At 45.6% G+C, this 121,896-nt stretch overlaps 15 protein-coding genes across 15 annotated transcripts; 5 read left to right on the forward strand and 10 right to left on the reverse strand.

Moving 5' to 3' along the window:
- Window positions 1-41,089: 41,089 nt before the first annotated feature.
- LOC131294976 (zinc finger MIZ domain-containing protein 1) lies at window positions 41,090-46,105 on the forward strand. Its single transcript, XM_058323034.1, has 11 exons — window positions 41,090-41,246; window positions 41,291-41,406; window positions 41,485-41,628; window positions 41,811-42,969; window positions 43,222-43,568; window positions 43,648-43,863; window positions 43,923-44,065; window positions 44,141-44,647; window positions 44,734-44,959; window positions 45,023-45,598; window positions 45,968-46,105. The coding sequence occupies exons 1-11, from the start codon at window positions 41,090-41,092 to the stop codon at window positions 46,103-46,105; spliced, it is 3,729 nt and encodes a 1,242-aa protein (XP_058179017.1).
- A 9,088-nt stretch (window positions 46,106-55,193) lies between these two features.
- On the forward strand, window positions 55,194-64,578 carry LOC131294272 (serine protease nudel). The gene is made up of 17 exons (XM_058322318.1): window positions 55,194-55,224; window positions 55,801-55,947; window positions 56,046-57,824; window positions 58,369-59,501; window positions 59,768-60,101; window positions 60,178-60,705; window positions 60,763-60,866; window positions 60,912-61,516; window positions 61,582-61,751; window positions 61,836-61,949; window positions 62,029-62,203; window positions 62,265-62,873; window positions 62,941-63,110; window positions 63,329-63,652; window positions 63,722-63,851; window positions 63,909-64,124; window positions 64,203-64,578. The coding sequence occupies exons 1-17, from the start codon at window positions 55,194-55,196 to the stop codon at window positions 64,576-64,578; spliced, it is 6,945 nt and encodes a 2,314-aa protein (XP_058178301.1).
- A 437-nt stretch (window positions 64,579-65,015) lies between these two features.
- Window positions 65,016-65,836, reverse strand: LOC131294274 (general odorant-binding protein 67-like). The gene is made up of 4 exons (XM_058322319.1): window positions 65,792-65,836; window positions 65,544-65,720; window positions 65,197-65,463; window positions 65,016-65,126 (listed from the first exon to the last, which is right to left on the reverse strand). Exons 1-4 carry the CDS (start codon window positions 65,834-65,836, stop codon window positions 65,016-65,018), a joined length of 600 nt encoding a protein of 199 aa, XP_058178302.1.
- Window positions 65,837-66,417: 581 nt separating this feature from the next.
- Window positions 66,418-67,247, reverse strand: LOC131294275 (general odorant-binding protein 67-like). Its single transcript, XM_058322320.1, has 4 exons — window positions 67,200-67,247; window positions 66,956-67,132; window positions 66,612-66,875; window positions 66,418-66,531 (listed from the first exon to the last, which is right to left on the reverse strand). The coding sequence occupies exons 1-4, from the start codon at window positions 67,245-67,247 to the stop codon at window positions 66,418-66,420; spliced, it is 603 nt and encodes a 200-aa protein (XP_058178303.1).
- A 1,185-nt stretch (window positions 67,248-68,432) lies between these two features.
- LOC131294276 (general odorant-binding protein 66-like) lies at window positions 68,433-69,326 on the reverse strand. The gene is made up of 4 exons (XM_058322321.1): window positions 69,075-69,326; window positions 68,738-68,995; window positions 68,626-68,653; window positions 68,433-68,548 (listed from the first exon to the last, which is right to left on the reverse strand). Exons 1-4 carry the CDS (start codon window positions 69,324-69,326, stop codon window positions 68,433-68,435), a joined length of 654 nt encoding a protein of 217 aa, XP_058178304.1.
- Window positions 69,327-70,070: 744 nt separating this feature from the next.
- Window positions 70,071-70,697, reverse strand: LOC131294277 (uncharacterized). The gene is made up of 2 exons (XM_058322323.1): window positions 70,260-70,697; window positions 70,071-70,181 (listed from the first exon to the last, which is right to left on the reverse strand). The coding sequence occupies exons 1-2, from the start codon at window positions 70,695-70,697 to the stop codon at window positions 70,071-70,073; spliced, it is 549 nt and encodes a 182-aa protein (XP_058178306.1).
- A 550-nt stretch (window positions 70,698-71,247) lies between these two features.
- On the forward strand, window positions 71,248-71,926 carry LOC131281753 (general odorant-binding protein 66-like). The gene is made up of 2 exons (XM_058311101.1): window positions 71,248-71,481; window positions 71,549-71,926. The coding sequence occupies exons 1-2, from the start codon at window positions 71,248-71,250 to the stop codon at window positions 71,924-71,926; spliced, it is 612 nt and encodes a 203-aa protein (XP_058167084.1).
- Window positions 71,927-72,437: 511 nt separating this feature from the next.
- LOC131281278 (protein THEM6) lies at window positions 72,438-74,228 on the reverse strand. Its single transcript, XM_058310555.1, has 3 exons — window positions 74,075-74,228; window positions 73,109-73,323; window positions 72,438-73,038 (listed from the first exon to the last, which is right to left on the reverse strand). Exons 1-3 carry the CDS (start codon window positions 74,226-74,228, stop codon window positions 72,676-72,678), a joined length of 732 nt encoding a protein of 243 aa, XP_058166538.1. The 3' UTR covers window positions 72,438-72,675.
- Window positions 74,229-75,258: 1,030 nt separating this feature from the next.
- Window positions 75,259-75,969, reverse strand: LOC131294278 (uncharacterized). Its single transcript, XM_058322324.1, has 3 exons — window positions 75,871-75,969; window positions 75,682-75,804; window positions 75,259-75,618 (listed from the first exon to the last, which is right to left on the reverse strand). The coding sequence occupies exons 1-3, from the start codon at window positions 75,967-75,969 to the stop codon at window positions 75,259-75,261; spliced, it is 582 nt and encodes a 193-aa protein (XP_058178307.1).
- Window positions 75,970-77,434: 1,465 nt separating this feature from the next.
- LOC131294279 (uncharacterized) lies at window positions 77,435-78,167 on the forward strand. The gene is made up of 3 exons (XM_058322325.1): window positions 77,435-77,548; window positions 77,622-77,744; window positions 77,811-78,167. Exons 1-3 carry the CDS (start codon window positions 77,435-77,437, stop codon window positions 78,165-78,167), a joined length of 594 nt encoding a protein of 197 aa, XP_058178308.1.
- A 1,842-nt stretch (window positions 78,168-80,009) lies between these two features.
- On the forward strand, window positions 80,010-81,573 carry LOC131294280 (uncharacterized). Its single transcript, XM_058322326.1, has 2 exons — window positions 80,010-81,030; window positions 81,569-81,573. The coding sequence occupies exons 1-2, from the start codon at window positions 80,010-80,012 to the stop codon at window positions 81,571-81,573; spliced, it is 1,026 nt and encodes a 341-aa protein (XP_058178309.1).
- A 465-nt stretch (window positions 81,574-82,038) lies between these two features.
- LOC131294281 (putative alpha-L-fucosidase) lies at window positions 82,039-83,634 on the reverse strand. Its single transcript, XM_058322327.1, has 3 exons — window positions 82,586-83,634; window positions 82,226-82,511; window positions 82,039-82,146 (listed from the first exon to the last, which is right to left on the reverse strand). Exons 1-3 carry the CDS (start codon window positions 83,632-83,634, stop codon window positions 82,039-82,041), a joined length of 1,443 nt encoding a protein of 480 aa, XP_058178310.1.
- Window positions 83,635-84,999: 1,365 nt separating this feature from the next.
- On the reverse strand, window positions 85,000-86,598 carry LOC131294282 (putative alpha-L-fucosidase). The gene is made up of 3 exons (XM_058322328.1): window positions 85,547-86,598; window positions 85,197-85,473; window positions 85,000-85,116 (listed from the first exon to the last, which is right to left on the reverse strand). The coding sequence occupies exons 1-3, from the start codon at window positions 86,596-86,598 to the stop codon at window positions 85,000-85,002; spliced, it is 1,446 nt and encodes a 481-aa protein (XP_058178311.1).
- A 1,721-nt stretch (window positions 86,599-88,319) lies between these two features.
- On the reverse strand, window positions 88,320-103,609 carry LOC131294283 (death-associated inhibitor of apoptosis 1-like). The gene is made up of 2 exons (XM_058322329.1): window positions 102,715-103,609; window positions 88,320-89,128 (listed from the first exon to the last, which is right to left on the reverse strand). Exons 1-2 carry the CDS (start codon window positions 103,607-103,609, stop codon window positions 88,320-88,322), a joined length of 1,704 nt encoding a protein of 567 aa, XP_058178312.1.
- A 10,226-nt stretch (window positions 103,610-113,835) lies between these two features.
- Window positions 113,836-115,857, reverse strand: LOC131281842 (death-associated inhibitor of apoptosis 1-like). Its single transcript, XM_058311199.1, has one exon. It carries the CDS (start codon window positions 115,652-115,654, stop codon window positions 114,059-114,061), a length of 1,596 nt encoding a protein of 531 aa, XP_058167182.1. The 5' UTR covers window positions 115,655-115,857; the 3' UTR covers window positions 113,836-114,058.
- Window positions 115,858-121,896: the final 6,039 nt, after the last annotated feature.

Raw genomic sequence — 121,896 nt, forward strand, 5'->3', positions numbered from 1 at the left:
TTATGTTTCCCTTCATGTCCTCAGAATGATACAAGCAGCAGAAAACAATTAAAATAATTTAGCCTGGACGTACGGTAGAATCATCTTCTCTAGACAATTTACAGTATTTGAAAAAGTTAGCAAACTATTCTATTGTCTTTATATCTTAAGATTTTGGTTTAGTTGTTTGTCTTTTAAAATGTTAACAAGTGCGTCATAGCGATGTCACAAAATATTAGACGCTTGCGGGGAAGTTGTGCTCGGTGCTGTCGAGGGTCCTTGCACCGTTGGAGGGCAGCTCATCTTTTACTTTCGACCGACGAACAAACACACACATACACACAAAACCCGGCGGCACAACCAGGGCAAAAACCATCCCCGCTCCATCGTGGCCTTCCGCGCCCAATGCTTGGCTTGGATCCTCAGGATGTTGTTGCTCTGCTTTACATATTTACCGAAACGATAACTGAATCCGTATCTGACCTTTTCTTCCCACCGCGCCATGAACCCCCCCCCCCCCCCCCCCCACCCTCGGCGCCGTCCGAGAAGCCTTCATCGATGCTTCATTTAGTGTCTTCGTGCAATTCGCCTTGGCCTTCTTGGGATGCGTCTTTCTTCGCAAGCCCGAAGACGCTCGTCGTGCATTCCTGCCACCGACCTTTTCCGCCATCCCACCGGTCGACCTTATAAACCTCATTTTACCACCGACCAGCCTCCCACACCCCTTCCTTACCACCTTCCACTTGGTGAAATGGAACGCACATGCTCCCCGAAACTTTACCCATCATTCCAGCGCGCTCGCAACTTTAGCGATTTTCTTCACCACCCACTCGCTCCCACTCCCTTCCGCACAGCAGCCCAGGACGTTGGAAAGATCGTGTGGCCACGGTTGTACGGTGTGTGAAGGCGGACCCCAACCACCGCTCCTCTTCTCCTCATAACCTCAACCCACCCAACCACCACTCGGGATGCCGTTTGATGCCGTTGTTGTTCGGCTCTTATCCCTGTTGAATAAAAATGGCTCGATGAAAACGACGAGAAGCCACCTCGGGCGCGAGAGGGAAAATGGCAAATAAAACCATAAGGCAGGGGCCACGGCAGGAGAACAAGGAGCGTAAAGCGAGAGTGTGTGTGTGAGAGAGAGAGAGTGTGTATAAAGGAGCAAAACGAATGAGGTTTTATGAGGCTGGCCTACGAAAGGAGAAAAGAATGGGAGATGGGTAAATAGGCAAAGCGGAGGATGGGGAGCTATCTCGAAACGTGTGGAAACGACGGCAACTTTTTCCAGCGTGTCCTTTTGCGTCTTGGGAGTTTTCCACTTCAGCCTGCCCTGCACCCCCTCTCAAAGCATCCTCCCGGGGTGGCCCTTCATCGCCGAAACCGGCTCGCGGTAAGGGAGGATCTTTCGCTCGGAAATGTTTCTCGTCTATCACCGGCACCCGTACGCCTGCCCCCCCCCCCCCCCCCCTCTATCATCTCTTGGCCACGCCACTTAATATTCCCGCGGTAGCATCACTCTTATTCCGAGCATTTGGCTCGATTTTCTTCCACCCGCCAGCACGGCGCTTTCTCTTCCCCCGTGCACTTCCAGCCATCAGCTGCCCGAGCAAGCGAGGAATCGGGGAAAATTCCGTACGGATTCCTTTTCGGTGCGCTTTTCTTTTGTGTTCCACTTTTTTGTTCCATGTTGTTTTTTGCTCTCTTTTCCTTTTCTTTTTCCCCGCCAGCACCACTAATCTCAAACAGTTGCTCTGCTCGGCATTTGGCATCGGTTGCCGGTTCGCGGAAAGGTTGCAGGAAGAGCTGATGTTTTATTTTACCTAACTTTTCTCTTCGTGGAAGGTTTGTTTTTCTTTCCACCCCCGTCCTCCCGTGTGGGTCGTTGGCGAAGAAGCTTTTTTTTTGTTTTTGAGATCGCTTTTGCATTCTTGAATTACCTTCACCGATGCGAGCAAATTTTTGAGTGAAAAGCAATTAAAAAAAGAAACGGGTGGGATTGGTTTTTTTCTCTTATCGTTAAATGATTTCGATTAAATGTGCAACTTCTGGAATTTTGAGAACATTGAAAGTTTTACGGTTTAAAGTATGATAAAACACACTAAGATCATTGTACAGTTGAAGTGTAAAATTATTTTAAGATTAGTATGCGATCCAAATGTTTTATGAAATATAAAAGGTTTTAAAGTGAAAGATTAAATTTTAATTTAAAAAACACTCATTAAAAAAAAGTGTGCTAAAATTTGAGATAAATAAAGTATAAGAGTATTCAAGCTCTTTTCGACGCGGATGCCAACACAAAAATGAGTCTGCAAATCGGTTGCCAAACGGTAGGAAATACGATCGATGGCAACGAACGATGGGAAAATGGGGAATGGTTTTGGCAACATTTTATCCCACCGTTACGAGAACACACAGATGAATACACACACACACACACACACACACACTCGCTTAGACCACTCTGAAACACTGGAAACACTGAAACGCTTCCCGCTTTGGTCGATCCATCCGACACGAAATGCTCTTTTTCAATCCGTCCACCCAATCTGATCCGGCCGCTTGCATCCCGGTTCCGATTACGTAGTCCCTCCCCCCTCTCCATCTCCTCTCCCCTTATCATTACCCTCTGTTACGGTGCTCCCTCTTCCGCACGAACCGTTTCCAACCGGATCGACCTTCCGGCTTCCGGGTTGTGCGTTCGGGCTCATAAATATGTATGCAGGAAAAGTATTTATAACACATATTTTCACATTTCCACCGTCATCCGTCCCGGAGGGAGTTTGTGGCGCCGAGGGAGAAGGCATGGGCGGAGCAGCATCGTAGGTGCGGGAAGGGAAAACAGGGAATCCTGAAACCACATTTTCACAAAACACATCCACGAGGCAGACATGCCTCATACAGACAAACGAAGAGCGAGAAACGTACTCTGATACATCCAAGCACGGTGGCAACATGGATTCATTTTCCATTTCCCATCCCCCGCACTTGCAGTCGCACAGGCCACCCACCACCCCAACCCAGGAAAACGCTCCACCGAAAAAGTCCTTCGAGTTAGTTTCTATCATTACGGACCGTTTTCTCCGTTCGTGTTCGGTCTCGCTTTCGCTTAGCTGTCGTTTGGTTTGGTTTCCTTTTCCAACCTACTCGGTTGGACGAACCAGGATCATCTCGGGAAAAAAAACCGTTCGTCGTCACCATTATCCCAAGTCAACCATCAGCGGGTCGAGTCGGTCGTCTTCTGGTGTCCACAGTCATTCCGTCTTTACCGTGCCCCGCGCCCGGAAAATTGTTCATGCAACTTGGCAAAAACCAGAGCATACGAGCGAAAACCAAGCAGAAAAAAACAACACATACACATATACACACACAGAAGCATACAGGAATAAAATAACTCCAAACCGAAAGGACGAACGAAACGAAGCAACCTTTGCCGGCAGAACATTTTCCATTCTTCCCGAGCACGGCATGATGACGTTGATGATGATGATGATGTTGACGTTGGTGGTGGTACTGGTAGTGGTGGTGCTGATGGTAGGGTAAATTTCATCGCTTTCTCCCGAGACTACCACCAACTTTTCACCCAAAATCCAATGTTTCCAGACGAGAGCGAAGCGCTCGAACCGACCTTCGAGCGAGCTGGCGAGTAAAAGTTTTCCACGATGGAACGGTGGCAACCGCTGTGCGAGGGGCCTGTGAAAAGGCGAGGATAAGACGCAAACAAATAACTGTTCTCTTATTTTACCCTCGATTTTCATCCTCTGACCGCGTTTCGTTTTCCACCGTCATCGTTGGCGTCCTCGAGCGGATGCCGAGTGCGAAAGTTTCCACTGGCACCCGGTGAAAGTCCGTGCAGGAGGCTCGTTTTCTCCACTCGAATGCCACAAACATGCACACACATACACGCACATATAACACATACACCGACACAAACGCGATCGAAGACATACGGCTCTGCAAACGCCAAAGACCGTCGTCAGGTTTTTCTTTCCGCCTAAGGGATGGAAATCGTGGCAAAGGAAAACTCCTTAGCCATCAGTATGGGTGGTTGGAGTGCGAACGACTTGGCTTCAGCCGTAGTTGCATGTACTTATTTTCCGCTTCTTTTTCTTTATCCAATTGCACAATCGTATTGGGATGGAGTTCTTGCCAGGAATGGTCCTGGAGGGCGTTTGGCGGAGAAGGGAATTTTTCCGTCTCAACCCACTCGACTTTCTTGACTTAAAAAAATCAAGTAGAGAAACTGAAGCGTGTTCCAACATTGATTAAAATACATTGATTTAAAACACTTCAGAATAAGAACTATAGTAAGTATTACAATTTTATAAACGTAAAACGAAACGGAAAAATAGATGCTCCACTTTTGTCGAATGATTAACATAAATACTGTATAATTCTGCTAAACAAATGGTAGAAATATTAAAGTTTACAAATGTTGTAAGGTAACATCAAAGCTGCAATAAGCAGTGGTTAAGAGTGGCTGAAAGGGAGAAGACGTTAGAATGTGTGGCAAAAAGATAGAGAGACTAACATGAAGCAGCAAATGCACGTTGAGAGGTCAAACGGCAAACAACAACGAAAGACGGGGTTTTTCTTCACCTCCACTAAGACTTTGCGAGACTCGCTTTGACTTATCCAACCAATGCATGGAAAAAAAGGGGACGAATCAAACAAACGCAAAAGAAAAAAATATTTTCCACTCCGTTCCGTGTCACCCATCCGTGCTAAAGGCTTTCCACGAGCAACCACGTGGCAACATAGTTTTCAGATTGTGTCTTTGTGTGGGAGGGAATGTGAAGTTTGTATGTAATTCCATGTGAAGAAGCGTTAAAATTCTAACAGAAGCAGCATAAATGCTTACGCGAATGCTAAACCATATGGGCGAGAAGAAGATAGTGAGCGCCCTTCTGCGGATAGTACAAAACTTTTTTTTGCCATGCTCTATATGTAAATGTACCAAAAAGTCTTTCAAACGAACTAAAACTTATATTGCCCATTTTCCACATGAACGTTTGATACCATTTTGAATCGTCCAAATTAAACATTTAACATTTAAACAAACGGTGCAATTCCAGATAAAGAGCTTTCTGGCGGAACGCTAACAAAAGAAAATCTTAGTACTAACTCAATAAGATAAAACAGTTTTCCGGCAGATAACGGCTTTGGTGATAGATTTTCCAGTACTGTATGCTTCTTTTGAAAGAAACACACATTGAAAACTGTAGCGATTGATAAATTTATTTATTTGTTAATTTATTTAATTACTATTGGTTCGCGTTATCTTGCATAGTCTGCCTCCATAACAAAACACAAATATTAATAAAACGTGGTAAAGTAAACCTAGGGATCGTCAAACAAGTTGTCTTTAACAATTTTTAACCGGGTTAACCGTTATATTCATATCAACTAGATTACTTATAGAATTATATGCCTCCATCATTTGGGTTAAAGGGTCACTAGTGCTATGTATTGTGGATCTGTATTCTACCCGTAGTAGTTGTCTGGGTCGTAACTGTCTACTTGGAGCTAGAAGGTTGATTTTGCTTAAAATGAACGGGGCGTCTATGGTTCCTGATAAGGACTTCTGTAGAAATGTGCACTGTGCCGTCCTTCTTCTGTGTTCTAATGAATCGAGTCCAAAAAGTAAACATCTAGTTCGGTAGTCAGGGCAGGCAATATTACTAGACCATGGTAAAAGATAAAATAATTTTTTTGTTAATTTCCGTTGTATGGATTCTAGTCTAGCAATCCTGTCTTGTTGCAGCGGCGACCAAACTACACTAGCAAACTCAACGATGGGTCGAACCAATGAACAGAACAGAGATTTTAAACAAAAAGGATCGTTAAAATCTTTACAGGCACGAACAACAAATCCAAGAACACGTAGAGCTTTAGAGATAGTGAGGCCAAAATGCTTCTGAAGAGATAGCTTGTTGCCAAGAAGTACACCGAGATCGCGAGCTTCAGAAGAACGAGGAACTGACAAATCTGCTATCTTATAACTAACAGTATTGGCGCCTTCTTCTTCGAGAACGACACAACATTACATTTGCTAACATTAACATACATATTATTTCTAATGCACTTCATTACTTTGTCGAACTGAATTCGTCACGTTTCATAAAGTTTAAAAAATCTACCCAAAAGTTTTCTTAAATATAGTTTTGTAGTACCCATGCTGGAAATAAATATTTCCTTTGAAAAATGGCTGTTGAGGAAAGAACAAAATTGAAAACTTCACATATTGGTGCTCACTTTATTTTAAAGTTAATGTAGGCCATTTTAAAGTTCTAAAGTTCTTCATTTAAATAACACCATTCTTCAAGTAGATCGAAAAAGAGAAAATGAAGTCAAATATGACAAATGGAGTAAAGTAACCATTGTAATACACAGAGGTTATAATATTCACCTTTTTTCTAAGCTGGGGACGTTTGTTTCAATTGTATAATTTCTTATCTATTGCTACAAACCTATATCTCGCTAAGTTTTTAACTACTTTCAATTTAGCATTATTTTAGTAAAACATTGAACATGTAATACCTCTGAGCAACGTACTACTATGGAACCTTCCCAGGATTAACCCTATCCATAGAGACTAGCCCTCTGGCAAAAGGATGTGAGAGCGAGCAAAAGGAGATGTGAGCTAAAACTTGTTCCATTTTGAGCCAGCCAGCCGCCACCAGCACCGCCACCTTCTGCGCTGCCCACCGGCGCTCCAGTCGCCCCAATGGAGGCGCCTGGTTGCTGACTGGAAAGGAAAAGTTTTATTTGATAAACGCTCTGTCCGTGCCCGTCTGCTGCCCTCGCTACCCGGTGTCCAGTTTATCTCCCGCTGTGGGGCTGCTACGGTTCTTGCACTTCCGAGCGCTGGCACTAGTTGGACCGGACTGTATATTGGACGAACGACCCGGCGTCCCCATCCCACTACCGGGGGCGTCGGTGTCGGTTTGACGTCGGTCGGTCGGAATCGTTGCATACCGGATTCCGTTCCGTTGCCGTTCGCTGAAAGCTTGCTCTTTTTCGTCCGCCTGCTTGTTGCGTTGCGTCTTCGTCCGCCCAATGTAATTTACCATCCACTTTGGCGCCCTCGGGGTGGAAAAGCGATGGAGAATGGGCGAGTGGGCGAATCCACCCCCCGCCGTGGCACTCTTTTATCGTTCTCCCTTCCTCCCTCCCTTGCTCTGTCCTGCTCTCGCCGACGCTCACCAACGAGTGAGCATCAATTTTATGACCACATCCGATGGAGCTGCCTTCGAATGACTTAATCTGAAGCGTTGCTTTATGGCTTATGGGGATTGTGGCCCGGCTGTGCGGCAGGCAGGCACGTTTTTAATGCCGTGTTTTCTTTTTCCTTTTTTTTGCTACAGTTCTCTCTGGGGCGAACTTTTTCATATTTCACCGAGCGTTCGGTAGGAGGAAGTTTTTCCGTCGGTTCGCTTCATCCTTTTGCATGGTTTGGGAAAAGTTGTTTGCAGTTAGGATCCCAACTCGACGAACGACATCAAATACCGAAATTTGCGGGCAAAAGTTCATATCAAAAATTCCGAAACTCGTTACATAGCAGTGCGTTGCAATCGAACTGGTGCTACTTATTATAATGCCTCACAGAGACAAGAAAAAAAAACGACCTCGCGATTGCAGATATAACCTAATTTTACGATGTGACCACGAACCCAGCATAATCCTAACGATATCATTTACATAAATCTCTCATTAGAGTTTCGCCCCGCGGCAGGAAATAATGGTCCCAGCGGAAGGGAACGCGTTGCTCACTATTAATTGACCACTACAGCCAAACCCGGCGAACGCAAATAGACCCTTTGCTCTTTCTTTTCCTACGATCGTCCTCGGCTATCATCTCGCCGCGCCGCCCCTCCAGGTGTGAGTTAAGATTTAATTAAAACCATCAAATCATCCGTACTTTTAATGAAATTAATTACCACCCGTAATCGCGGGCCCGTTCTTCCCGCCTTGGTACGGGTTTCTCCTCCATGACACCTTCTTTTCACGTCTCGTTCACCATGTTTTATCCAAGCAAGCGGCTCGAAACAGGTGGAAGTTAGCCTACCTGGGTGGAGAAAAAAATATCTACCCGAAAGGAAATGAATGCTAAAACCGTACCCACTCGTTTCGTGACACTCGCAGAAAATGGTTCGCAAAACTTTTGCGTTAGGGAAAAACAAACGTATACCATCGCAAGGGAGCGCATCTTCTGGGGATGGTGTGTATTTATTCCCTTTCCTTGTGCCACCTTCGTGGATGACAAAAACGTCGCTCGCCAAAAACTTGATTACCGCAAGATTGGAGAAACCTTAGACCTAATTTAAAAGTTTGCGTATCGTCCACGGTGCGCGTGGGCCGCGTTTTCCAATTGATATTTATTTTTATTTATCTACATTAAACCGTGATCAGTCAATCAGTTTTCAGGTATTTATTAATTTCAGCGTTCAAAATAACTACAACTCTTAAAGAACAATTGTCCAAGAATGGAAATTATTAAAAGTCAAAATATTGATGAGTTAGACGCATTAAGCAGAAGCATTTCTATACCTTTCAAAAATTATGTAATCTGACAAAGTGTTGTTTACTTGTTTCTTATAGTAAAAGTTTTCCAATCTTTTACCTTCTTTAAACAAAAATATGCTTATCGTTTGGAATTTGTTCCATCTTTTTGTTACATAACTTACTCGTTTTGAATGCAAATCATGACCTTCATAAAATTATAGCTCAATTCACAATGCACAAAAACAATCTTTCATTCTACTTTCTAAATGACAAATTAGACTCCTTTCTTTCTCCTCCTCTCTCTTTCTGTTCTTCCCAGTGTGTTCATGTTTGTGGTTTTTGTCGTTTCTGTATCATTTTAACCAGCCATTGTGTCGGTAAGGATTTACTCTCATGTCCCGCATGTACCATATCCAACTCTTTCCTACCCCTTGCACGTCCTCGTTCGGTCCCTTGGGTTTCCCTCGAATCTCCCTTCGCAACTCCCGAGCAGGAACACATCCGAAATGTAGCTATCAGATAAATTAAAATTAATATTTTATAAGCAACTTGGGCAGTGCCGGAACGACAACGAAGGGAAAAGGGAAGAAAGAATGGCCCACCGTGGAAATGTGTGGGAAATGGAGAGAAAAAATTATCCCAAGAAGGGAAAAAATTGCCGTACTCAGAATGGTAGAACGATTTTTTGACATTACACATTCTTCTGCTTCCCCCCCCGCTGCCCGGGGATCGCACTGTCCACTGTCCTGGCCTTGCGCTGAAGCCGGAACCTTACTTTCCATACCAGTCCAGGAAAAACGGATCGGTCGTCGTGGTTTTTCCCTCCCCCCTCCCGGCGAGGCTTAGTTTTTGTCCTGCCAAGTATGTTTTCCGTGCGCCTTCCGTGAACTCTCGTATCCGTCCGCTCCAGCAGGCGGACCATTTTCCGACGAAGGCTCGCCGGGTGTGTTTGTAGTTTTTTTTTCCCCCGCTGCTGCATGTCCTTCCTTCCTTTCGCGCCTATGCACACCCATACTCACATACCGTAATGGCGTACGGCATACACGGACGGAAACTTTTCCGAGCCGTGCCTGGAATCGGTGCTGCGTGTTCGGACTTTCTCATTTCCCTCATCGCCGGGGAATGGAAAGAAGCCACGACAACGGCAACAACCAACTAAACAACCAACCTCAAGGGATGGAAGAACTCGTCCACAATACAACATCAACATCACCAACAACATCAGCCGCTTTCGTACGGTTGTTCGTTCCGTTGGGTTTTATTATTTCCTTGTTTATTTTTTCTCGCTCTCGCTGAGCTAGGTATCTCAAGGCCTGCTGGATTCTCGCGGGACGCGGACGATGAGGCTAAGAAGCGAAAAGGCATCCAGCGGCTCTCGAAGCGAAGCGAGCGATAAAACGAACCGAAAGTCCGGCGGGTGCGCTTGGGTAGTCGAACGGAAGCGGCCTGAAATCAGCCCCGAGGCGGTGGAAAAATAGACGGCAGCTTTTCTCCACCGAACTCACCGGCCGCCCACTCCCGGCATGAAGCCTACCTATTTTTCCTTCCCATTTTTCTACCGTCCTGTCGGCATTTTGTCATGCAATCCGACGATCCGTGCCCACCGGAGCCGGGTCGTCACATTTTGTTTTTCCGTTGCGAAGAAAATCTTCTCCCCCCCCCCGCCCCCCCCCCCCTTCCGAGCCGAAGAGCAAAGGCAAAGGAAATCACACAGCGATGGGGTGGGGAAGCGAAGGTTCGTGTTCGTGAGCGAAATGAGAAAAGCTTCTGCCACTTTTGCCACATTTTCCCGTTTCCGATGTCGTGTCTTCGCTGCAGGGGACCGGGATCGGATGGGTCGACCGTGGTTTTCCATTTCTTTTCCCTTTTGCGTGTGTTTTTTTTTCTTCTTTTTATTTGCCTTCGCCTTTCCATCCACGAACCGAGCCCGGCATTATCTGGGCTGTTGAATTCACGTCGCTCTCGTCGTTCACACTTCCGCACGTTCCACACTTGCATGACCGAGACTCAAGCGATAGGCAAGTCCGTGTATGTTTGTGTGTGTATCTTTTTATGGCTTTCTTTTTCCTTACGCCGCTTCCGCTACATACGCGTCGCTGGTACGTGGCGTTTCCTACAAAACGTACCAGGCGCCTCCATCGGGCTTCGGAGTGTGAGGGAAAGCAACCTTTTTCGCCCACTCACACAAACTCGCCCCGTGTGGGTTTATGTTTCACCACGTCCTTCTGTGTTTTCCTTCGTTGCTTTTTTTTGCGCTTTTCTCACTCGTCGCGTCGTTTCGTTCCCCTCACCCAAACCTTGCTTCCCACCTCGCTTCGACGCTCCGTCGGGGGAGGTTTTGGCTCTATCAGGAAGGCAAATCTTTTTATATTATTATTATTTTGCCTATTTATTCGCTCACTCACTTTGGTAGTGCCGCCACCGGTAGGCGATTTTCTGTTCCGAATTTTTCTACTTAGCCTGATTCTAGCACTCGGAGAGCCTGGAGAGAAACCCAAAGGCTGAACCCAGTTGGAAAATTGCCGATTGATGATTCGGGAGAGGGCTAGCACTTTTCTCTATAGCTAAGACTTTTTTTTATGGTTTTTTGGCATTACAGTGGAATAAACGTAGGGCGACGGATTTTTTTGTAACTAGAATGGGATCTACCTGACGGCACAGCTCTAAGATGATTTTTAGCACTCAAATGTCAGGAGTCAGTTTTTCATAAGTAAATGATTTGCCAGTAAAATTTTATACGATCTGTTTGCTGTCCATTTCCACATCATAAAAACTAGTTCAATTCAATCGAAAGAACCTTTGATCTAAAACAGGATACAATTGAGATTGAAGTGGTTTAAGTAGAGTATAAAAAAGTTCTAAATGGCCGCTAAAAACCTTCAAGGAGCATGCCTATTTAGACAAATTCCCTTAAACAAGTTTAGTGTTAGTTATTTCGTTGAATTTTAATTTGTACACCATTAAAAAAGCCGAAACAATGCTCTGTTACAACGAACCGCGAGATTTCGCTCTCACGTACAACAGCGTCAAGTGCCCTCAAGCATAGTTATCCTTGCCTTGTTCTTCCACTGACTCTGCACAAGCGACAATCAGGTCAAATTATAACTCATTTATTTCTCCCCCCCTCCAATGAGCCCACCCCTTGCCGAGGTATGCTCTAAAGCCGGTTTGGTTCATCATTTCTGACACCGAACCGAACGAAGTCGAACTTCTACTTCGAAACACCCTCCCGACGGGCAAACAACGGATGCTAGTAACTTTTTAATTAATCACAAGTTGTTTCTAAGCCCCCCCCCCCCCCCACTTCGCCCCATCCCCCCAGAAGCGGTCGCTTCTTTTTGCGTCATTTCACGGGTTCAAAAAGTCAAAGCTTAATTCACCCCCAGGGCGAAACCGAGACCGTTTCGTTCGCCCCAAAACCGCTCCAGGTGTTTGATGGCAAACGTGCTTCGTTGAAATGAAGCAAAACGATAGAGCTCGGGCCAGAAACGGTGGTGTGTTTCGCCTTTTATGGGGCGCTTGACTATGTTCAAGGTGATAAGTGTTGGGTTCAAGTGCACTATTTGATCATTATTCATACATTGATACTAAGGGAAACGTTCCCAATATTATGGCGCTCATATTGATTGAGTTTGTGAAGCGAATGTGCTGGAAATTTCCGAGAATCGTTAAACCCACACTCAAACTGCTGACTTTCCTTCCCCCCCCCCCCCCCCCGCCATCAGCAACAGTCGATCGTCGCTTTTACGACGAAACACATTGCTCCCCCATCTACACTTTGTGGAAGAAATCTCGTCGCCACCTTTTCGGAGGCGTCCAAAACTTTCATCTTCATCAACATTTTATGCCACCCACCACCTCCACCCACTGCGAGGAACTTTCACCCTCCAGAGCACCCCCCACTCTCCAAAGCGTACGTACGGAAAATCTTCCAAGACACCCGAAAACTCTCATCAATCCCGCCCCTGCCAATCTGTCCGAAAGCCGTTTTCCAACCGCCATCTTCTCGCCCCCTCCCCTCCAACTCTAGCTCAGTTTCGTAAGTTACCGTTCCCACCCACTACGAAACCACCCGCTGTCGTCCGGCCGGAAAAGTTTGCGCTCGCATAAATGTCGAAACCTCTTTTAATCCCGCCCCAAACCGGCGCCCGAAGCATCCCATTCAACGGAACCGGAGTTTGTCGAGCGAGTTGGCTTCCATGGAACGAGCGCACAATGGTTTACTGTGTGGCCGTATGGAGACAAGTTCGTCGGTCGTATGGATGTTACCCCTGAAGATTGAAGCTGGTTCAATGAAAACTCTATCAGTTTGAGAATTCTATTGATTTTTAAGTCTATAGACTGACATTTATTATAGAATCTGGGAAAAAGTTTTACGTTTAGGAAGTTTGAGGTAGTTTTGAACTCTTGTTACTTTCGAGAATTACATTTTGATCAATTCACTCCAAAAATCAAAGAGAAACGCTTTAAATGTGAAACTTTAATTCTATTCGAAGACATTCATTTATGAATCTTTAGTGGAATTAGTGTTGATTTCTTCTCAAATTTCTACTATAAATTCTGATCGTAGTGAGTTATACTTACGTATTAGTCGTATAATAATATTGGTTAAAACAATATTTGTTTATATTTGAATGTAGTTTCTTTGACAAAGAGAATACTTTATTTTTTTTCTCTTTTACCTTACTAACTACGATTAAAAGTCCCCCTGCTGACCCACTGTGCGTAGATTTCTGCAGAAAGGGTCGTTGGTTTCAGGGGCTCCCCTTCACCCATCCGCTCCTCCCCTTGCTGGCAGTGAAGTAATTCGCCCTCTGCCGGCAAATGTTTCACAATTGCTTTTTCGCAACCCAGCCAGGATGTTGTTGGTGTTTGTTTGTTTTTTTTTCCTTTCTCTCTTTTCCAATCCCGGGACGGATGGAACATCCTCTCGCCCGCACCATGGACCGAACGGCGAACGTTCGCATCGTACATACACACCGACAAACATACAAATGCAGACACTGGAAAGCACAGGCGATGCACAGTGAATAAATGATAATGTTTCCAGCAGTTTGCCCACCTTCGGAAGGCGAGCGAAGGAAACTTTGCCCGTACCGCCCGGCCTGGCCGGTTTTGTGGTTGCGTTCTACTTCGAGCAAACCCGTCGATGAAGTGAAGAAGAGGTTAGGAGCCGGGTGCACAAGGCAAAGGCACAAGTTGACTGGAGAAAAGCAAACCTCCTACAGGGAATTCCTTGCTGCTGCTGCCTCTGTTGGGCTGGCGAACGATAAGAGCATGCGACACAAGTCTCGGCACGGCTCGGAAGGAAAGGATTGCGAAGAAGCGGAACATGGATGCTGTTTAAAGGATGCAAAGACGATGGTTATGCGCTCCCACGATCACGTCCACCTCCACGTGGCCACGAGGTGAGCACGAGGAGTGTATTGGGACGAGCGAAAGTTGCGACCGTGCGAATGAACGAATGCGATGCGACGACCGAACCTCGGCCAAGGGATGACAGGTAGAGAGAAGTGGTTGAGGGGGATGGAAAAGTGTGGAAACATTTCAGAAAACTTGGCACAGCAGCGCAGCAGCAAGTGAAGCAACGGGAGCAAAAAAGACACAGGACATGGCACAAGTGCCGGCAAACATTTTCACCCACCCACCCACCCACCCACATTTCGATCCACGGGCAGGGTTTGCAACCAGCAGCAATAATAATAATGATCTAAATAATATAAATAAAAAGACACAGAAGCGGGAATGGCAACAGTGAAGCGAAGCAGTAGCAACAATCACCAACCCATACACACATACACAACCTGGAGCACCGTGACCGACCAAAGGCAAAGGGAGAGAAAACATCGGTAGCGCTAGAGATAGATAGAGAGAGAGGGAAAGAGAAAGCGAGAATGTTTTGTATCGAAGGAAAGGACGTTGAATGGTAATGAGCGATGGAGGGAGAAGACGGATGATAGCGACCCGAAAAAGGGCGAGCGACACCCTGTGGGAAAATGGAGTGACGGTGTGGCGCTATGCCAGAGAAAATTCCTCATCCCCCCCGCACTCCAGGGGTGGGGATCGGTGGCACAAATGGGGCGAAGCGCGCTGAGCTTTGTTGGGCAAATGAGGGCAAATCCTATCAGAAGAAAATGGAAAGCATCCATGGAGCGGACCGGTTCGACGCGGTGAGGTGCTCGCCGGGGGAAGGCGTGAGGCGCAACTGCTCAGCTCGAAGTTGGTGAACGAAACCGTAGAGAAAGAGGCATCGGGAACAGAAGGTCGAGCGAGGAAGGTGGAAGTGAAGATAAAGAAACCACCAATTCGATTCGGAACACAGAAGCAAGGCTGTTACAGGCGGATTGAAGTCTGCAGAGGGCAGGGAAAGTATGTGTTTGAACGTGAGAGAGACTTCTAGAGCAACAAGAGAGAGTGAGAGAGCAGTAAATGTGTTTATGTGAAAGAGAAGGCGAGAAAATAGCCAGAATGCCAAAGGGAAGTTGAACCAAACCGAAGGAAATCAAGGCGAGAGACCAGTGCTGGGTGGGGATACTGGGTGTATATAAAGTTATATAAATATGGTTTTACAGTTTTGAAAATTGTGATCCTTCGTGTATCCCACCCCTCCCCCCTCCCCCCTCGGGGGTCGTGCGATGGGTGGGAAAGTTCGAACGGCAAATTCGAGAAGGTGTTGTGGGATGAGACCCACCACGAGGGAGTTTCGCAAATGTGGAGCACACAAACTACGGTCAGGGACTGACTATGCTGAGGGGTGTATGTGCGGAAAGGGAGTAACGTGAGTGAACGAGAGACCAATAGCAAACGGCAATCTGTTTCTTCGAGTGAGCTGAAGCATAAAACCAGTTGTCATAATAAAAGAAAGCAAACCGAAGGAGTTGGGAGTGCAAATGCCATCAGAACGAGAGTAACAAAGGGAAGTGGATAATGAGAGGGGATGGAAATGTTTCGGGACGGGAAGGAAAAGTAAAAAATATATATCATGAACTCTCGTCTCACGATGGAGGCGCCTGGTTGCTCATGGAAGGTACGATCATTTATCCACGTTCACTTTTGGCCGTTGCTTGCGCTTAGTATGCGCATCAATAGATCGTTTTAGATCGAAAAGAGAAAATAAAAAGCAAACTTTTACAGTGAACTTAGCTCCAGTTTCATCGAACATTTTACAGCTTAAATTTATGTTTTTTATGGTTGGAGTTCATTATTTTTTATTATTTTATTATTAGTAGGATAATTAATAACATCTGTTTCAGAACAAAAAAAATGATTTTAATTATAAAACAAGTCTTCATTTCCATTTTCTTCAAACACACATTTATTGTGCACTTATTTTCCATTTCTGTTCTGAAAATAAAAGCTAATTATTTTTGTTTTGTTTCGTTTGGTTGCGAACATTCAGATGTGGTCAATCGAACAATTAAAAAGTGAAAAGGAAAAATGTAACTCACAGGGCAAATTTTTTATGCTTTGATTCTCAGTTGTACCCTTCTTTTCAGCTCGCTTCGGTCTTCTCAATATCTAATTATTTCTGCTCGCTCTCTTCTCGTTCTAGGTAAGCAATCCCTCTGTTTACTTGGGGCGCCGTTTTGTGGTCGACAACACAACTTTTACCAAAGGAGCCCCGATAACGGTATGTTATAAAAACCACGACGGTTTGTGGAAAAAAGTTAATGATAAAAAAGTAAATGTTTCGTTTGAGGAGGCGATGAGTAATTGAAAATCAAACCACTACCAGGTAGCTTCGATTTAAAACTCAGTACATTACGACGGTGAGAAGAAAAGATTCAATAAGCAATAACAATTAATTCCTTTCATCGACACTAACTCAATGGGTGTTGCTATAAAAGATTAATAATATCATTGAATTTCGACCACCTTTTTTGGTATAATAGTATAAAACAAACACATTATAAAAGAAAATGCAAAACAAACAAAACCACCACAAGCCCTCACGATTATTGTGCTGTCGTGCAAATAGTGTATATAATCGGAAATGGCCAAATCCGCTTAAAAAGACAATAGGAACCCGAAAGGCAAACACCACCCGCGCCCCCCCGCAATGGCGGAGCGTCTGGTGGAATATCGTAGTCGCAAACCGTTCGTACCCGGTTCGTGCTCGGAGATCGTAAAGTTCCTTCAACACTCGCCCTCCCTCGCCTCGCAGAAGCTACACGTGACTCGATGGAGGCGCCTGGTGTCGGATTCCCCCAGGTGAAGTGGAAGCACAAACTTCAACCCAACGAAACAGTTGGAGGAGAGAGGAAAAAAACGGGTGAAAACAACATTAATAAAGCAAACCGTCCAACTAGCCAACCAATTTTCCCTCGGGTTGAGCCCTGTTGGGTGTGGTGGGTGGCTTTAGTCGTTGGAAGGCGGAACGGGGACCTACAACCTTCACTTATTACATAGATTGTGAAACGACTCACTTTGCGGTTCGCTCTGCTCATCCATTTATGTTGCCCAAACACACACACACACACACACACACACACACACAAACTGAGGCTTCCTACGGCTGGTGACACGAAAGGGTGAAGTTCTTCGAAGCCAACCCAGGCGCTTTCCTTGGGCGAGTGAAGCAGGCGGAGTAATTTCCTCGCCGACGTCGTTTCCGAGCGCGCCCGTTTTGGGGCTAATATATTTATTTATTTTTCCCCAAGCGGAGTTGCGGGAAAATGTGGAACGCAGCCCAATCCTGTTATGTACAGGGCTTCAAGCTGTGTTTGTGTGTGTGTGAGTGAGGGTGTGTGTGTGTGTGCGCTTCAGCTGTCCGTCCGTCTGCCGAATATAAAGCGAACGGGAAAGGTCCACCGACCAAACGTCGATTTTCAGCACAGCAGTACCATTCTTTTACCAGCTGTTTCGTAAGGAAAGCCTTGTCGATGTTTATAGTTGGTCTGTTTTGTTTTATTTTGCGTCCGATCCATTTTTTCTCCCTTCTTTCCCTTAGGGTATTTGGTCATTTCAGTATTTTCTTCCGCCAGCTAGCGTGGAAAGCTAGTTTGGTATGGGTTTAGCCTCACTTTCTGTTCTCTATTCTCGGCAAAAAAAACCCCAGTTGAAAGCTGGAAGCAAAAGACACAAGAGAAAAAAAATCGAGAAAATACTTATTTTATCATTCCGTTCATTTCGAACGATGAAAACCCCCTCCGAACCTCGAACCACAAGACAAGGAATACACGGAAGGAGCACGAGCACCGTTTGCGACCTACCACATCCAGCGGCTGGTTCTCTCTGCTCGGAGGCCACAAACTTTCACGCCAAACTCGGTCCTTTCCCCGGAAAGCAGTCCTCGGAAGCTAGCCTAGCAAAAAAAACGGCAAAGACCAGAGCGCACCATTGTTGGCAAGACCACCGGCATCCGTTCGCTTCGCTAAGCACTACCAACGAGGACGTTCTCTTCTCGGGGCAGGCAAGAAAAACGAAGTAAAAACACATTCACACACACACAAACACATACAGCCCTGGTCTCCATCGTCCAGGAGATAAAATCCAGGAGACGAGGCGAGCGCCCCAAAATGGAGCTCTGGTTTCGAAACGGTCCGCTAACGGACACGGAACTGCCAACAGCGAGTGGAAAGGCCGCAATCACGAAGCAACCTCCCCCCCCCCGGTTGCTGCAACAGTATGTGTATGCACGTATTCCGCACGATGACGATGATGTTGATGGTTTTTGTTGGTTGGGCAAAAAGTTTCACCTTTGCCTATCAGAAACTCATCGTCAAGGAACTTGCTCCGAACCGGAGCCGGAGCCTTAGCCCGTGGCGGGTTTGTGTTGTTTGTGCTGCAAATTTGGCGTTGCTCAATTTCTACTCGTAAAACCTCCCACCCCCCTGAACCTACATACATACACACACACACACACACACACACACACATACATGCATGCAAACGTACACGTGAGCAAACAAACCGAGCAGGACTGAGCCGTTCCGGAAGGCATAAGGTTTTGGTTGGATGTTCGCATACCGAGCGGCCCCATAAATACCGGTGGAACGGGGAAAGCTTTTCGGTTTCCGGCACTACCGGTACTGCCACAGACCTGTGCTCATCATCAGTCCCCGCTCGCGCGGCCCGGAAGGTGAACCCTATTCCTCGAACCGGGAAAACGCTGGCGACGACGACGACGACGATGGTTTATGATAATGTTTCTTTTTCCACCGTCGAGCGAAAGGCAGAACGACCCACCAGGTGAGGAGGGGGGAGGGGGGGGGGGGGTTTCGGTGAGGCCTTATGTCGATCGAATGGTACCAGGAGAAGATGCAACATACTTATGTACCGAGCAGAGCAGGGCCCAATATTAATTGTTCCAGTGAAGCGAAGCGTTTTCCTCCTAATGCACCGTACGTCGAAGAATGAATTTCCACCGAAGTGGAAATAAAAGAACATCCCAACCCCAACCCCGGTTTGGAAGAAGCAACAATCGGAGCGCAGATAAATCTTGGCTCACTTAATAATTTAACTCTTCATTTGTTTTCCCACATTCTCGCCAGGCAAGTTCCGGCTTCATTCCCCCATTCCCTCCCTTCCCACCGTGTGTGGGAAATTCTCTACGAAAATCTGAACCTACGCCAAGTCTTGTTCTTGGAATGCTTTTGTAATGCGGCGACTTCTGAAAAGTTGTGCACCGTACGACGATCGAACCCGGTGTGTGTATGTGTGTTTGTGTGCGATGTATGTACATGCGGCCGGCTGTGCGACATGGCGTCATCAACCAACGACCTCGGTCCTCGCTCTTCGGTATTTTATGTACTGCCCTCAGGTTTTCGTACCTAACCCGTGCCGTTCGTTTGTGCAGCCTTTTCTCCTTCCCCTTGCAGCCAAACTCACTCCCGGTGCGGCTTTTCCGCTTTCCCGAGAAACTTTTACCCGATGCGAAGAGTCTACTGTACGAGACACATACACACACATACACTCACGTAAGGGTACACGGAACACGGTCATGGCAGCATCAAACGAGAACGGATATCAAATAGCTCGGAGCCAGAAAGAGAGAGAGAGAGAGCGAAAAAGGGAGAGAGAGAGAGAGAGTGAAAGGTGCACCAGGAAGCTTAAGGAGGAAAGAGGAGCGGTAGAGTGAGACAGGCGAGATTCAATCCAACAAAAATCGTCCATGGTATGGCGAACGGCGCTCTGCCAAAGGACAAGAAGGAATATCACTTTATGTAGATTCACTTCCCGCAGCTTTTTGGGGTGGTAAAAGGGGAGGGGAGGGTTGGGGTGAAGTTTGAGTGGCTGCACCTCCACCGTCCGTACGGATTTACGATCCCAACTCACACCGAGAACGAAGGGAACAATGGCGACGGTGGCTTGAACACGCAAAGTCTGAAACTTATGGGCGGATGTCGATGAGGTACGAGGGGAAAGATCGGGCTAAAGCTTACTCCTAACCGCTTCGTCAAGGTGACGCTCCAGGGGAGGGGGGAAAAAGCGGCGGGCACCGTGGTGTGGAAAACCTGCGGAAGTGAATACATAAAACGCTGACGATGGCTCGAAGGCGAAGGCGAAGGTGGGTAGCTCAAATGGTGGTTGCTTTCGGCAGGACGGGATGGGGCTTGCCGATTAACGGAAAACTTTGGCCGCGTGTATATTTCACCCCCCTCCCCAACCAAGCGTGCCGTGCACCTCGTGAACCACCACGATTGCATTAATTTTCAGTGTCCTTAAACTCTTCGCTCCCTTTGCGTTGAGTTGGTCGACGGTGCAGGAACGACGTTAAGGACGTCGACTTTGGACGCTGGTGGCCGAAGAATGTTACGCCGTGTATTGTGTTATATTGTCATGAAAGTTTGCCTTCGCACACGGCACGGTCCTTCGTGGGAGCGGGTGGTGGTACTGGCGCCTTTCTTCAGCACCGACACTGTTGTAGCGCTGTCGTCATAAAACTCATCTCGTCGGGGCGCTCCTGAAGAAGCAGCAGGGAATTTTAATGCGCGTTTTCACTCCCGGTCCAAGAGGAGGGGTGTGTGAGGGAGAAGGGATTGTTGATACGCGAAGATACGCTTTTTACGGTGTTGCGGATGATGCGCTCGCCGAGGAAGGGCAATCTGGTCCCATCGCTTTTCGCCAGCGTTGATGATTGAAAACATTTTTGTGGAAAGTTATATTCTTCCATACCGTTCGTTTTCAGCTTTGATTCCTAATTTTATGCGGACGCTTGGAAGAAATATCTAAGACAAATTTATTGCATTCAATGAATAAATTGTCAAACCAACATAACCTTGCTAAATCAACACAAACTTCGGGGACCCAGTTTTTTATCACATGTCATTTCAATTAAGCATTCCAACCCAATTAGCCATTTTCCGTTATAAACTAACGAATTATCTCATTCGTAAACATTACATTTATTTACAAGACATTACATTATTGAACTTGCTTTCAAATTTCAGAGTAAAATTTAGTCAACTTTATTGAAAATACTATTTGATAGATACTAACCATTGATAAATTCAAAAATGAAAAACTGGTTGAATAAAACACCAGAATAAAACAAAATAACAATCCAAGTTCTTCTACGTGAAAAACAGAACACTCAAAATACGCAACCGAGTAAAAGGATGTGACAGTGTGGACTCACATTGGAAAAAAAGGACTGACAAAAATTCGATTGAAAAACAAAATCAAACATTCACCTTTAAATGAACGGTAACGCCAGCGAAACGGTTGGAAATCGCCCGAGCTTCAATCGACAAAGTTGGTCCAATCGGGTGAAGACGAGGCAGGAAAGGTTGAAGCAGAAAGAGAAGCAAAAATCGAACACAGACACAAAGTTTGACAGGGCTCGGAAAAACTCGGTCGTAAACCCAAATGGAGCCCTACACGAGTTGCGGGAGCTTTTGAACCATCCCGGGTTCCTTTTGCCGTCCGATGACACCCCCCAACTAAAGCGCTTCCCTTCGTTGTTCCCTCGTTGGCACATGGCCAGAACACCCTCCTGCTTGCCAGCTTCCGGTCCGCTCCGTCCGGTACCGGTCGCTTCATCAAAGTTGACGGAATCGAGAAGGGGATGCGATCCGATCCGTAGCAGAAGCTTTTCCCAAAGCGGACCAGGCCGGGTTCGTGTCCGTGTGCGAACATATATCGCCCCGAATGGATGTGTTTCTGTACATGGAGATGTTATGCCTCGTGTGCATGCATTTGTGGCTACGTGCCGTGTGTTTGTGTCTCTCTATGGACACGTGCGCTTTATGTGTACAACCACTCGTCTCCGCTTGCGTCCCGTGGGTATTATTTATTATTCTGGCCAGCTTTCCTATCTGGGCGCTTTTTTTTTGTTTTCTAGCAAAATTCTCCCTCTCTCGCTTCTACACAAGTGATCAGCTATCTGCCCTGTCTTTCTTTGTTCCACACGACACACACACACACACACACACACACACACACACAAGCGCAAGCACACGTCCCATTTCCCGCCGTACAGCCAGGCGCTTCGCTTCAGCATACTTTTGTTCAATGTTTCTGACTTTTTGCCGCACGATCAAACGTTCGGACGATCCCGGCACCTCTCGCGCCCAGTGTCATCTACCTTCCTCTCACCGCACGTACCACCCACCGACAAACAGTGCAAAACTCATAGAACGTGCTGCACAATGGACTAGCCTTTTGTCGCTGTTTTTTTTTTGTGTGTGTTCCTTTTCGTCCGTACCCATTGTTTCTCGCTCGCCGCACTTGCATCCGCTTTCCCTACCTATATTTTCTCGTTTTTCCCAAACTTTCCCACCCCACCCCCCGGATGCAAGTCGTCAGGACGATGCGAGTGGTTTCGGCTAGCAGGATGCAATGGAACCGTTCCATTACCATACGGTTGTCGTTCCGTTCCGTTTCGTTCGCATTCCTCCGGTGAACGTTACAATCCGATGGCCAGGTTGGTTGGTGCGGGGGAAACAGATGCACACTGTGGGCGGTGGAAGGGTGCACTTTGGTAAAATTGAGTTTCCACAGGTTTTTCCGACTTGCAACCGGCGCAACATGGACCTCCAGAAGGATAAACGACTTCGATGTGCTGGGCTTTTCTTGAGAGTGTCTCGCATTATTCATTAGAAACTATATTCAAAGGAATAAAGGGGAACAATACTTTCCAGAATCAATAAGACAAAATCAATCTTCACCAAATGGCGTAAGAGGGGTTTCATTAAATAATCACAATTTTTAATCCAACTTTAAGTTGCATCGGCAAAACCATCGTTTTCGTAAATTTTGTATCTACATTCGAAAAATACCAGCTTGAGTTATTTGCTTTGTACCATGCTTTACTTCATACTTTATCACTGCCAACATAGCTGAACGACTACCGAAAGAACGATGACATTTTGTGGGACGGAAATTTCATTTGAAAATCGTCCTTCCACATAGTCACCCCCGAATTTCCCATTGGCCTTCCTCTCCTAACCCTTGCTTTGTGTTCATTCCCATTCCCAATTGCCTTGTGAATGATTTTCCACACCAGACACCAGGCGTCTCCACCGAGAAAATAGAAAAAAACAACAGTTTCCCAATAATTCCCTATAGCCATGTCTTTTTTTTTCTGCCCATTCCGAGAGCTCCAGCATCACTTTGAGTTTGTGCCGTTAGTGTAAAACCGAACCGGTTACTCGGTACGGGTGAAAACTTCAACGTTTCAACTTTGTCCACCGACTCCAGTGCCGCCCGAGTTCGTTCTCCTCTTTTCAGTTTTGCTCCGTTTTCCCTCGTTTTTTTTTTTTTACTTTCACGTGCAACTTTTTAACTAGTCGTAATGCTCTTGGTCCTTGGTGGGTGGGGGAAAAGCGAGGGTGGCCGTAAAAAATCCAGCGAGGCAACTTTTCTCTTTACTACCCTCGGACTTCTCACTCTGTGTCCCTCACTCTCTCTTTCTCTCTCTCTCTACCGCACCAAATGAACCGGGGCTATGGTACCCACGGACTGGTGAAAGACTTTACGAAAGCAAGGAAAAACGGGTCGGTGAAGTTTGTGTGGCAGTTGTTTGGCAGACCATTGGACCGTCCACGAAGGTTACCCCTTAGATAAGACTCAGTGGGTGTATGTGGTGCGTTTTTTTTTCTTCCGTTTTCCCATACATTTTCCCTCGTTCATTCCCCCAATCGGTCAGTGTGGGTATTCTGGGTGGAATCGGGACGTCGGGTCAAGCACGGGATGGGGTGGAGAAAACCGAGAACCCCAAAGCAAGGACAAAAACTCAATGGTCCGAGCGCGAAAGAAGATTGCGATCGAATGTTTCATTGGAACTGACGAAAAACAAAAAAGATTGAAAATTGTGTATTCCTTTTTTTGCCTCACTCCAGATGTTTCATTATTTTTCTCTTCATCCACTCGGGGTTTGCAATATTTTTGTGTCCTGCTTCGAACGCTCCGCACTCATTGGAATCCGGGCAAGTTTGTATTCCTGCATGGCAAACTCAACCAGAGGCGGGAATGGGAAATGTGTTTTCCCGCTGTATCCATCCGGGGTTTTTTTCCTTTTTTCATCGGACGCAAAACATCGGTTGCTCACGGGATGCTTTTGTAATCCATTTGGTCGTTTTTGTGTGTGTGTGCGTGGTGTGTGTATGTGTGCGTGTCTTTTTTATCTTCATACTTCACGGAGACGAATATTATTTTTTTGTTCGATTGTTGGGTGTATGGTGCGGATGTTTCATCTTTTTATCTTATTCCATCCCAAACCATTGATGGAGTTGTCGTGAAGCTGTACCAAGTGCTGCCGATCTGACCATTTATAGCTGGTGGAGAGGCAAAGGATGGATCGGATGTTGGTGGAAAAATCAAATATGCGAAAACGCTAGAATCGGTTTTGAATGAAGGGCTGCTGCAATTTGGTGCCAAACCTTCCGCATTTGTAAAGAGCCATTCGCAACCATATTGTGACATTTTGTTACAACATATTTGGAAAGGTAATATCCAAGAGAACAAACGTTATTTAACATCGTGTTAAAAGCATTAGAAAAAAAGAAAAAAAAGTTTCAGTAATGGTCGGCGTAGGACTTCCCGCCATGTCAAATAATTCAAAATGTTTTTAAAAATTGGTTCGTCTTGAACCAGTTTTTTTTAAAGATGCACAATATTGAATTAATAAACAGTAAGAATCCGAATAACTACTCCTACAAGGTGACACTAAAGTGTCCAAGCAATGTATGTATTCGTTTCGAAGTTTAAAATTAAGAACTTCTCTAAAATCGAGCACCTTTATTTTAATCTAATGCTTGTCACGTTTTTAATCTATTAGCAATTAGTTCTATTTAAATCATGACGCATATCCCAACATGTTTATCTAAAGTCTGGAATATGTTTCTTAGTTCTCGCCCTGGAATTGGGTACTGTCTGGAAGAGAAGAAATCTCTTACCAATACCAAATAATTTAAAAACAAAACAACCCAACATTTCTCTCAGTTGCGATGTTCATTCCAACGAGCTACTTTCTTTCCAGATACGGATCACACGAAGCATTCATCTTACGCTCCCACTAGCGAGTTTACTACATTTCGCAGACTATCTCGAACGATCTTTCCTTCCCACCCCAAACCGGTTCCCTCACAACACCCCTAATGCTTCCAATGTGTGACATTGTTTCATTGAATTACCAACCAAAAAGGACACACCACCGGGCGAAGGACTGAGTTTTCTAACCGCATCGAGTCCCCTTTCGTTCCCGTTCCTCTTCCCTACACCCAAGCCGGATTGAAGGAAAGCGTTTTTCACAAGTGTGGTTTCTTTGTCCCGTTCGGAAAACTTCCAACCGTTTGTCTCCATTGAATGTGGCATTCGCAGTTGATAAAAGTTTCCGATTCCAAGCAACCCTTCTGTCCTAGGTTGCTCTTTTTCGGGAGAAATGTTTTCCAGCGACTGTTTAAACTACTCCTACTGTGTTTTGCGAACAAAACAATACACTCTCTCCGATTGCTTTTGTTTTGGTGTGTGGTTTTGCAGTAATTTTGAATATGTTTAAATTGAAATCGATTTAATTCAACATTCAAATATTCTCTGCCAAATAGGTTAATTTTTATTTTGTTGAATTTCTCAAACAAATCCCCTCAATGTTGACTATATATTTATGGCGCAGAAGTTCATTTAGCTGCCAAACATTAAACACTCTCACTCGCCTTTTTCTCCCCGGTCCTCGCCTCTGTCTCAGTAAGCTAACCGTGGACAGTTTGATTGATCGTTATTTCATGTTTTCCTATCATCGATAGACACGAACAACAGTGTCCGACGGTTCTCGCAATGGTAGACGGAAGCAAACGGATCTCCTACCTTCGGTTTCGGGCGACTTGATTATAGGATCTTACGAAATCGATCCATCTTGCGAGCAACCGTCAGTGTCGATTCCATATTGCGCTTGCCGTTTCGCCGGCACAAATCACTCAGAATTGAACCGGGCGCAACGTTTTCCTCGCCTTGAGAGGCCGAGGAGGGTGGGCGAGTCCTCTTTCACAAAGTTCATCTTCAAACATCGGCTGGGGGAAAGGGGAAGATTAGATGAGAACGGATTCCACAAGCAAGAGCACCACCGTGGGTGCAATGATACGCTTGGCAGCTTCTCATTTTCACGATTTTCCTTCCCGTTAGGTCCCGCAAGGCTGTGGCTTCTACGGTGTTACGGATTGCTCGCTCGTGATGCGAGGGTGAGGAATTATCGTCCGGGATACGGTAGCCGGAAAATACATCTTCCTAAGATTGAACCAGAGCGAGAGCGCTGGGGGAAAATGGCCAAACCGCAGATGCGTTATGCTGAGCGGAGTCTGAAAACCTCAAATTTACTTAATCGAAAACCCCAAATGCACAAACTCGAACACGCCTTGAGCGGCAGCACTTGCCCGGTGAAGGCGTTTGCATGTGCAAGTGTCTGTATGAGCGAGGAAACCAACCCCTGGCCAAGTGTGTGTGTGTCGGTGTGTGTGCTTTGTGGGAGGGAAAAGTGAGGGAATTGCTAAACAGGACAGGCGCCAGGATGGATTCGAGCGTGGTGGTGACGAGTCGCCAAGGAAAGGGGAGGAAGGGCGTCTGCGACGACTTGCTGGCTCCTTGCACCATCGTGCGGTGAGTCTGACCCTTTTTGCGTGCCGTTGTCCCGTTTCCCGCCGTATCCTTCGATTTCCTACCACTCTCTTGGAGCGGAAATGGATGCCTTCGGTGGAAAGGAGGAGGGGAGGCTCCGGAGGGAGAAGCATGATAAATGTCGTCTCCGTCTTCGTCAACATCGCCACAGTCGCCATCGTCGCAAGCATCGGTCGAAGGCGGAGAAACAGTGAACCCTAGTTGGAGAACCATGACGGTCATCTGAGTTATTATTTATAGTTATTTATAGTTATTTATATATTTATTATTTATATTTATTATGAGTTATTTTTATATTTAACAAATATATGAAAATAACAACGATTATTAATGTCGAATATTAAAAAACTTTCCACTTACACAAGATTTCAAATCAATGAAATCAAACTATGATTTAACTTTCTAAATCTAAATGTAAAGATTTCGATCGAGATATTCTAGACACCTACACTTTGAAAGGTGTTCCCAAATCGAACGAAGGTTTTATACGTATGCAATCAATTTGGAAAACAAAAAAATTTACTAAATGCCATTCTTAGACCATCACATTTGCCCACTGTGCAATGAGACATTGTTTGTGAGGGTCGAACTTACGAGCGTCCATTGCCTCACGTCTGAACGACATCCCCACTGCTTTAGCAATAAGTTTGTACTGACCAGCATTCCGTGCTGAACCAGCGGACTCCCCAAGCCACACTTCCTACGCCTCTTATCACAGTGTTAGAGCATGGTGAGTGATGGGATAAATGGCCGCAGCATTTCGAGCGTCTCGAACAATGCGAACAATCAGGGCGACATCGGGACGAACTGATAAGTTACGCTTCTTCTATTCGGTGTTCCCCTGTCGATAAACGCCAATAGAAGGATACCAAGGACGAGCCCTAGGAGCGAGGGTTGACGACTCCCACGACGCACTCGGTGGTGACTCATTCGAAACCAACTGCGTAAAATAATTCCTTCTGCACTGGTGAGCCGCCTCTTGGACGAGGAGTCCTCTTTTGAACCCCGCTTTTTTGCACCGTTAACGCTGTTGCTTGTAATTGTTATTAACATAGTCGCAATACACAAACCGGGCAAAAGGTGGCAGCTAGAACAAAAGCATGTGCCCTGGAGTGTGCCTTTGATTTAGTGCGACCCTTAGGCGAACGTTCTTTCCCTCCGTGCCTCTACGGGTCCGCTCGCGAAAAGGGGTCATATATCTTTTCCTTCGCTGCAGTTCGCTCGTTCGAGCCCGACAACGTACGCAAGTGGGTGGGAAAGTGCTCCCGGAACACTGCCTCTGTTTAACTTACGAGGTTTAAGGGGTTAGTTCTCGTTTGCTTTCATCGGCCAGCAGCAGACGTTCGTGGAAATCGGAAACCTTTTGGTCCTTTTTCTACGCTTCAAAGTTGTTTTAACCATTTGCTTTAACGGTGAAAGCAGGAAAAAAAACTCACTGGCAATAAAAAACCTACAATCCCCGGAAGCTGTGGGAAGTGTGGCAGGATGTTTTTACAGAATCAACCCTAGAGCGATGGTTGAAAAAATCGCTACTTTGACAAACCATTACATCGTATGGACAAAAAAAAATAACCGACAGATTGCATTATGTCGCCCGACGCAACGCCAAACCCTTCCAATTTCGCTTTTAACGCGCATAACAAATCATTTTGAAGTAAAAAACTAAGTAGAAAGAAAAGGGAAAACAAACGGGTTTTTTTAAAAAGAAATTCCACCCTCGCCCGGTAATTAATGGAGGAAAGTCTTCGGGTTGCAGCAACGAATCGCCAGGGAAGAGTAATTTCGTCCATTATACCCTAGGATAGAAACAAATAAAGGGAAGTGCAAGAATTTGCTGAAAGCTAGCAATTTGTGACACAGTTAAGAAAAAAACAACGAAAGATAAACTTAACAAACGAGGATCGTATTTTTGTTGTTCAAAAAAGGAAATGGCAAAAAACGAAGGTGACGATCCTGTCGCGGAATTTTCTTATTACGGTGCAAATATTCAACAAACGTACGGAAGAGACAGAGGTAAATGGAATCTATTCTACCAATTAAACTAATTACCCCGACCGGACGCTCATGGAATACCATTTTACAGCATGCGAACCGGCGGAAATGTTATCGCAACAATTAATTGTCCCGTTTGGAAAACGGCCTGGTGAGAAGTTTGATGAGATAACTAAACCAATAAATAAAAACAATCAAACAACCAACCGCCAACGAGAAAGGGCAGCGGTCCGAAGGGCCCACGCGATGTTGCTGGAAACCCCAATCGAAAGAAGGTACCGCCGAGAGGGAAAAGTTCACCATTATCTTTCGTCCGTTCCGGCACGACGACCCGACATTCACGATTCAATTAATCATCTTCCTCCCCTCTCACCAACAACCATCCCCAAACCCACGTCGGGCCAGTCCCCGGCTAATCGGTGGAAATCGGTTTGGAAAATTAGAAAATTTCCATCGATCTCCCTCCGACGGACTGGAGGGACGGAGGGTGGAAAAATCGACCCAAGGCCAAACCCGTGGCGCAGCGGTGCCGTGTGCCCATTTTCCGAGCGCGTTCGATCCTTTTTACTTCGAGTGGTGACACCGTGGTGGACGCGAGGGTGCAAAGTCCTTGGTGAAAAGCAGTCAGCGCAAGAATGGAACAGAAGACGAGCCAAAAGGCACCGGCACCCAAACACACGGACGGGACAGAAGGACATTTAAATCATCGGACCAACACAATGGCCGCGCGCGGTGGGGGGGCTAATAGTAATGGAAAGAGGTTCAACAGCAGCAACAGCGGCGATGGAAAAAGGTAATGCTCGGTGCTACAAGTAGCCGTGCAAGTAATGGAAATGAAGCGCGCGAGGAAAACACACGCAGGGGAAAAACTTCGTGGCAAGAGTGTCTCATTGGGAAAAAGGCAACGTTACTTGCACCATTCAGTCCAATCAATCGAACGCAAACATGCTACTGTAACACGAACGGGATGTAAATGGAGAGTAAAAGAGAGAGAGAGAAGAAAGTAGGTGGTTGAACAAAACAAAGGGAAGGAAATGCTGAGGTACTGATGGGGTAACGCAGAGAAAGGAAGGACACCAGAAGTGAGATAATAAAAAGTAATATACGTCCGATGGTCTCTTGGAAGGGATCTCTTTTTTCGGTTACACCATCGAATCCAATAGAGATCTCTTTCTCTCTTCCCCTCTCGCACTCCCTCTCTCTCTATCTCTAGCTGTCTGGTGCAAGTCCTTTCACACACGGAAAAGTCTATTGAAGGCTTACTTGGATTGAGATCGCATCGTAAGTCGAGACGGGGTATTAATGTATGCGTATCCGCGTGCTGCTTATTGTTGGTTACGGCGTCAGTAAAGGAGTTTTGAAGGGCATCTCCGTGAAGTTAACGGTGCGCGGGGGGGGATGTCAACCTTCGCTCCTCTTTCCTTGCCACGCCTATGCCCCTTTCCGCGACTGTAACGAGCGCCGAAAAAAGGGCCAGACGTAAATCAATACACACATGTTCGACATAACCGACCGAAATTACTCCGCAGGGAAAATCGACAGCCCGCAGGAAGCCAGGCGCACGTTTCACGCACAAGTAGCGCACCACCCGGGGCCCTTTTCCATGAGCACGCTGTCTCACGCAATATTTGCCTTATCGATGCAAATGGAAGGAAGGAAAGTGACATACCGTATTCCGATTGACACAGGAATCGGCTCCAGTGCGACAGCCTTTGCTGGTATTTTATGAATTCTGTATTCATAAAACGGGGAAATAGTGGTTGTATTGTCCGAAGCAAAATTGCACCAAGCTTCAAAGTACGGAAAACTACTTTTGCGACGTACACTTCCTCGCGGCTAAAGAAGGCATCAGCTTACGGAACCCACTTATAGTGAGAGTAACAACGTCATCACTATCATTACTAGCAATGGGGGAGGACAACCATAAATACATCCTCGTCTCGGAGCGAATCGGGCTTGTTAGTTTTTCCCCCTGGCCCGCTTTTCCCACCCAACCCCTTATGGAGTGCCCCTTTTTGCGTGGTGCGATGACGAATGGACTCGTCGGGGTCGGGTTCGCTCATCTGGCATCTCATTCCGTGCGATGATTTCGTGGTGATGACCGTAGTGGTGATGACCGTAGTGGTGATGGTGGTGGTTGTCAATATTTCCCCTTTTATGGGAAAAAAAACCCGGAAAGAAAAAAAAGCGCCAACCCCTTTCGAACAGTCGACGGTGGAAGGGTGAATAAAAACTGATTTGCGTTTTGCGTTTTACGTTTACCCTTCATGTTTCGTTATCACCTCACGTGGGAAAACATTCTAAATCTCATGCCAATTAGAAAGACAAATTTGTCTATGCAACTAAATACTTCACTGAACATATTTAAGAAAAAATATGAAAGTGGTTGGAAAAGCGGTAAAAATATTAACCACAAATAAAATATAAAATGTAGAAAATGCTTCTTAAGCCTTGGAAATGAATTCATAACAGTAGAAAATGCTTCATAAGTCATTCATAAATGAGCAGTTCATTTCCAATTAATAAAGGATCTCTAATTAGTAAAACAAAACAAAACGTAATAGAAACATTCAAGCAACTATGTCATAAAATGGAACGTAAATTTCAAAGAAATTCAGTTCATACATTTTAAAAATGTCCAGATATAAGTTTTATGTGGACTAAAAATAGCCAAAACATAACACTTGGAGTTTGTTAATGTTTTACACAAGACAACAAAATGAATGACAATAAATCATACAACCCATTTCATACCTTGAGGAAAATACAATACGAAAAAATCAACAGAAACGCAAGAGAACTTAACTCTAACACTGCGCGTAGAACAAATTTTCGACTAGCGCAGGCTTTTTTTCCACACGCGCAAACACGCATTGACGTTCGGTGTGCTAGACCAGTTACAGAAGTGGGTTTCAAACCACCGATAAATAATCAGCTCATCCGATTAAATGAGACCGAGTGTTACATCATGTACAACTCATTTCAATGATGCACCCATATGCCTCTCAATTTCCGACATTACTACCGGATAATCTTCCGATGATTTGCCACGCCGGGTCCCGGTGGGAAAAAAAGGACACCGTACGAAGGTCGAGTGTTTGTCTGCGTGTGACGATTTGCGACTCGCGCCGTTCGTCGGTGAGGGTTGAACTCGGGCTTTCTCTTCCTTTCTCGCAAATCGGCGCCGTGTGTGCGATGATGATGGTTTTGTGTATCTGAAAAGGACGAACAACAGAAGTTTTCATCCGAGCCGATCACTCTAGAGGAAGGAATTAACCTCACAATGGAAAAAAATGAATACAATTTACGAACGCAACAGAGCCTCGAAAGTACCGGAGGCGATGAGTGCATCGGTGAGTGGTCCCACGCGCACTTTCCCACCGAGGGTGGAAAATGATATTTTTCTCCTCGATTCCATCTCCACCTCGGAGAGTTGCGGAGTTTTCCCGTCCTTTCCATGCTACGAGTTTTCTCGAGTCACTCAGCGCGGCTGGCGAGAGTCTCTCTAATGCGGAAGGGAGAGAAAGAGAAACACTTCGCAGTACATAAGCCCCGCCACCCCACTCGGAAAGATAAAGTGTCAACCGGCAGATCCGCCGGAGAATGTCACCAACAGTTCCCTCCTCGTCGTCCTTGCACCCTCCGACACAAACCAATGCAGCCCGGTGAGGGGCGGGGAAAGGAAAACGTATTAAATATGTTTGTTCGGCTTTTGTGTCTCGGTTTCGGTTCCCTCGGCGCGCTGAGGAAGGGTCGACACATACATTTGCTGCCACCATCAGCATCGGGATACGTCTGTTTGTCTGTTTGTGTGTGAAAATGTTGCGACTGTGTTCGGTTTGTGTTTTCCCTGCCGAGCGACCAACCCACACGTGGGCTGATTTTCCGGGGGCAAACGGAAAGGACCGGCGGGGCCGGGGGCAATGTTTAGGAATATTTTTGGAAGTGTTTGGCTTTTTGCTTGATGTTTTGCTTTTCCCTTTGGGTTTGTGTGTGAGAAAAGGGCTTTGGTGAGTGATTTTTCTCACCCAGTCATTCACGCTCTCTCCCTTTCTCACCACTGTGTTGCATTCGCTCGCTCTCTCTCTCTCGCATACACACACTTGAAACCTTGTTAGAACGGTATTTGGCCGCTTTCCGCCGTTAGGGTAAATCACTACCGTGCGTTTTCCGAATCCTGTTCCACTTCCGCCAACGGTGTAGAGATTATGAAGGGCACCCACTCGGTGCGTGACCCGTCGGACCGGGGCGGGAAATGGGATCGGATCGGATGAGGATGAGTAGTGAAAATAAACTTAATATCCTTCCGAGGGTGCGTCGGGAGTGGAAGCCGAATTTTCCTATTACGGAAAGGCTCACCGGAAGGTGGATCGTCTGTGTGTGTGAGTGTGTCAAAGAAAAGACCACCGTGTGGCGAGTGCCAAAACGGGATCAAGGATATAATCAAAGATAATGTGAAATCATACCACCCGCTCTACCCCCCCCCCCCCCCCCGCCACCCCTCGAGGGGACGATTTTCCGGAGCCTCGACCTAAAAAACGAACGCATGTGAGAATGAAAGCCTCGGGGTTAGACCGTTGCTCCAGAAAGATACTCGCATCTCTACGCTTTTCTTCCTTTTTCTTACAAGAAAACGAAATTGATGGATTATGATATACCACAACGCTGAAAGCTCGTGGGGGAAAATCCGACGCAAGGAACCGTTTCGGACATTATATCATTTACATCTCACTAGAAAAGAAAATGGAGACAAAAAAACACCCACACCTACACACACACGTGTACATGTTTTAAAGCAGTTTTGATGGGCTGGAACAAAATTGAAATAATAAAAAAAAATCAAACGCTTTGGTGAATATCGAAAGAAGTGCTCATCGATGGGGAGTCGCGAAATTGTCGAGTTCGTTGATGTCTGGAGAGCCGGTGCTGTGTACAAGCAGCGGAAGGTGGTTTGATGCTCCCTTTTTTAAATAAAGCATCCCTTATGCTCCCCCCTCATCCCCACGATAGCCATCGTTCTTCGGCAATGGCTCCGGTCGTCACTTGAAACTCATTTTCCCGCAGGGAAATCAACGCGATTTATTCCCGCTCCTCGGAATAAGGGAGTGAAGGTTGGAAAATTTGACTTCCCGCCCTTCAAGCCTGTCCGCCCAATGGGATGGAATTTTGTCACCGAAATAAATTTAACTTGTTGCTCGAGCGAGCACCGCACGATGGTTGTTAATTTTTCGTTCGGAAAAAGGGGTGCACCGAATAAAAAGCAAGGTCCTAACTAAATTAAACACACTACCGAATGTGCGTTTTAACAGGGGATTTCAAGCGTGTTTTGAAACATTATTCATACGAAGTACGGAGTAACGCCTCATGATACCTTTTGTGTGATTTATGGTTCTCAACACTCATTTGTATTTCTCAAATACAAAACTACTGTCTAAGCAGAAAGATTCCTATTAAATACCACCCCTTACAGCTGTAAAATACTTGGATATGTTGCAAGTTTCATAAGCTTACGGTTAATAAATTCTTGTTCAATACAGAGTTCTTTAACACCAATAATGGAATCTGGTCACAACAACATGACTCAATTACTAATTAGTTGTTTACCTTTTTTGACAGCTATTCAATTTATCGCTATACACTTAAAAAACCATGATTTTCTACAATCTGTGGAAAATGTTTACCAGTAATGACAACAATAAAGCATTTTATTTAGCATTTTCTGATACGTTGGGGATCATTGAGCAAAATATAAGCAAATCCATGCTGCGTAATAATTGATACTCTACGGATTGGTAAATAATCTAATTGAACTCACCCGATAGCCTGCACGTCAGGGAAGTTGATCGTGCACCATAAACCAAGTGGAGTCATAATTGAACAATGTGATTATGTAAACATACACGCAAGCACGAGCCGTAGCCATAAGAGTTGTAAATCGGGCGTCAGTTTTATATGCATCTATTTTTCACCCACGGTTATCAATTCACCACTCCACTGGCTCCAAACAACTGACGCTTATTCCCAAACCCTCATACGAAGGGGCGTTCAGACTTTCATTGGTTTTTATGCTCCCAACCAGGGGATTTCAATGGATTGTCACCTGCAGCCTCCCCCCTAGGATGGCTTTTTACCGGGCACATTCTACAGCACGCCACCGGAAAAGGATCCCAACCGTGGATCCCTTTATTGTGGAACGTGTGTTTTTGTCCATATCATATTAATGTCAAAACCACGGACACCGCAGTCGACGCGAATGATGCGAATAATGTATAATTTATAATTAACATTTTCCTACATTAAATTACATTACAATCGCCACCAATCGGTGGACCCGCCATTGCCGAGTCCGTTTTTTCCCATCGATGATTTTATGGATGCTCCACTTCACCCGTTTGGACATATGCTCCCATCGGAGGCGAAGTGTGGTCCCTCTTTAGCTGAGGAGAAGAGAGGGAGTTTGGAAGGCTCAATTGCCAGGAATGGAAATTTGGTTACCTCTACTCTAACCTGTCCCAAAGGTGTGTTTACGTGTGATTTTTGCCCCCCCTCTCTCTCTCTATCTATCTATATATGATTCACATCACCTACCTGTCACATCGGATTTACATCGGGTAGCTATTTAACGCTTTATCACGCGGAGCTCGGTAGGTGGGGGCAGCGTAATGATAAATTAACTCCAGCTTTTCCCTCCGCGTGCATCAAACGAGTGTGGTTTCTCGCTCGGAAGTGCATGTTGTTTTTAGTACGGATCAGAAAAATAAAATCAAGCAGATACAAAATATCACCCCCGAGTGCCGAAACCGTTCAAATGAGGGCAATGGGGGATGTTTTAAATAACATTATACCCCTCGGTACATACAAGGACGTTCATTGTGTGCGCCCGTTTCGAGAGCAGGATTCGACAGGGAGCGCATCCGCAATCGAACCATGTCTCCGGCCTTTTCCCCGGGATGGAAACCCCGGCATCGAACAAGGATTGGCCAGGTGGGGACATTGTTTGGCAACATTTAAACACTCGCACCGAGACGCAAATAGTCTAAATGTTGCTCTCGTAAATCATAATCTAATTTTAATTTTGTGTCACCTCTGCCGAAAGGAAACGCAGCGCCAAGGCGTGAACGCTTACGCCTGTCGGTGCGCTGGGGTAAAAACCGATACTGAATATTTTAATTAAAACAACAAACCACCCGGGAGTATTGGAAACGACGCGGCATGCGCAATCGAACGTTGGGTGTAAATTGAAATGAGGGCGAATTAAAATGCGTTATTTCAGAGGGTACAACTTTTCATTTTCTAATAAATCAATGTACCAATCTATAATGTTTAAAAATATTACAGGTTTTTAAACCAAATCTTAAATTTCAAGAGAAGGAGAAACAAGTAGTTAGTCAATCATTATCACCGAATGTTCTATTTTGTTGATCAGCTCGATCGCGGCCATAACTTTAGTAAAGCAGATAACTGTCGTACGCCAACACACGTTCATAGTATTCGACCCATTTGGTGACCTCTCAGACCCGTATCATTACCCTTTTGGGCTGTACAATAATGTGCTCAGGCATCCGTTACGTAGAATGCGAGAAAGGTATACAGAATAATGGAGCGGATGGGGAAATAGGTTGCTCCCCATCAACAGTCATCGAAAACTATGGAAAAAACATAAACAAATTTTCAGTTGGTTTTTTTTTATTCATAGCTGTTTACTATCTTATTTACTCTTGTTTCCTTTTTTTTCTCAAACGTATCTTTTTTATTTAAAGTGTGGGGTCGTGCGAATAACCATCATGAATTTTCCCCTTATTTTCCACATGTGTTTGTTCATCTTCATCCTCCGCAGGGCCAAGTGTCGAGATGCCAATGGTGGTGTTTTGTGGTGACGGTTGGAACGGTTGTTGCTTTATTTGCATTATTGTTATCATTTTTCATATAAAGCGGGCTGCCGCTTGTTTTTCTCGCCCGTTTCCCCCCCCCCCCCCCCCCATCGTCTGCCGTAACATGGTCGCTTGCTCTGCGCCAAACGAACCGGCCAACCGACGGCTTCCCATTGCGCTTCCCGATTTTCGCAGCAAGCGCCATAAATTGACTCCATATTGTAATGCGATTATAATAAAAATGAAATTGAACGAAAACGATTAACTCCGTGCATTGCTTCGCCATGTCGGTCAACGGTGGATCGGGTAAGGGTTGGAACTGAACACATTATGTGGAATGGTGCAGGTCAGTGCTGCCCTTGGGATGCAAAAAACAAAACCCTTGGCAGCGGTACGGGCGAAAGTTTGTCGAGCTGAAACCGGGTGTTGCTCCAAAAATAAAATTTAAAACATAATAAAGCTGTAAAAAGTGCAGTAGAAGGTTGGGAGGGTGGCGAGGAAATTAACGAAAAACGAACATAACCGCATAGACAAACAACGACTAAAAAATCATGAGAGTGTAAAAGAAGAATATGTTAAATAAAATACAGAAAAGCAACATTTAACTCGATGGTAGAACGACAAAAATGCTCCACATGCAAAGCACGAATGCGTGAAATCGAACCCACTGATAACTGTTCCGTGGCGTCACCTGCATGTTGGTGGGTGTAGGGGAAAAGTAAATAGCACTGTAGAAGGAAGGAGTAACAGGCGCCCTTCTGCCACTTCCGTGCAATCAACAAATTTCAGATCAGTGATCCAAACGCGATTGACGCGTACCTTTCTGGGGTTGGTTTAAACAAAGTTTGTGAAGTCTGACCGCAAAAAAGATGGAAGAATCAAGCGTTTTCGAACAGTAAACTGTCATGAAGTAATTTTGAAATGCGTTGGAAAATAAATTTAAGTAAACAAACAATAAAAAAACATAACTTAATCTGTGAAATTAGATTTTCATGACTTGAAACTCATGACAGAACTTTTCCGAGTAATAGTGTACTAACAATTCATGTACGCAAAAGGGAAAACGTGTAATAAGCCCTTAATAGAGATGGCATGACCGGAGACGTTCTTTACGCCAAAGAAATACACTATTTTTTTATGAATGTAAAGTAAAGCGTCAAATTCAATAGTATATTTGTCAAAAGTCATGAATCTTATGCTATATTTACTGGTTCTGTCTAAAATGATGATCTACATGTTATGTGTTTTGAAATGATTGTAAAACGTTTAAAATAAAGTTTAAGCTATTACATAATTCATTTCCTCCCGTTTTACGTGGACGTTAAAAGAAGAAGAATTGCTATTGCGTGGTTTTATACAAAATGTAACATCATATGACCTTCGAAGGAACTTTGCCAAACAGAAATCCGCAAACTTATCAATCCGTTCAGTAAACAAAGCTGGAGTTTGGAGCGTTGCCGCCCGTCCGGGGTGCCACCTATCGGAAGCACTCGTACATGCCGATTAAACGGACCTTTCCACAGTCCCTGCGTGGCTGACCTCATTCACTTCCATCACCTTGCTTTTTGCCTCCCCTTCGTCCTATCTCCCTCGTTCTCTTTGTCGATATGCATGCTAAAACCCGGTGCGCCCAATTCTGCTTCCCATCGGCGCTTTTCCATCGGCGTCAGCAGCATCGCCATCGCTCCACCGCCACCGTCGCAGTCCAGTCATTAACAGCACTGGCAGCAAATACACGGGCAGCTCCACAACCCCCGATGGGGTGGGGGAACCACGATTCGCCGAAAAAGCCTGAATGAATGATGCGCGCGGTGGTCAAACCGACGGCACTTTTAACCTGAATTAATTTTCAACGGTCGCGGTACGGAAGTATGGTGCGGCGGGTCGACCGAGGAAGCCCTCATTACCATCTTTCACTTCGCCGTCATCTCCGCGTTCCCTTGGTCCGTGGCCCAGCTCTCCTCGTCCCTCCTGCCAGCCCGAAATATGACGCGATGGACGCGGAAAACAGTCGCCTCGCGATCTCGATTTAATTTATAAATAATATTGCCTCAGTGTGGATGCGGATTTGGCCGGTTCGGGGCGTCGGGGTTTGGAGGGTTGGTTGGTTGGTTGGTTCCCCCTGTGCTCCCTTTCCCACACGGCATCCAAAAACGCCACGTTTACCATCCAACCGCTCCACCTCGCCTCGCCTCGCCCGGGACGTCGAATTATTTATCCGGACCGATCCGATGGCCAAAATGCGCGTCCGATGGCGACGCCGCTTTCGATTGGTTGTGTCTGTTGGCCCAGTGTCGGTGCGTGTGTATCCATTTCCAATTCGTGTATGCCTTTTATTTTTTGTTGTTGTTGTTGTCTTTCTTTCGTTTTGCGCCTCTTCAAACACCCCGGTTGATTTGCGCTTCCCATTTCTCGCGAGCGCGCGCGCGCCCGAAATTCCGTACATAACATCATTTGCGCCCAAAATCGTGTGTGCGGTTGTGCTATCTGTGTTTTTCCGCGGGAATGGAGCGGCCACAAACACACATACACACACGTTAGGGTGGTGTAGGGTTGCCGTGGTCAACAATTTTGGAACGGCGCAACACTTCGACTCGCGGCGCGTCGAGCGGATAAGCGGTGGAGAAAACATTAAACGCGATGAGCAGAGCACAACAACCGGCTCGGTGCGTTTGTCTTACTTTTTATTTTCCACATCGTTGTGTTGTTCAAACCACCAACTACTCACACCGTTTCCCCCATATGTGCCATTTTCATCATTCCCAGTGCGGGAAAGCGGTGCAAGGTGGTGGCTGTTAAACCGTTTACAAAATATTGGATCGACGAAAAGCCGTCGTCGAAGCGGTCGTACTGCCCTTCGGCCAACGTACCGTACCACACACGCACATACGCTTACAGCTCGGGAAAAATGTTGGTTTTCCCCCCTCTCCGTCGTGCGGTACCGCACGGTTTACCCTCGGGCGCCCCGTTACGCAGTCATGCACATAATGTACTGGAAGGCGGCAAGTGTGGCTGGAGTTGATTTTTGCCACCTGCCTGCTACCGAAGCGGAGGATGGGCAAACCACGGTGGGAAAATTCATCTCAGGGGACACGGGACGCTATCGAGGGGTGGGGAAAATTTAGCGAAACGAAGTATTAATAGACGAGCTTGTTTATGCCCTTTTCCGATCGGCCAAGTCGGCGATTGTAATTATTACTGGCGAGCGAGTTGCGGATGCGTTCCGTTCCGTACTTCTGGGAAACAGTATTCCTGTTTCGTTGCAGTATTTGCCGCACAAATGTAGCATCTTCTAACGGTCATTTTTTTTCTCTGTCTATTTATAGGTAAGCTCCACAACTTATGCGTTGATTGGTGGAAAACGGTTAGCGATCCCCGTAATTACAGTGAGTGAGAACCGGATTTTCTAATAAACTAAATTATGCAACTTCTGAATGTAATGATACAGTTTGCATTTAAATTAGATAAACACAAATTTGCCCTTTTCTTAAATCGTAACTGTTTCATGAGTTAATTGTTTAAACAAAATAAAGTTTTATAGACCTAGTCAAACACAAATTAAAGCGCTCACACACAAACTTTGATAGAACCCTTATAATTGTCTGTTTAAAAAGCTAAACAATGACACAAAAACCTGGATAAGTTGAACTCGAAAAGCATAATACATTGGTATTTATTACTATCAGCATCGGTGTATCTATTACTATCAGCAAAATATACTACACACTTTATAATTATTATGGGAAAAATTATATAATAATTTGTCAATTGTATTCTACACTTTCAACATTTTGTTTTAGATAATCTATACATCAAAACATAGAAATCAAATTTAATAACTAGTCAAAACTTAACTCTATCCAAAGTAATTTTCCAAAATTATGTAAAATAGCTCTTTAGCTATTGAGTTAGAACTATTGCATATGAAGAACTCAAATGTAAAGTGTTTTTCATTTAAGACCGAAAACGTGTGACGCTAGTGGGCGTTTATCTTTATTCATCGTTAAATATTTCAAACAAAGATTGAAATCCTATTTCTCAAAATGACCAATGTCCGGTTGCATGGATAAGGTATTTTGCAGGAATTAAAATAAGTTTCATGGTGTACTAGATTGAAATTTATTTTATCTTATTATTCGGCTTATCTTTGAATCGCTCCTTCCTATTCATTACTAAACCTTGGTCTTTGTTGCTTCCCTGAACGCCTCCGCATGATTGTTTTGCTACCCACAACCATCGGAATTTTCACCGACCGTGTGACCTTTTCTACCCCGGTCGACTTTTCCGGAAGGTAGAGAAGATTTCCCAACTTACATGCCCACGCAACCCATGGTTGGTTTGGCGCGAGGGCAAACAGACAGTGCCGCTTCTGGTAGACATCTTTATTAATTCCTTTTTGTCGTTTTTCTGTTGTATTGCCCGCAGTGGGTAGGACAAAGGATCCCTATGAGCTAGCCTCTTTGTGGGGCATTTTTCACACTAATACACCCAAGTTGGATTTCCTCGGCACGCAGTCGAGCTGAAGCTAAAATTAGTCACGCAGAAGAGGAAGCAAAATGGCTCTCGGGTGCCATGGTTGGAGGCGCATGAAGCTGACGTCAGGACTCTGACGGATGACGTCAACGGAATGCCGGACTGTCGCATGGAACTGATCACACGCCTCGTCGTTCCCTCTTTGCAGCAATGGCTGAGGAATGAGTGCCCAGGGGGGCTCCCTAGGGGCTCCAACATTGGGTGATCGTCGATCTCCTTACATTGGAGGCTATCCCGACATTCAGCAGCATCAGCAGCAGCAACAGCACCAGCAGTTGCACAATCAACACCACGGTAAGCGGCTTAATACAGACGCACGTAGTACGCGTGTGACCAAATCCTAATTGGTTCTTCCTTCACAGAGTACCATCGTGGAACACTCCATCCGGACGCTGCGGCCGGCTACCTGGATGTGAAGCAGCAACAGCAGCATCAGCAACTTCAGAAAGGATACGCCAAGCAGCAGGCACAAGCGCAAGCAGCTGCAGCAGCTGCAGCCGCCGCAGCAGCCGCCGCAGGTCAGCAGCATCCTCAGCAGCAGCAGCAGCAACAGCAGCAACACCAACACCGGTCACGTGCTGCCGCCGTTAGCCAAAGTGCTGGCGCCGGCGGGCAGCAGCATCCAGGTTTCAACAGTCAAAGTATGGTCGCCGCTGCTGGCGGACAGCAGGGTAACATGGACGTAGGATATAATCCACAGGTAAATCATATGTAGTACAATGACGTACAGACGTTAGCAAAATAGGGACAACAACTCACACTCGATTTTAATTTTTTAAAGCCTTATCTTTTTAAGCCATTATTTTTAGAATTTAATATTTTTTTACAGCTAAAATATATATCCTCTCACGTGTATTTTGCCTTTTCCTTATTCTATAACAGATGAACAACATGGCGATGCACTCGCAGTCGTCCTGGAACCAGATGAACGGCATGAACCAAATGGGCGGAATGGGCCAGATGAACGGGATGAACCAGATGGGTGGTGGAGTGGGAGGAGGCGGCGGTGGAATGGGACCAATGAGTCAGATGGGGTCCGGCGGGGGTGGCGGAATGGGTGGTGGCGGTGGTGGCGTCGGCGGTATGCCGATGAACCAGATGAACGCCATGAACGGGATGGGTGGAGGAGGCGGCGGTGGAGGTGGCGGAGGCTACGGAAGGCATCACCAGCAGATGAACCCGATGGCGCAGATGATGAACATGGGCATGGGCATGGGTGGCGGACCGGGCGGGGGACAGATGGGTCCGGGCGGGGGCGGTGGTGGTCCCGGTATGAACGGTATGGCGGCGCAGATGGGCGGCATGAACCCGCTGAGCCAGATGAACCAGATGTCGCCGATGTCGAAGATGCAGGGCATGGCCAACGGGTACCCGCAGCACCCGCGCCGGATGGCCCCGTACCCGAACCCGCAGATGCAGATGGCCCAGAAGCGCTCCATGTACGGCATGGGCCCGGGAGGTGGTGGTATGCCGGGCGCCGGTGGACAGTTCCCGCAGCATCAGGCCGCGGCGGCCGCAGCAGCAGCAGCCGCCGCCGCCGGAGTTCCTCTGCCGATGCAGGCCGGCGCCGGCTACGGTCGTCACGGGCCGATGGGTCCGATGAACTACCGGGGCGGACCTCCGATGATGCAGCAGCGGCAAAACACGCCACCCTACGGTGGACCCGGAGTTGGTGTTGGGGTCGGTGTGGGAGTCGGAGCTGGTGGACCGGTAGTCGGTGCCACCGGCGGTCCAGGACCGGGAGGTGGAGGACCCGGCGGTATGGTGGGTCACCAGCAGACGCAAGCTCAGCAGCAGCATCACCAGCAGCATCCGAATCCACATCAGCAGGCGCAGCAGCAGCAACAACAGCAGCAACAGCAGGCGCAGCAGCAGTATTACAACACGGGCTACCAGAACATGCAGGGGTACCAGCCCGACATTCGCATGAACTTCCAACACAGTCCGGTGCCCGGGAACCCGACGCCACCACTCACACCCGCTTCTTCCATGACCCCCTACATCAGTCCCAATCCGGACGTGAAGCCAAACATACCACAGAGTGAGTATAAATTGTTCAATAAACGCGACAGTTCATCACTCACACTTTGGCGAACCAGGTTCTCTGCAAGAAATTGCTAGAAAAGCTTGTCAGACATTGGTACTACAATTCTGTAGGATCTACAGTTGAATATATAACACTTACCGGCGGGAAATCTGATTCACAGTGATGAGCTCGTAAACTAATGTCGCTTCAGAGAATGCAGCCGCTAACGATTTCCCTGTCTATCATTGTTTTTTTTTTTCAACCTAGAAGACGAAGAGCTGCGGCTGACGTTCCCGGTGCGAGACGGCATCCTGCTGCCCCCGTTCCGGCTCGAGCACAACCTCGCCGTCAGCAATCACGTGTTCCAGCTGAAGTCGACCGTCTACAACACGCTCATGTGCCGGCCGGATCTCGAGCTGCAGCTGAAGTGTTTCCACCACGAAGACCGCCAGATGAACACGAACTGGCCGGCGAGTGTGCAGGTGTCGGCCAACTCCACGCCGCTCGAGATCGACCGGGGCGACAACAAGAACACGCACCGGCCGCTCTACCTGAAGCAGGTGTGCCAGCCGGGCCGAAACACCATTCAGATCACCGTCAGCACGTGCTGTTGTGTAAGTGTGCCCAGCGTCAGACTTACCTTTGAACATTGGACTAACCGTTCCGGATCTACGCCGCTTTTCCCTTCCACAGTCGCACCTGTTCGTGCTGCAGCTGGTGCATCGACCGTCGGTTAACCATGTGCTGCATACGCTTCTGAAGCGCAACCTACTGTCCGCCGAGCAGGCGGTGGCCAAAATCAAGCGCAACTTCGCCGTCAGCCACGCAACGAATCCAAATCAGCCGCTGGGCGGCCCGGGTGCGGACAAGGATCCACTGGCGGTGGAATCGTCGGCCACATCCGCTAAGGTAAGTTGGGCGGAAGGATGTGCAGGTTGGCATGGACCTAACAGTGTCTTTCGTTGCAGGTTTCCCTCAAGTGTACCATCACCTCCAAGCGGATAACGCTTCCGGCTCGCGGTCACGACTGCAAGCACATCCAGTGCTTCGACCTGGAAGCGTATCTAGCGCTCAACTGCGAGCGAGGCAACTGGCGGTGTCCTGTGTGCAAGTGAGTGTCGATTAGGACTCTTTCCTCTGACGATGTTTATAACCGTTTGTGTCACTTTTTCTTCAACCTCCGCAGTAAACCAGCGCTTACCGAAGGGCTTGAGATCGACCAGTACATGTGGGCTATATTGAACACACTCAACTCGTCGAACACCCCGAACGGCATGGACACGGAAGAGGTCATCATCGATGCGCAAGCCAACTGGCGAGCGATCAAACCACCCGGTGGCGTCAGCAATCCCAACCTCGGTGGCAGTCTCAATCCGCAGCAGACACCCCAACAGCAACAGCAGCAGCAGCAGCAGCAACAGCAACAACAGCATCCCCAACAGCAGCAACATCCACAGCAGCAACCACCACAAGCGCAACCACCGGAACCGAGTGGCAATGGGCGGGTAGGTTCTGGCACACCTGGTCTACCCGTCATCAAGCCGGATCCGGACGGTGCGGATGCGAAGCATTTCAGCAAGGTGATGTCACCAGGCTCCACCTCGTTACCGACTTGGGACAACATGAACGCGATGAGTCCATACATGAGCCCGGACATGAGCTCAATCGCGAGTGGAAGCATGATGGGATCGAAGTAAGTTTCAAGACAAATTCCTGATCCTTGGCCCTATTTGCCGACCGAACAATGTCTGACCCTCTACTCCCTTTTTTACTGTTTAGTTACAATCGAACACCGCAGTACGATTCGTACGGAAATCCGATCATCAAGCAGGAACCAGGCACGCCAGGTGGCAGCAACGCCGGTGGACCAGGCAGTGTGGGCAACAACGGACCGGGCACACCGGTCGGTGGCGACTTCCACGGTGGAAACCCGCTCGCCCATTTAAGCGACTCCGTGAACTCGTTGGATCCGCTCAACGCCATGGAGAAATCCCTGAACGATCAGGTAAGTACCATCGCATCTGGAGTTTCTCCGAGGACATATCTAACGACGCTGTCGCTCGTACAGATGCCCCACACACCACACACACCGCACACCCCGGGTGGTGGAAACTCCTCCGGACATCCCATGACCCCCGGCGGACCACCGAGTGTACCGCCGGCCAACGACAACAACTCCAACCCGCAACAGCAGCAGTCCACGGCGAACAACAACGGTGGCTCGGGAGGCCCCGGAAACAACGGTGGTCCCAACATGAACGGGGGCAGCAGTGGCAACAACGGCATGCCGAGTCACAGCCCTGGCAATGGCGGGCACAACAACATGCAGCTGCACTCACCCCAACAACAGCAGCAGCACCAGCAGCAACAGCATCCGGGAATGGGTCTCGGTCCAAACAACCCGGCGGCGAACATTATGAACTCGCCTCAGAGCCTCATGAACTCACCGCAGAACATGATGAACTCGCCGCAAAGCATGATGCAGCAGCAGCAGCAGCAAAATCTCCTCTCGCTTGGCTCGATGATGGGCCAGCAGCAAAGCCATCAGAACGCACTGGCCGGACTAACCGATGTCGATCTGCCGGCAGATCTCAACTTCGACCCGGCGGCCGTCATTGAGGGCGAAGGGGGCAACGATCTTAACGTAAGTATCCTATAATTTCTCTCCGGTTAGCTAGTAGCATGGAGTGAAACGGTTTCCTTCGACCCCTGGTTTTATGCAATCTATGTCCATGCTAGTATATAATCCAGCTAGAACGCTACCAAATTAAATTTTTTTTCGTGAGATAGGTTTAAACTTTAATTCACACAATTCAAATTTAACGAAAATACGCAAAATTATTTTTAATTATTTGAAAAGGAATTTTAAAGCAAATTAAACTGAACATTGAAGTAAAATACTTTGCTCATACAATAATTTAATCGAATCGATTAGGATTCTTAGCCGAAGAGTTTAGTGACAAGACTTCGAAAGAGTTTAAAATCATTAACATTTGGTCTTCTTCTCTTACAGCTGCTACCGGACAATGGAATCGTTGATCCGATGGAATTGCTCTCCTACCTGGATCCACCGGATCTGAACACGCCCCCCTCGAGCGGTTCGAGCAACAACGCCAACAGCGACGACATCCTCGCGGCCCTGTTCGACTAAGAAGTGCAACCACTGCAAAACGCCGGATACCGCTGCCGGATGCATAATCACAAGGGGTAGCAAACTAGGGCAACCCGTGGACCCGCTCGCCTTTTTTGTATTCTGTTAGTTTGTACACAGTATATTAGTTCCAAGCGCAACGCAACGAAGGTTCGTCAGGCGGACGCGGACATTCCTCGGCCTACCAGGCACCGCCGTTGGTGGTGATGGCTGTGGGTTGGCACGGACAGCTGTTGCTAGCGGGGGAGCTAGGAGATAGGATAGGGTAGTCGATAGTCGAAGGGGGCATTTTTTCGTTCCTCTCCCTTCCCGGACGCAACGCTGCCGTTCCCAGCACAGCCCGATGGTCCGAGAACCATCCCCACCGATGAGGTCGCGCCGGCCTTCGTTACGGGGTTTTTTTTAGAGTGTAGACGGAAAGAGGTGTCTATTTTACCACCTTGTTCGGTTTTAGTAAAGGTGATGTGTACAGGATTGAGAGAGAGAAAGAGAGAGAGAGAGCGCGAGAGAGACAGAGGGAGTGAGTTTAATTCGAATGAATGGCAGTGGTCTCAGGACGAAGTGGCAGGGCTTAGCAAACACAGCATCTAACGTACCAGGTACTCGCATCGCACACCTAGCTTCCCTTCCGAAGGCGCCCATCTGGCGTGCGGATGTTCGGCAAAGGTGTACTCCTAAGTAGCAGCAAAGTGAAGCAACACACACAAGAAAACCCACACAATGGAGCCAACACAAACATCCTAGGTTCCGTTGTGTACGTTGTTCGTTATCCTTTTAGTTGTATGTTTTATTTTATTTTACTATATGCGTTTTTCGTCGCATCCAAAAAGTCAATCCTACTCAACTTCCCACAAAGATTTAAAAAAAAACATGGAACGGCTATAAACGCGTAAAAAGCGATTAGTGGTTCGTCCGAACTTTGTGTCACGATCGCTCGTGCCCGATCGGATCTAACCGGAAACACCGGAACACCGAGCAAGGCAGCCAATTTGTACAGTATAAACATAGCCGACTAGAGATATGTCCAACAGTTGCAACAAACAAAGAGCAAATGGAAAAAATAGTACACGCGGGAATAAGGGAACCCTTCCCCTTTATAACCTCTAAACGCTCCCACAAAAGACCGATCAGCTCAGACTGCATGTTTGGACTTGTGTTTTGGATGTAAGAAGCATTATTTATTTCCTAGAGATCGTTTACACCTTTTTTTTTTGTTTGCTACATGCGAGCAATTATTTATTTTTATTCCTTATTTTAAATTATCGCCCGTGTCCTCTTTGTAAATTTGTGTTGTCTATGTTGTACATTTAGCAACTTTTAGCCGTTAACCACCAACGTCACCAATTGGCTCTGTTTTATAGAGAGCGAAAGAGAGAGAGAAAGAAAGCGATAAAGGTGAAGAAAACGTGTTAGAGAAAGGTAGCGTACGGGAAGGAGCTGTAGAAAGAATGTATTTGCGTGCATGTGTGAATGGAGGGAATCCTACTGGGAGGGAAAGTGTAAAATGTTTATTTAGAAAGGGTGATTGTTTATTGCTAAGCTTAAGTCTTAATCGTGTACGAAGTTACGTACCAGCATGGAATGGTAGTGTGCAACAGAGATAGAGCAAGCGAGGGAAACAGTGGAAGGGAAACATAAAAGTAAGTGAAAAGTGAAAAAGGTAAAAAACACTGGAGGGTGGAAAGGAAACAAAAATGAAACATGTTACATTAAATGATACTAAATTTTAAATACAACAAAACGACAAACCCAAGAAAATTAATCAAAAGTGTACAAAAGAAAGGTAACATACTAATAACGAAATTTCAACGTAAGTAAGACAACCACACATACACAAACACTCACATAAACTCATAACACAGTACAGAGATACACAAAACAAATACAAACACCCACACTCATGAAGTAAAAATCACCACTAAATGCATAAAGTCAAACAATTAACTACGAACTCAAAAGCGTATAGAAAAAAACCCAGAGACATACAACACGGAAACGAAATGACAAACAGACTAGTACGATAATGGTAAAGCTTAGCAAATTATGATTCCATAACCTATCGATACGAAACAAACCTCGAAACAAGGCGGTACCGGAAGCGGCAGAAGAATATGGAAGTTTATGATCCGGTCCGCTAACTCACCCATCAAATCCAACTCATACATTGTGTCATTTACATTCAATTGATTACCACTTCGATGAGATGAAAAGTAGAGTTAAAGGCGAATGGAAAAGATGTACACAAACACATCCACACACAAAAACACACACAAACACTCATACACACAAACAAGATGGACCCAAAAGAAGGAAACAAAAAGATTACTTGAAGTACGCTATAATAGTTGACATGCCAGTAGAAGGTGATAGGAAGTGATACTGGAGTAACAATGGAACACTAATAAATGAATTGAACATAATAAAGAAATGAAAAAATACACATATAAAAAATAAACTCAAGAAAAACGTTATAATTTGAACGAGTTCGTGTTTTTCACTATCCCCACTATAGCCACATTTTTGGATCGTTTCAGCTTTGCTTAAAAGGAGGCAATCATTCTTGCTACTGTCAAAAGTCCTTCAAATCAGTTGGATCAAATTAGCTGTATAAAAAGCAGCTTCGTCTCATTTAAACACATCTTCAACCATCCCGATCCTTTTTCTTTCTATGTTTTCTGCACATTCTGCATTGTTCTTAACGCTTTTCTCGATGACAATAATCGGTAACCGTCTAAGCTAGAAGATACCCTCTAAACTATGACGGGAACGGGGTTATGAAACTGTGTTATTTACTATCTATTGTTATGTGAAACTCAATAAATTTTAAGTAAGTTACCAGCAACGCACCGCAGGTCTTGTTTCAGTATATCAAGCATGATAAAAAAAATAAGAAGGAGATAAAAATAACAAGGCTAGTTGTAGCATTTAAATATAATGTGCGAAAATTTTGGTTTTGGTACAATTTTCTAACGTCAACTGGAGTTAACATAACTCATCTCCCAACGGGAACTAATTATCTCGAAATAAATTTGGCGGTTAAACAAAATGGTGGCTGATGCGATCGCAATGATTGAGATCTCTCTCACAAACTATCGTTTTCTCGCTCGTTTACCGTTATGTTACTAAGGGAAAACATTGCACTGAGCGGTCTGTACCTGATAAATCCCATCCTTACTGACCTGGTTCATTGCACTTATGCACATTCGCTCTCGTGAGCGTCACTGAAGAAATTATCAAAATGCAATAAAGCGGGATAGACGGCGAGTAACCCACCATTAACAGTTGAACAGTCCGAGACTTAACATCGCAAGGTACGGAGTCCGACCCTTAACTCTTGATAGAAAGTGTCTTGTCAGAAAGTGTTAATAAATAGAGAAGATGTAAGGAAGCTACATTTCGAAATATATTCAGCGCTTTTTTCCTATTCAGTGGCGGGCGGAACCAGTTCCCAAAAACTGAAACCTTCCTCAACAACTCCTCGATCAGATTCGTAAAAATTATAAATGGAATGGAATTATCAAAATGTGATTGTGAAATAATATTGTTTGATTCAAACCCAGTGGCAAAATTGGTGTATTAAAATCTTACAGTCAACGTGAGGGTGGTTCACAGTTAAAAAATGCTCTGCAAACGCTGTATTTCTAGGAATGGGAGTGTCACCGGTTGCCATGGTTTTCTGTGTGGCTTGGCTTCTCAGTAGATACCTGTTGCCTGGGTTCCGTAATCAGGACCGCTCCAATGATTGCGATTGTAATATGCGTGAAAACAAGTCACACTATTGCACTTGCATGCGTCCATCCCATACAGTTGATTCCTGTTTGCTAGCCTCACTCGCTTTTCCTTACTCTCTTTGCGCTCTGTAGGGGTTCTCAGTATATACAGTTTTTGGTTCACTTCGGTTCTATTTAACACGTTGCGTACCGCGTCACCCAAATATGGGTGACAGCAGTTTTAGTACAACAAAGTTTTTGACCCATAAATAAATGAAAATGCTACATAAAAATTATTATAATATTTTATATAAATTTTTTGGGAGGCTAAGTTTTTGCTTGGCCTTCGAAAACAATCGGTTTAACAAATATTATAAACAAATTATAATTTCAAAAATTGTACTAAAAAGTGTGCTAAAACGCTTGGTACGCAACGTGTTAAGGATAGTGGTAACATACAGAAACTTTTTACTCTTAATTAAACAAAATAAACTTCCTTAATAACAGGTCTACTTCTACATACTCACTCACGGTGGCTTCCTGTATATAGTTTTAGTATTCGGATACGACTATAACCTATCGGTGCACGGAACGGTTTCTGTTTCACAAAGCAGGATGGCACTTTGCGATTTCTCCAAAAACATTCGAACCCACGCTTATATCACTGGGGTTGTTGTGACACTGTGGTCCTTCATGGCAGCCATTTTAGGTTCGGTTGCATCAATTTATCTGAAAGAAATAAACGCTTACCTCTTCAAACAACATGAAGATGACTGTAGTAAGTGATAAAAAATGTATTTTGGATATAAAAAAATATTAAATTTACAAAAATATTTCATGTTATTATTATGTTTCATGTCTTTCTTATAGAAATGTTAACACTAGCCAATGAATCAACCTACTACTATACAGATACTAACATACACAAGTCCGAGCATAAAGGTAAGCATATTGCTGAGAAACAAAGATATTTCAATGCACATATATTTGTTTTATCATATAATTCCAGATACACGTATTTTTAACGTGTTACTTTTCACCGCCGTTATTGTAAATTGTATTTTATTTATCGTCTACTGGGTTGGCTTCCTGAAGGTAGTTGTTATACTTTTCCAACTGTCCCATTTTGGAAAATGTTCACCAAATCTTTTTTTGTTACCAAATCATTCTCTTCTACCAACAGCGGAATCGGTGCTGCATTTTTTTATGTGTGGTGGTCGTAGGTCTCAATAACATGGGGCTTCCAACTGCTATTATTGGGGACATAATTTTCATGCTGCAAGTTGGCTGGACAAGATTAATGTTACTAGTGTTAATGATAATGATTATCGGTTACGGTAAGTAAAGAGCACCAATACATTCATTCCCTTTTGAGTGCGAGCATAGTCAGCCCTCTCGTACAGGGGAGGGTCTGGTCTCGATTGGGATTCGAATCCACGTTACCGCTCATCTGTCGCGGATTCACGACATGCGTCATTCATAACCAGTATTTATTGAATGAATTAATCTATGTTTTTAATTTGTCGGTATCTTCCTGTTCTCAAACTAGGTTTTAATATCTACGCATGGGATGGCATGTCCCAACTACTTAATGGTTTTGGTAATGATTTGTATGCCCAGCGCCCAGCAGTTTAACAACTGATTGACAGAAGTGTGACCATTTCATTCGTGACGTCATGGCGATAAACAAACTTTAGCACAGCAAACGTAGTCGGTAACACCACAAGTTCCGTGTAACAAGCACCGGTCATCAAAGTGGTAACATATATACGAAAAAATTAAATACGAAGAATGAAATAAAAATCAATGATAAACAAAAACCATCGAGATGCGATAATCTTTGATGATTCATGATTTGAAAGAAAAATGCTGCGTCAGTAGCGCTTCTTCGGGAGCTATAAAGCATTTCTTACAAATGATGTTTTCTCTAAACTGTTTTTTCCTTTATACCGATTGATAACAAGTCGTAGCGCCAAAACTAAAGCTTCATTAGAAACGATCTTTCTTCAATGACAATAATCGGTATCTGTCTAAGCTATAATATACCCCCTAAACTACGATGGGAACGGGTTTATAGAACTGTAGTAAAATTTTCTATCGTCAACTGGTGTTAACATAACTCATCTTCCACAGTGATCTAATCTTCTCGAGAAACATTTGGCGGTTAACCCTTTCACGACCAAGGGAAATATTTTTCCCATCTACAAAATTCGTTACTGTTTGTTCAACTATTATCAAAACGATACTTCTGAAACGAAACATCAAAGAAAACATTATTGCGCCTCAAAATGTCTTTCTGAACGAATAAACAAAAAAGTACTATTAAAATTAATTGCCCAAAAACCAAACCATTCGTGCGTTCAACCAACAACAAAAACTTAGTATTTGGCAAGTTGATGAATTTATTATTTTTTTCATAGAAACGGCTAAGATCTGTTTTTTAGAATTTTTATCATGTAATTTGTAGTGGAAATCAAATCAAAGAAAATCCGATAACATAACTATACTGGTCATTTATTTACTTTTATGATTTATAGGGTAAAATATTTCCTATGAAATTATAGAAAACCTACACATACTGCTAGGGTTTTCTGGTGATATTCTCTTATTTTACACCCCAAATAGCCAAAATATTGTGTTGTATTGCCAATTTCAGGCTTGAATAGCTTTCGGTCGTGAAAGGGTTAAACAAAATGGCGGCTGCTGCTATCGCAATGATTGAGATCTCTCTCACAAACTATCATTTTCTCGCTCGTTTACCGTTATGTTACTAAGGGAAAACATTGCAATGAGCGGCCTTTACCTGATAAATCCCATCCCTACTGACCTAGTGCATTGCACTTATGCACATTCGCTCTCGTGAGCGTCACTGAGGGAATTACCAATATGCAATAAAGCGGGATAGACGGTGAGTAACCCACCATACACAGTTGAACAATCCGAGACTTAACATCGCAAGGTACGGAGTCCGACCCTTAACTCTTGATAAAAGACAGAAAGTGTTAATAATTAGTATTAAAAAAAGATGTAAGGAAGCTACATTTCGAAATGTATTCAGCGCTTTTATCCTTTATCAGTGGTGGGCGGAACCAGTTTCAAAAATTTGAAACTTTTCTTAACAACTCCTCGATCAGATTCGTAAAAATTATAAATGGAATGGAATTATCAAAATGTGATTGTGAAATAATATAGTTTAATTCAAACCCAGTGGCAAAATTGGTGAATTAAAATCTTACAATCCACGTAAGGACGGTTAACAGTTTAAAACTTCTCTTCAAACACCGTCTTTCTAGGACTAGAAAGTGTCACCGGTTGCCATGGTTTTCTGTGTGGCCTGGCTTCTCAGTAGATACCGGTTGCCCTGGGTTCCGTAATCAAATCCGCTCCGATGATTGCGGCATGATACGAGTAAAAACAAATCGCACTATTGACGGAACTCACAGTTGGCTGATGCGTCTATTGGCAATATTAACTTAGGAAGTTGCAGAAGCTAATAAGTTATTCGTCGCAAACTAGTCTAGTTGGTTTTTAATTCGGAATGGCTTTGTCTGAAACTGCATTCCAAGTTACACTTGCATGGGGACAGGGGACATAATTTTCATGCTGGCAAATGGCTGGACGGAATTCGCGTTATTAGTGTTAATGATAATGATTATCGGTTACGGTAAGTAAAGAGCACCAATGCATTCATTCCCTTTTGAGTGCGAGCATAGTCAGCCCTCTCGTACAGGGGAGGGTCTGGTCTCGATTGGGATTCGAATCCATGCTACCGCTCATCTGTCGCGGATTCACGACATGCGTCATTCATAACCAGTATTTATTGAATGAATTAATCTATGCTTTCAACTTATCGGTATCTTCCTGTTATCAAATCAGGTATTAAGTTGTACGGATGGTTTGTCATATCTCAACTACTTAAAGGTTTCATTAATGTTTATAATGGTTCAATGCCGAATTCCGGAACTGTGGAGCTTAGCAGTTTAACAACTGGTTAATAAAAGTGTGACCATTTCATTTGTGACGTCATGACGCGTAGCAAACTCTAGCAGAGCAAACGTCATCGGTCATCAAAGTGGTAATATAAATGAAATACGAGGAACGGAATAAAAAATACTAATAAACAAAACCATCAAGTTGCGACAATCGTCGATTTTTCATGATTTGAAAGAAAAATGTTGCGTCGGTTATGCGTAGTCAAGGTAGCCTCCGGTAATTTAGCAATGCTTTGCTCCTTAAGAAATGAAGAGCATTTAAAAAATTAAATAGAGTTTTATCGTAATAAAACTAAAGAGAACGCTGCAAAAATCTAACAGAATCCAACAAAATAAAAAGAAATCAATTAACTTCGGTTTATTTTAATTATTTCAAGATTCAATCGCACTTGCAATGAACACTGGTCTTCGGTTGGGAAACCAATTAGCGATTAATGTCTACACCATCTTGAGGGTGCACTTAGGATCACAATTACCTGAGAATGAATCCCATACCTAAGAGATACAAAAAAAGAAACAAGAAACGGGTGACATATCTTGCAAGATCGGTACAAGAACAGGGGATTTTGAGAGAAAAATAAAAGTGAGTTAAATTTACGCTTTTGATTGATTATTTGCTGAAATAGTGTTCAAATGTTGAGCTTTATAGAAACAAAACCAGATTGCTAGAAGTGTTATGCTGCGAAGGAACGAGCATTTAAATGGTAAAATTGCCACGAGCTCGTTGTAACCACTCACTTCCTCGTAGGCCTACTTTCCTGCTGTGCCATTGTTTGTCTATTCAGTTAATTTATATTTATGTTGTTATTTTTCGGCAACAAAAAAAAACTGCACCTCATAGCAAAACCCTTACCGATGCACTATACGAAGCCGCCGACTCGCTCGAACCAGGAACTGCTGACGTCAGCTACCAGGCGCCTCCAGCCCGAAAAAGCCAACACGATCGATTGATCGACCATCAGTCGGTGGAAAACCCTTGGCGAGTGTGGTGCGTAACTTTCGACAGTTTGGAGCAACGTGGCCTCGGCTAACAGTGATTTGATGTGAGTGTCAGCAAAATAGGTGTAGTGTGTGTGTGTTTTTCTGTGTTTATTTACACCATTTTAAAAGTGCTGTGAGCAATAGATCAGTGTTTAAAAGCCCGAATAGTTGAAACGTAGCAACTTGTAAAGAAAATCATCATCTACTGCTGCAATCAAACGTTGAGTATCGAATACTACAATCAAACCTTGCATGTTTACAACGAGTGAATTTTAACATATAAAAATTAAGAAAACATCCAAACCAACGTGATTATGTGTAGTGATCGACGGGTACCAAAGCTGCATCAACTTCAATTTTATTAGCTCAAACACACCGACTGTCGAACGACAGCTCCAATCAAGTATGATCAAGCTCGATCAAATGGCGCAGGATGGTAAGTGCCAACATGCGAAAAGCGCCGATTTTGCCGACCTACATTTGCATTTGCCGTTGTTTTCAAAATACATACCAGTTGGTAGGGAAAAAAACACCGTCCCATCAATCGATCTAGGGCGGGCTTTTTTAATTTGTTTTATTTGATGTCCGATCCAGCGCTTCACTACAAAGCACCGAACGTTTGGTGTGCGGTTTGCAGTTTTATTTATTCTATCCATGCCAAAAATTTCAACATACCTTCGAAAAATTGTACTAACGAAAGACGACCTACATGCTCCAGATTAAGGTTGGGCGTGGATGTTCGAGGGGTAAAGTGTGAATGAATGCGTTTATTCCGCCTATGTTTAACATTGGTTCAAATTTCAAACTATGTAATGGGGAACGTAAAACGAAAGGGCAAAATAAGGAGCAGGAGGAATGTTTTTGCACCTTGCTGACTAAGTTGACAAGCTTCTATTAACCTGACCTACATTGGGGAGAGAAAACTTGGTTTGGCCCCTTTAGGAAAGAAGAACAGGAGTCAAAGTTCCATTTCGATTTTTTTTATTTGGGGTACTACTTAACTTCTCAACAGAGGAACTATCCAACTCTTCGGATGGAACGCACGGGCTTTCGCATGTCCACAGAACCAATCTGCTCTGTCTGATGTTGACGGCTGTCGGAGGAGTGATCATCATGGGTACGATCGCGTTCGGGTTCTATATGTGTATGCCAGCGTCAGGTGTGTAAAACCTACACCGTGAAAACAGGTCCAACTCTTACTGACACCATGGAATTGTTTCAACTTTTCGATAGATCTCAACCCGCTCCCATCACCAGCGGTACTGATAGCGGTCAAGGAAGAGTATGAAGTTAGTCAGGGAACAATTGGCGACGAGATGGAGGATATTGGCGTGCGTAATTTCAAGCGCGAAGCGTACAACGCGTTGGTACGATCCCTCGAGCTACTGGAGCTGATGGAGAACTTAGAGCCGCTGTACGAAAGCCATCAGCGAATGAAGCGCGAACTTCCGGAGCCTGCACCGAACCGTATCTCGCGTGATGATCGCTCGGAGGAGATTACCTACGGTGTTCGGAGGCGCGTCCAGCGTGAGGACGATCTCGGTACGTTACCGATCGCCTACGGTGGGTTCTTCGGCGGAAATGGTGGACGGGGACCGCGCCGAAAACGACACCTTTCGCTGGAGGAGCTGGAACGAGCGAAGCGCAACGCCCAGAAAGATTACCACCGGCTCGAGCACGAGTACTATCGCTGCCGCAAGGAGGCCCCGAACGCAAAGATCTGCGATCAGATCTACGAGAAGCTGCAACGGCTCTCGGAGGAGGTGAACGCACGCTTCCAGGAGATGGCCAATTTACTACAGAACATCCAGGAACCGGCGACAAGCAAGAGCCCTTCGTTCCCGTCAGTGGTGTTCGGTGTAACCGAGGCACCGAAGACGAAAGTCACAGTAGTTGCGCCACCACGGACGACGACCTACCGGACGGAGTCGCACGTGCCGAAGTACGATCCGGAGATCGAAACCGTTGAGCAGCTGGTGAATCAGATGAACATTTCACAGGGATCGTCAAACGGTGGGTCTTCCGTGAGGAAGTTTGATCCTCGATTGCACTATCCTGTGGAGAATAGTTCCATTCAAACCTTGGACGATCTTTTCGATCATATCGACTTGGGATTCGTCGTTACGACGGAGCTACCCAAAGGAACCACAGTTGGGTATGAGTTCGTTGACAATACCTCTCACTCGAGTTCATCGCATTCGGTGTCGACTACATCAACAACTGTAAGGACAACGACGGTTTCACAACGCACAACAACTGACCACGATTCGGAGGAGACTTCCTTCGAGCCGAACAGAGGATTGTATATAAAGCCTGCAACACCACCACCGAACCGCTGGAGCACGACGAAAAGTCCTTCGCAGGCCGCTCGTAATCTGCACGATGTCGTCGAACAACTCCAGCTTGCCCAGATGCTCCAGCTACAGCCGGCTCCGTTCCACGAGGACCTCGGCAGTCCGCCGTCCAGCATCAGCGAGTTCGTCATGGCAAGATCACGCAATCGCGAACACACCCACCACGATCACGATCAACCAACCGGACTGGAACCAGACCCGGTCGCCTCCTCTTTCTCCGATGGCTCGGAAACACTGCGATCGGCCCAACACCAGCTCGTGGTTGGACCCAGCGCACCCTTCCTGAACCTCTGCGAACAGCTTCGATCGGCGAACGGTGGAGGCGCAAGCCACACTGGCCACGTCAAACCTACGCACCCCGGGACGTTCCACACAGGGTCCATCCAACCGGGGATCCCGTTTACCGGCGAGGCAACCAAAGCCTCGTCCCAGATCATCGTGAACTCAGCCTACGGTGCGGGATACGTACCGAACACGGTCTGCTTCTACCAGAACGCACCACCAACGGCCGCCGTACAGACGCCGTACGCGTTTCGGCCGGCCAACACCTACGGCTACCCGAATGGGGCCTACCCGCCACCAGCCTATCAGCACCACCAACAACCGCATCCGGCCGCCGGAGGTAAGCTTCCGCTAAACGATCCAGCGATCGATGCGCTCATTGAACCACGCATTCCTCAAGGTGCGTGTACGGTGAATGTGTGGTGAACTATTTGGGTTTGTTCGCTTTTGTGTGGGAGTAAAATTTGGAAGGAACTACAAATAAACTCGATCGATAGTGGTATCTTCAAAAGTGTAGATGTACAACCAAGCATGAAAGGACATACATTGGAGTTATTGCAAATTAATCCAGAATTTAAGATTCGTCCTTCTTGAACTCATTCACCAAAAGTAAACGAATTTCAATGATTATTTTTATCTTATTTTGTAGATCGCATTACGATCGTTTGAAATGTATTACTACTGTAAAATTTCCACCAGATCACGTATTTTGAACTTAAGATATTCTTTTTATTTTCTTGGCCTACTCAATTTTTTTTCTTGTAACGAACTGTTTAGTCATTCTGATCTTAAGCTTTGTTGCTGTGTTTTTCATGAATTTCTGCCTTTCTAGAAATAGAAACGGTCTGATAAATTCTCTGATTCTCTTACCGTAACCATGTTACCTTTACATTTCTCATCAATGATGTCACGTCGACGTTAATCGTGATGGTTCCCATTTTCAGCAATGATCAACATGCCAGTGAGCATCCAGAACCACCAACATCCCGGATCGCGTGCTTCAGAAGCCTCGAACGCACCAAACAATCCGATCCTTCTCTGTTCGATGATGTACAACGGTGAACAGCATGCTGGGCTTCCACCAGCGGCAGCGACCGTCCCGCAGCCTACCTATTCGGCACCATCCCGCCATCAGTTCGGCAACGAAACAAGTGATCATGGTGAGGAAGGTGAAGATCTTGCGTCAATGTTTGCCTCGGGTCGATCGCTGGCGGCTCGAGCCAAGGGACGTCAGCACTGTCGACGAGGTTGGGTACCGTGCTTCAGCTCGCATCAGTGCGTCCGCCGGAAGAGCTGGTGTGACTCGAAGACGGACTGCATGGATGGCAGCGACGAGAGTGCGTGCTCGTGCGTGTCCCGGCTGCCAAAGCGTAAGCTTTGCGACGGGTACGCCGACTGTCCGCTCGGCATGGACGAGATGGGTTGCTTCGGGTGCGAGAAGTTCTCGTTCTCCTGCTTCCACAACGAGGCCGAGTATCAGATGGCGCACCGGTCCGGCTCGATGTGTTACACGCTGATCGAGAAATGCGACGGCTTCGACAACTGTCTGAACCGGAAGGACGAAGAGGACTGCACGATGTTGGTGCGGGACCTGGGCCACTACCTGGCGTACTCGGTGCCCCACTCGTCCGGTGTGCTGCACCGGAACTACAAGGGTAAGTGGTACCCGGTGTGCCACAATGGCGTCCAGTGGGCTCGGGAAGCGTGCGAAGCCGAGCTCGGTCCGCTCACCAGGGAGCCGCAGCTGAGCCACGGACATGGTGCACTACCGGGACCGTACATTAGCCAGGCCGAGGATAGCGCTGTGGCGCAACCGGTCTTCAGTGAAACGTGCAACGGCGTGTACCTGAACGTGAAGTGTCCTCCGGTGCACTGCGGCACGAGTAAACTGCACGAGATGCACTCGGCGCGCGTCAGTGTCCGGACACGCCGTAACGTCACCACCGACGATGAGCTGGTGGAAGCGGTACGCATTGTCGGTGGATCGGACGCGGAACCTGGCGCCTACCCGTTCATCGTGGGTATCTTCCGCGATGGCAAGTTCCACTGCGGTGGAAGCATCTACAACGAGCATTGGGTAAGGACGGATTGCCTACATTTAGGCGCGTATCTCAGAACGTTTCAGGATGATGGAAAAGGGAATTCAGCATGGATTGTTCCTTTCAAATCGATTAAATTTTCAATTTGTCGTAGATATCATTCTTTTTAAACCTTCAGAACGATTCTGGGTATTTTCTTTACAATTTTACAAAAAACATCTTGAATCCTCAGTCATCAAGCTACTACAAGCAGACGGAATTATTGCACTTAAATTAAATTGTCCTGACAATTCAACCTTCATAGATCATCTCGGCCGCCCATTGTTGCGACAACTTCCAGCACCACTACTTCGAGGTGCGCTCGGGAATGCTACGGAAGCGGAGCTTCGCCCCACAGGTGCAGGTCACCCGCGTCACACACATGATAGTGCACCACGCGTACAGTGCTACGCTGATGGCGAACGACATTGCACTGATGCGTGTCGAGCACCCGTTCCACTACAACCGCTGGGTGCGTCCAATCTGTTTGCCGGCGAAGCATCGCACTACGAACGATCGCGACTGGCTGTGGGGACCGCCACCGGGCACGGTCTGTACGGCCGTCGGATGGGGTGCGCTGAGAGAACGTGGTGGTGCCCGTGAGTATGACGGGAGATTGAGGCTTTCGCTTTCAGTAGCGTTAAAATCACCTCTTTCGATTTCTTTTCCCCACAGCGGATCACCTGAAGGAGGTGTCCGTACCGATCCTGCGTACCTGCAAGCACAAGGTGGATCGCGATAGTCTGCAGATTTGCGCCGCTGAAGAGGAAGGCGGACACGACGCGTGCCAAGGGGACTCGGGTGGTCCATTTGTGTGCAAGAGCAGTGCCAATCCCTACGAGTGGTATCTGGCGGGAGTGGTCAGTCATGGAGAGGGTTGCGCGCGGGCCCATGAACCCGGAGTGTACACCCGTGTGGCGCTATTCGTGGATTGGATTGCGCAGAAGGTACGGGAACCACTTCCAAGTCAAATGGCCGGGTCCGACTGCCCCGGCATGAGGTGCATCTGGGGTGGAGGTGTTTGTCTGCCACCGGGCAAGAAATGCAATGGATTCGTTAACTGTCTCGGTGGTGAGGATGAGTCAGGCTGCGAAATGGATCGTTTACTTCGGTCGATGTCGAATAGGGGTGATGAGGAAAGCGAGGAGTTGGGCACCACACCCCGGGATATGGGATTCCACGAGAATAGACAAGCGGATGGTGATGGAGACAGTACGGATACGGTGGAGACAACATCTGTGGCACCTGATGAACAAACACCCACCATCAGTGTGGATCTTACGACGATGAAGCCGGAGGAAAGTACAACGACAACTCAGGAGGAAAGTGCTGAGGCACACGAAAGTATGATCGTAACACACACAGTCCATGCCGACGTTGTGGAAAGTACGACACCAACTCTGAAAGAGATAACTACAGATGAACCGAGTACCACTCATGCGAGTTCCTCTGAGGAAAGTACTACTGAGACAAGCACTACAGAGGAAAGTACCTCCGAGCCACCGACTACTGAGGAAAGTGCAACGGAAGAACTAAGTTCCACTGTGAATCCATCGACAACCGAGCAAGCAACGACTACAACGAGCTCAACAACCACTCACGCAGTAACTACGGACAGTTCCGCAATCGTATTCCAAGACGACACCATAACCACCCAAGGGCCAATCGAGTTTGAGATCATTGCGCCTAGCGTCCCATCCACAACGGAGGCGATCTGGAAGGCAGTGGAGAAAACGGTACTAGAAGTACGCGGACAAGCTCGTGTGGACAACGGTTCAATGCCGGCTTTAACAGCCGAAACCAGTACCAGTCCTGACCAGACCGATGAGCCACAGGACGATCTACTCGATCCTGCCGATCATCCGTTTTTCGAAGAAATCGACACGATGCACAAGGAGAAACACAAACGTGTCGCTAAATTCCGCATGACCGTGCACAATCTGCATACCAAGACGAATGCCCAGCTGGTTCCAGCCAATGTGACCGCTAAATATCGCCAGTTTTGGTGTCAAAAGTAAGATGGTGGCGTGATGGGTTTGGTGAACTGTTTTACGATCGTACGGGGTTTTTTCCTTGCAGCATCACCCAGAGGATCAATATGGCGCACCGGTGCGATCGTATCATCGACTGCGAGGATGGAAGTGATGAGCTGAACTGTACCTGCCGGGACTTCCTGAAAGACAAGTTTGATTTTCTTATCTGCGACGGAAAGACGGACTGTCTTGATCGTACGGATGAAGAAAATTGCAGTAAGTTTGATAGACGGATGAAGAATCGAAAAGCTTAACAAAACCTCACATGAGAGCGTTAACAATTATTTTATTATCCACCAGTGAACTGTCATGTGGACCAATATGCGTGCCGCATCAGCCAAGAGTGCATTCCAAAGGAGAAGGTATGCAATGGCCATCCAGATTGCCGATTGCATGAGGATGAGTTAGATTGCTGTAAGTATCAACACACGAGCTTTTGCATGTTTAAGTTGTCTATAAGAATACTTTATTAAATTCTAATCTCCTCTTCCAGTGGCTTTGACCGATGGACACAGAGTTTATTTCGATGCAAACAATTTGACACTCTTCCGAAACACGGGAATCGTGACGAAAAACACCAATGGGACGTGGGAAGTTGTGTGTGGAGCTGTACTAACTGGCAAAACGGAACATGCTGTCGAGAAGATTTGTTCGTTTTTAGGATTCGCGTAAGTTTCCATCAAAATTCGTAGGTTTTACTAGCTTTAACTATGATAACAAATGTTACAGAGGTTCCCGAAACTACTCACTGGTGAAACTGGAGCAGCACGACCTCCCGGCCGGAGTACTGGTGACCGTTGGTGACAACTACCAGAATCTAACCGTGAATCCCACCTGCCAGGCGTTGAAGGTATCTTGTGCTCAACACATCAACGCTACCGAACACGAGATTGCTCACTTCGATCCCAAGCCAACGGAGGAACCGGTGCAGGTGGACATTCGCCCGCTCAACCCGATCCACCGGCCACACCACATGCCCCAGATCGTGTTCCAGGAGAACGCACACATCGAGCTGATAGAGAACTTTGGCGACGACTACGATTGGCCCTGGAACACCAACATCTACCTGGACGGGGCGCTTATCTGCAGCGGGCTCATCATCGACGCCGCATGGATCATTGTCGCAAGCAGCTGTACGCGGTTGGTCAACATGCGCCATCAGTACGTGGCGGTGGTGGCCGGCGGTGCCAAGTCGTACCTGCACATTGCCGGACCGTACGAGCAGGTGGTACGGGTCGACTGCTATCACTTTATACCGGAAGCGGAAACGGTGATGCTGCACCTGGAGCACAAGCTGAACTTCAGCCGCCACGTGCTACCGACCTTCGTACCGGAGAAGTATGGCCAACTGAGTTTCAGAAAATGTTTATAGATTTCATCACAAAGTTTCCCCCTTTTCTTTCAGCGAAAACGTCACCGATAGTGAGTGTTTGGCCGTGGGACAGGACAAGTATGGACGAACCAAAACGCTACGAGTCCATTTGAACTCAACCAACTGCCAGGGTGAACGAGTTCGATGCTACCACAAGGATCTTAAGCAACCATACTTCCACCATGAGTACTGTTACACGCAAGGTAGGAACAACAAAAACACCTTATTTACAAAACTTCTTCAAATACTTTTGCATTATTAAAAATTGTTTTCTGAGTTCAAGCTCAAAATAGTAATGGTTAAATTACACGATTTTGGATAATTTTCCATTAATCAACTCAATCACTAGCTAGAAAATCAATCATGATCCAGATCTCGTAGTGTTATAATAGTTCATTTTCTTTTATCATTCCCCCAATAGAGGCGACACGCTCCGGCGTGATCGTATGTAAGACGAGCCGTTCCGGCTGGTACCCGGTAGGATTCTACCAGAACAAGCGCGGTCTGTGCGGTTTCAACGAGGTTGTACGGGTGACGAGTCTGGTAGAGTCGTACCACAAGATACAGCACGTCCTACACGACGAACAATGTGCCGGGCAGTACTACGAGGAACCAAAGTGCACCGGAAAGCGCTGCCGTTACGGGAAGTGTGTCGGTGAGACGCTGCTCTGCGATCGGAAGAATGACTGTGGTGACGGATCTGACGAGGATCAGACATTCTGTGCGGCACGCAATCGAACTACGAGTAAGAAAAGGATCGGTTCTGGAGGGTAAATAGATACTATAGGACTTAATCTATCTTTCTATTTATAAGACTGCCTACCCCATCAGTTGCGCTGTGCCAATGGCAAGTGTATCGACAAGAGTAGCTTCTGCGATCGGAAGAATGATTGCGGAGATTCGACCGACGAACCGCACGACTGTTCGTGCTATACGTACTTGAGGTGAGCCATCATGAGCCATAAGGTTTGGAACTAGAATTCATATGTGACCTTCCGTAGAATCACTGACCCCGGCAAGATCTGTGACGGTGTGCGCAACTGTTGGGACAAGTCGGACGAGAACCCACGCGTCTGTCGATGCCACGCGACGAGTTTCCGCTGCGGCGAGTCGGACATCTGCGTACCTTACGATTTCGTGTGCGACAAGGAACGGGATTGTCCAAACGGAGAAGACGAGCTGTACTGTTATGCCCTGCAGCAGAACTCCTATGAAGCGTAAGTCTTATCTCGTTGCGTGGGGAGGGTGACTCTTTTGTCAGTCGAACTCTGATCTTCACGTCCAAACGCTTGCAGTGGCTACGGCGAGCTGATGGAGCAGAGCTACGGTATCTGGCACTCGAAGTGCTTCCCGAAAACGGCCCAGTTTGATGATGAGTACATGCGGCGCGTGTGCGAGCAGCTCGGGTACAGCCAGGTGCGCAAGATCTACGGCCGGGCAATCGTGGAGGAGGCCCGGCTGCGGACGACGGCGAACGACACCGAGAGCCCGGTGGAAAAGCTGCGCCGGGCGGCCACGAAAACGGTCGTGCAGAACAAGTTCTCCAAGGTGGTGATCAACGCGAACCACACGTTCTACATGAAACCGAGCCGACCGATGTTCAAGGTGATCAACTGGAATCAGGAGGATCAACAGAACTGCCACCGGTTGGAGCTACTGTGCGCACCTTAGATCGCGAGTGGGTCCATGTGTTCTTTAGGATTAAGCAAGCAATAGAATAAAAATTCACTTCAACAGGCAAACGAAGGAGTGGCTTTTGAAGACGAAAGATGACAAAGATTATATGTTCCACAAGGTGAGGGTTCTTGTGTTGAAGATCACAGCCTGTGGTCGTTACCATAACTGTTTGATGAAATTGATCTTCATTTCGTACGATTTTATATCTGCTTTGGATATTCACAACCTTCTTTAGTGAGGCACACTCCCAAAAAGGATATTAATCGCTCGTCGTTTAGTTAGTCCAGAATTGATATCATTCAACAGATAGACGTACTTTGCAATAAATTTATTGTAACACATAGTTTGATCAATGGGGAAAACAGAAAACACGACACACGGTAAAACTTTCTGATCGGCTATCAGAGTACGTCAGCGTGGTGGGCCTACGTTCAGTTTTTTGGTCCACGTCCAAGCTGCGAGAAGTAGGGACATCCACCATCGAGCTTCTGCTTCAGCGCCTGACAGTCGCTGCTTTCGGTCCAGACCGCCGCCGGGCAATTCTGAGAGCCAGAACGAAAGTGACACCAACGTCAGATCAACGCGCAACCCAGGGCGAGTTCCTCTACTCACCTTGAACAGCGTCGTGTGCAGACAGTTGAGGAAACCCTGCGGAATGAAGCTGCAGCCGGCCCGATCAGGGGACGCCGAAATCGGTGCCACATTGTACGCCGGATCGCTCTGGATCTGACGGGCACAGTTATCGACCGCACCGTTGACAGCCGAAGCGAAGTTGGCATCGGCCCCAATCGTGGAGGCCAGCGTCCGTTTGATCGCGTCCGTGTTGAGAGCGTTGTTCGCGAATCCACCCGTCTCCGTCAGGATGCATTGCATAACGCACTGTCAGGAAGGTTCCAGAGGTTAGGGAAAACCTGATTCCTTTTCCATTTCCTTTTCGCCAGGTCATTTTTTCTACTTACACAACCCTCCGTCTTCGGGACGCCCGGCGCAGGCATCTGCTCGGACCGGGGATTGTCCGCCCGACACTTATCCATCACGGCCGTATCGACCATCTTCGGTATCTGACAACAGTCCTCGGCCGTTACCGCACCCCGTTGGAAGCAGGACGCATCCGGTGGCGGTGGCTGCGTGGAAATCTGCACTCAGGAAGGAAGGAAAAACAGTTTACGCAAGCGAAATCTACCGACTTTTTCCGGCAAACACCTACCATTCCAAACACCGCCACCAAAGTTGCCAAAGCGAGCTTGAACATTGTTTACAAAATGGTTGATCTGTCCGCTGGATTCTATTAACTCTCGATTGCGACTACACGGATGGTTCTGATGTCGATGGTCCTCCACACGGGGACATTTTATATGTATCTTTTAAGATTTTTTCACAACAAAACCGAGCTTCAAAATAAAAGCAAATAACTTCCGCGTCAGAACAAACATTGGAAACAATGTCTTGCTCATGCGCCAACCATGTGATAGTCGAACACGATCGAACTGAACCGAAACGTCCCTGTCTGCAACCTTGGGGTAATTGCTCGACAATACCCCAGCACCGGCCATGCGTGCCAACGTACAATGACCATATTTTTCCTGGCGTAGTTAGGGGCGACAAAAATAGTAGCTCGTTTATGACCAACTCACACATTATTCTGATTGAAAAATGCTATCAACCGAACAATGGACTTCCGTTTGGGTAATCACTCGTCAAAAATGGTTCCAAATATCCGGTTCTTCAATTTATTGATCATTAAACACGCCCGCAAACCTTTGCATTAAACCCACCCGCACAAAAACCCACACTGCTGAGACGAAAGCCCGCCGCACTAATCCGGACACTGCCTCAGTCCTCACGCTTGGGATGCTTTCGTAGGGCAAAGTAGGGACATCCTGACTTCAGCTTGTCCTTAAGCGCCGAGCACTCCGTCTTGGCGGTCCAGGCGGAGCTGGGACACTTCTGCGGGGTGAGAAAGGAGGGGTTTTTTGTATGGAAGTTGATTGTTGCCCACAATGGTGTTTGTAAATAAGAAAACGTACCTCGAACAGCTTGCTGTAGACGCAGTTGACAAATATTTTCGGGGCGATGCTGCAGGGTGGAGTTTTATCATCCGACGGGGGCTCTCTCGTGAAAGCGGAATCGACCTGGGCCGACGCAGCGCACTGGTCGATCGTCTGACCGATCAGCGTCGTGAAGGCGGGATTGGCCTTGGCCACCTTCTCGACAGACTTCTTGAAACCTGCGACATCAAATTTGTCGTTCTTGAAACCTCCCATAGCCGTCAGAATACAGTTAGAGATGCACTGCAACAGGGAAGAAGAAAAGGTAACGGAAAACTTGCGGTGGAAAACCAATTACGCTTCGGACGATGCCACGATCTTACCGATCCATGAGAACCATGTCCTTTAGCGCCTTTTCCGTGCTCATGCTTGAAAGGAAACTCCTTCCTGCACGACTCAAGCACGGACTTGTCGACGAGCATTGGAATTTGGCAACACTCGTCCACCGTGGCGGTCAGGTTGGCGAAGCATTTTCCGTGTCCTCCCGGATGCCCAGCGACCTATCGTTGAAGACGATGAACGGTTAGATCACATCTTCGACATCAAACCAAACAATTGTTCACTTACCAAACCGAGGAAAGCCGCTACTAGAATCGCTACTACGCACGGGCTCATATTTGCCGATATTGTCTTTGGAAAAGCCTATCTTCGAGTTTGCCATTTTATAGGGAAAATATCAGCCAAACTCGAAACGACTTTGGCCTGATAGACATTAAAATCGCATCAAAACCTCATCATGGAGTGAGGGTGAAAATAAATTAAAGGACACAAATGACAAAACTGAGCAGGATGTGTCATCAATGTGTGAAATAAAATTATTAAATTAATTTTAACTTAATGACAGTCTACAGTACGTAGTGTTTTAATCATTGTCAACCTACCGTTAGGAAATCATTTCATTTTTTTTTTCAAATCATTTTAAAATAAACCTGAAAGAATATATTGTACAACCGGAATCCCATCAAAATAAAATAAAATAAAATAAAATAAAGTTAAAGTTTGGTATTAAGAGTAAATTAAATTCATTATACAATTTTTATAAGCTGATCTTTTCAATCCATCTCAATGCTGAATAGTACGGTAAAGTATGCCAGAATATAAGAGTGGAGAATAATGAATCATCATCTCCATTATGTTGGCATTATCAAACAACTTGAAAATATATGCAGCAAAGCAACGGCTGGGTTAATTTATTTCTTTTTCATTTGCATTGCATTATCCAGCACTGGATTTTCAAGTAATAGACAAAACAATCCTGATTATTGGATTAGTTGGTCTGAATGCATGACTATCGGATGGAGTTTACTTTGGAGGGCATTTCAAACATGCCCTTTTTTAATATTACCTTATTTAATCCATGAATAATTCTACTATTTCTAACAAACCAAATTATTCCTTCAGCCATTTATTTAAGATCGTTCTTATCCAAAATCGAACATTGCTGCCCCGCAATTCGGTCGTGACAATTACGAAAACATATTTTGAAAACAGCTCTTTAAAAAAGGTGTAGCTCTATACAATAATATTTTAAAACATCTTTTTAAAATAAAAGGTTTATATTTGTTTTTGGTAAAAAAAAAACTATTTTTTTATCGGTACAGTGAAACAAGTAGGAACACCTAGTATGCTTTCAATTTAAGATTAAAAAAAATAACTAGCAAAAAACAGTGATTGATTTGCAGGTGAAAACGAGAGAGAGATAAAAAGCATTTATTGTTCCAATTTGGATTGTACGCCACGTACACTCGACTCATAAGTAGTTCCGAATCGTGCTCGCTGTCCCGATCCTCGTTGGGGAAGCTAATTTTGGTTTTCTGCTAGCTTGCGAGACTCCACTTGCTTGAACATTTCCCCCAAGTCATCCACCGTGTTGGCGCATTTGGTGAAATAACTTTTCCATTCGTCGCACGCTTTGCCTGCAGGAAGTAGAATAAAATTAAGAAAACAGAAAAGATGTTTACAATGAACGGGTACAATTGGAAAATTCACTCACTTCCTGTCCAGCTACTGGTGGGGCATTTCTGGAAAAGAATTTGAGAAAGAAAGGAGAAAAGCCCCAGTTAGAAAGGGTGAAACAGATACCTTCGGAATGGTTAATTTCTTACAGCATAACTTTTCGAAGCGGCGCAGGCTATAAGGAACGCAGGGGTTGGATCACAATCGGACTTCGTTAGCTTCTGGATAGCGGCGGCGTCCTTTTCAATCATCGGCATGCACTCCTCCAGCACAACCTTCTCAAGGAGGCTCTTCCATTCGCTCGAGGCCTGCAAACTCTCTTTGATGAACGTTCGCAGACGATCCGAGTCCACGCGCCCATCGGACTTCGTGAACTTATCTTGTTTGAAAACGCACGCGGAAAACTCCTGTAACGAGACCGTGGCACATTGTAAATGATCTTGAAAAGTCATCTCCCGTTCGTTTGCCTATCCTCGGAATACTCACACAACTTTGCTCCACCTGCGACTTGCCCGAACCTTCCACTTTGCTCCAGCACTCCTTCACGGTTTCGTTGAGAAATACCTGCGGCATCTCACAACACTTTTCCTCGCTCTCCGCCTTCATGAACTCGGGAACCGTTTTGCAGGCCGGATTTGGCTCCCCGTGGACCAGCTGGGCCAACCAGAGGGCAACCAGTACCTTACCGAACGTGATCGAAACCACTTGCAGCTGCGATCGGTCAACGGAGGTGGCCATCGTTTTGCGTAACTGCGTCAGTCGACAAGCGCTACTACCGAATATCACGGCCGAACGGAGGAGCGGACCTTTTTATAGCATAAATATGCCATTATAAAAACCAACGTAAAAACGGAAAACTCGGTGGCCTTGTGTAAATATTGACCAAAGGGGTTCATTGGAGCCATTTTTTCCCACAATCATTTTAGAGGTGTGGCTTTATGGGAACCCATTTCAGTGGAGTGTTTGAACATCGTTTTCCATCGCTTATTCTAACACATGAAAGGTGATTATTTTAGCGGCGAAAAAACGCGAACGGAAAAGTGTATTGAAATACACATGAAATGCCGCATGCTCGAGCACGGGTTGAAATGGATTCAAATTGCTCACACCTGTGGGCTTCGAATGGGGTTTTTGAGCACAAAAAAAACGAAAGAAAATAACGGAAAAGAACTTAATGATGTATGCAATTAAAATCCCAAATTAATCATTCAATTCCACAGCACTTAAGTATCTTAAGCTTGTAGCGTTTCTGGTAAAAATTGAATATTTCAAAGTGTATTTGATTAAGAAAGGTTTTGTATGCGTTTTGCAAGAATCAGAGGTTTCTAACCTTTTACCTTAAACAATCTTCAATTCTAATTGATTCCCGATTCTAATCGGTTCAGTTCCATTTATTTTTATTTGTGATACTGTTATAAATTTTAATATACGGTTTTATGGTGCCACTTTTCCAAGATTGTCCCTTTTTTCAATGAGCAACCACTAATCGACCCGGGAAATTCCGAAGAATGTTGAAATGTTACAGCTACCCGATTGGGTTTTCTCCTTCATCTCGTTGCATTTCTCACTGGTATCATCGAACCCTAGACAGTCCTGTGGAGGGAGACAAAAAAATCCATTAAGAAGTGTATTAGCGTAAGATGTGCTCCAACCCGGGAGAAAAACTCGTACCTGGAACCAACTCTTGACCATGCAGACGAAGAACCGATTCACTCGCTCATCGCACACGACGCGCTGGAAGTCTCCCTGGAACATGTTACCCTGGAGGAAGTCCATCAGGTCCGTCTTACACTCGTCGAAGTGGGCAGCCAACTTCGGCCCATAGGTGATGATGCGGGACAACGATAGCGGCACGCTGCTGGCCCACGGTCTCAGACTGTACCCTTGTAGAATGCACTGGGCGATGCACGTCGTCCCGGCCCTGTCCGGTTTCGGCATACACGCAATGATGGCGTCGTGCAGCTCCGTGAAGCTACGGCAGCATTCGCGAGGGTTTAGCGCACCCACCATCGTACACTCACCCGGTGTCGTATCGTTTTTGGGCAGGACCGCCTCGACGCCCACCGTGAAACCGAGGGCGATAACAAGTAGCATTCGGGAAGGTGTCATTGAAGCCCGCTAATCACTCTCACTAGCGTCCGGGTCCGTTGTCGAATGGCTTTTTATCAGTTCGGAGAAAAGCGCCACTATTCACGGGGTGAATTTCACACATTAGAGGCAATCAGTACTGACGGTGAGTAATGGTGCGAGTATTTTTGATGACCATGTTTGGTGCGATGATTAAACTAAACAAAATTATTAAACTTTAGAGAAACCGTCGAGTAGAAAAAAAACGTTAACGTGCTCATCAGTTTCCAATCAAAACAGGTCGTTAATAATACATTTTCAGTCATTTTACCAAGCCATAGTCTCACAAGCAGAATTTCCGGTCTGGAAGCTCAAATTTTGTTCATTATATTTTCATTAAAAATTTCAAAAGAATGGAAAAATATTTTCATTTAATCGAACGCATGACTGGTACTAAATAATTAAGGTAAGTGCGTTGGCGAATGACTGGTATAAATGTCACCCCCGGTTCGTCGAGTAAGGCACATCAGGCATCGGTTTAGCCACAGTTCAACCAGCAAGCTAAGAAAACTTGAATTCTTCCAGCATCAAGATGAATCCCATCTACGGCACCACCATCCTGGTCTTCCTCTGCAGTACGCTGCTCGCTTCGGTTGCCGCCGCCCCCAGCAAGGACGCCTGTGCCAAGGGAGACATCAACACGGATCCGTTCTCCTGCTGCACCATCCCGAAGCTGCTGGACGTCGCGGTCGTGACCACCTGTTTCGAAAAGTACCCGATCGATCCGGCCACCAAACCCACCAAGGGATCGTTCTCACCGACGGATGTAAGTGATAAAGGGGATGCGATGTGTTGGACGAGTTGCTAACCACCTGCCGCGTTCTTCTCCACAGTGCATGTCGGAGTGCATCATGAACAACACCGGCATCTACAACAAGAAGGGCGACGTGGACTCGAAGAAGCTGTCCAACGTGTTCACCGACAGTCTGCCAGCGAACAGCCCCTGGCTGACCGTGGTGAACAACGCGATCAAGGAGTGCTCGACCCAGGCCACCAAGAAGACGGGCGAGTTCGACAAGACCATTGCCGCGTCGAAGAAAACCGCCACCAAGGGCCAGCTCGTGTGCAATCCGGAGGCAAGCTTCCTGGTCGACTGCATTCACACCACCGTGTTCACCAACTGCCCGGCCAGTCTACGCTCGGCCTCGACGGAATGTGACAGCATCTGGCAGTTCCTGAAGACCTGCCCGTTCAGTGCACTGCGTCAGTAAGTGTGTTCCCCGAATGTGATGATTCTTCCTTCGGTGATGGGTTCTCAATTTCTTTCGATCAACTAGTAGACATTTTTCCACCCGGAACAGGTCAATAAAGAGTACCAGTGTAGAAATCGTACTGCAGGTTGGTCTCAATTTTGTAACGAATATTTGTTCTCCAAGCGTTCCGAATACACTGTGGGCATATGTAGCTCCAACTAAAAATATCTAATGTAGCATTCACCTTCAAATTAGATTTGAATATCTTGCTAACTCACCGACTTAGATTTCTTTTTTAAATTACAAATAAGATGTTTACAGTCACTTCTATGAGTGACCCTCGTCTCAATGCCGGCGCCCTTGCCTTAGCAAGAAAATCATATTTGATAACATTTAAACATAGTTTATTTCCCTACAACTAGACCAAAGACATCTAAAGATGATCGAGGGATACTACCCGACATTGATTTTATTTTCATTCGTTAACTACCAGAGAAGGATCAACAACGATATAGACTGATCTAGGAGATAGTAATAGAGACAGCGAAGGTAGAGCGAGAAAGTGAGGAAAACACGCGCAGTTCTTGGTCAAAAGGAGGGAAAAGCGCGTACAATATGTGATGCTTTTGGTAGAGGGCGCTCGTCACCATGTCCTACATGGAGACTGCTGTGCAAAACACGAAAGCTGACAGTGACCGTTTGGCCGGTACGCTACTGGAATGTAAGGCGGATGCCAAGGCATTCGATGAGGAAGGCAGAGGGAAAAGCTAACATTCACTGCGCAGACACGCACTGGAGATTTCGTTCCATTCGAGCCACTTGGCCACCTCGAGCGGTAGGTCGGGCTTGGAAAGGCTCGCCGAGTCTAGTACGTTCGGGCCACCAGACCCGCTGGTACCATTTTCCGCCCGCTCCAGATACTCGGTCGAGCTGGTCGCTTGCGGAGGCTTCTTGGGGGTACCCATCGCACCCTGCAGCGCGATACCGCTCTTCAGCAGGGTGGCCATAACGTCGTCCACCGAGCACTGCATCACCCGCTGGCGACAGAGCGCGATGCAGTGGATGAAACCGTCCGTTCCACCGACGAACCGGTGCTCCATGAAAATCGACTGGTTGTCCCAGTACACGATCTACGGTGAGGGAAATTAATTCAGTTCTGCTAAACGGGATGCGCTTGCCCTCCCGAAGAACGCTACTCACCCGCGAACTAATTGTGAAGCGTGTAAAGGGACGAATGAAACGCCGGTACCTTATCGTGGTCGCACCCTGGACCACCGATCCACCTTTACTTCTTATGGTCCGGTAGAGGGAGGTCCGCTCGTAGAAATCCACCCGAGCAAAGTCTATTTCTCGCAGATACCGCGCATTGTTCATATGATACAGTAATGTATCGATGTCATTTGTTAAGCACAGCCCTGAGAAAGACAAATAGGTTAGATTGTAATTAACTATAGAATAATATCCAAAATCAAGATCGTCACATCATTTGCATGAATTAATTTAGAAACCCCATTTTTCATCACTACAAAGACATAAAGGTATTGAGGCGAATTGATTGTAATAGCAGAAAAACAACAGCACGAAAGAAATTATACCAATCTAAACTTATTTTAGCTTTCTAATCTCCAAACTACAGCTCTTGCTGATTTTTCTAAATCTTATCATCGTTTTGGTTTGGTACTGAGCAGATTTTATTCCAATTATGAATGCGATGCATGACACACCAGGCGTCTCCATCATTGAAGGATATCAAATTAACTTATTTCTATTTATTCAATTCTTGAAAAAGTACATGCTAAATTCTTCCGAAGTACTCGTTTCTTGCATAATTAAACGTGAACTAATTATTCGTGGAACAATCCTCCAGATTCCGCATCGCTTGGTCTCGCTAACGATGGAATCGATTACGTTTGCGGTAGCAGTACGCTTTGGAGCATGTTTAACTCGCAGCCACAAACTAATGATTCCGCGGAAACCGTCCCAAGCGATCGAAGTCGCATAACTTCCCGTGCGCTATATTTAGCACATCGTCTCCGTAACAAGCTCCGCAAGCTCCGGTTGCCAAGTGGCATGCGATGGACAAGGGTTGCCGGAGGGAGGAAAATGATTGTCCGCAAGAAAAAGGCCCTCCCGCGACCCGTGTGTCCGTCTTCTGTGCCCACTCACCGACAACACTGCTGGTGTCTAGAATGTGCATCCGCTTCTTGAGAAAGCGCGCCGACAGTACGCAAAGGCACATCCGCAGGAAGTAGTGCAGCTCGAACAGCGCGTACAGCGCCACCAGAACACCGAGCACAATTCCGAGCGCGGTACAAAGCATTTTCGCAGCACCACGGTATGCGATAGGACGATGGTTTTCGGGAACGTGGATGGTGACTCTAGAAAACACTTGCAACAACCACCGCACGCGTTAGGAATTTGTTTGCTGTGACTGCTGAACTATGCTGAGTCGCTTTTTATCCCTCCTTTCTTCTTACTCTCGGACGCTCGGCAAACCAAAACTGCGACCGTTTGTTTCGTTCATTTTCCTTCCGCTGGGGACGAATTGTCAAACGAAACAGGATGGTAAACCTAAAGGCCTCTGTCACGCGCGCACCGAACAAACAATACTGTTCAACGCATCTTGGCCAGGGATGGCGATGAAATGGACACTTTCTTCACGTTCGGGATGGTGACGGACTGCTGAAGCGAGGCCTACTACTAGAATCCTTGACCGCAGTCAAGGTAGTGGCGGCACATGTGACAGCTGAAGAGCGAGGAAAAGCAGGCGAACTGTCAGACCGCGAGGATAAGATGATGGCAGCCAGCAAAAGGACAAGGCTTCTTTGACTAGTGGTTTGTTTTGGTTTTGGTAGCGCATGCGCTTCCGGCAAGCTATCGAACGATAGTTCAAACCGCCTGCACTAACACCAACACGTTCAGGTGCATTCTTTCGTAACAGCGGGCGATGTAAACAGAAGGTAAAGCCAGTGAAAGGTGAGCTCGCAGTGCAGGTGCAATGTGGTGAGAATTCTCATACGATCGATGCTGAACAGTGGAACCCTTAAGTGTAACATTAAGATGTTTTCCAATTTTTAGTTGACTCATTTATTTGAGGTAGCAAAATTTCAATAGTGCTTTTGTTTTGTTCCCAAACCAAATCTGAAGGGAATACTTATATTAAAAAATTAGAAAAGAAATAAGTTAAGTAACTAGTATTATAGTAAGATTGCTATAAGATATTTAACGTTTTCCTTGTGGTATTCCATTGAAAAACTTCATTTCATCTGATTGATTAAGTGCATAGGTGCGTAAAGATATTTATTTAAAATGTTCACTCATATTTCATTCATTCATTCATTCTCCGAACTTTACAAAAACGGACACTGGCTGTGATACTCCTTCAATTTATTGCAGTCCGCATTGACGGTGAAAAGTCTGGCGGGACATTCGGCGAACAGCGTCATACCCATGCAGGCCAAAATCGTCCCCGAAATCGGATGGCAGATCTGTTCACCCTCGAACGCCGGTTTCAGCAATGCGCCAGCGTCGATTTCTTCCTTCATCGAATCAGCCATCTTAAAGCACGCATCAATGGAATCCAGCGTGATCTGCTTCCACTCAGGAGCCATCGGTTTGGCCGAATCCACATACAGCTTGGTAAGAGCCTCTCGATCGATCTTCCCGTTGGAGTACAGCTTTGTCGAGTTCATAACACACTCGGCTACGCACTGGCGTAAAGAGGAAAAAGGTTAGAAAAATACAAAACTCGGGAGTTGAAGCCGCACACTTACGCATCCCCTCGGTATACCCTCCATCGTCATTTGGCGCTTGGTTTGACTGATCCACTTCGAATGGCAGGCCATGAACGCACTCGGTTCTACTAACGCTGGAGTAATGCAACATTCTGCCGCATTCTGTCGGTAAAACAGAGGAAGAACTATTTGTTAAACATTCAATTTCTAATACAAACCATAGCTTACCTTGGGAATGGGAGGTCCTTTAAGGCAAGGATTGTCAGCAAAAGCTGAACTTAAAACAATCCCGAAAACCACTAATACTTTGAGATTTACTTCCACCATCTTGTGATAAAGCAAGCCGTTCTCTTATAAACTTTCTAAGAAATAAGCAAATCTTCAATCCTCAAGTTGATTCGAGTAGCTTCTTTTATACTTCATTTTGAGGGAAGATTTATCTCATGATTGACGCAAAAGGTTTTCAATTTTTCAAACATTGAACAAGCTGTTTCCGTTTCTATTTCATACCCATCAATTAACTCATAAATGAATATTCAATATCTAAACATCAATGCTATTCTTTATCCATTTGTCAATCAATCGCGAATGATGCGATAATTGTTATAAAAATCATTTCAGTGTATTATCAGAGTCAAATATCAACGATCAGTTGATCATAGACTTGTAACATACGCTGCGAAAATGTCATCTTAGAGCCTCAGTTGTATTTATTGCTCGGTTTTTACCTAAGATCGGTTTGAAAGACAGTCAGTCGGTGATTTTTGTCTGGAATCGTCGGATTCATCTTCAATTGTGAATCTTAAGAAAGTTTTTAAATCAGCTTTTAAAAATTCCCATTTTCCTAGTACTTTTGTAACGGAATTATTACTTTCTTTCAATCACAATGGAGGATTAAAAAATATTTACTTTGTTATCCATAAACCAAATAAACAGGGAAATTATGGTGATTATAAGGAAACTGTAGTGAAAAGACCCATTCGCTAAGTTTTCATTAAATCGATGCTCACGCAGTTACGATCCATGTGCATGAACAGCCAGTGTTAGCTTGTTAACCGTCTCGATTGATTGCATGAACGTGCATGACGCTGGTGGGAAATAAGAACGATTTTGCATTTACAAACAGCCAATTTCTATTGCATACCCTTGTGATCATAGCGATCGTTATTCAATCAACTATGTCAACTCACCCCCACCTCCCACAAAAGAACATGCAAATACGACGTGGCCGCAACAAGGAGAGATAATGCAAACTCGGTCGTCTTCTCACAGAGGAAAGAATAAAACAAGTGCCTACGATCGAAAGCAAACAATGGCTGGAATAGTAACAGCAACTCGGTGACAGCACCCCGGGCTCTGGTCCGGTTGAGATTATATTTAAATGACATCCGGATGTGCGCGAACATTCGCCATGGAGCCCGTTAATTAAGCGGCATTTTCCAGTATCAACCCAAAGCGCCGGCGTGTTTGTTCCGCAGCCGTGATGGGGCACTTTTCCACGAGCGGTTCAACCCAGAGAGAGAGAAAAAGAGTGAGAGGGAACGAGATTGCCCCGAGTTCGGGGTTGCATTGTGCATGTAAAAACGCATAATGATGGCGATCAACCGGGTACAGTCATTAGCATGCACGCAGAGGGGCGTTGGAGGGATTGGAAAATTTCGTTGTAAAACGTTTCAAACCCGAACGCTATTGACATGGCGAGACGGCGTAGATCGACAGCTGGATAAAAACGAATGCAGCTCACCGACGATCGATCTCAGTTGAAGCGAACCGTTCAAACGACGACACCGAAATGGATCTACAGCAGCATTCGTACCGTGTGGTAAGGTTTCTGATCTACCTGATCGCCTTCGGAGTGCTCGTCGTGGCCGAGAATCCTTGTGCCAGCGGACCACCGGTCGATACGGTAAGAAGTGGCGTTCGAAGGGCCTTTAGCTGAGAGTTTAGTTCGAGTAATTGTAAAAATGTTGCCATCACAGAATCCGGCTGAATGTTGCCCCACGCCGATGCTCATCGACGGAAGCATCATGATGGATTGCTACCAGAAGTACGGCGAACAAACCAAGAAACAACTGAAGCTAGACGGTGTCCCACGAGGATGTGTAAGAAAGTGTTCTAAGTTGTCCAATTGGCACATATTAACGTTTCTCCATTTGTGTTCCCACCAGTGCATCGCGGAGTGCGCCATGAACGCAACCAACATGTACGCCGACGGTATGCTGAAGCGTGACGACGTGTCGAAGATGTTCATGGACGCGATGAAGGACAAGCCCGAGTGGATGGCGCTGGTGCGTGATGCCACGAACGCGTGCTTCGAGCTGGCGGAGAGCAAGAAGGAGGAAATTGAGGCCGGCGCCAAGCTGGAGCCAAGCTTCGAGGGCGAGAAAATCTGCCACCCGATCTCCGGGGTCGTCCTGCGCTGCATGGGCATGATGATGTTCGCCCAGTGCCCGTCGACCGTTTTTAACGGCTCGGAAAATTGCAAAAAGCTGCAGGAGTACGGCAGCATGTGTCCTATGATTTAGATAAAATAAGATTGAACATCCGGCGCCAGGCGAAACTTCGGTGTGTGCGTGAACCTGTGTCACATTTTCAGAATTCTGTGTGGCAAAACTGTAGTCCTAAATCTAGTAAAACTATGCAATATAAAATAACAATTTTAAATTTGTCAAATTTTCTTTTGTTTTCACATGCACATGAAAATCACATGCAATGCTTCACTTCTTGAGATATAGATGGCGCTAATGTTGTTAGTTGTTCAATGAAGTTTGAAATGTATAATAACTGCATTCGCCATTTTCTGCGGAGCTCGATAAGTGAAAGTAACATCATTTCATGGAAAATATTTGTTGCTAATTTCCATTAATTTATCTAAACTTCCGAGAAAAATAAACAGCAACTAAGCGGATATGAGAGACGTTAAAAAATAAGATTGTTGACCTCATTGTGATCGAATTCTATAGTAGACATAGGCAAAGTAATATGTGTACGGTTTGCGTAAGTTTATTGCAAAAAAAATACTAACTGAAGTGAAATTTAAACAAAACTTTCTACACTACAAAAATTGAAAACAAAAAAGTATGACAAATCCAGTATATCCCTTGTCAGTAAATAGCAGAAATTTCCCAGGAGCTGAAGAAATACACTGTTTCCCAGTGTTCCGTCATGGTTCAACAAATTAATCCACTTCTTGGAAAATAAATCGTAAATCGCCTAAACAGGAAACAGTCCTCAGGGTCATTGAACCTTCCTGCATTGTGGCGCGTGAACATTTTTTTCTAGTTCAATGACAAATTTCGAGGGAAATGTAATTAAATTTGGCGATTCTTATCTCATATGATATGTTTCTCAAACATAACATCCCGAACGAACATGCGCGTGTTCTTGACGGCAGGAACAAATTGGACAACAATTATTCAATCAGCGTTATCGCGTTCATTCATACGCGCAGTTCGCCGAAAGTGTACGCCTTTAATCGAGGAATTTCATACATGAAAGTATCAAGTCATGCTCCTGCTGGAACAGTAAACTATGACCATTATCAGAACCGTACGTTAGGCGTGCTGTGTTTGAACACCTGTTACACCTGTCCACAAGTGACGCATAAGATCATCGTTTTGTAATCTCGGCCATCAACATGTCTTTGTTGACCAGGTGTTCAGCGCCGTGTAGCCAGGTGTTCAGGGGTATGGCATTACCCCCGGGCGGCGCATCGTAAATGTAGCTCCCGTGTCCCGTTTATCGCTGGCGTAAATATTATGGTTTGTTTGGGTCCAGCGAGGGAACGATCCAGTATCAGACGAAATCCACAGTGGAGCTAAACATCGATGGATTGCTAGCTTTGATTGTAAACCCTGACTGAAATAGTATATTTTTAGCTTAAGCTAACTATTACAAAACGTGCTGCAAGCAGCAACAAAGCGGAAATCAATTAATTCCACGGCTAAACAGCGATAACATAATCATTTGGTCACCTTCGATTGCAAGATCAGAGTATTCAGCAGTCCCAATGAGCAGTGCATTAACAGATTATTTAGACGTCTCGGTGGATCACAGACAGATCTTGTCGTCTGATAACCTCGCCCCGCCGGTGCGATCCTTTGAGCATTTTCGTTTTATCACACAAACGCGCCTAACCAGCGCCAGCAGCGAGCAAAAGAGAAACATAAGTGACCAGTAAGATGTGGGAACCGTGCGAAAGAGAGTTCGCGCGATATGCTCGGGTCTTTGGAGCTGCCTTGTGGTGTCGTGATCAGACCAGTACAATGAATACCAGTCCTGTCCGGGCAGCCGACCAGTCTTGGTGAGAAGCTTGAAGCTGACGGACGTTTGCAGTGTTCAACAGTGAAGACACACGATCAGACATCATGCGCAGCAGGTTAAGAAGTATCTTAGTAGGCGTTTGTGGTACCCTAGCGACACTCTTCTTGAGCGTGTCTGGTGAAGCCTGTCCAGTTTATCTTACTATCTCGGCGTACTCCCGCACCATCGAAGATGCACCGTTGGTAATCAATTGGGGTCCCGGATGCGAGAGTCCTCCCGATTGGATTGGGCTATACACAGAAAATCCGGCGTTATCGAACGCTCCACCGATCGCCAAAGTGCTGGTTAACGGAGAGCCTACCGGGCATGTGATAAGTGCGGTGAAATTTGGCCACCAGAAGCTACCGGGGGGTTGGAGCTACGAGCAGGTTCTGCAGCACATTCCGAAGCGTAAAACCAAGCCCATCTGTTTCGACTTCTACCTCACGAGCTACGATGCGACCGGTCATCTGCAGTACTTCGACTGCCTAAAAATACAACCCGCCTGGATGTTTGCCGAGCCCAGCCTGGGCAACATGTCGCTCAAGGATCTGTTCCTACCGGGGACACACTGCTCCGGCTGCTACCAGACGCGCACCAACGGCGGCAATGTTGTGCTGAAAAAGATTGGCTTCCGCCAGAGCCTGGACATCTGGAGTCAGCTCGTGTTTGGCGTGCGCTATCTGGACTTCTCCGTCGGCTACTATCCGTCGCACAACGGGACGCGTAACTTTTGGATCATGAACGAACACTTCCGCGTGGCCTCACTCGTGCCGATCCTCCAGGACATCCGTCGGTTCGTGATACTGTCGGAGGAGACCGTATTCCTAGACTTCCGACGTTTCCCTCTCGGGTTCCACAACCATCCCGAGCAGCATGTGGTGCTGCTGGCGCTGCTCGAGCAGGAACTCGGCGATCTAGTCTACCGGAGACATTTGCTTTCTACATCCGAAGAGCCGGCAGAGGAACGTGCCAGCGCTGGCGAATACGATGCGGATGGGGAATCTTACGATCTAACCATCGGAGACATGCGCCGAGAGGGAAAGTACATACTTATCACCTACAATCATGAGGCCAGCTTAAATGGTAAGTTCGGCAGGGGTTCGGGTAGTCGGTGCGGGGTCAATCAAGTGTGTAGCTAAAGTGCCTCGATAAAGCGCTATTATCCAATTGAGGTTTTGCCAGGCTTGTGGCCGAACGTACAATGCACTTTTTTTTAAACCTTCCATACGACGTTCCAAGATCCAGAGCGATGAAGATTTTTTATTTGTGAAATGTAGTTCAGTGATGATTGTGAAAAATTGCAGTCTGCTATACATAGACATTGTCGTTTGGTGCCACTTAAGGAGATGCATTAGTACCCCGGTAAAACTGTGTCTTTCCAAGTGCGCAAAAAAAGGGTTGTTTACCCGATACTTGGCCCCTGTTTGTAGCGGCGTTCTTAATGTGGATAAGTTATAAACGTTTGGCCTCGCGTAAACAGCATCCCTCGTGGGGTGGCACACGATCGTTTAATTGTCCATTTATGCCCAATCCCATACCGCCGGCGTTTGCATTCATGATCGTGTAGGAAATACCCTTTACCCAAGTTCTCAACCGCATTAGTCTCTACCCCTACCGATAGCGTAGCATCGAGTGACATCCACACCGTCCAACGATTCCGACTCACGAGAGTCTTCTAACTTTCGCCCTTGACATTCGTTACCTTGGTTGTGCGTTACGAATCAAAGCCGCCGTTTTACAACAAAAAAAAAAGCTTCACTGTGGGGGGTTTGTTTTGTTGCGGTAAAACATATGGGGCCGACTCCGACACTGACCCACATTGTCAGCCGATGCGCTCGCGATCTCCGTGTCGTAATGGATTAGATATGTCAGAGTCGCACAAAACGACTAAACCAACCCAAATGAAACACAAATGCGGGAGACGCTTTTCGGGTGTCAAGCAAAGCCACGACGAACCTAGCGATAATATTTATTTAATTTAGTTGAACCGAAGAAGACTTCTTTGTAGCAATAAGCCCAGTATGCTCAAAAGCTACGTCGCCTAAGAATGTAGTTCATTCCGTTGGTCTGTTCATTACAATGCTTGGCTCCCTACGACGACAGTGTGATCTTCAGCGTCCATCCGTGGCGCAGCTTGAGCTGATCGATTTCATTCTTGACCGGAAACTCCACCACAATCCCTTCGCTGGATGGCTTCCACTAGGGACCAAAAGGAAAAACGTTATCGTTAGTTGATAGGGTAAGCAGGAGGAACCGAAACATTAATGCACGATCACACCTCCAGTGCTGTTGGGTAGCCGAGCATCGTTATCTGCACGATCTTCCACACGTCGTTGCTGAAGACTCCCAGGTTCACGGAGTTAGTAGCATACGGATAGTCCAACACGATCGCATAAACCGTGGTGCCAACAGACGTGCGCTTGGTGAGCTTCATTGGTGAGGATTCGTAGACCGACAGAGAGTTTTCGGAAGGAGTTGTGTACCATACGCTTCCGGTGCTCGTGTCATTTTGATACAACCAAGGGCGAGTTTCGTAGATCGCTTCCCCATTCACCTTTAGCCAGCTGTGAGAGGAAATTAGCGGAAAAATTCTGCCGGTAAGCAACAAAGGGGCAACTCTCCGAGGTCACATACTTACCGCCCCATCTCCACCAGGCGTTCGGCAAAGATCGGCTCGATAGTACCCTCCTTCGTGGGGCCAACGTTGACAAGAATATTTCCGCCGCAGCTAACGGTGCTCACGATCTTTGCGATCAACTCGTCCGTGCTGATAAAGTCCTCCACCCGGGCATTGGTCCGATGAGCCCAGCTGAGCTTATCGAGTTTCTCCATGTGTTCCCACTTATGCCTATCCAGCACACCCGTCTTGGCAAAGTTGGAGCACGAGCGAAAATCTCCGTGCAAGCATTCCACTCCTTTGCCCCAGATATCGTTTGTCACGATCGTGTCCTTTACGGGGCTCTCGTTGTACAGCCAGGCGATCAATTCCTTCGTCCTCCAGTACTCGATCGGTGACATCCAGTCGTTGGCATAGAACAGATCCGGACGGTAGGTGTTGACGAGCTCCTTCAACTCTGGTACCATTTTCTTATCTACGAAATTACGCCATTGAAACGCGTTATTCTTATCATCAATATACAGAGGGTTGAACCACTCGAACAGCGAATAGAATACACCGAACTTTAGCTTCCCGTTCTCCCGAATCGCATCGGCCAGCTCGCCCAAAACGTCCCGATGTGGCCCCACGTCGACCGCGTTCCACCCGAAAGAGTATCGGGATGGCCACAGGGTGTATCCATCGTGGTGTTTACCCGTTAGCACCACGTATTTGGCACCGGACCGTTCGAAAAGGTCAACCCACTCGGCGGCATCGAAATATCGCGCCGTAAAGTCACTCGCGAATTCCTGATACGTAAAACCTGGCTTGTAGTTTTTCCGCATGTACTGGACAAACTTTGGCGATTTATTCACCTTCCAGTGATACCAGAACCACGCGGCGGTATTACCGGACCCATAACTTGGCACCGAGTACACACCCCAGTGTATCATGATGCCCACCTTGGCATCGTCGTACCACTGGGGAAGGGGACGAGAGTCCAGGCTCTCCCATGTCGATTCGTACCTAAGGGCGGTAACGGCGCAAACCACCAGGCTCAGGATTGCTAAAGACAACCGTACCGAACACATTGCTGATAGAAACTGACTGGTACTCGGCCGCTTCTCGATGACCTCTGGTTTTCGACGCAAAGAACGTTTTCATTTCGCTTCTAATAGCATCTCATATTGTCCAATCAAATCAAACTGCTGATAAGATGAGCAACAGTGTTTTGCAACATAACTTCCATCAGAATTTGTTCTATTCCTTCATTTTAGCTTAGATAACAATACGTTTGTTTTGACGACCCAGGTTTGAGATTATTTAATCACCTCAATTATGCTCCTTTAAGAAAACATTAGTCTTAGCTACTCTTATTTATCGCTCCTGCTGAACAGCGTAATTAATTTTTAACAATTTCATTACCAAGATTATTATATATTTTTTATGTTTTCAGCAACCCAAGTATTATACACTTCGTTGTAATGTATGATAAATAATGTAGTTAATTACAAGCTCTAAAATATCACTTTGAAATCGGTGCACTAAAACTTGAGATATCAGAATTGGTAAAACAAAAACAACCACTTTGAAGGGAGTTGAAAATAAGCTTTACAACATGTTTACTCCACGTCCGTATAACTTGCATTGGAGACAATTCTTATTGGAAAACGATGGCCTTGCGTAAACCCAGTACGCTTTCCGGGCTGGGGCACGAATTTTCCCTTTTTATGTCTCTTTTTATGTCCCCATGAAGCGCTTGGGATCGTGACCGTGTGGCAGATGCCGTTTTTGCAGGTAATCACTACAGGGCTTCTATTATCATGCCCTTCCGATGATGTATAAGGGGGACAGTATGGAGTCCAACGGTTCCGACCCACGAGAGTCTTCTAACTTTCGCCCTTGACATTCGCTACCCCGGTTGTGCTTTCCGGCGTTACGAATCCTATAGGCGCCATTTGACAAGCAAGCTTCGTAGTACAAAAAACACACACACACCTTAAAACTCGCAGCATCCGAGGCCGATTCCGACACTGACCCACATTTTCTACCGGGCCGCCGGCTCGCGACCGCAACCGTGTCGTAATGGATTAGGTTTGTCATACCGAATCGCCAAAACGACTAAAACAACCCAAATGAAACACAAGCCCAAGAGAGGCGGTTTGTTTTTTTTTCGGCGGTGGAATCTGCAAAATACAAATCAAATGTGATGCAAACACCTTCCCAACCCGGCACGGAGTTCGGAGAGTGAAGTTTATTGAGCTGCTACTCGCTATTAACGACCGATCCCTAACATCCTCTAAAGATTATCGAAAAACTGCTAAACTTCAAGCTACGACGGCCTTTCCTCAGCATCGTTCGTTGTGTTGAGCTGTTGCATAAGCCTTCCTTTTTATTGCTGCCAATTAAACAGCCGCCACTGCCCCGTTCCAGTCTGCCGTTGCTTCGTAACGAACCTAAGGCCACTGGGAGGACAGTGTGATCTTCAGCGTCCACCCGTGGTGCAGCTTGAGCCGATCGATTTCATTCTTGACCGGAAACTCCACCACAATCCCCTCGCTGGATGGCTTCCACTGGAGGGCAAAAAGGAAAACCGTAATTGTTAGTGATAGTGAAACCAAATAAAATCGAAGAGAGATTCGCAGGAACACACCTTCAATGCCGTCCCATAACCAAGCATCGTTATTTGCACGATCTTTCTCACGTCGTTGCTGAAGACTCCCAGTTGAACGGAGTTCGTTTTGTAAGGATAGTTCAGTACGATCGCATATACCGTGGTGAAGCTGGTGTCTCGCGCCTTTGCTGATGTGCGCACGCCGGAAGAAGATGGTTGCCGTGCGGCCGTATACCAAACGCCCGCGGTAAGTGTATCATTCTGGTACATCCAGGGACGAGTTTTGTAGATCGCTTCCCCATTCACCTTCAGCCAACTGTGGCGATAAAAAAAGGGCAAGAAAACTCAGTCAAAGCCCTCCTTGAGATTCACTAGGCAGCCCTACTTACCTTCCCATGTCCACCAGGCGTTCGGCAAAGATCGGATCAATCGTGCCTGCCTTCGTAGGGCCTACGTTGATGAGAATGTTTCCGCCACAACTAACGGTAGTCGCAATCTCGGCGATCAGTTCCGCCGTGGTCATAAAGTCCTCCAGCCGGGCATTGCCCCGGTGACCCCAGCTTTGCTTATCGAGCGTGAGTGCATTTTCCCACTTGTGCTTCTGCAGCACGCCCGGGTTGTACCGGTCGGAGCAGGTGTGGAAATCACCGTGCAAGCAGAGCGTTCCCATGCCCCACCGGTCGTTGGTCACGATCGTATCGCGCACCGGGCTGTCGTTGTACAGCCACGTGAAGAATTCCTTCGCCTTCCAGTACCCATCCGGTGCCTCCCAATCGCCGTCACTCCACAGCACCTCCGGCCGGTAGGTATTGATGAGCTCCTTCAACTCCGGCCACACCTTCCCGTCGACGTAGTCACGCTTCAGGAACGCGTGCAGCTTGTCATCCGTGTACAGTCGGTTGAACCACTCGAACAGCGAGTAGTACACGCCGAACGTTAGCTTCCCGTTCGCCCGGATTGCACCGGCCAGCTCGCCCAGAATGTCCCGGTGCGGTCCCACGTCCACCGCGTTCCATCCGAACGTGTGGTGCGATGGCCACAGCGTGTAGCCCTCGTGGTGTTTGCTCGTCAACACCACGTACCGGGCACCGGACCGTTCGAACAGTTCGGCCCACTCGGTTGCGTTGAACAGTTCCGCCGTAAAGTCACTCGCAAAGTCCTGATACGTGAAGCCTGGCTTGTAGTTGTCCCGCATGAACTGCACGTACGCTTCCGTTTTGCTGCCCTGCCAATTGATCCAGAACCACTCGGTGCCGAAGCTGGGCACGGCGTACACACCCCAGTGGATGAAGATGCCCACCTTCGCGTCGTCGTACCAGCGGGGCAAGGGCCGGGCATCCAGGCTCTCCCATGTCGGCTCGTACTTGCGGGCGGCCGTAAATGCCTGCCGCTGCGAGCAAACCAGCGACAGCAGCACGAAACACAACCGAACCAGACTCATCGCAGACAGACACTAACGACACTTCTCGAACTCGATGCTGTCCATGGGGGGCGTAGAACCTTATCTTCTTTCTCTTAAGCGAGGCCTTCACACAGTAGCATCTCGCAAATGACACAGTATAATAGGCGTTGATGGATTGTATTTATTGCCCCATCAGTTTCAACTGATAACGCAAAGATTGTTGAGGGAACAGTGGATAATAGAATGTGAAAGTTGTAACGCGATCGTTTTGCATGCGGTAGCTTGCTTTCCAATGCATAAAGAGAAATATCCAGACAAATAGATGTAGTATCGCTAATATTAGAACTTTTTTTCACGGAAAACAGTGCAACAAACACTTTGGTAATCAAAACAGCCCAGTTTTCCATACTCAACACAATATTGGCATGGTCACCTACTTTTAAATAATAGCCCAACAGGAGCTCCCGCTTCTTTTTTCGATTTCCAGTGCATCGATTTTCCCCATTTTTTAATGTTTTCCAATTGTATGAAAAATACTTTTTAGATAACGTCAGCTTTGCTGCTATTATAGTGCATTGCGTTTCACATACCTTTAGGCGTTGTGTGATGCTTTGAAAACCAGTTGTTTCAGTCGACATAGAAATTGCATACTTTACTGCGTCATTCACCTAATATCGACTTTTCAAATGTACCGTTCTCAAAAACCGTCTTCTCTATCCCCCAGAATCGGACATCATATGGAAACCATGGAAAAAACATTCCAGCGCGTTCCTCAAACACTCGGAGCTTGGAGAATTTATGCAAAATTTGTTCACCCAAAAGCATCCGGATGCACCGAGGGACATCGGGTGGAGTTTACATGGCGTGCAAGGTTTCCAGGGAAGCTATGTAAGTTTACTGCACCGCTCAACCTGGATGCTTTTACAACGAGTGTTTTCTTTCTCCTATTTCAGAACGAAGAAGAGGCTACCTACTTGCTACCGAAGGAGCGAGCCAGCATTGTCAATCCGAAGCTGATGCATCTCCTCGGCGGTCCGTGGAGTCTGCGAGCCAATGCGGTGCTGTTGGATTTCTTCAGCAACACGAATCTTGTTGACCTAGCAGTGTACACAAACCGCTACAAAATGCTACACAACGCCATGAATGAAGCGGTCGTGCTAGATATACAATAAACCATGTTTAACATCAACTCTACGTACGCGGCTTGGCGGAACTCATCACGCATAGCTGCCAACATCATTTCTTCGCCAATTCAATGCTCATAAAATATAGCCTTAAGAACATTCGTACACTTGTATTTTGATCCTAAGAACTGAAAACTGAAACTGAGGCATTCAAACACGTTGAGTATTTTAGCTCAGTGAAATCGATCAAACATGTTTGCAAGTACGTCACCGGAAGTGACAGAACGGTTTTTTGGTATTAAAGGAGATGTGATTTGGTATTAAATGATCTTATACGTTGTTGTGGATCCTGTAGTTTTTGTTTTTTTATTTCACTTTTCAAAAACCATGAACTCTTGAGGTAGGAGTACAGCATGCAAAAAAACACATGTAGCAAGATTTACGTTGTTTTTTCTTTTTGCGGCAGCGATTCGAGTTCCTTGTTTTCACTTTTTTTATGATTTAAAACATGTAAAATGAGATATTAGGATTCGAATCCCAAATGAATAAATAAGTGAGTACAAAAGTTGCACGTCGTCATAGGTATTCGAATCCCAAGTAGAGATCAACAACGAATCATCACAAATGCCTATCTTATTACACGATGTGCAGTCGAAACACGTTGATAAAAGGTTCGTTACACAAAAGGCAACTTTGGGCAGAGGCCGCACACCCCCTACAAGCCACCACATGACCGCACGGCATGAACGCTGTGTTGTACTCATTTTCATAACACACTTTACAGAGCTTCGATTCCACTGGCTCACTGCGTTTTTCATCTTCCGAAGCTTCGCTGCTTTCTCGTACGTTGTCCTTACCAACGGTCAATTCGGATGGCTCTGCCACTTGCTGAGTTTTCTTGGCTTTGCAGTTTTCAATAAACGTGCGAGTTTTCATCAGCCTGAGGTAGTGACAATCTTCGTAGTATTTAGCATGCTCCTCCCAGGGATCATCATCCGGGATCCAGCCCTTCAGTTGTCCACCGCAGCTGAAACACGCCACCTGGTCACTTTCTCCGGTGTAAACAAATCCTGCTTCAACCAGTTGCTCCGGTATTTGTGGAAGTGCAATCGGCCAATCGTCGAATGTTTTCAATCGCTGCTCAAATTCGGCGTACGAGGGACATTTAGCACGTTCTTTGAATTTTTCGACTTCTTTCGCTAACGCCTGACGGTTGTACGCTGCTGCCGATACCGCATCGGTGAGCCTCAACGATCCGGGAGCTATTGGTTCTCCGGCTGCTTGTTGCGCAGGTGACACTTTCTGACTTCTCACACCGACCGTATCAAACACAGGTTGTGGAACATCATTCAGAAAGTTTTCGTCCAGAGGCACATTGTTTGTCTGGCGTCTCGTCATCAAAGGGCAGTGCCGCGACCAGCGTAGATGTTCCCTTGCTGCATCGTCTGTTAGTTCCCATGAGCCAATCTCAACGAGACAGAAGTAACACTTAACTGTATCTCTTGCTCCAGTATAATAAAATCCAAAGCGAGCCAGAGTTTCAGGCCTAATGATCAACGGCTTAGGCCACCTGGAAAAAGTTTCCAACCGTTTTGACTCTTCGTTAAGCCCATCATTTGAACTGCCTGAATGGTGATGGTGATGCACCAGTTCAATCGGCACTGGAGTACCCATCATATTGCTTTATTGGTTTTTAAAATATATCAAGAGATTAGTTTGCAATCTCTAACAATTCCAAAGGAATTCCTTGATGTCCTGAATCGTATTGAATAAATATAACAAAATTTGAGCAGTGATGATCTGAAAAGAGAGAAAAAAAATACTATCAAATGGAAAGTAAACAAATTTCACTGGACGCGTTGTTGTTCGTTCGTAAATTCTGTTAAAGATTGAAAAAGATTGATTAAACAGGGCGGCCAGATACGGAGGAACTAGTGCAAACGCGCTGGTCGCAAAGCGTTCCGACACCGTGAATTGTGCGGCCGTCAAAGTGTTAACGATACACACTACGGTTCAAATACTCGTAGGATGAATTTAACGAATTAATGTATCACCAATTGCATACATTCAGTTTAAACGCCCACAAGCTACACGTCATGATCGAAAACATGGCGGCCGGGGCCTCATTTACTCTTTTACCGATAATTATGCTAGTAGTAATAGATGTGTTAGTAATAGATAAGTGATAAGTGTTTTTTTTTTTTAATATTTGAACGGCCAGGCCGTATTGTACTTTTTGTACCAAAAGATAACATTAAGTGATAAGTGTTAGTGAGATAAGATCTAGCGTAAAGATAACTTGTAAAATTACATCAATAAATGTAATTTAGTCTAAGCTGAACCATCGACTTGAAGCTATCGGAAACATTGGTCCTTCGAACCGGATAGAATTTGGATTGTCGAAACATTCATCCGGAATAAACCGCGTTAGAGCGTTGATTCGTGGATAGGGTTTTAGTTCAGTGGATGGTAGCTAGATTCACTACTTCGTGGTAGTTGCCGTTTTGAAATTGTGAACTTTGGACATGTACGTGACCGACCGTGTCAAGCGGCAACCGAATCCAGCATAGCGTGCGCATTTGATACGACGCTACAGTGTGGCATAAAAAGTTAGCATTTCTCGGGACAGAAATAATAAAGAAAATGCCGGTTACGGACAAAATGGTGCGTCAGTTGAAACGCGTATATAGCTGGGGCTGATTTTTTTGAGGAATTCATCGAAAATTATACAGAAAGCCAGCAATGCCAGATAAGCAGCCTCCTCATTTCGTTAGAAGAGGCTAAGGCTAACTTCGAAACTGCGAGAGAAAAGTTACTTACGGAGCACGAAGAAAGTGATGCGGTGGAACTTTTGAAGGAAAAACAAGCCTTCTATGGAAAGTTCCACCGAGTGAAGGGCTTTCTGTTGGAGAAGCAAGATGGGGTGGATAGGCCTGCCGCAAATAGCACAATGGCGAATGCAAGTTTTTCAAATTCGCAAGTGAGGCTTCCCAAAATTGATTTACCGGCTTTCGATGGTGACAAAACAAAATGGATGAGCTTCAAGGACCGCTTCACTGCAATGGTTCACGATGCAGAGTTGTCGGACATAAGGAAGCTGCAATATTTGTTGGCTTCGCTAAAAGGAGCTGCCAGGTTATTCGACCACGTAAAGCTTGTAGAAGGAAACTACAACAGTTCGTGGCAGGCTCTACTGGATCGGTTTGATGATGCGAAGATGCTGAAACGGGACTATTTCAAGGCGCTAGTGGAACTGCAACCGATGGCTGCCGCAACGGGGGAGGAATTGATTCGTATCGTCAACGAGTTGAAGCGCTTAGTACTTGGAATGGATAGACTGCAGGCGCCTGTATCTTCCTGGGATATACCATTATCAAGTCTGGTAAGATACAAGTTCGACGAGCAAACACTAATGGCATTCGAATTTATTGCAGCCGAGCAGAAGACGGACACCTTTAAGGCATTGATGGAGTTTTGTGAGCGCCGCATCAAGATTTTGACAAACTCGGTCGTCCACACGCAAAACAGGATCGACACGAGGCCGGCAATCGGTGGAACAAACGCAAATCATGATCATCAAGGTACTCGAAAGCCTTCACAAAGACAGTATCCTGCTTCAATGTCCTGTGCAGCACAGACAGGCAACATGTTCAGAGGGTGTGTGTTGTGTAAGGCCGAACATCATATCGCAAGATGCGAGAGATTTGCAAAGATGTCGTTGTCAGAGCGCCACCAACAGATTGCGAAGGTTGAGTCTTTGTGCTTCAACTGCTTGGGAAAGGAGCATCAAGCAAGATTCTGTAAGGCCCAGTCAAGATGCGGAAACTGTCAGAAACGGCATCACACATTTTTTTTATGTGGCACGGCATCCCCAAGCGGTACAAGGCCTCTCTCCGAGGAGAGTTTTCGGTGACCAAAAGGACGGTATATTATGTATAAATCGGTGGTCAGCCGTTCGAAATACCGGGGGGTGCCAGACTTGAGATTCGATCCCACCCCTGTGGCGTGGTGTTTCCTCGCACTACCGCTGCGCCATGGGCATCACACCTTAGTATGCAACAAAAACGACCTGATTACCCCGCAAACAGAGAGCAGCATAAGCGCCACAACATACAGTACCAGGCATTCAAAGTCGGACACTTGAAAATTGAATAATCTTTTCACTTTGAGTTAAGTTATCTTCTTCTTCGAAGCACCTAGCGACACGAAACTGCACAGGAGACTTCTCCAACCTTTGTTCTTTACGAATATGCAAAAACAAGAAACAAAAAATACTCCAATTGCGGAAATAATGGAACACGAATGAAAAAAGTATTGTTTTCGGGCCAGGCACTAAAAGTCGGACACCTCATTTTATCATTTTATCAAGTGTTTTTTTTTTTTAATATTTGAACGGCCAGGCCGTATTGTACTTTTTGTACCAAAAGATAACATTAAGTGATAAGTGTTAGTGAGATAAGATCTAGCGTAAAGATAACTTGTAAAATTACATCAATAAATGTAATTTAGTCTAAGCTGAACCATCGACTTGAAGCTATCGGAAACATTGGTCCTTCGAACCGGATAGAATTTGGATTGTCGAAACATTCATCCGGAATAAACCGCGTTAGAGCGTTGATTCGTGGATAGGGTTTTAGTTCAGTGGATGGTAGCTAGATTCACTACTTCGTGGTAGTTGCCGTTTTGAAATTGTGAACTTTGGACATGTACGTGACCGACCGTGTCAAGCGGCAACCGAATCCAGCATAGCGTGCGCATTTGATACGACGCTACAGTGTGGCATAAAAAGTTAGCATTTCTCGGGACAGAAATAATAAAGAAAATGCCGGTTACGGACAAAATGGTGCGTCAGTTGAAACGCGTATATAGCTGGGGCTGATTTTTTTGAGGAATTCATCGAAAATTATACAGAAAGCCAGCAATGCCAGATAAGCAGCCTCCTCATTTCGTTAGAAGAGGCTAAGGCTAACTTCGAAACTGCGAGAGAAAAGTTACTTACGGAGCACGAAGAAAGTGATGCGGTGGAACTTTTGAAGGAAAAACAAGCCTTCTATGGAAAGTTCCACCGAGTGAAGGGCTTTCTGTTGGAGAAGCAAGATGGGGTGGATAGGCCTGCCGCAAATAGCACAATGGCGAATGCAAGTTTTTCAAATTCGCAAGTGAGGCTTCCCAAAATTGATTTACCGGCTTTCGATGGTGACAAAACAAAATGGATGAGCTTCAAGGACCGCTTCACTGCAATGGTTCACGATGCAGAGTTGTCGGACATAAGGAAGCTGCAATATTTGTTGGCTTCGCTAAAAGGAGCTGCCAGGTTATTCGACCACGTAAAGCTTGTAGAAGGAAACTACAACAGTTCGTGGCAGGCTCTACTGGATCGGTTTGATGATGCGAAGATGCTGAAACGGGACTATTTCAAGGCGCTAGTGGAACTGCAACCGATGGCTGCCGCAACGGGGGAGGAATTGATTCGTATCGTCAACGAGTTGAAGCGCTTAGTACTTGGAATGGATAGACTGCAGGCGCCTGTATCTTCCTGGGATATACCATTATCAAGTCTGGTAAGATACAAGTTCGACGAGCAAACACTAATGGCATTCGAATTTATTGCAGCCGAGCAGAAGACGGACACCTTTAAGGCATTGATGGAGTTTTGTGAGCGCCGCATCAAGATTTTGACAAACTCGGTCGTCCACACGCAAAACAGGATCGACACGAGGCCGGCAATCGGTGGAACAAACGCAAATCATGATCATCAAGGTACTCGAAAGCCTTCACAAAGACAGTATCCTGCTTCAATGTCCTGTGCAGCACAGACAGGCAACATGTTCAGAGGGTGTGTGTTGTGTAAGGCCGAACATCATATCGCAAGATGCGAGAGATTTGCAAAGATGTCGTTGTCAGAGCGCCACCAACAGATTGCGAAGGTTGAGTCTTTGTGCTTCAACTGCTTGGGAAAGGAGCATCAAGCAAGATTCTGTAAGGCCCAGTCAAGATGCGGAAACTGTCAGAAACGGCATCACACATTTTTTTTATGTGGCACGGCATCCCCAAGCGGTACAAGGCCTCTCTCCGAGGAGAGTTTTCGGTGACCAAAAGGACGGTATATTATGTATAAATCGGTGGTCAGCCGTTCGAAATACCGGGGGGTGCCAGACTTGAGATTCGATCCCACCCCTGTGGCGTGGTGTTTCCTCGCACTACCGCTGCGCCATGGGCATCACACCTTAGTATGCAACAAAAACGACCTGATTACCCCGCAAACAGAGAGCAGCATAAGCGCCACAACATACAGTACCAGGCATTCAAAGTCGGACACTTGAAAATTGAATAATCTTTTCACTTTGAGTTAAGTTATCTTCTTCTTCGAAGCACCTAGCGACACGAAACTGCACAGGAGACTTCTCCAACCTTTGTTCTTTACGAATATGCAAAAACAAGAAACAAAAAATACTCCAATTGCGGAAATAATGGAACACGAATGAAAAAAGTATTGTTTTCGGGCCAGGCACTAAAAGTCGGACACCTCATTTTATCATGAATTTCTCGGTAATATGGAAGAAATAGTCATGTATCAATATGGCACAAGTAAATTGAGTTGGTAACTAGTAGGTGAGCATCAAGTGTAGTGGAAATTTTAGTCACTGAAAATGCCTACAATAGGTTTTAGAAAAATCGTCATACACAACATGACTCAGGGCAAAAGTGTCCGAGAAATTAATGAATTAACGAATATAAGTCGGCCAACAGTTCATGATATTATTAAGATATATACAGCTAACAAAAGAGTTCAAAATAAAACTAATAATAGAGAAAAAATACGTAAAATTAGCGATCAAGACGGACGGAACGTTATTAGACAAGTTCGTTCAAACCCATTTACGAGTGCTGTTGAACTTCAAAAAAGGCTGAGTGACATGCGTGGATTACATTTTGACGTTTTAACTGTACGGCGTTTTCTAAGAAAACCCCATTTGTTCGGAAGAAAGGCTGTAAAAAAACTAGTCACATCCGAAAAATAAGTTAACTACGGCTTGATTTCGTAAAATAATGCATGGATAAAGATGTAGAATTTTGATCATAGGTATCACTTTAATTTTACTAAAAACTTCTCAAACAACCATGTTGTAGCTAGATTTGATTATTTTGACAGGTTTTGTTAAGAAACGAAACAAAAATCAACCTTTATGCATCAGATGACTGCCAATATGTAAGGAGGAAAGCTGGTGAATCTTACGACGAAAAGTTATAATATATATTACGGTATAACCATAAAGACTGCGAATCAAGAAGGGTGGATACATAATGATTTGGGGTTGTATGGCTACCCAGGGGTTAGGAAAACTGCATGTCATTCGTGGAAACATGGATGCAATTTATTACATCAATATTCTAAACGAAAATGTGCATGCGAGTGTTGAAGAACTAGGCATCACGAACAACTTTGGATTTTATCTGGACAACCATCCTAAACATACAGCTTTCATGACGAAGGTGTAGTTGCTCTACAACTGCCCATTTGTTTTCTTAACCCCAACACAGTCTGCAGACTTAAATGTAATCAAACATGTTTGACATTCGTTAATGAAAAATGTTGCTAAGCATTAGCCAACTTATCAATATTGGAATCATTAGTGAAAGAAGAATTGGAAAAAGTTGACCAAAAATTTGTCTGAAGTTAGTTGAAAGTGTACCCAAAAGATTACAAGCAGTAATAACTGCCAATGGTAATGCTACCAAAGATTAAAACAATGGTTTCTGTGTGATGTGTAAGGTGTCCGGCTTTTAGTGTCTGGCTCGAAAACAAGACTTTTTTCATTCGTGTTCCAATATTTCCGCAATTGGAGGATTTTTTGTTTCTTTGTTTTGAATATTCGCAAAGAACAAAGGTTGGAGAAGTCCTCTGTGCAGTTTCGTGTCGCTAGGTGCTTCGAAGAAGAAGATAACTTAACTCAAAGTGAAAAGATTGTTCAATTTTCAAGTGTCCGACTTTGAATGCCTGGTACTGTACATACAAACTCCACAAGAGAAAATGATTTAGTTGTCAACAGCTCAGGTGTTAATTTGCAACGATGAAGGTAGAGAATTTCCAGCTAGAGCGTTACTGGATCAGGGGTCGCAATCCAACTTCATGAGCGAACGGTTGGTGCAGCAGTTGAAGCTAAAGAAAAGGCGACTAAATAAACCGTTGTCCGGGATCGGAGCAGTTTCGCTAAAGGCAGAGACGATGGTGGTAGCTACCATGAAATCACAAGCATCAACCTTTGTGTCTCGAGAAAATTGGTTGGTGCTGCGAAACATTACAGCGAACTTTCCTGCACAAACTCGGAACACGGAGTCCTGGAACATTCCCCAAGGAATAATATTGGCAGATCCAGCTTTCTTCCGGAGTGAGCGGATAGTCCTTTTGATTGGTGCAGAGTTATTTTGTGAGTTGCTCCAATAAAGTCAACTGAAGATAGCAGCTCACTTGCCAAAGCTCCTGAAGCCTTGGTTGGATTGTATGCGGCAGGGAAGAACGAGTCTCCGAAAATGCAGCTGAGGTCGTCTGTTCCTGTTTGGCTGACAACGATCTTGGGGCATTTGAGAAGCTGGCTAGCCTGGAAGCAATACCGGAAGAACGCGTTCGGTCCGGGCAAGATGAAGAATGTGAAAAGTTTTCTCTGACCTCAACCAGGCGCACCGAGTCAGGAAAGGATGTCGTTAACTTGTCCAAGGTTGCCAATTTCGAGGAAAAGCTGAGAGATTCCCTTGAAGGTATACAGTTACCCATGGCTTCACGCTGCGCGAATGATTTCTATGTGGATGACATCTTGTCTGGCGCAGCGAGCACGGAGGAAGCGGGAAAAATGGTCAAGGAGCTCAGTGAGTTGTTCCGCATGGGAGGGTTTGGGCTCCGCAAGTGGGCTTCCAATGAGCTTGAAGCACTTGAAGCTATCACACCGGAGCACATCGCAAAGGCAGAAAATTGTGAGTTTGGGACGGGGCCTATAGGAGCGGTGTCCACATTGGGTTTGTCGTGGAACACTTCGTCGGACGTCTTGAGTGTTCAAGGTAGGCCACCGCAATATATCTAAGCCCCTGTGTGGCATTGGGTGAATTCTCCTCACGGAAGTTGGAAGACATTCGTAGCGAATTGCTCATCGAACATCCAGCGGAACACGGAAGGAGGTCAATGAAGACAAGTGCCGGAAGTCGAGAACCCGGCAGATCTGGTGGCTAGAAGGGTGAATCCTGCTTCAAGAACACGCCGAAGCTGGTGGTGCAACCAATGGGGGAGTTACCTGCATCAAGAGTGGCGGAAGCAAGACCGTTTGTCAAATCAGAGGTGGACTAATGCGGCCCAGGGTACGTCAAGGACAGTCATAGGAAGGCAGCAACCACAAACGCATACATCGCAATGTTGGTGTGCTTCGTTACGCGGGCAGTGCATCTGGAGTTGGTTTCCTCTCTGTCTACTGCAGCGTTCATAGCAGCACTCAGAAGATTCGTGTCGAAGCGAGGATTACTGGCAGAACGGTACTCCGACAATGGCACCAACTTCAAGGGAGCTGCCAACGAGACCATCGACTTGAAGCTATCGGAAACAGGAGCTACATCTATCAGAATTGAGTAACACCCAGCTAAACATTACAAATGATTTTCCTCAAAAACTTCTCAACGCGAACAAAACACTGCTTATTTATAGGCTGCTGATAGGAACAGACTAAGAAAATACTCACCAGCTACCCGAACGACGACTAAAGGGCCGTTTCCACACGGCGAGTATCAGCCGGATTTCTAGTAGTGAGTTTTTGACAGATGTCAAAAACGCGCACCGTATATGGGTGAGTATGCTTCCGTGTGGACGAAGCCAGGTGAGTATGGGCGAGAATGGTATGGGTTATGTTGACAGATGGCGCACCAGCTGATGAAGCCGACAAAGAATGCTACAGTGTGGGTGATTTGTTAAGCGCATGTTACTAATATCCATTGCTGAATGAATTTACTAATTTGTTCTTTAGCTTCTTAAATAAACTTTATTTCGCCAATTTAACATTTGTGTTTGATTTATAAGAAAGAAAACGATGAAAAAACTTTCGGTTGTGGACGTTAAATACACATAAAAAGCTCTAGTACAGCTTAGAATCTGAAATTTAGCATGTGCTAAAATAGTGTAAATATGGTTAGGAATCACAGAAAGCCTTGTCGGCCTTGATGCGTCGGTTTAAAAAGTTTGTTAAAGTTTTGCAATCGTCAGTGTAGCAGTGGCAATGGATTCAAACATCAGACAACAACTTGCACTAGCCATGAGCAATTTAGCCCGCCTCCAAGTATTGCGGAGAATGCGTCGAGAACGCAATCGGCTTGAAAATCAGCGCCGCCGTCATCGCATGTGGATGAACGACATATTTTTATGCCGGCAGAATGATGACCTATTCCTTACAATTATTTTGGAAAACAGAATAGTAGTGATGTGCGCTCTGAGTGAGAATGAATGAGTGATTCGAATCTTAATATTGAATGAACGATTTAAATCCTAATATATAGTTTTTGTGACTCCCTTTGATTTGAATCCTTAACTGGGATTCGAATCCCAAAAGAATGAACGAGTTGGTAAAAGAGTCGCTAGTCGCCATAGAGATTCGAATCCCAAGTTGTGATTCGAATCCCAAGTTGTGATTCGAATCCCAAGTTGTGATTCGAATCCCATTTTGGGATCACTACAAGTTATATAAAACGTAAGACAAACATTTTTCGGTCGTACTAAATATATCTAGTACTTTGTTTTATTCTTTATTCTAGTTTGACGATACATATTTTAATAACAATACTTGTAAAATTTATCTCGTAAAGCACTACTTTCAGTCGCAACACATAAATTGTTTAAGATAGGACGACTTAACATCATTTGTTTAGCAGATTTGAAAAAAAAAGTTTTTGTAAACTTCGGTGGATATTTCTCTGACACATTAGGACGTATGACCGAAAAGACAACATGCCACCCTATGTTGAAGTATTCAACCTCGTTTACACCATGCTTTTGTATGTCATTGCCTCTGCTGCCAGCCCGCTAGGCAATTTCGAGCAAATCGTCCTCAAAAACGTCCTCCATGACACACACATCGAGCAGTTTTGTATGGTGAGGAGGACAAGGAGGACGATTGCTCGAAAAACGTCCTCCTTTTGTTTCATCCCCATACAAAAATGGAGGACGTTTGTTCGCGCGGAGGACGTTTTGAGAACGATATTTCGAGCTGCCTAGCGGGAGGTTTGTGTCATTTGACAGTCGTCAGCCATATCAGCCATACTCCCGGCGATGCCGGGAATGGTGAGTATGGTAGTGAGTATGAAAATGGGTGCCTGGTGAGTATGTCGAGTGTCGAAGGACCCGTCACTCATCATACTCACTACCATACTCACTACCATACTCGCATCGTGGAAGGAGCCCTTTAAGGGCTAATAAGTAAAATCGTATACACGCCTGCTTGGTTCGGAAGGCACTAACCAACTAGTGTTGCGACGTCGGAGCTGGATCGTATTGATTTATCTGATGCAGGCATGGAGTTTTTCGATCCGATCCTAAATTTAGTTTGATTAGCTCCTCATGTTGCATGAGTCAGTAGAAACGTGACCCAGAAGCGAATGGGATTTTGACAGTCATTCGATATGGGAACGAATGGGATTCCCTCCGGAGTGGACTGGATTTAACGTTTGTTCGATATGGGATCGAATGGGATTCTCTCCGGAGTGGATGGGATTTGACGTTTGTTCGATATGGGATCGAATGGGATTCCCTCCGGAGTGGATGGGATTTGACGTTTGTTCGACATGGGATCGAATGGGATTCCCTCCGGAGTGGATGGGATTTGACGTTTGTTCGACATGGGATTCCCTCCGGAGTGAATGAGATTTGACGTTTGTTCGATATGGGATCGAATGGGATTCTCTCCGGAGTGAATGGGATTTGACGTTTGTTCGATGTGGGATCGAATGAGGAATATGAAAGAGCATAGGAAATACAAGTGTGCCGAAAAATGTGCAAAAAGTGTTGTTACAAAGTAACACTGGCCGACGACTCAACATAAACTAGAGGTATCCACGCGGTAGTAGCACCAGAAAGTAAACAATAACAGATAGTGACAGATAGGGTTTAGAGAGTAAGGGAGGCCAAATTAAGCAGTTAATGCTTACCTTGGTTGGGCGAAATTTCGCCCGATCAAGATGCGCGAATGATGACCCCGATGGGCATTTTGAATATGAACCGGCCATCGCGATTCAGATAGTATAAAAATAAGCTACGAAGGGAAGCGGGGCTCTTTGATTCGACTGTGAAGATAGCCCGAATAAATACCGCGTTTTTTAAAACGCTTGCAACACAAAGTAGCGTTATTAATATTCGGTTGGGGGCATTTTCCACAAGTGTGTTTATTTGTGATGTGTGATGAGAAATCTACCATGAAACCAATGTTGGTAAGTAAGATTCTTTATACAGGTAAGTGTTATCCATAATTATTTCAGTATAGCAACGAAATACCGGTAAAATCCCAAATGAAGCCCCCCCAGCCGAAATCGCCGTCGTGGCTACACCATTTGTGAGCGGATGTACCTGAAAAGTATGCAATGGGTGAAACAAATGCCGTTGTGTGAACCGTTTGAATTGAATGTCTCGTTAAATTAAGCGAGAGTGGTTATACTGAAAAGGTTGTATAACATAAATTGCCTCATGCACTACTTGCATGAGTTTATGAAATTTCGGCTATGCAATCAACCTAGGGGTGCTTATTTCACAAATTTATAACAAACTCCCATTTTCAGTAGACCTAGCGCAGTCCGCTCGCTGCGCTCGCTGCGGGCGCGCCGCCGTTTCAAACTCATTTCTTCAGTCCTACTCATTGGTTTATGATCTCCATCTTGCTCAGTTTAACCGATTAGTTCAAGTCATTACAGCTTCTAACGGAAATTCAAAGGTTCAAATATTCAAACTGAATCGATGTGCCACCTATTGCATACTTTCAGGCGCACACGTGGAAAAAATGACGATGATGCGGCGACGGGGGGCCTCATTTGGGATTATACCGAAATACCTTCAGCAATGCCCGATGGTCCAGCATCCAGGGTAAGTGGAGTAGTATTGTAATTGTCCATTCAAAGGTTCTAATGGAATGTGATTGCTTGTCTGTTCTTTTCTTTCCATAAGGTATGTAATTAGCAACTGTTTAATGAACAAACAAGGAAAATAAAGTTATTAAAATGTAAGGAAACTTTGCGTGTTCTATTGATGTACGGCATGATGACTGGATGGGTACAAACGAATGGTTGGGAAAGGGAGAAGGGGAGAGGAGAGAGTGGTGTGAAGAGGAATCACTCAGTTCAGGGGAGGGTCGCTCAAAATCGCTCACGTTTTGACTGAATAAAACTACTCTTTTTCAGTAATTTATTCAGTCATTTATTCAGTCATTTCTGTCCCGCAGAACGCAGTGTGCAACTGCCAACTGCACAACCGGGTTGAATTGTTTCCATGAATATCAGGTTGGTTCATAACATTTTTTGGGAATAGTGTCAAATAAAATTGGTCAGATCGAAAATAGCAATAAAAATTACCATAAAAAACAATTCAAACATTTTTTATGATAAATTAACTAACTGGAACTGGTCAACAGTGAACTAGCCGAGACTCAAACCAGGTATTATAAACGTATTTTAATATATGTCCGATTATCCGTGGAATTATAAATATTATCTCTTTTTACACACCTTTTTTTTTGAGAATGGAGAAATCTTCGTAGACATTCCACGGATCGCTTTATTCCCGCTTATAATACTAGAACTTAACTAGTATCACAATATGACGGAAACTCAGTTACTCCCTTCTCTTGCCCTTTTCGGTGCCCCCACACAGCATGCACCTACACGGTAGAGCTGTGTGGGGGCACCGAAGGGCTTCTGGCCGTTTGGCCCTAGTTTCTAGCTTCCCAATCGGGACCTCGCGTTTTTTTTTATTTAGGCCCAACTGTCCTTAATCATTTCTTCTCCTACGGTTCACCCGCTGGCGTTCATTTTGCCGCCCACGCCGAGCGCGCCGGAGATTTGTTTGATTGAGACATGTCGGGGGACGCATCGTGCAGGTTGAGCTTTGCTACGATCCGAACCATCGTGGCCGCGTAAACTGCTGGCGGCATCCGGTGCTGTCGCCCACGAAGCCGCCTAATGTTTTCGAGCAGCTGACGCGCCCGCATCCTGAAGGCTGTCCAGGCTGGCTCGTCCATTGCCAGGGTTCTTCCGCGAAGGGTCGGGTCCCGGCCGAAGCGCCCCGTCGTAGCGCGTTCCTGGCCGCCGCCGTCTCTCGCTCCGCCTCAGCAGCCCGCTCGCTGTTCCATTGCCGCTGCAGCTTGGAGCAGACGATACTTGCCGCCTCGGCAGCTCGCTCCCATGCCTCGGGGCTGTGCAGCAGGTACTCGGCGAAGTTGTCTGCTGTCGCGGGCTGCATTCCGTGACCGGTCAGCAGCCGCTCGCGCACCTCACCGAAACGAGGGCATAAGAACAACACATGTTCCCTGGCAGACTGGGCAGCCCGGGGATCGGATGATCTTCTTTATCGCGAAGTACTGACGGAAAAATCCATGTCCCATCAATACCTGCGACAGGTAGAAGTTCACCCGTCCGTGTTACCGGGCCACCCAGCGCTCCACATCCGGGATGACGCGGAGGCTCCAACGGACGAATCTGCTGCCTCGATCAGGGTCCTGGGCGAGAGGTCGCCCCAGGTGTGCTGCCATATTCCCCTATTTATACACCTTGGGGCCAGTCTGTGTATTGTAAACATGCGCCTTTGATCCGTTTTCGATCACTTCTACAAATTGAATTGATTTATAACTAAATGATGATAATAAATGTCTACCTTATCACGACAGGTGTACTCGAAACACGTTGGTAAAAGGTTCGTTGCACAAAGGGCACCTTTGGACAGAGGCCGCACACCGCCCACAAGCCACCACATGACCGCACGGCATGAACACTGTGTTGTACTCATTTTCATAACACACTTTACAGAGCTTCGATTCCGCTGGCTCAGTGCGTTTTTCATCTTCCGAAGGTTCGGTGCTTCTCCGTAGGTTGTCCTTACGAAAGGTCAATTTGGAAGGCTCTGCCATTTGTTGTGTTGTCTGCGTTTTGCAGTTATCAATGAACGCACGAGTTTTCATCAGCCTGAGGTAGTGACAATCTTCGTAGTATTTAGCATGCTCCTCCCAGGGATCATCACCCGGTACCCAGCCCTTCAGTTGTCCACCACAGCTGAAACACGCCACCTGGTCACTTTTTCCGGTGTAAAAAAATCCTGCTTCAACCAGTTGCTCCGGTTTTTGCGGCAGTGCAATCGGCCAATCGTTGAATGTTTTCAATCGTTGCTCAAGTTGGACGTACGAAGGATATTTAGCACGTACTTTGGGTGCTTGAACTTCTTTCGCCAACACCTGACGGTTGTACTCTGCTACCGGTACCGCATCGGTGAGCCTCAATGATCGGGGAGCTATTGGTTCTTCGGCTGCTTGTTGCGCAGGTGACACTTGCTGACTTCTCACACCGACCGTATCGAACGCAGGTTGTGGAACATCATTCAGAAAGTTTGCGTCCAGAGGCACATTGTTTGTCTGGCGCCTCGTCATCAACGGGCAGTGCCGCGACCAGCGTAGATGTTCCCTTGCTGCATCGTCTGTTCGTTCCCATGAGCCAAGTTCAACGAGACAGAAGTAACACTTGACTATATCTCTTGCTCCAGTGTAATAAAATCCAAACCGAGCCAGAATTGCAGGCATAATGATCAACGGCTTGGGCCATCTGGAATAAGTTTCCAACCGTTTCGACTCTTCGTTAAGCCCACCATTTGAACTGCCTGATTGGTGATGATGATGCACCGGTTCAATCGGCACTGGAGTACCCAACATAACGCTATTTTAGTTTTTACAAGGTACTAAAAGATTATTCAGTCTCTAACAATTCCAAAAAACTATTCTTTCACCTTATTATCTGGTGATAAAGATACGATAAATCCTTGATGTCTTGGATCGTATTGAATAAATATAATAATGTAAACCTGTAATATGCTATTTTGATATTTTCAACTGAACATGTGAAGAAATAGATCCTCATGGGGATTATTATCGTGTTTGCCAAGATTGTCAAAGATATGACATTTTCCTAGAATTAAATCTACCACCTAAGACTTCAATATATCAAGAGAAAATCCCTTGACTAAAAATGTGTTCTTCGTTTTCTCTAACTTTAAAGATGTGTAGTTATCTCAAACTTTTTTCTCGAGTTTTTAATGAAACTTAAAGTATACAAAAAAGCTCCAAAATTCTTAACTCGACAGCAATACCAGCGTTTATCATTTTTGGGCAGGGACCATCTGAAAATTAAAAAAAAAAAATTAATGACGAAATTTTTAATTTAGCGTCATTTCCTGCCCGATAAGATACATTTTATCGTATATTGTGCCAAGGCAATCCGTCATAAAGGTATGATAAGTTAATCTAACCGCGTGACTACATTAGGCGTACCATACCAAAAACTTGGTACGGTCGAGCTCCAGCGTACCATACCAAATGCAACCCAGCACTTCTGGGTTGGCTGGTGACACTAGGAGCGTACCAGTTTTTTGGTATGGTACGCCTAATGTAGTCACGCGGTAAGAAATCAAATTGCTGTTACTAGTCAATGATAAGATTACGCTGCAAAAATATACGACAGAATCAACTCTGGATAGAGCGGTTTATATCTCACCTAGGAACCCCCGACAGTGTACGTAGAACATCAAAAATGCTAGCCTACTGTAAAATATTTTATGTTGCATCGTCAAACCTCCAAATCGCAATACAAACGGGTAAGTAGACAATTCATCACTTTCTAGGATCTACCAAAATGATAGCTAGCTGTTGAATGTTTGTAGTAGAGTAAACCAGTTTTCGCATCAGAAAACGAGCGCGAATCACAACAATCCTCGCAAAAGTATGTTTTCAACCGGAAAGTGATTTTCCCCTACTTTTACCAGCACCCCTCGACTGGTCCTGTCTACTAAAAACATCCATACCAAAGACAATTAACAGACAGGTCGGGTCAAAGCTGTTTTTTGCTCCGCCATTGTTGTGACAGTTGGTTAAAAAAGTGTTTTCAAAAAATTCCAGCTTACTTGTGGGAGATCTTCGCCAAAATCTTCACGAAATAGTTAATGGGTAATTTTAGACCACAGTATCCATGGTCTTGCTGATAGAAACTGTTCTTCTGAGTGAAATCATGGGATATGGATCCTTTTGCTCGCTGTGATTGCCGAAATTAAGTGTGTTGGTCTGCCTTATACCCAGTCTTCCTGCAGAACATATTTCGAACGCCTCAACTCTTTTTTCTTTTGATGAAACATACCAAATTTGCAGTTTTACCCCACTTTCTTCGCTGTTCATAAGAAGTAAACAAAATTTTAACCAACTGTCCAAAATTTTCCCACGGTTTTCGGCTCGTTACATGGTATGCTGCGATCTGTCTGTTAATTGTCTTTGATCCATACCTTGGTGCAAGTGCGTGTGCGCACAACACACTGAATTTTGATGCTTTACCCAACACTAGTTGCTAGGTGAGATGTAAAGCAACCCGTAGACGTTGCGAACTTGTACGCGCGAACAATTTGACAACCAGGCATTGCCTATGTAAAGGAAAGGAAAGGAAGATATAAGAGGAAATCTTCCTTTCCTTTCCTTTACATAGGCAATGCCAGGTTGTCAAATTGTTCGCGCGTACAAGTTCGCAACGTCTACGGGTTGCTTAAAACGCTGTAAGACAAAATGTTAATAGCATGTCATTTCGTGCACATCACGTCGCCAGCGTGTTGAAAGGATAGGGTTTCTCTTAAGCAAGCCGTAGACGTTACATATTAATCTGCACAGATGTTTGACGTCTACAGCCTTTCCTTAGCTATTTCCAACATCCCTCGAGATATTCGGGATATCTGGAGGGATGTTTGACAGACGATGGGTACGAGAGAACAAAGGAAATCTGTAGACGTCAAAGATCTGCACAGATTAATATGCAACGTTTAAATCCAGCTTTACTCTATTCACTTGTGTTTTGCCTTATTCACAGTTTCTTGCGTGCCATTGAATCTAGTGATGTCAGAGTGAGTGAGTGAGCCAAATCATCGTAATGAATGAATTGATTCAATTCACCAGGATGATTTATTTCTGCTCATATGAATTCGGCTTAGTGAGAATGTATTGACTCTGTGAGAATGTATTGACTCAGTGAGAATGAATTGGCTTAGTGAAAGTTAATTGGCTCATGAATAGTGAATTGACTCTCGAAGAGTGAATTGGCTCAGGGAGAGTGAGTTGACTCACGAAGAGTGAATTGGCTCAGGGAGAGTGAATTGGCTCATGAAGAGTGAATTGGGTCACGAAGAGTGTATCTCACTCTCACTGAGCCAATTCATTCTCACTGAGTCAATACATTCTCACTGAGCCAATACATTCTCATTGAGCCAATACATTCTCACTGAGCCGAATCTTTCTCACTGTGTCAATTCATACTGAGTGAATTAAAGAATGGACTCTCTATTCCAACTCACTCACTCTGTATTGAATCACGTTACTGAATCGTTATTCTCATCCCCAATTGAATTAACCATTCTTAAACAGCCAATGTTGAATAACATAAAAAATTTAAATAATTGAAATCTTGAACTTGAAATTAACTATGTGTGTAATTGATCGGTATTAAAATCGAGAAACATTCATCACTTTCAAATTCCGTTAAGCACGGTAAAGATAGAATATTCCACATAATTTTGATCCATGCTGCCTCGGCCCATACAAAAACGAGAGAATTTTCTTTTATCGACACTTTCTCACAACACATTCCGGTTGGATTAGAAATAGTAGACTACTCACCATAATACACTGATTAAAGTTGAGTATTGTATTTAACGTGCACGTTCGTGATTCGTATTCATAAGTGATCAGCTGCTGCAGGTAACTATTTAGTTGCCTAAAAACCGTTACTAGAAGTAAAGTGATATTTCCTTGAAACCTGATGAACGTCTGATTGAAACGTCGCAGAATATCGATGTTTTATTATCATGAAATGACGATGATAAGTAGTCGAACGTTGGTAATGTGTGCATGTGATAACGGGGGTCGGCTGTCGTGGCTGGGCCAACTGATCTTAACTTATCGATGGACGTACACACTTCGTAAGGTACACTACACCCATAAAGTCAGTACACAGCAGGCTCAAACAGAAACAAAGGCCATTTTCTTTGTAAAGAACCAATGTTTCAAAAAAAGTAAAAATGAGGGATTGTTTCTGGCACTACCGTCTTCATTTTGATGTAATTTGGCCGCGATACGAGCTTGGGTTCCCGAGAAATGGTCAAAACTGTGCTGTCGCACCCTAAACAAGCACCAAGAAGGTGAGTACACAGCACAATGTTTCATCATATTTTGTATTTTATTTTGCTTTTACTTGGTATTTTGGTGGTTGTTTGAAGTTTTATGACATAAAATGAGAACTTTTTAATCAATTCAACTATGGCTGATAACAGATTTACTTCTCTTTTGGCCCAAAATGGCCAGAAAAGGAACTCCTTTGCAGAAGAGGTCCGATATCATCCGATGACATAAAAATGAAGGAAAACGGTACAATAAAGTTGCTATTTTAGTAAACTGAAACATAAATACAATAGTAAGAGTTGTTTAGCAATGTGAAATTGTTAGCCTTCTTAAAAATTTATCAAGAACCAGTCGTGTTATCGTCATATCGAACCGAGTGTGGCGCATGATTGAGACGATTGTAGCTGCTGGGGCCAAAATAAGTGGCCAAACTGGTGCGACAATATATCATTAGAGATATGGCCTATCAATCAGTGTTGAATCTATTCAAAAGTCATGCACACATTTAACTTAAAAGCATACAATCAACGTAAGAAGTCTCACAATGGAGCAGTACATCGCCAGCGGTGATTAGACCCCCAAAAAAACTAAATAAACAATTCCCTCGGGTTCGCAGAACAATGCAAGTAAAGGACAAGAATAAATTGACTATTTTTTGAAAGGATGGTAGAATAAAAGTGTGGAGAAAACCCACGGTAGAACTGAATCCCGCTATACGCTGAATTCCGAGGTGAAGGCGTCTTATTATGGGGCTGCCTTGTACATTTCTGACGGCCGGTATATTTCTGCACAAGATCTGTAAAAGTGAGAGGTCGCGTATGTTTTGAATACTGCGTCAGGGATTGCTCTCAATAAAGCTAGCGGGTGGAAAATTAGATGTTTTTGAATAGTGTTACAAATACTGCTTTGCATCCGTACAGTATCATCATTTAAAGAAGGTCAGTTTGTTGATTATGCGGTAGTTTGACAGGTTTTGCTATACGATGGTATGAGCAGACCTCTCACTTCACAGATCTTGTGCGGCCGTCAAAATTTGCGTCCCTCCAACAGACCGCGTCCGCATTTCAACAGTAGGCAAACGAGATTCAGTCATATGGCGCGCCGTACGACCGTTGATACTCGCGTTTCCACCGTTATAGCGCGCCATTGCACAGAAGGCGGCCGCGCTTCCACCCTAAGTGGAAACGGGTGTAAAACACACAAACTTTGTTATAGTTTGAAGAACACCTTCATATCAACCACTGAAAATTCTGACGAGATGAATGTACACAACCAACGTTTGTTTTGTGTCAGTCAAGTCGTGAGTAGGTATTACAAACGTAAGAACTTTCGTCCGCTAGCCGTTAACGGGTTAAGTCCCGTTTGGTGACGAAAACCGAGGCCGGCCTGTATTATGTAATTGATAACGACATGCAGATAAGGAAAAGGAGTAGGGGAGAGTGGAATTAGGAACACTAGCAGCCCGGCTTGGACTTATTAGTCTTGTGGTAAGCGTCGTAGAGTGAAGTTGTACACTCGATATCCGACTTACGCGGATAATGGGGACTAGAAAAATTCGCGTATCTCGAATTTCCGCGTATCTCGATTATTGCTTGACACATAGCTTATACTAGGAGTTAAGAGATCGAGTTCTTGTGTACATGTATCATAGAGTATTCAAAATTTTACTTTGTCCGTTAATATGAATGCAATGCAAGCATATTCAAACAACATAAATTGCAATAAACGAAACAAAAAGCGTAAGTTATGCAAATGTGTAATTTACATATTTTTTCGTGAGGTTGGAATTTACATCGATGCAATAAACCCAATCTACTGTCAAATTTTGAAAACCGCGTACTAAAAAGCACCATACTTGGCGCGAGTCCAAACTTGGAGCACTTTCTAATATTTTTTTCAATATTATACTATTTCCAAAACATTTTAGCCTCAAATATGTAGTCAAATATTTGTTTATGTTAGTACAATACATCCGCATCAAAACATGTTATTGATTTTTGTTATCGAATGTATATATAATTAAATGAAAAATTCCACCCACAAGTGCGCCATTTTTTACCCGCGTTAGCAACGCTGCTAAGGAGTGGGTTCAACTGTTTCCAATAATTTATATTTATAAGGAAAAATTATTAGTGATTTTTTTATCAGAAACTGTTAAAACTGGTAAGTATTTCCAATAAATTCATGTTAGATTCGGCGCGTTTTGAGATTTTTATGCTAATTTTGAAGCGAAAATATTTTGCGCAAAGATTGGCTCACAGTGTTCCTAATTATTCACCGTGACCGCGTGACTACATTAGGCGTATCATACCAAAAACTTGGTACGGTCGAGCTCCAGCGTACCATACCAAATGCAACCCAGCACTTCTGGGTTGGCTGGTTTGACACTTGGAGCGTACCAGTTTTTTGGTATGGTACGCCTAATGTAGTCACGCGGTGAAGATTATGAATGTTTGCCCTGCTAGTAATGAAGAATCATAGAAGGCTCTGATGAATAAGATTATAAAGGTTAGCGAAGAGATAGTTTTAGTTGTATGAAAGAATCCAAAGTCCACTGCTAAAAATACAAAATTGATTTTTTAATTGCTATTGAAATGTGTATCTATTAGTTTAAGTTGACTGTTGAATAAAACTGTTGAATTTCATGAACTACATCCAATTTATTTTAAGTGCGCCAAGTAAGGAACATTGCGAAAATAATGCGCTAAGTTAGGAACATAATGTGCCACACAAAGAGTTTCTGAAACATGAAGAAATATTAGTTTTCGAGTTTCTCACTTATTTTTCTTATATTCTATGGTAGTTGGGCTAGTACTGTGCAAAAAACAATATGATTGGACAGAACATTGATTTTGTTATTCAACTTTTTATGCACAATTTCCTTAACTGCGCCAATTATGGTACATCTACGGTATCTCCGAATCCGCGTATGTCGATTATCGTGTATGTCGGATATCAACTGTACTTAAAAGTTGTACGTAAAAGATTACCCGGGTTAGACCGAGACCCGGGACTCTAAGTCAGGATGAGCTGTCATTTTTGTAGAAAAGTACAAGGTGTAGCAATTGTTATTCGGAAAGTAAAGGGGGGATGATGTCCAACATTCACGACAGTGATGTGTGACCGGAATTATATCAGTGGGGTGATAATGATATCTGCCTTTTTTTTATAGAGACTTTGACCTCTCCGGTAATTCGTCTCTAATATCTGCCTTTTCATGTTATAGGATTGATATGTTATCTTTCATATTCTTTCTTTTCTCTTCAAGAGATTACTTACGTATGTAGCGCTAAATCGCTCACGGTTGCTCGCCAAACTGATCCAATTCCGTATCCCGGTTTCTTTTTCTTGCGACTTCGTTTACGCCATCCTTCCACCTCAATTTAGGCCTACCACGCCTCCTCTGTCCTTGGGGACAGCCTAAAAGGACTTTACGGGCTGGGTCGTCCGGTGCAATTCGCATGACTGACCATGTCTTCCCACCGGAAACTGGCGAGTCCAATTCGCTGTACGATAGTGGGGTACAACTCCTAGGATACTAAACGAATTGATTGTTTATCTTATTTTCGCATCTCTTTAACCTATGGTTGCGTGCGTCATCGATACTACCTCCCACGTGCAAGAGCACATACATGTATACTCATTTGTAGTCAATAGTTTAATGGAGCACCTATTAAAAACAAACGCATTTAAAGCTTGTCGAAAACGAATATCAAAGCCACTTGCGCTAAGCCAGACCTACTCCCACATAACGTCATGATGACGCCAGCACATACTAAAAGTGGTAGTATACTACTACCCATAACGATCGCAGATGATCGGTGGACAGACGGTTCCATCAATGCGCACCAGCATTCCACAGTGTGCCCCACGGTGGCGGGAGTCGCTAATTGTCCCACGTTTTGATTACGCTGCACCACTATTCTTCTCACGTTCCATTCGGTCACGGGGACGGACATTCTTCGCGCATGGCGTGTGTCAACGGATTGCGAATAAAGGGAATCCAAATTGGTAGTTTCAGAGATGGATGGGAAAATCCACTTCGAAATAGTTGCAGCACAATACGTAATTCCCGCGAATGTATGAATCTATCAGACAGATCATGGATTCTACTGATAGTTTAAAAAGATTGTTTTTTTTTTCGACAAGAATTGCAGGAATAAATCTTTTTTGTGCAATCATTTACGAGACACAATTCTACTGGCATTGTTCTAAAAATTAGGCATGACTCACGTCAATTGTTTAGAACGCATTGTTGTACAATCCTTATAAAAACTGTTAAACTGATTGGATATTTAATGAACAAAACCTTAGAATGCTACGTCCGGAGATTGAACACCTTAGGGTTTACTTGTTTTTCACTTGCGCGGCAACCGTTGGTGAGATGTTTTCGTATGTCCAGCATCGGAACGTTGATCATGCAACGCATACCGTCAATTGACCGTTGGCGACCTTCAGGCGGAGGCTGATTTATTCTCGCTCGAGAATTCTAGGCTCTGACTCATAGCTGGTTGATTGACTCTTTCCTGTTTGCATCAGAAAACACCGCCAGAGAGAGAGACAGAAGCAAATCAGGTTCTATCCTGTAGAAGAAACCAGAACTCACACTGCAAACAATCCAAGATGTGGGGGCAAATTCACACTGGCGTCATTTACATATTTCTCAACAAACATCGCCCTGATGATAAGCCCTTCTTATCTGCTAAATAGGGATGAAAGTGCATCGTCCGGGATAATTCATCGTACGCATCACTACGAGTTGTATTAAAATACTCAACAACACAACCAGTTTACACAATTGGTTGTGACAAAAGGAATGAAGGATCATTTTAGAATCTGCAACGAATCCGAACAAAACATTGAATTAACCTGATGTTAGTCTTAATTTCATCCGAAATAATAATGACTGTTCGTTCTTTTGCGTGGTCCCGTTAATAGCCTACTGCAACATTTTAAGAAAGATCTGAAAAGATACCGACATCTTCCCGAAATAATATTCCACAGGCCAGAGATTATTAAGCCCGTCTGCGCATGCAGACACTCGCCGACTCGCTTGGATGCCATTCCCAAACCGCTCCTTGGATGGCCGAAAATAAACACAGACAGACATCGGCGGCGGCGCACCCGCCATCTAACAGACTGGCTGTGGTTTAAAATAGACGGCGCGATCGCTTGGAAAATGGGACGCACCGTCGACGGATAATTATAAAGATGCAACCAGGCAAAGCAACACCAACGAGACACAATGCGCTTGCTAAACTTGATCCTTACAGAATGTACACCTTTGATTCATGGTAATGTTACTTGCTGCACCCGGCTCTCTTGTGCTTTCCCTCGCGTCGATCGAAGATGTCATCATTTATTAACTAGACAAAAACATAAAAATAAATAAAAGACTAGACGCCGGCACGGTTTTACAGGTTCAACATAATTCTTTACAGTTTATTCCATTTTTTTTTTTATGTCAGGTTTAATAACCAGGTTAAAAGTAACCTCATAACTAATTCACGGCTAATGCAAAAAGTGTATAATTACGTCTTAAATTATATGCACACCGGAGCGATATATCGTCAATGTTGTTACTCGAATAGTAGTCACATAGTTATAAGGTACTTCTTCATGCACAGTTGATTTTATGATTTTCCATATAAGTTCCTGGGAGATCTAGGTCTATTGTTCGCTAGCAGGCACTAGAGCCACTATGCTATTTTAATAATTATTAGGATGATGTGTGTTGCAGTTTTTTCGATTTTTTCATTTTCATGACAGGTCGCGGCTTTCGTTATGCTGTTAGTACACTAGAGCTGAAGCCTGTATATGCTGAAGCCGCTTTACTTGGCAAAGTTTTTAAGACCGACATGTCGCCAAACAAAAATATATATATTTATGTATATTGAATATCTACATTCCCAAACTGTCAGCCAGGTACCAGAGTTACCACTTAAGGACATGTCTTAGCCCCGTACTCTCGCACTCCTCCAGAAATAGAAATTCATTTTCACCTCCTCAAAATTCATTTCATTCATACCTTTTCGTTATTCCTATGTTAAATCGCTAGTATATCTGTCCATTATTCCATTTTTACAGGACCTTTCTCTTGCTCCCTGCAATACACACCGGCACGCAGCGGCACGGAGACAATGGACCGAAGCGGTGATAATCCAAAAACGTTCGCATCCTAGACGAACGCAGCAGTGCGCCGCGTGTTCGCCCCACCGTCGTTCCGCGAGCCGTTTGCGTAAATGCTGACGAAGGCGACGAGGACGAGGGCTGGCACGTCCTATCAGTGCCCTCTTGCCCATAATATGACTTTACACGTTAGGGTTTCTTCGGTGGAAAGTTTCAGTTTCCTTCTGACTGATGTAAACCAGACTGATTTTACGTTTCGCTACATTTTCTGCCGTGCTATGCAAAAACTGTTTCTCTTTTGCGCACCTTTTCCCTGCGGTCTTTGCTTCTCGTTGAAACTCTACCCAATTCGATTTCGATTCGAAATATTATGCAGCAGCACTTACCGACAACCAAAGCGTTCAAATTCTAGCAAACAACCGCCGTTTGATAGTCAAATGTTCATTGTCGAAGAATTGCGGAGATTTACGAATTCATGAATTGACGTGGACATTTGACGAAGACGGCTGATGGTCGATTTTGTTGACGATAAAAGTTTACTTTTGATCGAATTTTAAATTTCTGACAATAATTAAAAAGGTTGCTCGAAATGTTCGTTGAATTCATTAAATTCGATTTCGTTTGAAAACGATAAAATTTAGAAGAAAAAAATGCCTTTAATCTTTCTGTACGTACGTTGATCATCGAGAAATCGGAAAAATTTACATGGTACGGGATTTCGCGGTAAAACAAAGGACTTTCGGGAAAGCAAACAACAGTTGGGCCAGCACCCTTGAGGCAAAAAAAAAGCTAGCAATCCACTGATTAGAGTTGCTTCGGAAGGCCTCTTCACGACAGGTACAGCCGTAGCACGTTGATAAATGGTTGCTGGCAGAGCGGACATTTGTTGACGGAAGATGCACACTTAGCGCAGGCTACCACGTGGCCGCATGGCATGAACGCGGTGTTATACTCGTTGACGAAGCAGATTTTGCAAATCTTTCCATCGGACACCTTGCGGTTGCCGGTATCATCCCGACCAGCCTCTTCCCCGCCCGAAACGTCGCTTCCGCAGCGCAGCGTACAATCTTCGTCCTCCAGCGTGCCGACCGGCGATGGTGAACTGAGTCCGCTCGAGGAAGCAGGCGAGGTGCTCATGATGGATGACGACGCCGAGCTGATACCCGATGTCGACGGCTGTGACGAGGCCGACGACGACGCACGGTTATCGGCGGTAGGTTCGCTCGCGGCCGTTGCCGCTTCCTTTAGCGCTATGCACTTCCGGATGAACTCGGGACCCTTCATGAGCTGCAGGTAATGACAGTTGCTGTACCAGATTGCATGCTGTTGCCACGGCTCGTCGTCCTGCTCCCAGTCCTTTAGCCCACCGCCGCAGCTGAAGCACTTCACGCGATCGCTCTTGCCGGTGTAGAAGAACCCGGCATCGCTGAGCTGCTTCGGCTTTTGCTTCAGTGACGTTGGCCAGTCCTCGTACGACTTGAACCGATCGGCTTCGATCGCGTAGTTCGGATACTCTGGGCGGCGCATCGCACTCTGTTCGCCCATGAACAGCCCGCTGTTCCACTCGGCGACCGTCATCGATGAGGCACGATCCTGCTGCACCCCTCCGCCACTTGTACCACCACCAGCTACGACCACCATATCGCTCGGTTCATCATGACTATTCCCACTGCTGCTGCTGCTAAGACTAATGTCGCTGGCAGCACCCCACGAGTCGCCGCTCATGCGCTCCAGCTCCTGCGACGGCCGCTCGTATCTATTCTCTGCGTACGAATGCTGCCGGATGTTGATACCGCAGGTGTCGTAGCTCGGTTCCGGCACGGCATCGAGGTAGTTCGCGTTGATCGGCACATTGTTCGTCGGGCGCTTCTTCAGCAGGGCGCAGTATGGTGACCAGCGCAGATGCTCTTGTATGACGTCGTCCTGTGGCTCCCAGAGGCCGATCTCCACCCGGCAGAAGTAGCACTTGACCGTGTCGTCCGTGCCAAGGTAGAAGAATCCGTACTTCGCCAGCACATTCGCGCTGACGAACGGTACCGGCCACCGGGCAAACGATCGTAACCGATTCTCCTCTATGTTGTAGTACTCCGACGACATGCATGGCAGATCGTCTTCTTTATGCTTGTTGTCCGGCAGATCGATTGGTACCGGGTGGGATAACACCTGTGCCGTCATGCTGACGTTATCTTCTGCTTTTCCTTTACGGGAAGTAGTTGTAGTAGCAGCTGCTGCACCACTACAAAGCAACCCACTGTCCGATACTCGTTTCTCTTCGTCCTCGACGTAACCTCCTGCACCTAACGAGGTCGCCGACTGTGGCTTAAGACTGTAAATCCTCTGAGTCCACTGGAACACGATCGTTATCTTCTGTATGAAGATCGCGAGACAAAGCAAGAACGTGCCTTTATCGTGTGTATGGTCCATCAAATGAGCGATTCAACTGATTCAACCGTGGTATTAGTACTGTTTCGTTACAAAGCGCACGTTTCAATGGGAGGGGATCGAGTGTTGACGCTCGTACTACCCTATCTCTGTCGCTGCTGACAATGAGGCAGATGTTGATCATGCACTCTCGATGCACCGGACACAGAAGCAGCCGATACACAGTGTGGTAGTTGTTGCGGGTAGTGTGTTTTGGTCGTGTGCCTAATCGATATCACGCAGACAGAAAGTTGCGGCGAATTTTAAATAAATTTGGGCGATGCACTGAAGTTGATCCTTTACGATGGTATTCGTTTTAATGCAGTAGAAGTCTAGACGACGAAGAGAAAAAGGGAGGAAACGGAAAGAGAGGATTTTATTAAAAATATGATAAGCTTACTAGAGCCGGAAGTCTACACGAGTCATTCAAGGGGTTAGCAGGTCAGGAGGCCCGATAGCAAATATGAGAATGATTCACGAGGTTTGTTTGTGTCTGTTTAGCCAAAGATAAGTTAGGCGCCACAGCATCATCATTGACGTGCAGTGTTAATCACGTGCCAAATCACGTATTGCAACCAATTGCGCCAAATACCAAAAGTGTGTCGTCTAGAGTTGTGAGTTATCATTTCTTCCCGAGAACTGCTCGAGTGAATCCTCGACCTATTTGCAATGCACTTGAGGGTTCGTTGGATTTCGAGTGATTACCAGCACAAAGAAAGACTGCACGAACGTACCGGGTGCCTTCGCAGAAGGTGCACGCGCGCTACAACTGCTAGAACTTAGTTGGGTTAGCAGCAGCTGCCGGGGGAAACCCAGATAATCCCTCTTTCAAGCCTAGAGAGGGACTGTGCTCGAGGTGAAAAAAAAAAGAAAATGAAGGAAACGCAATAATGAAACAAATGTCCTGCTGTGAGCACATGCCATGCCGGGTCCGATCACGTGCCATCTATCCCTCGTGCTTGACAGAGCAACGGAAAGGACCTTCTTTCTCCGAAATCATGCGGCCTATACCTTTTCACATATGCTCGTCATCCGCATCTCGGTGGTCCTCAAAGGACGAATGTGAGAATGAAAAGAAATAACAACCAACCCGGGGCTCGATCAAAGGCAGGCAGCTTCGTCCCTCCGGTGTGTGGCAGCTGCAGGATAACAACCCCGCTCTCGCGCACTTCCTCCTCCTCTCTCCATCCTTCGCCGGAAGGGGATTTGCGCCATGAAAGACCAAAATGAAATTCGGTTTACGGCGCAACACTAATAACCGTTGCGCGGCGACAGCAGCAGCAGCAGCTGCCAGGGGATCGATCCGATCTCATTCGCCGGAACGAAAGGTGGCAGATGTTGTGTTTGTGAACGTCGCCGTCGTCGCCGCCCGCGTGCGCTCGCTTTCTGGTTTATATAAGTGCGTTTCCATCTGATGATCGATCGGCCATACTATACGGTGGCATCTACGTATTATGATCGTGTGCCGGCAGTACGAGAGAGAGAGAGGAGGTGGGGGGAAGGGTACTGTTACAAACCAAACTCGTTCGTTCTGCACATGGCCATCCGACCGGCAACAGGCTGCCATCATCGGTTGTTTTGGTGCCGTAATAAAATTACCAATTTTCGGGAGTTTTTGAAACAGGATCATGGCAAATGATCAGAATTTTCCAGTAATTTTGACCCCATTTGTGGAACAGCAAAAATCCCTTGAAGCAATTATTGGAAGCCGAAGAGAAGATTCCATACGAACAAGATCAACATAAGCATAAAATGTGAAACAGAAAAAAACATCTTTTTCCAAGGTTAATTTCTCCACTTGCCCATTCCGGCTGGAAAATCTTCAAAGAATAACAAACCCTGCAATCCGGATCCAACAGACCGAGATCCAGTGTGGAGCTGGTGGAGCTTCGAGGTCTGGGCAAAGCGTTGGTAAGTGTGCCTGCCTTCATTAGCGCACTCTCCTCTAAAGTACATTCCAGCCCCTCCTTTAAAAGAGCCCTTTCCAGTGGAGGACGGGTCGTCGGGCTGGCAGCTGTGCCGCAACATTGCATGATCCAATCACACCCAGCCCAGCAATAAAAGCCTTCCCCCGTTGCGAGAGCCCATGGTCGAGAGTGTTCGTTCTTTCTTCGTCGAGAGCCCAGCAGCCGGCAGTTAGCTGTATGCTTATAGCTATAGGCAAAGGCAATCGAGAGCCCACATATCTCGGAGGCTCACATCGGAGCACGCGGAGAGCGCGCAGAACGGCAACCTCTACTTTCGACATGACGGCGGTGGAGCTATCGCGATCGCCGCGCGCCGGAGATTTGTCGTGACCGGGCGAAGTCCGCATTCCATTCCCACGGGCCTGCCAACACGAAGGGCCCGAGAAAGCCGCACCACACAACGACTTTAGGCTGGACGAGGAGAAACAAAGCACGGTTGAAATCAGAGCACGGCAAGTTCTTGCCACTGGCGAGATAAACATGCGAAAAAATAGGTTTAATTCAGTAAATTGTGCTCCCGTTTGTGTAGTGGGCATTTGGTGGCCCCACTTTTCGGTGGAGGAAATCTTCAAATTAACGGTCATTTAGACCAGGGGTCGGCAACGTTATATGATGGAAAAACTCAAAATTCAACGAAAATCAGTATATTTTTTGAATTTTTTTAGTTTAACGATAAAATTTCAAATACTTTATCTTTCACCACTTTCTGTATAACTTTACTATTTAGAAAGGTATCCGGCCCGCGCTTTCGGTATCCTTTTAATAATTTGGCCCTTTTTTCAGGAAACGTATGCCGACCTCTGATTTAGACTGTTCACATATTGCTGATGCACAGCTGTTCCACACGTAAATCTGTTCTATCATATAAAATAAGGTTTACTAAAGTAAGCATGACTAGCAAAAAAGGAATAATATGATTATCATCGATTGCAAACGGAAACAATTTATAATCTTGCATAAACATGTCTATCGATTGTACGTGACGGTCGCACGAACACCCAAATTTTTTTTGGAGAAAGGTTCAAAAACCGATTTAAGATAAATGATTTAACTGTCATTTTGACCGACACCAACATTGCGAAAATCAGGAATATAAGTGATTATGAGCCCCGCCCTGTCCGTTGCTTTCGTTTATCTACGATAAGCGCGATATTGATCGATCGAAGCTTAACAAACGTGTTCGAAATTTCACAATTGTTGCAACAGAAAAAGCTCATCAACAAAACAATTTGGACACCGCGCTGATGACAAATGTTGCTTGTATCAATTGATTCCCTTAATTCTACACAGTCAGCTGTTAGCGGATGTACGATAAAGACGGCAGCTGCGAACATAAAATTCCGGTTACTTCCGGGTGAATCGTCGTGCAATTCCTCTTATCTGTTTATGTTTCACCGAACTATTTCCTCAATTCTAAGAAACCAGATAAGTGTATGCGTGTGTTTGGGGTTGTTCCAATAAAAATGATCATGCGCACGACGTTCATGTTCCGGACAGGAAGAACCAAACAGGAAGTCACCGAATATGCCTGCCCTCCTCCTCCCTTACTTCAAATATTATTTCTACGCAGTGGAAAGGTTTTTTTCCCTACTTCCTTCTTAATTTTATGCTGGCCAGCAACCCGCGAAGAAGCCATTGGATATGTGAACTCTCTTTCTCTCTCTCTCTCTCTGGCCTACGAACGAGCTACTTTACGAAACATTTATTCACCCCCATGAACTCGCGTAAATTAAAAACACCAGAGGGGTGCTGAGAGTAAAGGAAGGTATGGTAAGAGGCGCTCGTCGTGTTTTCGGCATTAGACGATCCCTTCTCGCCCGCTCCCCCCATTCCATTCCTCTTTTTTTCCACAACAATTTTCTTTTGCGCTGCCAAACATCTCTCATACATCGAAAAACTTCCTGCTTCGCATATGGAGAGCAAATTGAACGCAAAAAACAACAAGTCCGCAGTTTACAGAAGGGCCTTCCGTTTTAACGTCAACAACACATCGTAAGAAAAGCGATCGTACGAACGAAAAGGCTCCAGAGACGGAACGACCGGGGAGGGGACCGTGGAGCGAAATATAAACAACAACAATAAAAAAAGAAAAGAAAGCCATACAATACTCTCCCGTGCCACTTCCCAGCCATTAAGTTCATTTCCGGCGGATGCGAAGAAGAATGGCGGCTGCCATTTGCATTTCTCTGGCAGCGGCCACTATACCATAACCCACGGGGGGCTGGTGGTGCTTTACTTTTTCGGTATCGGTTAGATATTTTTAGGCCACGACGTCGTTCCGGACCCATGCCCAGGGGCCCCTTGGCCGGGGTTAACCCCAGCGGAAAGGAAAAGCCATTGGTGCGCTCGGGTTGCGTCGTTCTCGTTTGCCGTTGCGCATCGTAGCGTATACAAAATGTGAGAACGAGCAAGGGGTGGATTTTGTCCAGAAGAAGGGAGGGCCCCTGCGCTCTGGTGGTTCATTGTTTAAAGTATTCCATGGCCGCACCACCACACGGAAAGTGTATGGCACGATAGTTTTCATTAGTCGGTAGCGTAATACGGAGGGTAGAGCTAGGTTGCTTAACTATATTAAAGCCAAGGCCAACCCCGTGTCCCGCACGCCATATTAGAGAAGCCATAGAGAAAAACAAAATGTGTACAGCGTAGTTAAAATTGGTCAAAAATTGCCTTCCAACAAATCTACAATATATGCGTTGGTTTCAGGACCCTTACCTTTGGATTCGTTTGAAGTTGATGAATGAGATTCTCTATCGCTTAGAGAGCTTTAGTTGTTGTTTGTAGATAACTCCAGGTCCAGGAAATGTTGCAACTATATTTCATCCAGCAGATATCACAAAAAGCGTTTGTTTAATTTGCTTCCACTATTGCAAACTTTTGCAATCTTCTTTCGCCTTCTTTGGTTACGAGCGTTTATTTCTTCACTACAGCTTAGCCTTATATTGGTTGTACTGGTTGGCTTATCTTATCACACTGTTTGACCCTTATAGAGGGACAACAACTCCACGAGCTGCCCCAGTACTGATTCCGTTTCGATTCAGAAAACACCAGGCTCCTTCGTTCGAGTCGCGAGTGTTCCACTACTAATACTACTACTCTTTACGCCACTTCTGCTCGTAAACTGTGTTTTGCTCTGTTTTCGGTGTTTTTCTCGTCGTGATTGCGTCACGCTTCTCGCAACACTCTGGTTTCACAAACACGAGCGATCGACGCGAAAAAAAATCGACCAAAAACGCTACGCCAAAGTAGTATTTGAAAAAAACATCAAACGTCCACCACAGTGCTGCACCGAAAATGGCATTCACAACATTCAGAGTAAATGCAAAGGGTCGGTTGAACGTACGGCGCAATAACAGAAAACTGCGGGGTTTTGCCAAGGACACGGCGCGATGGCAATATCCTGTTGTATCCTTTTTTTTCCAGGCCAGTATCCTGTATGCGCAAAGTCCACAACCCCTCGCGATTATGTGTCTCTCTTTTTTATATCTCAAGGTTTAATAAACGAACACTTCTACTACGGGAGCGGAAGCTGTACTTCCGTTTTCGTCCTTTTTGATGAATTTACTTGTTCGCGGAAAGAGGCTTCTCTCGACTCGGCGAAGAGATGCGTACTGAGATGAGATCAAAACCAGACGACGTAGACAACGACCTTTCCGAAGTACGTTCTACTCCGTACTGTTTGGAATGCGGCCCTTCAACCACGGCCCAAGGGTCGACGAAATTGTGCCTCCTTTTCTCGCGCTCCGTCGTGTCTCTCGCTCTAGCTCAATGTTTACCCGCCTGCTTGATCTCATCCGGTCCATTGCTTGCCTGCCGTAGTGTGCGTGCTGCATCGATGCATAAACAAACAGCACAGCTGCGCACTGGCGTGTGGAAAATGCAATCGACAAGCATCCCGCGGGGAGGAAAAGATTGGCTGGCAGGGATCGGTGTGTGAGTGCCGCCTAAATGTCGGACACACATACGCACACTATGATCAGTGGAAATTTTTCAAATGCAAGACGCTTCATGCTGAGATGCACGTTCCTCACATATTTGAGCACATTGTTTACTCTACTGTTCATGTTTATTGTTTGTCGAACTTAACTTTCTTAAAATTTTCATCTTTTTTGATTTACTGGATTGCAGGTTACATTTATCGTATAGCTTTAACAAAAAGCTAATTTAAAGTTTTTTTTAATTTTCCATGAAAATGAAAACTACCATTAGCAAACTTTGTTTCAAATGTAAAAACTACAATTAAAATGTGTTAAATTCCCTTCCCGGTTAGAAATACAT

The sequence above is a fragment of the Anopheles ziemanni genome, chromosome 2, assembly GCF_943734765.1.
Source record: "Anopheles ziemanni chromosome 2, idAnoZiCoDA_A2_x.2, whole genome shotgun sequence".
Taxonomy (NCBI): domain Eukaryota; kingdom Metazoa; phylum Arthropoda; class Insecta; order Diptera; family Culicidae; genus Anopheles; species Anopheles ziemanni.

Coding starts and splice junctions, on each gene's coding strand:
- LOC131294976 (XM_058323034.1), top strand. CDS start 41,090: ATGAGTGCCCAGGGGGGCTCCCTAGGGGCTCCAACATTGGGTGATCGT. Junction 41,407..41,484: donor AGCAGCAGGCACAAGCGCAA/GCAGCTGCAGCA, acceptor CAGCAACAGCAG/CAACACCAACACCGGTCACG. Junction 44,648..44,733: donor GGAAGCATGATGGGATCGAA/GTAAGTTTCAAG, acceptor TTTACTGTTTAG/TTACAATCGAACACCGCAGT.
- LOC131294272 (XM_058322318.1), top strand. CDS start 55,194: ATGATCAAGCTCGATCAAATGGCGCAGGATG. Junction 57,825..58,368: donor TGAACCACGCATTCCTCAAG/GTGCGTGTACGG, acceptor TCCCATTTTCAG/CAATGATCAACATGCCAGTG. Junction 61,752..61,835: donor TACGGATGAAGAAAATTGCA/GTAAGTTTGATA, acceptor ATTATCCACCAG/TGAACTGTCATGTGGACCAA.
- LOC131294274 (XM_058322319.1), bottom strand. CDS start 65,836: ATGTTCAAGCTCGCTTTGGCAACTTTGGTGGCGGTGTTTGGAATG. Junction 65,464..65,543: donor TCCCGAAGACGGAGGGTTGT/GTAAGTAGAAAA, acceptor CCTTCCTGACAG/TGCGTTATGCAATGCATCCT. Junction 65,127..65,196: donor TGCACACGACGCTGTTCAAG/GTGAGTAGAGGA, acceptor TCTGGCTCTCAG/AATTGCCCGGCGGCGGTCTG.
- LOC131294275 (XM_058322320.1), bottom strand. CDS start 67,247: ATGAGCCCGTGCGTAGTAGCGATTCTAGTAGCGGCTTTCCTCGGTTTG. Junction 67,133..67,199: donor TAGCGGCTTTCCTCGGTTTG/GTAAGTGAACAA, acceptor CTTCAACGATAG/GTCGCTGGGCATCCGGGAGG. Junction 66,876..66,955: donor GACATGGTTCTCATGGATCG/GTAAGATCGTGG, acceptor TCCCTGTTGCAG/TGCATCTCTAACTGTATTCT.
- LOC131294276 (XM_058322321.1), bottom strand. CDS start 69,326: ATGGCCACCTCCGTTGACCGATCGCAGCTGCAAGTGGTTTCGATCACG. Junction 68,654..68,737: donor CCGCTTCGAAAAGTTATGCT/GTAAGAAATTAA, acceptor ATTCTTTTCCAG/AAATGCCCCACCAGTAGCTG. Junction 68,549..68,625: donor CACCAGTAGCTGGACAGGAA/GTGAGTGAATTT, acceptor TACTTCCTGCAG/GCAAAGCGTGCGACGAATGG.
- LOC131294277 (XM_058322323.1), bottom strand. CDS start 70,697: ATGACACCTTCCCGAATGCTACTTGTTATCGCCCTCGGTTTCACGGTG. Junction 70,182..70,259: donor TGGTCAAGAGTTGGTTCCAG/GTACGAGTTTTT, acceptor CTCCCTCCACAG/GACTGTCTAGGGTTCGATGA.
- LOC131281753 (XM_058311101.1), top strand. CDS start 71,248: ATGAATCCCATCTACGGCACCACCATCCTGGTCTTCCTCTGCAGTACG. Junction 71,482..71,548: donor GATCGTTCTCACCGACGGAT/GTAAGTGATAAA, acceptor TCTTCTCCACAG/TGCATGTCGGAGTGCATCAT.
- LOC131281278 (XM_058310555.1), bottom strand. CDS start 74,228: ATGCTTTGTACCGCGCTCGGAATTGTGCTCGGTGTTCTGGTGGCGCTG. Junction 73,324..74,074: donor AGACACCAGCAGTGTTGTCG/GTGAGTGGGCAC, acceptor TGTCTTTCTCAG/GGCTGTGCTTAACAAATGAC. Junction 73,039..73,108: donor GCTTCACAATTAGTTCGCGG/GTGAGTAGCGTT, acceptor CCCTCACCGTAG/ATCGTGTACTGGGACAACCA.
- LOC131294278 (XM_058322324.1), bottom strand. CDS start 75,969: ATGGTGGAAGTAAATCTCAAAGTATTAGTGGTTTTCGGGATTGTTTTA. Junction 75,805..75,870: donor AAGGACCTCCCATTCCCAAG/GTAAGCTATGGT, acceptor TTTTACCGACAG/AATGCGGCAGAATGTTGCAT. Junction 75,619..75,681: donor AGGGTATACCGAGGGGATGC/GTAAGTGTGCGG, acceptor TCTTTACGCCAG/TGCGTAGCCGAGTGTGTTAT.
- LOC131294279 (XM_058322325.1), top strand. CDS start 77,435: ATGGATCTACAGCAGCATTCGTACCGTGTGGTAAGGTTTCTGATCTAC. Junction 77,549..77,621: donor GCGGACCACCGGTCGATACG/GTAAGAAGTGGC, acceptor TTGCCATCACAG/AATCCGGCTGAATGTTGCCC. Junction 77,745..77,810: donor ACGGTGTCCCACGAGGATGT/GTAAGAAAGTGT, acceptor TGTTCCCACCAG/TGCATCGCGGAGTGCGCCAT.
- LOC131294280 (XM_058322326.1), top strand. CDS start 80,010: ATGCGCAGCAGGTTAAGAAGTATCTTAGTAGGCGTTTGTGGTACCCTA.
- LOC131294281 (XM_058322327.1), bottom strand. CDS start 83,634: ATGTGTTCGGTACGGTTGTCTTTAGCAATCCTGAGCCTGGTGGTTTGC. Junction 82,512..82,585: donor CGCCTGGTGGAGATGGGGCG/GTAAGTATGTGA, acceptor TTCCTCTCACAG/CTGGCTAAAGGTGAATGGGG. Junction 82,147..82,225: donor GCTACCCAACAGCACTGGAG/GTGTGATCGTGC, acceptor TTTGGTCCCTAG/TGGAAGCCATCCAGCGAAGG.
- LOC131294282 (XM_058322328.1), bottom strand. CDS start 86,598: ATGAGTCTGGTTCGGTTGTGTTTCGTGCTGCTGTCGCTGGTTTGCTCG. Junction 85,474..85,546: donor CGCCTGGTGGACATGGGAAG/GTAAGTAGGGCT, acceptor TTATCGCCACAG/TTGGCTGAAGGTGAATGGGG. Junction 85,117..85,196: donor GTTATGGGACGGCATTGAAG/GTGTGTTCCTGC, acceptor TTTGCCCTCCAG/TGGAAGCCATCCAGCGAGGG.
- LOC131294283 (XM_058322329.1), bottom strand. CDS start 103,609: ATGTTGGGTACTCCAGTGCCGATTGAACCGGTGCATCATCATCACCAA. Junction 89,129..102,714: donor GCCAGCGGAATCGAAGCTCT/GTAAAGTGTGTT, acceptor GGGAACTAACAG/ACGATGCAGCAAGGGAACAT.
- LOC131281842 (XM_058311199.1), bottom strand. CDS start 115,654: ATGGACCATACACACGATAAAGGCACGTTCTTGCTTTGTCTCGCGATC.